Source organism: Anguilla rostrata, chromosome 2 (genome assembly GCF_018555375.3).
Source record: "Anguilla rostrata isolate EN2019 chromosome 2, ASM1855537v3, whole genome shotgun sequence".
Classification (NCBI taxonomy): domain Eukaryota; kingdom Metazoa; phylum Chordata; class Actinopteri; order Anguilliformes; family Anguillidae; genus Anguilla; species Anguilla rostrata.
In genome coordinates this window covers 51,108,514-51,212,371 of record NC_057934.1, presented here as the reverse complement: position 1 = coordinate 51,212,371, position 103,858 = coordinate 51,108,514, and the positions used below count along the sequence as shown (strand labels likewise).

Genomic DNA, 103,858 nt, shown 5'->3' with positions numbered 1-103,858 from the left:
ACACGAAGACCATCGTTTTCGATGGTCTTACTACTACCTTTGAAATCCCATTTGTCTTTCCGCCAGGTAATATAGTAATAAAAATAATTTAAAAATAGAAAAAGGACTTTAAAATAAATAAATAAATGTATTTATGCTAATATATTTTATCTTTTAAACCCTTAAACTGAACTAGCCTTTGAAAAATACCAGTTGAAAAACGATAGCGTTTTGATACAAGAACAGTAGTTGACCGGTACTACATTCTATTGGGCGGAAGTTATAGGAAAACTGTTTCCTGTCTGTGTGGTCGGTAAGTTCGAATGTGGTCGCTACTTTCTCCCCAGTTAATACCGTAAATCCATTTTCTTGGCTGTCGTATTCAGATATGTATTATTATGTAGCTCATCCTTGTTCAGAAAATTTGTGAGTAAATGTGTTATGGTTTGTGAAGACTTCGTGCGTTAAGATATTTAGCTATGTAGCTAGGTTGCTAGCATGGGGAGAGGAGGGGCAAAAGAAAGCGGGGTCTTTCTTTAAGGATGGAGCTAGCTAGCTGCTGTTGGCGTAGCTAGCAAACTTACCGCTAGTTTGCTACATAGCCTGATAACTAGCTGCTTATCAGTATTGCTACGTTGGCTAATCGTGGAAGGACCCATAACTCGCTAACTTTGAAATAATTTTGAAGCACATGCCAGAGGTTTGCTGTTGCGATTTTGTTGGCGCCATGCACAATTTTACCCGGAGTTGCATAGCGAGCTCGCCAGCCTGCTCGAGTGACGTAAACTGACTTTAAAATGAGCTGGTACTGGATGCCTTTAACTAGCTGATAGCTAATAGGTAGTTAGCGAACACGCAATCCAAGCCAAACCAGTAGTGATAAATTATCTGTTGTTGTTATTTAACAATTGAATAAAAAGTATGTTCGTTGTTAAGGCAGCGCATTAAAGTTATGGCTATCAAGAACGAATGCCAAAAAATGTGAATAATTGGCTGCATTAATCGGTTTGTAGTTTCCTAGTTTTCTATGTGAAGGTGCTGTTAATCCTGGCAACATCTGAATCTTTGACTGCAACTGCTGCATTATATATTGGATCTTATTTGCTTTAGCCGTTGAACATGTGTTTAACGACTGATGTGTGCTTTGCTAAGTTTGTCCGTTACGGAGTTTGCATGTTCCTGGACTTGGTTTTGAGACACAATCGCATCTGTATGTTGTTGATGACCATGTATTGACTATAGCGTTGTTTGAAATGTGAAAAGTTTATGAACGAGAGGTAAACTGCTGGTTCATTAGCTCGCAAGCTGAATAAAGTTACTGCAAATTATCTGGCAATTGCCTTTTGTCAGTTTTGACTGGAATTAACTTCTCATCGTTGAAACGTGAAACGGGCCGAAAGTACCTGTAAAGTTCATATTTCGTTACGTGTGTCAACACTGTATAGAGCAATCACCGAGTTTTATTTATTGTATGTTTATGTGCAGAGCGGACATGAATTCTCTGTAAGATCGTCGCAGGCTCTGTCTGCCCTACTCCGTCGCAACCCTGTCTCTCCCAGCTGGAACCATGGCCTTTGTGCCTACGCCCAGCCCCACTGTGGTGGACCAGACTACTCTGATGAAGAAGTACCTTCAGTTTGTGGCAGCACTCACAGACAACAACACACGTGAGTGAACACACCTGTGGCTTTCATTATTGCATTCTCAAGACCGTATGGCAACTAAATGGAAATTGGCATTCTCAAAAATGCCAAATGTTATATTAGCAGGAAAATGGTTATGAACAGAAGCTAAATGATGAGGGCGATTTGCTTTAGCCCAAGAAAAAGGTACGCATGTTGTGTGTGTGTGTGTGTGTGTGAGAGAATCTGAGGCTTGAGTGTAATGTACCTATAACTCTGGGCGATGAAAGTAAAACTGATAAGATCTGAGTGCTTCTGCTGAGATGAACAGGTTTGCGTTGCACTGCTAGAGCACCTGCTGATTGCTTTCACTCCTCAGCCGATGAGACCAAACTGAAGATGATGCAAGAGGTCAGCGAGAACTTTGAGGTACGCATGACACTTTTCATATTTATCTTTACTGAAGCTCCTTTTTTGAAGTGTGTTTGAAGAGGAACGGTACCCGTGTGTGCGTCATCATGCGTCTGTCTATTTAGAATGTGACATCATCGCCCCAGTACTCCACCTTCCTGGAGCACATCATCCCTCGCTTCCTCACCTTCCTGCAGGATGGAGAGGTCCAGTTCCTACAGGAGAAGCCCACTCAGGTGACTGCACCCCCAACACCTGGGCCTCTCTGCTTCACTTAGTCTTGCCAACGCACTTTTATTTGGTTGTTGTGTCTCACACACTTTGACAGTGCAGTATTAAAGATGGCTTTTAGTGAGAACTTGTCCTTATTGCAGCAACTGAGGAAACTGGTCCTTGAGATTATCCACCGCATTCCCACCAATGAGCACCTGCGTCCTCACATCAAGAACATCCTCTCCGTCATGTTCCGCTTCTTGGAGGTACGCTTCTCTGCTCAGTCTGTTGATGGAAGTTTGTTGGGTACCTCAAATGGACCGTTTGTGTGAGAGTACATGCGGTCGCGTCTCTGTTCCGTTAGTGTGATATCACACTTTCTGCCAATGCATGGCTGGGAGGATGGCTAGTCCTATCTGTTGTCCTGCCTACTGTTCGCTTGGGTTTTAATTTTCACAAAAGTGTATGCATGGTGTAACTAGCATACTTTGATTTTAATGACTGGGGGAGAAATGGTTTGGAATCCAGGGCAGAGAAATTGGGCTGGCAAGCAGGAAATAAGATGTCAGAGGAGTTAATGACCGCAGTCCTTCAGTGGCGATATGTCCCCCTTTCTGTAGCTATTGGGGCTACGCCGGCGGTGACTGCTCTGCGTGTTTGTTTCAGATTGAGAGCGAGGAGAATGTGCTGATCTGCTTGCGCATAATCATCGAGCTACACAAACAGTTCCGGCCCCAGATCACACAGGAGGTAAGGGATGCCCAGGCCTCACCCTTCCCTTTGTACTCCAAGCCTAGACGTCCATTTTCTTTTGATGCGAAGCCCGGCTTTGACAGTCCCGATGAAATCGATGCATCGGCCCAGATCAAAGTTTGGTTTTAACGGAGGCGCTTTGTTGTCGAACATCGGTCATAGATTAACTCGTCTCTCTCTTCGTAACCCCTCTACTCCAGATTCATCACTTTTTGGACTTTGTGAAGCAGATTTACAAAGAGCTGCCGAAAGTGGTGGTAAGTGAGTGGTGGGGTGGGCGTCGAGGTGTGAGTGTGAGTGTGTGTGAGTGTGTGAGTGTGTGAGTGTGTGAGTGTGTGAGTGAGTGAGTGAGTGAGTGAGAGAGTGAGAGAGTGAGAGAGTGAGAGAGTGAGAGAGTGAGAGAGTGAGAGAGTGAGAGAGTGAGAGAGTGAGGCTGTGTGTGACGGTCGCCCTGATCGATTGCTCTGTGTGCCCCCCCGCCCCCCCCGCAGGCGCGCTACTTCGAGAACCCGCAGGTGATCGCCGAGAACACGGTGCCCTCCCCGGAAATGGTGGGCATGATCACCTCCGTGGTGGTGAAGACCGCGCCGGAGAGGGAGGACAGCGAGACGCGCACGGTCAGTGTCCGTTCGGCCCGCGCTCGTGTCGACCGTCAGCCGCTCTCACCCGGGCATTGCTGAACCGCACCTTTCCCACACAGGGTTACGTTAAAGCGCTGCCTCGTGTGTCACTCGTTTCCTTAGAAACATCTTGTCCTGTGTGCCTCCCTTTTCATGATGGCCTGTCGTACTGTCAAGCTAAATCTTTCTCATGAAGAGTGGCTGTATTTTTATTTTTTGTCACAGCTCCTTTGGTCGCCATGTAACAGAAGTGGCTCTTTTTCATGCTTCGCAATTCATTCAGCTCGGAACAGAGTGCCTCTCTGCTGGATCTCACTCTGTTTGGGAATAATTACTGTCATTAGTCCAGTGAGAGAATGGGATATGGTTATGTAAATATGTAAATATGCTATTATTCAGGATTTAAGTAGAGGCTGCGCATAGTAATCAGAAGTTGTGGCATGAATTGGCTCTGATGGAAATGAGACACTCTTCCAGCTTCAGTTCTGTAGGACCTCACTTCATGCAAAAACACTGATTATGCTGGTCGATCATTCTGTTTTTACCTCACCATTTTTTCTGCTTCCAGTTCTGTTTCTTTTCAGTCTATTCTTGCTTTGGGGGTGCAGTTGGAAAAATATGAGGGGGGTGGGGGTGGGGGGTTAAATGCTGTGATGCTGGACACATGTAATCCTGTAATGCGATATTTTATGCAAGTCTTGGAGCATTGCCTTGTGTTACATGTGTGTAACAGTATAACATGTCCCTGTCTTGACTGTCCTTATTTTCTGTCTCCAGCACACCATCATCCCCAGGGGCTCCCTGTCCCTCAAGGTGCTGGCGGAACTGCCCATCATCGTGGTGCTCATGTACCAGGTGAGTGAGCTGGGGTCTGCAGCACTGTACCACAGTCAGGATCCTGTACTGAGCAGCACTGTAACACAGTCAGGCTCCTGTACTGAGCAGCACTGTAACACAGTCAGGCTCCTGTACTGAGCAGCACTGTAACACAGTCAGGCTGCTCCTGTACTGAGCAGCACTGTAACACAGTCAGGCTCCTGTACTGAGCAGCACTGTAACACAGTCAGGCTCCTGTACTGAGCAGCACTGTAACACAGTCAGGCTCCTGTACTGAGCAGCACTGTAACACAGTCAGGCTCCTGTACTGAGCAGCACTGTAACACAGTCAGGCTCCTGTACTGAGCAGCACTGTAACACAGTCAGGCTCCTGTACTGAGCAACACTGTACCACAGTCAGGCTCCTGTACTGAGCAGCACTGTAACACAGTCAGGCTCCTGTACTGAGCAGCACTGTAACACAGCCAGGCTCCTGTACTGAGCAGCACTGTAACACAGCCAGGCTCCTGTACTGAGCAGCACTGTAACACAGTCAGGCTCCTGTACTGAGCAGCACTGTACCACAGTCAGGCTCCTGTACTGAGCAACACTGTACCACAGTCAGGCTCCTGTACTGAGCAGCGCTGTAACACAGCCAGGCTCCTGTACTGAGCAGCACTGTAACACAGTCAGGCTCCTGTACTGAGCAGCACTGTAACACAGCCAGGCTCCTGTATTGAGAAGCACTGTAACACAGTCAGGCTCCTGTACTGAGCGGCACTGTAACACAGTCAGGCTCCTGTACTGAGCGGCACTGTAACACAGTCAGGCTCCTGTACTGAGCAGCACTGTAACACAGTCAGGCTCCTGTACTGAGCAGCACTGTAACACAGTCAGGCTCCTGTACTGAGCAGCACTGTAACACAGTCAGGCTCCTGTACTGAGCAGCACTGTAACACAGTCAGGCTCCTGTACTGAGCAACACTTTACCACAGTCAGGCTCCTGTACTGAGCAGCACTGTAACACAGTCAGGCTCCTGTACTGAGCAGCACTGTAACACAGCCAGGCTCCTGTACTGAGCAGCACTGTAACACAGCCAGGCTCCTGTACTGAGCAGCACTGTAACACAGTCAGGCTCCTGTACTGAGCAGCACTGTACCACAGTCAGGCTCCTGTACTGAGCAACACTGTAACACAGTCAGGCTCCTGTACTGAGCAGTGCTGTACCACAGTCAGGCTCCTGTACTGAGCAGCACTGTAACACAGCCAGGCTCCTGTACTGAGCAGCACTGTAACACAGTCAGGCTCCTGTACTGAGCAGCACTGTAACACAGCCAGGGTCCTGTACTGAGCAGCACTGTAACACAGTCAGGCTCCTGTACTGAGCAGCACTGTAACACAGTCAGGCTCCTGTACTGAGCAGCACTGTAACACAGCCAGGCTCCTGTACTGAGCAGCACTGTAACACAGTCAGGCTCCTGTACTGAGCAGCACTGTAACACAGCCAGGCTCCTGTACTGAGCAGCACTGTAACACAGTCAGGCTCCTGTACTGAGCAGCACTGTAACACAGTCAGGCTCCTGTACTGAGCAGCGCTGTAACACAGTCAGGCTCCTGTACTGAGCAGCACTGTAACACAGTCAGGCTCCTGTACTGAGCAGCACTGTAACACAGCCAGGCTCCTGTACTGAGCAGCACTGTAACACAGTCAGGCTCCTGTACTGAGCAGCACTGTAACACAGTCAGGCTCCTGTACTGAGCAGCACTGTAACACAGTCAGGCTCCTGTACTGAGCAGCACTGTAACACAGCCAGGCTCCTGTACTGAGCAGCACTGTAACACAGCCAGGCTCCTGTACTGAGCAGCACTGTAACACAGTCAGGCTCCTGTACTGAGCAGCACTGTAACACAGCCAGGCTCCTGTACTGAGCAGCACTGTAACACAGTCAGGCTCCTGTACTGAGCAGCACTGTAACACAGTCAGGCTCCTGTACTGAGCAGCACTGTAACACAGTCAGGCTCCTGTACTGAGCAGCACTGTAACACAGTCAGGCTCCTGTACTGAGCAGCACTGTAACACAGTCAGGCTCCTGTACTGAGCAGCACTGTAACACAGTCAGGCTCCTGTACTGAGCAGCACTTGACCCAGGTCACATTTTAATAGTGTTAACTCAAGTGTGATGGGAAGATGTACCCATCTTTCTTTGCTAATGTGCATTAACTGTATTTAATGGATTGAACTACACATCTGCTTTTAATCACAATGTGCCTTTTAAGTGACAAAAAAAACTACACGGGTGTTTGTTCACATGTAATGTATGTATGCACACTCATATTTCTTCCCAAATTGACTATCAAAATAATTTACCCCCCACATTTCTCCATTTATAGAAGAGATCTGCATGCTCACTTGTTTTTGGTACTGTAATGGTATTCCAAAGCTGAACAAACTAATTGTTGAGTGATGTCATATTTAGGCTCCTGCTGTCCTCTGGAGCTCTCTCTGTGCGGTTGATGTGAGCTAGGCTCTGGTGCGTGGGATAAAGTGGATATGTCGCCGAGTGGGAGGGTAGGCCCTGTTCTGACCTCACTGCTGTGTGTTCCCACCCAGCTCTACAAGCTCAACATTCACAACGTGGTGTCGGAGTTCGTGCCCCTCATCATGAACACCATAATGCTGCAGGTGTCCCCGCAGGCTCGGTCAGTGTCCACGCCCACCCTCCTCTCTGCAGTCTTATGCTGCGTCTGAGCATGCCCTTCTCAATACGCTGCTGTTCATCCATTTCAGCATGTTGGTTTTCCTCTAGTCTATTCAGGAACTGATACCTGTTATTTAGTTTAAGACGTCAAGACATTTTGTCCGTTTCAACCAGCAAGCCAATATTTCAGCTAGTAACAGCCTTCAGTGAAGTAATTAAGTGACCATTTCTCCCTGTCACCAGTAGGGGGCGCTGGAGTGCAGCAGATGGTCGAAGTGGAAAATCCACTATGATAGCATTATAGTCCTGTTAGAACATTGAATTTTGTAATTGTGACCACTGTGCTTTGAAATTGGCTTTAGGCTATATTGGTAAAATATCCAGTAATTGTAGCCAGGCTGATTTAAATTCATGTGATCAAGTATGATAACCAAAAGTAGATTGGAGTGAGTAGAAGGTATGCAAAACCAATGAGGATCACATCATATTTATACAAAAATGTGATTCTACTAGGGCATTTAATGGAGTGTTGGTAGAACCCTTTGCTGTTTGTATACACATAAAATCCACATGTGCTTTGCATGTCTAGAAGGCTATGGTGTGCTCTGTTGAATAAAAAGACGGCAGTTCCCTTGAAAATAGAAATGGTACTCACGTTTTTATATATATAAAAAAAAAAGATTGTACATTTTTGTCATTAAATCTATTGATCGTAGTCCAGTTTATTTTATTTGCAAAGCCTGGAAAATTCTACCTTTTTTTGTGAAAATGGAAAATGAACTCATTTGCCAAATAATTTCAATGTTATTTTTCATTCCAGGCAGCACAAGCTGTACAACAAGGAGCTGTACGCGGATTTCATTGCAGCCCAAATCAAAACGCTGTCCTTTCTGGCCTACATTATCCGCATATATCAGGTGCTGTTCCGCGATGCCCTTCTCTGACGCCGATGCTGTCCTTACCTGCCTGTGCCCCTGCTCTCTGTTCTAACTCCCGGCGTGTGTGTGTGTGCGGCTTGTGTTAGGATCTGGTGGGGAAGTACTCCCAGCAGATGGTGAAGGGGATGCTTCAGTTGCTGTCCAACTGCCCCTCGGAGACCGCACACCTGCGCAAGGAGCTCCTGATCGCAGCCAAGCACATCCTGACCACCGACCTGCGCAGCCGTACGTCCCTCCGCGGTCACGCGTCCCCTGCGGTCACTCGGACCGCACGTCCTGACCACGTCCTGACCACTGCCCCGCAAATCCATACTGTACACGCGCTCCTGCCATGCAGAAGAACCAAACAGTAGTGACCGTCCAAGCGTGGAGAGGGAGTGAATATTTTTCTGACTGTTTTAGATTCTGACATTCTGTCTCTTTTTACCCACTTCACACCTCCTTCCCCAAGCTCTATAGGACATGGGAACCAAATCCAGTTCCCAAATAAGCCCCTTAAAATGCCACAACCGCTTACCTGCCGCATAGCGCCCGTGACACCCGTCAGGTGCTAATGGGAGAACACGGTCCGGGCGTAATGGGCCTGCGGAGAAACTGAAAAGCGTGTCCAGGTCCCCCCCCCCCCCCCCGCGCGGCTCGTTCACCGAGCGCGGGGCGTTTCGGCGGCTGCGGTGGCCTCCTGCGCGTCGGTCTCGGAATTAACTGCCTTCATGTTTGCTTTAGACGGTGATGATGTAACTAACGATAAGCGTTTGTGTTGCAGAGTTCATTCCGTGCATGGATAAGCTGTTCGACGAGTCTATACTAATCGGCTCGGGGTACACGGCGCGGGAGACTCTGAGGTAAACACCGTTTTGATTGTCGCTTTGAGCCTGCGTGTGGGGGGGGGGGGTAATTTTGGGAAGCAGGTGATTGGACCCGCAACAGCCCACATGTGAAAAGCCTGCCCCTTCTACCCCTTTTCAGCCGTGATGGTTTTTGACACGGTAAACCTGACCAGTGAGGCTCTGGCAGTTCATAGGCTTTAGACTGCAGCTCCATCACGCCCTGCAGCGGTAGCCCTGCAGGACCGCCTGTGAGCCGGCTGTGCGGATACTTGGCGGCCCGTATGCTGGGGCGCGGCGCGCGCCTCCGCAGAGCTCCAGGTGCTCGGGGGCTCGGTTCGATGTCAGCGCAGAGAAATTGGAAGTCGGCGGAGCGCGTCCGCTCTGGCTCTGACTGGGGAGAGACAGGTGCGGAGCGCGGGCTGTCAGGCAGTCATTATCGTCCCCGGCCACCAGGGGCCCCCAGTCCTGGCGCTGTCAGCGAGCTGCTTGGGCGTGGGCAGGGCCCCGCTCCCCGGCCCTGCCAGCCTGACTCCCCTCATCCCGGCCGCAGTCATCATCCTTTATTTCTCCTTCCCGCTCTAATTGGATCAGCCCCTCCAAATCACATCACATTACCCTGATTGACAGACCTTGTTGAGAGTTGTTTTTTTATTTTTTTTCCCACTGAAAAAAGTCAGTGCAGCTGAAGAATATGATGGCACAGAGGGGGGTCAGCTGTCTGCTGTTACTCGCTGATGTGGAGGGGAAGAGGAAATGAGCGCTTCCTTTCAGCTCAGGCTCCTCGATTAGCAGGTGCTGCTTTCTCTGGAGAGCAGGGGAAGGAGACGCTCTCGGTGTTTATGCGCGGCGCGTAGGCCCCCGACGCCGCCGCCTAACGCTGCCTCTCTCCGCGCCGCAGACCCCTGGCCTACAGCACGCTGGCGGACCTGGTGCACCACGTCCGGCAGAACCTGCCCCTCACGGACCTGTCGCTGGCCGTGCAGCTCTTCGCCAAGAACATCGACGACGAGTCCCTCCCCAGCAGCATCCAGACCATGTCCTGCAAGCTGCTGCTCAACCTGGTGGACTGCATCCGCTCCAAGAGCGAGCAGGAGAACGGCAACGGGAGGGACATCCTCATGAGGATGCTGGAGGTGCGGGAGGGGGCGGGCCTTCCTCGTCCGTCATCATGAGCGTTTTGCATAACCTGAGGGAGGAGTTAACCCGGGGGGCGGGGTTTTGGAGGTGCCCTGTGCCTGAGCTGAACAGGGGGTGTTTTTGTTCTCACAGGTGTTTGTGCTGAAGTTCCACACCATCGCCCGCTACCAGCTCGTCACCATTTTTAAGAAGTGCAAGCCGCAGTCGGAGATGGGCGTGGTGGACGCTGGCGCCTTGCCCGGAGTGCCCGCTACCCCCACTTCTACCACCCCCGCCCTGCCCCCGCCCGCTCCCCCCACCCCTGTCACACCTGCCCCGGCCCCTGCCACCTCCTTCGACCGGCAAGGGGAGAAGGAAGACAAGCAGACGTTCCAGGTGTCGGATTGCCGCAGCCTGGTCAAGACTCTGGTGTGCGGGGTCAAGACCATCACCTGGGGCATCACGTCCTGCAAGGCGCCGGGAGGTGAGGGGGACCACACCCAGTCTGGGGCCGTGTGCAGACATATACGGCCACCTGTGGGTCTCCTGTATAACGATTTCCCTTCTGTGTCTGTTTTTACAGAAGCTCAGTTTATTCCTAACAAGCAACTGCAACCCAAAGAGACTCAGATCTACATCAAGCTGGTGAAGTACGCTATGCAGGCCCTGGATATCTACCAGGTAGGACTTCCTCCTCATAGGTGAACCTGCACAAACAAAGTACTTCAAAGTACACGAGCGAACAAAGTACCCCTGCTGCTGAGGCTACTGCTGTCAAATACAGTGTTTCGCAGTGGGTTGCCTTTATGTTTAAATGATTAAGTATGCATGGAACTACATATGCTATGCAACCCATTTGACTTATTCACAAGTTTGCGTAAAGTAACTTTTTCAAACGGCATAAAAGATGAGCGCAGCGTTTCCTGGTGTTTCTGGGCGCGGGTGACGCGGTAGAGGAGACGGTGGGGGAGAGCGGTGTGTGTGTGCGCTGTGTGACAGCCTCCCTCGCGGCAGGTACAGATTGCAGGCAACGGGCAGACCTACATTCGCGTGGCCAACTGTCAGACGGTGCGCATGAAGGAGGAGAAGGAGGTGCTGGAGCACTTCGCCGGCGTTTTCACCATGATGAACCCCCTCACCTTCAAGGAGATCTTCCAGACCACCGTGCCCTACATGGTGGAGAGGATCTCCAAAAACTACGCCTTGCAGGTGAGCCCTCCCTTCAGCCATGCTGGGACACATCTTCCAGGAACTGGGCGGTGTTGGTTAGTGAACGCTATCTCTGTGCCCCCCGCCCCATCCAGATTGTGGCCAACTCCTTCCTGGCTAACCTGTCCACGTCGGCGCTGTTCGCCACCATCCTGGTGGAATACCTGCTGGAGAGGCTTCCTGAGATGGGGTCCAACGTGGAGCTGTCCAACCTCTACCTCAAGCTCTTCAAGTTGGTGTTTGGCTCGGTGTCCCTGTTCGCTGCCGAGAACGAGCAGATGCTGAAGGTGAGCGAGTCATCCTCACTGACGCCCTGCACAGGCCAACACAGAGGTCTACTTGTTTCTGAAACCACTTTCATTGCTTGATTAATCCAGTTATACTCCCACTCCAAGACTTAACCCTACTGAGTTGTCCCTTCTCAAAATGAACATGTGAGCGTCTGTGCCCCCTCCATGGTTTTACTGGGCGTCTGATGGAGCGGTGGGATCATTAGCTGTTAGAGCTCGGCACTGAGGTGAGCCCTCCTGCCCTCCTGCTCTTCTGAGGGCACGCGGCCTGTTTCCGGAGGGGGGGCCCTTCGGGGGGGGGGGGGTTACGCGCTCCGGGCTCTGACAGCGGCTGATTGTGGCGGCGCGCGCCCCTGCGGTATCAGCAGCACTGAATTCATTTTAATACATTCTGTCAAGCCGGGGGGATGAGGAATGGCACCCGGGTCTCAGATTGATGGCTGAGACCTCGCTGAAGGTCACTCTAGAATAGTATTTGTTAAAAAAAAAAAAAGGGGGGAAAAAAAGAAAAAAAGGCTTTTCTTTTTTTTTCTACAGTTACTGCATCTCGGAGCTCAAGGTTGCGGGCATTTAATGATGTGTAACTCCAATTTAAATGTGTTGATTTGTTCTCTCGACAGCAGCCTCCTGTCGCTCCTGGATGGGCGCGGCGGCCTTGGGAGGGGAGTTTAATTGCGTGATGAAACGGTCGCTTTGTTAGCCTCAGGATGGAGCGCCGCGGGGCCGGCGAGGCGAGAGGCCGCCCGATGAAAGGCTCTGTCAGACCTGGGCCCCGTCAGTCCTGACGGATTTCCGAACGGCGGTGCGGAGGATGACAACGCGGGCCTTCTGTTTTATCGAGCGTCCCGCACGCCGGGTTAATCTGCCGTGAACGGGGGGGAGGCGGCTCGGGCTGCTCGGAGACGGGGAGGCGGGACGCGTGCGGTAGGCTGCGGTGCGGCACTCCCGCGTGGAGGCGGACGCGTCTCAAAGCGCTTGCTTCAGCGGGGCGTCAAGTAAAAAAATTGTCACGGAAGCAAACTCGGCCACTCTGTAATTACTGTGTGTGTATAACCGTTATTGGAAAGATCTGATCTCCCGCTATTAAATGTTCTTAATGCACTTCCCCGCCTTGGCTGTCGTCCCGTGTGTGCTTTTCCATCGAGTCTTTGGGCAAGCCCAACTTGTTTTTAACCAACTGGAAGGCAGATACTCCCCTTTTTCTGATGATGGAGGACTTGAAGCGCTTAGCAGATCCTTCATGTGACCTTTGACTGTCAGCGAACCAGGCTTATTCGGCAGAATGGAGCAGCCCCGTCTTCCTGCTCCTGCCCTTGTCAGATTTGTCAAGTCGAGTCGAGCCCTGTCACACGGACTTGTTGTTTTTCACGTCGCCTCCGTTAAGTTTTACGATGCAAGGTGTCAGCCAGCTTGCATGGAAATCGGCGACATCGCACTAAAGTTTTCTTTATGCCCCCGCAGCCCCACCTCCACAAGATAGTCAACAGCTCCATGGAGCTGGCCCAGTCGGCCAAGGAGCCCTACAACTACTTCCTGCTGCTGAGGGCGCTCTTCCGCTCCATCGGCGGGGGGAGCCACGACCTGCTGTACCAGGAGTTCCTGCCCCTGCTGCCCAACCTGCTGCAAGGTAGGCTGGCCTGCGGAGGGGCAGAGCTGCGCTAGCGCTCCGCGGGTGTTTGGGGTCGCGGTCCCGAGCGCTCGGCCCGCGGTTTAAAAGTGCGGTTCCCCCCCCCGCAGGGCTGAACATGCTGCAGAGCGGCCTGCACAAGCAGCACATGAAGGACCTGTTCGTGGAGCTGTGCCTGACCGTGCCGGTGCGCCTCAGCTCCCTGCTGCCCTACCTGCCCATGCTGATGGACCCGCTGGTGTCCGCGCTCAACGGCTCGCAGACGCTGGTGAGCCAGGGCCTGCGCACGCTGGAGCTGTGCGTGGACAACCTGCAGCCCGACTTCCTGTACGACCACATCCAGCCGGTCCGCGCCGAGCTCATGCAGGTACCGCCCCCTCTCCCCCCCCGCCCCGCCCACCCCCGCGCCCTCGCTCGCTTCCCCGCGCCTTCCCCGGCGCTAACGGCCCCGGTGCTCTGCCCACGCCGCAGGCCCTGTGGCGCACGCTGCGCAACCCCGCCGAGACCATCTCCCACGTGGCCTACCGCGTGCTCGGCAAGTTCGGCGGCAGCAACCGCAAGATGCTGAAGGAGTCCCAGAGGCTGCAGTACGTGGTGACGGAGGTGCAGGGCCCCAGCATCACTGCCGAGTTCACCGACTGCAAGGCCTCCATCCAGCTGCCCATGGAGAAGGTACTGCTTTCAGCTTTTACTGAACCTGGAAATTTAGTGCAACTGTGGAGTTAGTTATTGGCTTAGAGAACTGCGCTGTCTCCAGGTAGACATTACGGATTACTTGGTATTACTGTGTATTTGTTCACTCTGAGTCTTACCCAAAATACTACCACATTTCTTGTGGTTAGTTGGTGGTTGGCTTTGGTTTTCCTTAAGCTTGCGTAAAGTGAGGAGTGGTGTAGAGTTTCTTCTGTTTTTCATAGTTAGTGATCCTCCATTTGGCTTTCGAACTCTGGTGAGCTTTTCACTGAATATGAAGGTCCGGCCTGCCGTCCGTTGTGGGAGTTTCAGGACGTTGAGTGAAGAGGTTTCTTCTCCGGCGATGTTCCTAAAGATGGCCGTGTGTTCCTCGTGCTGACGATCTGCTTTAAGTGGTAGTGTGTGATTGATCGGCTTTTTCTTTGTCAGCCTGTGATAAGAACGATGAAAGATTTGCGTTCGCTGTTCAGTGAGTTTGTCCCCAAGGGCGATGTGCGCGTGCGTTAATCACTCGATGCGTGCATGTTTGTATTTAAATGAGAAGAGAGATTGATAAGCTGACACACCTTGTGGCATCAGGAGTGCTTTTATTCCCTCTTGTCGGCTAGTCTTGAGGAAGCCTTATGCATCGTGTCGTCACGTCCTCGTTTTTACGAGTGTTGTATGTATAATTCTGCTATTCTGTAGATGATTTGTCACTTTTTCTTTCTTTTTTTGCTCGTATGAAATGTTCCCCCTAGCCTGCGTGTCTCTCTCGTAAAAACGTCAGAAAGTCCTGAAAGGAGAGGGATAATAATGTAGAAAAACGTTTTAGTCCCGTAATAATGTCACGACAGTATAAAAATGTAATATCTACGCGCGCCCAGGGTGAGGACGGAAGAGGCTGGGAGGTTGATCCGGTCCGGCCCGCACGGCTTGTGCAGCAGAAGCTCCGGGACGGCACGTTTAAGATCTGCTTTGATTTAATGACGCGCATTAGGATGCGGGCTCATGAAGCAAGTTTGCCTCCCATTTTGTTTTTTCGGAAAAGTAATTTCAAATCCTCAAGCAAAGAAGCTTGCTGGCGGCGGACGCCGCACAAAAGCTCAGCGTGCAGCCTTGTTTTGTATTTCAATCGGATTACGGGCGGGGGGGGGGGGTGTGTGGGGCTGGGGGGGGGTGTGTGTGGGGCTGGGGGGGGGGGGTGCGGACCCCGTTCTCATCCTGTAATGAATCCATGTCAGAGAAAAGCACCTCTGAAAGGAGACAGCGTCTTCCCCAGGTAATTAAATAGATCATCAGGCTGTGAGCCGCGCTCATCTCCCGACCTTAATCAATCTGCAGAGGAGCTGACGGGATTATTTACTCTCACTAATAGGTCCTCCCGCCGCTCGCCGCTGCCTGGGAAACGCAAACTGTCATTTCTGTAATTGCGTTCCCGCCAAAAGATGGATGCCGCCTCGTTCCGCGGGCTTAATTTCATTTGCATGCGCCGGCCGCGGCCCCCGGCTCCAGCTGCACGCCGGGCCCGGACCCCGGCTCTGTCTGTTCGGATTGAGTTCTGGCACGTCAGCCCGCCCCGCGTAATGCGCTCCCCGCCCGCGCTCTCGCGGGGCACCAGACGCCCACCAGACGCCCGGCCGCGGGTCTTCCGCCAACACTCGGAGCCGCTTGGTTAGCCGCTGGCCCAGCAGAAGACGCTGTAAACGTGCATCATTTCCCATCATCAACCCTCAGCTCATTTCCTTCAGGTATCCCCCCCCCCCCACACCCCCGATACGGACAGGAAGACGGATGCTTTTTTTTATACAGTCTCGTTAAGATTCGCTCTCCTCCAATCAGTCAGGTGTGACTGAAGCGTCCTCCGGTCCTGCCGGCGTGTAATACGTGTCCCCGTGTGCCGAGCTGATCAATTTCTCTGCGCTTCCCAGGGTTTCGCGGTTGCCCTGGAGACGCCGCCGCCGCGCGCTATCGGCGGCATCTGGCTGGCTGTGCTTTCCCCGGGCGCTAACCGGCTGGAGCCAGCCAGGCAGGGCTCGCACAGCCCCCCTCACACCCTGACTGCCTCTCTGCTTCTCAGGCGCCGCTCGCCAGCACCATGCGATTGCACATTAAACAGAACATTTTCTGCTAAATTGAACCTTTTTATTGGCAGAAACCTTGTTCCTGGCTATATGTAGCACTTAGCGAAGGGCAGGACCGGTCCAATTTAAAAATATTTAAACGTTTGAAAAAAAAGAACACGATTTCGCCAAGACATTCCTCGTGAGTAGCCCGTATAAACTGGACCGGACAGTATAAACTGCATTTCCAATAATGTCAGGACAGTACAAGACGGTGTCCCTGCGGAGGGAGCCGGATGACCTCTGCGCTAGAAGAACCGGCGCTCGTTCTCTTCAGCGTATCAGCTCGTCCACGTGTAATTACGGACACTGCCCCCGAGGCAGCGCCGCGGGGCGCTGGGACGTTACGCGGAGCTGAAAAAAACGTTTGCCGAAGTGTCTTTTTGAGGTGCAGGGAAGTCCATTAATTTCCCTCATTCCTCAGGTTTGGCGCGGTGTGTCCAGTTGGCCCCATCCATCAGCGGCGAGTGTGTGTCTGCAGCCACAGTTCATTTGCGCTCTCCCCCTCGCTCTCCACCCCGACAGCCCCCTCTCGCCTCGCGCTGATTAGTTCATTTTCTCCCCCTAAGTGTCTGGTGTCTTTCGCTTGTCTTTTCTTCATCATTTGGCACTTTTAAATGGCTCAGTGCTCGCTGGCTCTCACAAATTCGCTTTCCCCCAGTTAATTCCATCGCCTGGTACTGAGTTGGAACATAATGCACTGCAGTATGATGTGACTGGAGTTTGGTGGTTTGAAGTGTTTCACTAGTGGAATGAAGAGTTTTCTTAATATGGTTTCAGATAAGAATTTTTTTTTTTGCTTTGTGACATTGAGCGGTGCCCCTTTGTGGATGAAGGAAATGCATTAATGTGGGGTGAAGATGATCACTCTGTACCATTAAGTATTAGTGATTAGCATAGAACGTGTTTCTGTGGATCTGAGCTCATGCTCGCCCGTGCCAGGAATCCCATGCCAGAGCGGAGTCTAGTCACTGTTGCAAATGTTCCCATTTTTTTGCTGTTTCCATTTGTTTCCATTCGCTACATGTATCACTATCTGACATCACTAATGTATATATGCATGAATTTTATACTTCTGTCGACTCTGCTAGAATTAACTATGGCAGGGCCAGCTTTTACCAGCACATCCTGCTCATTCATTAATGTGCTTACAATCAAAGCCTGCTTCCCTTCTGTTAGTGACGTACAAACAGTTTTCTTCACTATGTAGATGTTGTATAAAGAGTCATCGCATGTCCTTCAAAGATGTAATGCGTTCCATTAAACATGCGTTTGCCAACTCGATCTCTGCGCTAAGACGAGCTCTGTAGGGCTCGTTTTTATGAGCTCTGTTGGCTTGTCATTATGGAACTGCGCAACTGTCGCACTTGCATAACATTATGCAGATTTCTACTGAGTTTTGGCTTGGGTCTTAAAGCAGAAACGCGCCTAGTGCTCCTGGAAATCCTGGGCATTCTGATGCATCAACTCACAAAATTCACAGCTGCATGTGAATTTCAGACCGAGCGGCTAATTTTTTTTTGCAATGGTAAAATTGCCACAGGTGCAGTTTTAACCAGCCCCTGAAAGTCGTCTCGCTTGTAACGCTGACACATTTGCCTCGGTTGGCTGTGGCTAACTGTCGGGCATGTTTTAATTGGCTGCTCACTTACTGCCCATTTTTGTCAGTGGATGACAAATTCATTTATTCTTCAGGGCTGTTCCCGTACAAAACTGTGATCCATCTTGCAGGCTAGCGAACACTACGCTATCCAGCTAGCTGGAAGTGTGTGCGCTGCCCTCCCGTGGCTAAACCAAGCTCGTGACAGTCAAACTGCATCTTGTGTTACGTTTGCAGAGCAGTACTGTAAACTTGCCTGAACGGGTGCATTAAAGCTCTGACGTAGAATACTTACAAACTTTTTTAAAATGGGAGTCAGGCAGCTGCTTGGTTGCAGCGCTAGATCTTGTGAGGAGTGCTGGAGGAGTGTTCCGAGGTCTTCTTCTGCAGGCCCAGGAGACGCTCCCTCCTCTCCGGGCGTTGTGTGTCCTCACCCAGAGGGCCGTTCCTCAGAAATCCCACCAACCCAATTACTGGCCCTCGCATCCAAAAAGCCACCGATACGGGCACTGTTGGAAATGTAGTTTGGGAAAGTAATTTCTGGTGCTGAAAGTGATATTAATGATGGCTGTTTGTCTGGGTGTGAGCTGAATGCAGAAGCTGGTCTGAGTCTAATGATGGGGTGCCTCTCGCTGCTGTCTGTCCAGCCCTGCTCTGCGCGCTTCTCCTCATAAATGCTGCCTCTGGCACGCCAGACCTCCATGACTGACTGATTGAAACTCTTTATTAATACTCCTTTTAGATTGAAAAATGGTTTCTTAATTGAGGAGGTGTTTGTAGCTCTTCTAGTTCGCTGCGAAGTGTATGTATTCTCCCCCTTGTACCCAAACCTCATCGCTAACCTTTGCAAAGTAATTAAACTTTCAGCTTTCATCTTTTCCGGCGAGTGCGGAGTCTGACCAACACGGTCTGATGATTTCAGAAATGCTTAAATCTGCTGCTCCCAAATGTGCCCTTGAATAAAATGTTCCAATTTAAATGCTTTAAAACTGAAATTTGCTGTACAACAGTTGCTTGACACTAAAAACTGGATTTTAGGCCTGGAATGTCAAAATCATGAGGCTACTGGGAGAATAAAATTATGTGGCAATCACACAAATGTGGTATTAATGAATAAATTGTTGATTTATACTTTGCTCCAATATATGCATTTCTGTCCATTATTCATTCACTTTTGATTAGTCCTATTCATTTTATGCAGCCTATATATAGCTGTTTACATTTGTTTCAGTTCTGTTTTTCTTCTAGTGTATATGGAAATGTATGTGCAGTCGTATACGTGGAAGCACACGTAGGCTCATATTTATGCATTCCTCATTTTAATATGTTAGATGAAGTAAAGGGAATTGTTAATTGTTTGGTAATGTTGGTTATTCAGATATTTTAGCTTGTTTGCTATGGTAATACAAATGAATCTGCAGAAAATCTGTTTGTTTTTAAAGTAAGTACATGGTGCTTCAGTTTTTGTTGGTGTTTAGTAGTTAAAGGTAAACTATCAAGCAGCATTAACAAAAAACATTTGGAGAACTTTTGAGTTTTTTTGTTAAAAAAGAAGATTTATTTTCAATCCTTGGCATACAGAAAAGTGAAGTGTTCTGTTTTTATTCAACATCGCTTATTTCATTTTTAGTTGCAAGTGTTGTATTTTGTTGTAAAGTTTATGCTGACTGACAGGGGAGCTGGTTGAAGCATTGTAGTTAAGGGAGTGATGTGTAGTTGATTTAAAACATTCTTTTTTTCCTTTTGATTAATATATAACCAGCCACAGGCATCTGTTGTAGGCCTTCAGTATTAGTTTTCCATTACAGAGATGATCCCCTGCCTATCCCCTTTGCATTTAACATTTTACCTGCTCATGGCTCATTTGTACTAATAAGCTGAATGTGAACCTCAGTTACTAAATGTGTGCTGAATAAAAATGCATGTTTTTTATGCTGTAAACAGGATTCACCCATAGTGCTGATAGACAGCAGAAGCATCCAGCTCTTCTGTTATGAATGTCATTACTCTGGCAGAAGAAGGGTTTCATATAAAGTGGATGTCATTGAAATATAAGACCACATTTGGGCTTATTGGGTTTCATACAGAGTGGATGTCATGGGAATGTATGACTACTTCTGAGTAAATGGAGTGAAATACCTGTTATTGCACTTCACGTCCTCGCCTTATGGAACGCATCCCCAGTGATGATTAGTATCGTACGTTGAGGGCACTTGACAGAATGTGGAGGAAGAGCCGTACGTCAGCAAAATAAACGCTCTTGTTGGAGCGCGCGCTCTCCCAAACTGTGCCGGGGGTGCGGATCTGTTGTGAACCGGCAGCGCTGTGCGTTGCAGGCTATCGAGACGGCTCTGGACTGCCTGAAGAGCGCCAACACCGAGCCGTACTACCGCCGCCAGGCCTGGGAGGTGATCAAATGCTTCCTGGTGGCCATGACCAGCCTGGAGGACAACAAGCACGCCCTGTACCAGCTCCTGGCTCACCCCAAGTAAGGCAGCCGCCCCTGTCTCGGCTCTTCAAGGGGATTTTGCGCGTCTGTGGTCTTCCCCGCCTTTTTAAAAACGTTGATTCGAAAAAAAAGTAGGTGCGGTTGCGTGCTCTTGAAACGCCCGTCCCGCCCCGCAAAGCGTCCCCCACTCGCCACACCACGCTGTCCCACTCCAAACACCCGCCGCCCCCCGTCCTCCTCTCCCCTCGTTCCCCAAACCCTGCGCTGGTTTAGCGGCACTGTCTGGAGCATTGAGGGGGCTAATTACTCACAGACACTTACACTTACTGCAGGGAGGGTCACATTACCAGCATTGATCCCTCGGTAGGGGCTAATTGACTTTCCTCTGTCTGTTTATCCTGAGAACCTGCCGCTCACAGCCCCGCTGAGATAATGAAGTGTGTCAGTTATGATTTGAGTGTGTGGCTGCCTTTGTCAGATGTCTTGATTCATGATGTCCTTTCCCTTTCATCCCTGTGTTTTATTTTCTCTGGCGCCGGTCACCATCAAAAGGGCTTTCATGAGGCAGAATGCTTGCTTAATATTGCAAATGCCATTCTGCATAATGGAGCTCCATTCAAGTGGCAGCGCTATGAATTTGAATTGATCTGTCCCTCTCCTGGCTTTTTTTTTCCTTTCCTCTTCCCCTCCCTTGGCCGTCCTTTTAAATGGCGATAATGAGATGGAGCAATCTATCACAACTCTGGCCTGGCAGTTGACATTATAAAACGGAGGCTCAAGCACGGATAAAGTAGTTGCTCAATCATGTAGCCACCCTCTGCACGGGTAAATAAAGCTTCAGCGAACAAAATATCAGCCAAACGGAAAGCAAGCCTCCCGCCTGTTTGTTGAGGGGAGACGTATTGAATTGCCAGTATTTTCCTTGTTCTTTTGCATTAGGGGAGAACAAGCAGAGACGAAGTAAAGGTGTTGTTTGCGTGCTTTCAGTGGAGCGTTAGTGTTTGTACGTGCTGGTGTGACGGCAGCGGGGTGTGCCGGGTGGTAACCCTGTGGCGTGCTCTTCTCCAGCTTCACGGAGAAGTGGATCCCCAGCGTGATCATCTCGCACCGCTACAAAGCGCAGGACACGCCGGCGCGGCGCACCTTCGAGCAGGCGCTCACCGGGGCCTTCATGTCCGCCGTCATCAAGGACCTGCGGCCCAGCGCCCTGCCCTTCGTGGCCAGCCTCATCCGCCACTACACCATGGTGGCCGTGGCGCAGCAGTGCGGTAAGGGGCCCTCTCCCGGTGCGGTCTCGCCGTACCCAGTCTCACCGGTCCCAGTCTCACCCGTCCCAGTCTCACCGGTCCCCGTCTCGCCGGTTCCCCTGGTCTGTTCCAGTGCCTCTACAGTAGCCCTTCATAGGTGTTTGTGTTGAGACCAGCTGTTGCACGTATTCTGCAGTCTGTTTTAGCTGAAGCACATAGGCACAGGGGCCTATTTAACACCTTAATTCCTCACACCCAGTACTGTTGTGACGCCCAGCTGTCTCCACTGTTACCTTTGGCAAGCTGTGCGTGATCCTGATGTTCTGACTTTCCCATAATGCTCACTGGTGGTGCCGGTGCGCCCCCTCCCTCCCTCAGGCCCCTTCCTGTTGCCGTGCTACCAGCTGGGCAGCCAGCCCAGCACCGCCATGTTCCACAGCGAGGAGAACGGCTCCAAGGGCATGGACCCGCTGGTGCTGATCGACGCCATCGCCATCTGCATGGCCTACGAGGAGAAGGAGCTGTGCAAGATCGGCGAGGTGGCCCTGGCCGTCATCTTCGACGTGGCGAGCATCATCCTGGGCTCCAAGGAGCGGGTGAGGCGTAACAGCCCTGCACGTTTGGCTGGGAGACCCCTGAGCGAATCTCGTCTTCACGCAGGCAGGAGAGAAAAGCTGTCTGTTTCTGTGGTGTTGTTCTGTAGAGATGTTTTACGGCCTTTCATTCTGCCTCACAGGCCTGCCAGCTGCCGCTCTTCTCCTACATCGTGGAGCGCCTGTGCGCCTGCTGCTACGAGCAGGCCTGGTACGCCAAGCTGGGCGGCGTGGTGTCCATCAAGTTCCTCATGGAGAGGCTGCCGCTCATCTGGGTGCTGCAGAACCAGCTGACCTTCCTCAAGGCCCTGCTCTTCGTGATGATGGACCTGACCGGCGAGGTGGGGGCCCGGCCGCCGCGCGGCATCGCGTGCGTCTTTGTGTCTTTCTGCCGGTCTCTGTGCCCGAGCTCTGAGCGCCCTCCTCTGCCCAGGTGTCCAACGGAGCGGTGGCCATGGCCAAGACCACGCTGGAGCAGCTCCTGGTGCGCTGCGCCACGCCCCTGAAGGACGAGGAGAAGACGGAGGAGCTGCTGGCCGCCCAGGACAAGTCCTTCCACATGGTCACCCACGACCTGGTGCGCGAGGTCACCTCCCCCAACTCCACCGTGCGCAAGCAGGCCATGCACTCCCTGCAGGTGCTGGCGCAGGTCACGGGCAAGAGCGTCACCATCATCATGGAGCCCCACAAGGAGGTGGGCGTGCGCTTGCGGACTGTGTCTCGTTATTATGTGGCCCTTCCCGTGCCGTGTTTTTGGGTTTTAACCGCCGGTCTTGTCCCTCAGGTGCTGCAGGACATGGTGCCGCCCAAGAAGCACCTCCTCCGCCACCAGCCCGCCAACGCTCAGATCGGACTGATGGAGGGCAACACCTTCTGCACCACCCTGCAGCCGCGGCTCTTCACCATGGACCTCAACGTCATGGAGCACAAAGTCTTCTACACGGAGGTGGGCGGGCGCTCGCAGTCGCTCCCTCAGTGTAGTGCCCGCATGTTTTAATAATGTCAGTGCTCACAGATGGGCTGAGGTGTGTGTGGTTTAACATGAGCTCAGTCCTGTGGACTTCCTGTGTGAAGCTGCCCTAGGTGTCACACTGAGTCTGGTATCACACTGCTGGTTTGTATGCAGCTGACTGTAGCAGGATGTCTTTCCCCAGCTGCTGAACCTGTGTGAGGCAGAGGACGCTGCCCTGATGAAGCTGCCCTGCTACAAGAGCCTGCCCTCGCTGGTGCCCCTGCGCATCGCCGCTCTCAGTGAGTGCAGGACTGGGAGCGCCCCCTGCTGGAGGCCTTTGAGCCCCTATTAAAAAAAGAAAAGAAAAAAAAAAAAGTGGTTTATATATGTGTATATTTAAAACATGATGCCTGTATAGTGGTTTATATACACCAAGTGAGTGAATATTTGTGTACCGAAACTGTGAATTTTTAGTTGCGCGTTGTGGTAAACCTTAGCATAGTCTACCAGTTTGGAGCGTCTTCCCACAATTCCGAACCTGTGAGTATTTTCACGTGTAACCATAGCAACATACAGAATAGGCACTGACAATTTGAAGCTGAGGACAGATAATGAAAATGCCACTATTTGCTTATGTGAGGGGCCAGAAGGGCTGTGTGAAGTGAAGGTAATTTGCATTTCATTGAATTACTGGGATGGAAATGAACAAGGGGAAAGTACTTGTTCAGTTAGCTACATTGAAAGAGGCAGAAAAATACTTGCTCTTCATGTAAAATGAATATGGATATTTGTTGTAATCTGGTTGTGCCTGCTCCATTCTGTTTTTGTACAGTAGTAATTTTAACAATGAATTTTCCGATAAGTGTGTTATGTCCATATTAATTTATTTTAGGCGTTTCAAATTTGCTTCCAAAGAATTGTGCCCAGGCTGCCGCGTTCACTGACGTGCCGGCCTGAGGAGGCCGCGGGGGAGGAAATTAGGCTGGTTTTCCCTTCTGCACAGTAATCCCCTCCCCTGCTCTGAGGCGCTCTCCTGTCCCGTTCCCCCTCGTGTAGATGCGCTGGCCGCCTGCAATTACCTGCCCCAGTCCAGGGAGAAGATCATCGCCGCACTCTTCAAGGCCCTCAATTCCACCAACAGCGAGCTGCAGGAGGCCGGGGAGGCCTGCATGCGAAAGGTCAGCCCCCCCCAGCCGAGCCCGCTTCCTGCTTCCTGAGCGCTGCCCCCGCCCCGCCCGTCCCCGCCCCCCGTCCCCGCGCCACCCCTCCCCTCTCCCTCTCCCTCGGTCTCTGCCCTGCTTCTGCTAATGAGTTCTGCCAGGGAAAATCAATACAGGATGGAGCGAAGCACAGAGCGGCTGAAAGTAAAATGAATGTGGCCATAATACATCATTCCTCTCTGTAAAATGTGCACGGGGCTTATTGGAGTGGCCTTTCTCCTCCTAATGGAGACACACTGTATTTGTTAGCTTTTTGGCTGTGAGGTTGATGCGACCCTGGCTTAAATGCTGAGAGAAAATTGTGTGGTTGGGGAAAAAAAAAGGAATTAGCATATAAGCCAGGGAATACGAAAATTCTTCATTTGCCCCCTGAAAATGTCGAAAAGTCTGCTGACTAAAGTCCTATGAATCTTTGTGTGCTTGTGTGTGTGTGTGTGTGTGTGTGTGTGTGTGTGTGTGTGTTTGTGTATGTGTCTCTGTCTCTCTTGTGTGCTCGTGTGCATTGCAGTTCCTGGAGGGTGCGACCATCGAAGTGGATCAGATACACACGCACATGCGCCCTCTGCTGATGATGCTGGGCGATTACCGCAGCCTGACCCTCAACGTGGTCAACCGCCTCACGTCCGTCACCCGCCTCTTCCCCAATTCCTTCAACGACAAGTTCTGTGACCAGATGATGGTGAGTGGCGGCCGCCCGGTCTGGCGGAGGCAGCGCAGCTACGCTGCCGTCACGCTTCGCGCTCCTTCGGCCCCTTCCTGAGCCGCTGCCTCTGCAGCCCAGCGGCGACCTCAGCGCCTTCACTCCCTCTCTGAGCCCTGCCAGAAAGGCAAACGAGGATCTGAGCACGCGTCCGCTCTGCTCCCGTAGAAAGCACAGGTGGTAAATCTTAAGCCGTGCGGTTTCACGGTAGCCATAACCTAGAAACATGAATACTTTGAGTTCGTAGCGCTGAAGGTATTGGCGTTAAAGCCGTTCAGACGTTAAGGCTGAGAGTCAGAATGGCCTTAACCCGTCTCTTCCGTTTCCTCTCTCTCTCTCTCTCTCTCTCTCTCTCTCTCTCTCTCTCTCTCTCTCTCTCTCTCTCTCTCTCTCTCTCTCTCTCTCTCTGGTCTCCCCCGTGTGCAGCAACACCTGCGGAAGTGGATGGAGGTGGTGGTGATCACTCACAAAGGCGGCCAGCGCAGCGATGGCAGCGTAAGTGTGGGCCGTGGGGGGCTGGGGGCGGGGGCAGGAGGGGAGGATGTGGGACCGGCGAAATGAACACGGGCGGAAACGGAGCCGGCAGCTCAGCGAGGCGACGAGGTCAGAAGTGCAGACGCGCGCGGCGCCCCCGCTTAGACCGGGGCTGTCAGAGCGAGGCCGCGTCACAGGACGAGAGGAGCCCGCCGTGGGGCAGACGTGGGCGGGGCCTGCTCCTCCGCCTCCTCTACGCGGCGCTAACGAGAGGAGAGGAGGGCGCTCGGGGTGGCGGCCGCTTCCAGGACACCTCCGCTCGTTAAGGAGCGGGAACTAAACCGGGCCGGGGGGGCGGTGGGGGGCTGCTGAACCAGCACCTGTCCCCCCCGCTCAGCCCAAACAGGCCTCCTCAGAAGTGAAGCGCGGGAGGGCCGTATTACAGTGGGTGATTAATTAGGCTCCGGGCTCCTGGGGGCCCGTCCTGTAATGAGCCCTGTGCGCCGGGTCCTTGTTATCTCCCGGACAGATAACCTTGCCAAGTCAAAAAAAAAAAGAGTAAAGTAAAGGTGAGGGAAAGGCTTCACATTTCCACCGCTCGAAAAAAAATAGTGTTAATTCTTCCTCTCTCTTTCTCCTTCCCCTTTCCTGCATTGTAATTAGATGCAAATTGGCACTGGTCCTCTCCCTTTTAACATTCTCTTTATGCTGACAGTGTGACTGCAGATTAGGGCCACAGTGAAGCGGCAGCAAACAGGAGTCGGGTGTGCGGTGGTGTGGAGGTGTGGGGGTGTGGGGGGGGGGAGGGGTTGGTCGCGTGCCTAAAACACGAGAGGCGTGTGTGAGAGTGGGAGAGGCGCGTGTGAGAGTGGGAGAGGCGGTGAGTGGGAGAGGTGGAGAGAGGCGCGTGTGAGAGTGGGAGAGGCGCGTGTGAGAGTGGGAGAGGCGCGTGTGAGAGTGGGAGAGGCGCGTGTGAGAGTGGGAGAGGCGCGTGTGAGAGTGGGAGAGGCGCGTGTGAGAGTGGGGGGCGGTGTGAGAGTGGGGGAGGCGTGTGTGAGAGTGGGAGAGGCGGTGTGAGGTGGGAGAGGCGGATGGCGTGTGAGAGTGGGAGAGGCGTGTGTGAGAGTGGAGAGGCGTGTGTGAGAGTGGGAGAGGCTGTGGGTGAGAGGTGGGAAAGAGGCTGTTGAGAGTGGAGAGGCGTGTGAGAGTGGGAGAGGCGTGTGTGAGAGTGGGGGAGAGGCGTGTGAGAGTGGGAGAGGCGTGTGTGAGAGTGGGAGAGGCGTGTGAGAGTGGAGAGGCGTGTGTGAGAGTGGGAGAGGCGCGTGTGAGAGTGGGAGAGGCGTGTGAGAGTGGGAGAGGCGTGTGTGAGAGTGGGAGAGGCGTGTGTGAGAGTGGGAGAGGCGTGTGTGAGAGTGGGAGAGGCGTGTGAGAGTGGGAGAGGCGTGTGTGAGAGTGGGAGAGGCGTGTGTGAGAGTGGGAGAGGCGTGTGAGAGTGGGAGAGGCGTGTGTGAGGGTGGGAGAGTGGGAGAGGCGTGTGTGAGAGTGGGAGAGGCGTGTGTGAGAGTGGGAGAGGCGCGTGTGAGAGTGGGAGAGGCGTGTGTGAGAGTGGGAGAGGCGTGTGTGAGAGTGGGAGAGGCGTGTGTGAGAGTGGGAGAGGCGTGTGTGAGAGTGGGAAGCGTGAGGCGTGTGAGAGTGGGAGAGGCGGTGTGAGAGTGGGAGAGGCGTGTGTGAGAGTGGAGAAAGGCGTGTGTGAGAGTGGAGAGGCGTGTGTGAGAGTGGTAGAGTAGAGGCGTGTGTAGAGTGGGAGAGGCGTGTGAGAGTGGGAGGGGCGTGTGTGAGAGTGGGAGAGGCGTGTGTGAGAGTGAGAGTTGCTCGACCGCAGCCCAGCCGAAGGGTTAAAGCAGGCGAGCGATGGGGCGTGGCGGAGCCGGGCCTGTAATGGTAATGGGTATTTCTCTGTTTCTCACATGAGAAACGAGCTGTGGGTGGATCAAACAGAGCATCTGTTAAAGATAATGAAAGAGCAGCCCAGCACCACGGACCCTTTGATACAGCGTACATCTGATGTGGGGGAAAGTAAACAGCGGAGCGGGATTCCTCTGCTAAGGCAGAACGGTGCTCTGTGACCTCGGGGTGGGGGGGGGGGGTTGCTAGTTTTCTCTTTCTAAGTTCTGTGATGATGGGCAGAATTTCCCGTGGGTGGCTGAGGGATCACGAGCATTATTCATATGCTTATTTAATTTTTTGAGCCCGCACCTTTTGGTTTCTTGACTCAGTGCTGTCCTTTCTTAAATGATGGGTGATTTGTTTCTTCCTGTTTTTTCACACCTCCCCCCATCACACTGCTTCCTATTGATTCTTTCTGTTGTCTCCTATTCTGGCACAGCCTGCCTTGGAGGGCGTCGAGGTGAGATTGGGTCTAGCCGGGCCTCCCTGTGCACTCCTGGTGCTCACTTGCTGTGGTTGTGGTTTAATCTCTGTCGTGGTTTAACCTGTGTGTGTTTGTGATGTTTGTGTGTGTGAATTAAATACTCAGGCATTGGCCGTCTGAAGCCTTCTAATGGCGCTACCTCGGTCTGTGAGGAACTCCTCAGTGTCATTTAACCCATTTAACGCAGGAACACTTTTTAATGAGCCAATTGCAAGCAGCCAGCCTTGTGGAATTCACTGGAAGGGAATGTCCAGGGCGGCCTAATTGGGCCGACCATTGTTCTTGAAGCAGTCTTAAAACTTTGAGCAGTTTGAAGCAACACCCAAATAAAACTGCTCACACAAGATGGTAATTGGTGTTGCGCCCAGAGAGAGGTTTGTTCTGCCTCAGATGGTCTTGTGACAGTTTTAATATTTGTGCCTGAGTTGCAGCCCTGTCATTGTGCCTGCCCTTGCTCCAGCTCCCGACTTATTCCAGTCTGCGACTCCTCCAATTTGTCCTTGAGCGTGTTGTCTTTTAAGATGGCGTCTGTGTTGTACTGTGGTGCTGTGATAGGCAGCCGTAGGCTTCAGCCGCCGGTGTCGGCCGGGCTTTTCTGAGGATAATCGGCGACAGCGTTTTCTCCAGGCAGGCCCTGTCCCCAGTGGGGCTCAGAGGGTCGGTGCTCACCCCCCCCCGCTGCTCGTCTAAGACTCACTGTGCTGTCCTTATCGGCTCCCTCAACAGGAGATGAAGATCTGCTCCGCCATCATCAACCTCTTCCACCTGATCCCGGCCGCGCCGCAGACGCTGGTCAAGCCCCTGCTGGAGGTGGTGATGAAGACGGAGCGCGCCATGCTCATCGAGGTAGCCCGCTTTCCCGAGCTCCGCACACTGGCGCTAGGCCCTGAGTCCAGTGGCACGGGGCCGGTGTCACCGCAGAGGTGGATGGTGTTCGGCTGCACCGGTGCCTGATGCGGTTTCATCGGTGCAGCGCCAAGCGTTGTTTATTTTAACAGCAGCCCTGCTGTCAGCGCCTTCGGTTTGAGAGAGGGCTGCTGGGCGAGTGCCCCAGTGCCCCCGCTCCCGTGCCCCCGCACCCCAGTGCCCCCGTGCCCCCACACCCCCGCGCCCCGCTCCCGTCACTCTGACGGCGGCTCTCTGCTCTGCGTGCCCCGCAGGCTGGCAGCCCCTTCCGGGAGCCTCTCATCAAGTTCCTGACGCGCCACCCGTCCCAGACCGTGGAGCTCTTCATGATGGAGGCCACCCTGAACGACCCGCAGTGGAGCCGCATGTTCATGGTGAGTCCTTCCGTCCGGGCCAGTCCGTGCCCGTGCTGTCCTCATTCTGCTCTCAGTGACCGTGTGTGCTGATGTTTTTCTGTCTGTGCCCTCTGCCCCTGCCTTTCCAAACAGAGTTTCTTGAAGCATAAAGACGCCAAGCCTCTCAGGGACGTCCTGGCGTCGAACCCCAGCCGGTTCGTGCCCCTGCTGGTGCCCGCGGGCCCCGCTGCGACCGCCCGGCCCGGCTCCCCCTCCACCAGCACGGCGCGGCTGGACCTGCAGTTCCAGGCCATAAAGGTGAGGGGCCGGGTGGCAGGAGGGAGGCAGCTGCCACAACTGAAGGGGGCTCCTAATTTGGAGGAAGAACAGCTGTTCTGCCCACTGCATTTTCCTCCTCTTGGTGAAATCCATCTGCCGTGGGATTTAGGAAGTTAAATGAATTGTGAAGTTGCTAAATTTGTTTACTTTGTGGCGGTGTTCAGACTGATGCCTGCCATGGTTCGTAACGCTTGACTGTTCTCCTTCCCTGTGCATGTTCTTTGATGCGGTGGATGGGTGTTAGTGAGATAAAATGCACAGAAGCCTCCAGCTCCAGTCTGTCGCAGGCCACGCCTCCTGTCTGATTTCACGCAGGCCACGCCTCCTGTCTGACCTGTCGCAGGCCACGCCTCCTGTCTGACCTGTCGCAGGCCACGCCTCCTGTCTGACCTGCCGCAGGCCACACCTCCTGTGTGACCTGCCACAGGCCACGCCTCCTGTCTGACCTCTCACAGGCCAGGCCTCCTGTCTGATTTCACGCAGGCCACGCCTCCTGTCTGACCTGCCGCAGGCCACGCCTCCTGTCTGACCTGTCTCCTCCCCTCAGATCATCAGCATCATTGTGAAGAACGACGAGGGCTGGCTGGCAGGGCAGCATTCTCTGGTCAGCCAGCTCCGACGCGTCTGGGTCAGCGAGGCCTTCCAGGAGCGCCACCGCAAAGACAACATGGCCGCCACCAACTGGAAGGAGCCCAAACTGCTGGCCTACTGCCTGCTCAGCTACTGCAAGTACGGCAGCCGCGGCAGCGCACAATGAGGCAGAGTCACATGATGTGCAAATACAGACGCACACGAGCGTGCGGATGCACTGCAGATAAACGCACTCGGAAAGCAGAGTTGTTTGTACTGCCACTGTGACCTGAATAGAAAAGTCTCCAAACTAAAACAGCGGGAAGTTGCAGCTTTTATCTTCTTTTCCTTGCAGGCGTAACTACTCTGAGATCGAGCTGCTGTTCCAGCTGCTTCGCGCTTTCACCGGGCGCTTCCTGTGCAACATGACCTTTCTGAAGGAGTACATGGAGGAGGAGATCCCCAAAAACTACAGCATCGCTCACAAAAGAGCGCTCTTCTTCCGCTTCGTGGAGTTCAGTGACCCCCACTTCAACGACGAGCTCAAGGCCAAGGTGACATCGCCTGCCTTTCCTCTTCACAAAAACATCACGCTTTCTTTGTTCGCCAGTTTTACTGAGTTACTCTAGTTTTCATATCAGTGTTGCTTGCACTCACATACTGAAGGTTTTACCTTCTAAGCACCAAATGGCACCAGCAGAGAACTGAATCTGACGGATACTCAATAAGATTTATGCATCCTCATTGCAGCGTTATGCTAGGCTCCAGAACTGGACGTCATCCAGCGTTTATATTGCCAACACCGATTTTTCTCATGTGCAGTGGTTGGGGGAGGGGGGCGGGGAAGCCTTTTTTAAAAAATTGATTGGCTGCCTGTCAAACGAAGCGGTGCTATTATGCGGGCCTCCGAGGGGCGTTCGGCTCGGGGGGGAGGTGACGTCGCCCGTGCCGCGGCCCCCTCGTCCGCCCCCTGAACGTCTTTGAAAGTTCACACGCGCTCTTTGACACGGACGACTGCAGCTCTGCCACGAGCAGCATTACGAGCAGCAGTCCTGTTTTTAATTAAGGAAGGGGGCACGGCCCGCTCCTGCAGCCGCGCGCCGCCGCGCCCCTCCGGAGACGGGCCCCTGAAGGACCCCGCTGAATATGCATGGCTCCTCCGCTGCGGGCCGGCGTCACACACTCCGCTGAGCCCTCAGAGGCAGCACACACTCCGCTGAGCCCTCAGAGGCAGCCTCACACACTCCGCTGAGCTCTCAGAGGCAGCCTCACACACTCCGCTGAGCTCTCAGAGGCAGCCTCACACACTCCGCTGAGCTCTCAGAGGCAGCCTCACACACTCCGCTGAGCCCTCAGAGGCAGCCTCACACACTCCACTGAGCTCTCAGAGGCAGCGCTGGCAGAGCGCTACAGGCCGGTGTCACACACTCCGCTGAGCTCTCAGAGGCAGCGCTGGCAGAGCGCTACAGGCCGGCCTCACACACTCCGCTGAGCTCTCAGAGGCAGCCTCACACACTCCGCTGAGCCCTCAGAGGCAGCGCTGCCAGAGCACTGCAGGCCGGTGTCACACACTCCGCTGAGCTCTCAGAGGCAGCGCTGCCAGAGCACTGCAGGCCGGCCTCACACACTCCGCTGAGCTCTCAGAGGCAGCGCTGCCAGAGCACTGCAGGCCGGTGTCACACACTCCGCTGAGCTCTCAGAGGCAGCGCTGCCAGAGCACTGCAGGCCGGCCTCACACACTCCGCTGAGCTCTCAGAGGCAGCGCTGCCAGAGCACTGCAGGCCGGTGTCACACACTCCGCTGAGCTCTCAGAGGCAGCGCTGGCAGAGCGCTACAGGCCGGTGTCACACACTCCGCTGAGCTCTCAGAGGCAGCGCTGGCAGAGCGCTACAGGCCGGTGTCACACACTCCGCTGAGCTCTCAGAGGCAGCGCTGGCAGAGCGCTACAGGCCGGTGTCACACACTCCGCTGAGCTCTCAGAGGCAGCGCTGGCAGAGCGCTACAGGCCGGTGTCACACACTCCGCTGAGCTCTCAGAGGCAGCGCTGGCAGAGCGCTACAGGCCGGTGTCACACACTCCGCTGAGCTCTCAGAGGCCGGCGTCACAGGCGCGTTTATAAATATGACTCTGCCGCGGCGCGGGAGAGCGGACTCTTAACGAGGCTGAGTCTCGTGGCCGTCGGCTGTGAAGGGCTGACGGCCCCGCCCCGTAATCGACCGGCTCGGCATTTTATTTAAAACCGGTTTCGGCTTCCCAGAAACTTTCCAGGGTTTCCCGTTTAACAAACGGTGGAGACGAAAGGAAAGCGCAGGTAAAGATTTGTTTGGCGAGCTTACTTTAAGCGCTTTGAAAGTCGAGTGGAATTTGAGCCGTGCGATCGGAGGCTTCTCCCTTAAACACATTCCCCGGCGCGGCGGTGTTTATGCAGTTATTTGGCGGGTAATTGTTTTCCGCTGGCGAGGAGCAGATGCCTACGCCGTGAGTGTCGCTTCCGCTGACATTTAAATAATTGACTAAACAATTTCCCTGAAAATGCCACGCCGGAGGGAGGGGCCGAGAACAGGAGCCGGGGCGAGACCGAGCGTTTGACTGGGCTCCCGCGGCTCCACGGCGCGCTCCCGCAGCTCCTCCCCCCTCCTGTCCGTCAGCGCCCCCCCTCAGCTCCTCCCCCCTCCTGTCCGTCAGTGCCCCCCCCCCCAGCTCCTCCCCCCTCCTGTCCGTCAGCGCCCCCCCCCCCCCAGAGAACTTCTGATGTCTTTGTCCCGGCCTGTAACGAGCTGGCTGGCGCGGAGGGGCGGAGCCCGGGCCTTTGTGCGGCGCGCGGCCCCGGGTCTGGGCTGTGTGAGTTCTAATGACCTTTTCAGCGATGCGCAGTGTTCGGCTGTAATGAATGGAGCTGATGTGATTCCAGGCCCACGTTTCTTATGCTAATGGCTGGCCGAGGCCCTCGTTAGCCCGGCGGGTAATGGAGGCACATCTGGAGCGAGCGCTAAGCTGACCCGCGGGGCTCGGGGCGCTCGCTGTATTTACACTGCGGATCAGCGTCGGGCTCGCCAGCGCGGCCCAGAGTTCCCGCGCCGCGTTCGCGGCGTGGGTCGCCGTCTGATTGGCCTGCAGGGCTGACCGTGCGTGTAGAGCGGGGCACTGTAAAACATCCTCCTCCTCTCAGACGCTCCATCCCGTCGGCAGTGACGCCGAACGCGGGAAGGGTTCTCGGAGAACTTTGGCATTAGCATGCGAAACCGAGCTGGCGGAGTTCCAGGTCCTGTGGTCTCCTGTCACTCAGGCTTCTACACAGCAGTCGGGGAAGGCCGGAGGGAGACGCCCGTCATCTAATGGCATTCAAGCAACGCGCCTCAGTCTCTGCAGCCATATCTCTGTGATTCATATCAGAGAGCTGCAGAGTCCACAGGAATGGATAAGTCAATACAGGAGCTGTTATAGTTGTAGTTTTAATGGAAGTAGGGTAAATAGGCTATATCTTAACATTCATATACATATTTTATTTACCATTTAATATGCGACACATTACTCTACAGCTTTAAAAAGAAGAGTTCAGCACTAAAAATTATTCTTGATTTGGTAGCTACACTCCCACTTCAATCAAGAGTAATTGGCTTGCTAGCCATGTGACATGCTGTGCAGAGTGTCTCTCAACAGAAACTGATTTTATAGGCTAAGTGATAAGCCGGAGGAAAGATATAGTCTGTGATGAGACCGGTCCCTGCTGCTCATTAACATGGGTGCTGTGTTTTTCTCTCCTCTCGTATTTCTAGGTCTTGCAGCATATCCTAAACCCGGCCTTTTTGCACAGTTTCGAGAAGGGGGAGGGGGAGCAGCTCCTTGGGCCCCCTAACCCCGAAGGGGACAACCCCGAGAGCATCACCAGCGTCTTCATCACCAAGGTAACCGACTGACCGCCTAGGACTGCTGCGGCTGGATGAAGGGGCTGTGTTTAGTGTATTTTAAGGCCCTGGCTTTCTGGGGAGGGGAGAACCACCAGTGGGAGTCTGTGAAGATCAGATGAGAATTTTTTTACAGTTGTTTACCTGCCGCAACCTCAGGATGAAAGAAGCCTATACATATTTATATGGTGTCACAGCTTGAGTAAATACTTGATTCTGACTGGCTGAGGATCATTTGAGTCTATATTTCATGTTGCATTTGAAATCTTTATGATTGTTGAGTCTAGTTATATATTAATGCACCAAAACAAACAAACATGTCTGAGGCATAAAGAGTTTTCCAGCTCCACATGACCACCTCTGAGTTGTCAAAACAGGGCTTCAGGTTGTATTTAAAACGGACCCAGTAGGACCAGCCTGTGCCCCCCCCCCCCCCTCAGGTCCTGGACCCGGAGAAGCAGGCCGACCTGCTGGACTCCCTGCGCATCTACCTGCTGCAGTTCTCCACCCTGCTGGTGGAGCACGCGCCGCACCACATCCACGACAACAACAAGAGCCGCAACAGCAAGCTGCGGCGCCTCATGACCTTCGCCTGGCCCTGCCTGCTGTCCAAGGCCTGCGTGGACCCCGCCTGCAAGTACAGCGGCCACCTGCTGCTCGCCCACATCATCGCCAAGTTCGCCATCCACAAGAAGATCGTGCTGCAGGTGAGGGGGAGCGGAGTCACGAGTCCCGCGCTGTGCACGGTCGTTGAGTGAGGGGCTGGCGTAGGCTTCTGAATGATGGCCCTGCTTTTAAATACTGTTCATCTTTCCTGTGTTTTTTTTCGTATGTTGTTTAGCGTATTGTAAAATAGTCTTTGGGTGCGTTGTGGTTGCAGTGTAGCCTCTCTGTTGTACTTTGTAACCTCAGCCATTTCTGCTGTTTTGGGCGAATGTATGACTTCATAGAGAGCGTGAGTGAAATTTCAAAAGAACTATTCTAGAGTGCTTGATGTCACGCGGTTGTACTTATAATAGATATTAGAGGTCGACTGGTATGGATTTTTCAATGCCGATGGTGGTGTTTACACGAGCAGGAAGGCAGCTCTGCAAGATTTACCAACATTTTTCTTCCTTCTCCCCTAGTGGGGAAAAAGGTCAAAAATACCAGGTGTAAATTGCATGTGAGAAATGAAAATTCACACCAGAATATTGCGCATGGCTCCGGATTGCACAGAATGTCACCCTTGAGTCTAATTATGTTTTCTATTAGACAAATTGGTCTGGAACAGAATGGGATATCATTTCCCTGGCTGACGGAGACTATTACCGATTTTGTGTAATCAGCCTAATACTTAGGGCACCTGAATATGTAGAAAAATGATACAGAGAAGAAAAGGTTAAATGAATAAATATCAATATAAATTACATTTTTAATGAACCATGAAAAAGGTAGGGACTACTCCCAATTTATCATGCTCTCGTGGGGCTGATATAAAAATAACCAACAACGCTTATTATAATGCACAATGATTGTTATTATCATGACAGTCTTTTCTGCACTCAAGTAAACTTGATGTTTTGTTGAACTAAACTGGTGAACAAAGTGGCTGTGACATGTCACATGACTATTCGTCTATATTATGGTTCTAAATATGATCTATTTGAGAAATGAAATTAAGGGGAGTGGGTCCACTATATTAAGACCATTGAACTGGCCAATTATTAATAACATTGCATGTATGAGGCATGCTACAGCAGAGAATTTTCTCTTCAGTTCGTAAATGATGAGCCACTCTGTAAACTGAACTGCAATCCCACTGATGCCTGCCTGATACAGCAACAGTTATAGCAACAGTCTTCATGTTAGTTGGCATCTGTCACAGAGTCTGTCAGTGTCTGTAAACATTAGAAATTTGGTTCAGCACTAGGAAGCAAATTTAATTTAGGATATTTCCTGTTAGGATGGATAATGTTGCATTATTTTGGCTTGATCACTGGTATTTATTCTAGTCTCTAATAATACAAACAAGCTAGCCTTCCTGAATTTCATGGCATAGCTAAATTGGGAGCCTGGCTAGCTGACAAGGTAGCGAGCCAGCCAGTTAAATATGGCAAACAGACGAAGCTGGAGTGTGTGGGAGAGGTTGCTCGGAGTCATGCGGACCCCTCTCCCCGCTGTCCCCAGGTGTTCCACAGCCTGCTGAAGGCGCACACCATGGAGGCGCGGGCCATCGTGCGGCAGGCCATGGCCATCCTCACCCCCGCCGTGCCCGCGCGCATGGAGGACGGCCACCAGATGCTCACCCACTGGACCCGCAAGATCATCGTGGAGGAGGGCCACACGGTGCCCCAGCTGGTGCACATCCTGCACCTCATCGTGCAGCACTTCAGGGTGCGGCCCTCGCGCGCTCCTCACACGCTCACCACACATCGCGCTCGCGGTAACGGGGCTGGGGGCTGCTCTTCCACAGCCTCCGGGCGGTTTAACTGGGCAGAGCGGACAGGAAGTGAGTGTGTGCATAAAGGTGTCTTCTCTGTCTGTCTGTCCGTCTGTCCGCAGGTGTACTACCCTGTGAGGCACCACCTTGTGCAGCACATGATCAGCGCCATGCAGCGCCTGGGCTTCACCCCCAGTGTCACCATCGAGCAGAGGAAGCTGGCCGTGGACCTGGCCGAGGTGGTCATTAAATGGGAGCTGCAGAGGATCAAGGACCAGCAGGTACATGTTCTGTCTCATCGGAGAGACGCTAATATTGTACAGGGACTGCTTTGCCAATACGTTTTTGTTTTTGCCAATACGGCCATTATGTGTACAGAACGTATATGAGGTGCTTATGAGATTGACGATATGAGTAAAACCATAGGGAGCAGAGTGAAAAAACCACCTCCTAACCAGGATTTATGAGATTGATTTCTCATACCCAGAGGCTAGAAGCTTTAAATGAACATGACTGGTTTTTATGGACGTGTGTGCTCTCTGTTATTCATGGTAATTGTCAAATGTGAAATTGTGACCAGGGATGTCCTCGTGATCAAACATCCCTTGCCATTCGTCCTACTGAAATTGGGCACTTCTACGTAACCGCGGGAACCTCTGGTCCCTGTGACGTACTCCCTTACCTGTTGTGTGTTTGTCCCAGCCGGAGTCTGAAGGGGACGCCGCGGGCAGCGGGGAGGGGACCAGTAGCGCCTCTGGAGCCGTCAAGCGGGGCCTGTCCATGGACTCTGGGCAAGACGTGAAGAGATTCCGCACAGCCACAGGCGCCGTGAGCACGGTCTGTCCTGCTTAAACTCCGCCCCTCTCCTAATGGTTAACCGTGGGCCTGGGGTGCTAGCGCTGGGGAACCGTGAGCTCAGTCTGTCTCTTTTCGTGGGTAGGTGTTTGGGCGCAGCCAGTCCATGCCAGGCACTGAGTCCCTGCTCACCAAGCCCGTGGAGAAGCAGCACACCGACACCGTGGTCAACTTCCTCATCCGCATCGCCTGCCAGGTACGCAGGACCCCTGTCTTTCGGTACCTCAGGTCAAGTAAAACATCGTAACGACCAGCTGTGTATGTTTCTTCACTCCCATGGTGACTCAGAACAGGGCTGCTGAGAGTGTGCATCCTGCTCAGGGCAGTAGGGGGCAGTCATAGGTAATCCCTCAGACTACCACAGTGGAGAAGTGGAAGTAAGGATCCCATAGAAACCGCAGGGTTAGATAATCTTTTATATTGATGTTACAGAAAGGGAAGTTCCAGCCATTTTCCTGAGTCACAAGCAATCCCAAGTTTCTCAAAATCTCTTTAAATAGTTGTACCTGTTTTAGTGGAATTTTACGGTTTAGCCAGATGAGTCATAATTATGAGAAAAGCAGGGAATGGCTGATTGGGTGTATTGTGTAGCACAGTTCAGAAAGGCCATTTGTAAAATGTCAGGCTGTTTTTCTGTATGAGGAGAGGAGAGTTGTGTGAACGGGACAGACTCATGCTGTGTTTGTGTGTGTGTGTGTGTGTGTGTGTGTGCGTGTGTGTGTGTGTGTGTGTGCGTGTGTGTGTGTGCGTGCGTGTGTGCGTGTGTGCGTGTGTGTGCGTGTGTGTGTGCGCGTGTGTGTGTGTGCTTCTCCCAGGTGAACGACACCGCCAACGTGGCCGGGTCACCGGGCGAGCTGCTGTCCCGCCGCTGCGTCAGCCTGATGAAGACGGCCCTGAGGCCCGACATGTGGCCCCGGGCCGAGCTCAAGCTGCAGTGGTTCGACAAGCTGCTAATGACCGTGGTAAGCAGACGGGCGGGCGGGGGGGAGCGGGCGGGCGGGTGGGGGCGAGCGGGCGGGCGGGCGCTCGACTTCCTCAGCGCTGGGAGGATGCCCATTAACCGGTGTGTCCGCCTGCTTTCACTCTGAGACCAGAACAGTTCCAGTACCAGCTCTGAAAACGTCCAATTTTATGACTAATCATGCAAATGAGAGCCGTGTGAAAGTCACTCAGAAAGGTGTTGGGTTGCTGCTGTTTGAGATCACGCTAGCTGCTTCCACACGTGGGTGAACTCGTGTCGCTTGCTCGGTCTTTCGCTTTGAATGAACGCGCAGACAGCACGGGAGTGTGTGCGTTTCCCAGCATTCCGGCCATTTCTCTTTGTATACGATGCCTTTGGGTGCTGCCTGTGCCTCAAACACCGTTGCTTTGTCACTGAGGCTCCCGATGCATGCCGGCAGTCACATCTCTTCTCTTGCAGCTGCGCTAGTTTATTATAATCTATACGCCCGTCCAGCATTGTTATATATGACCCTATGCATGCTGGGACGTTATTTGTTCAGTTAATGGATGAACCACACCTGTATGGTGTGTAGTACCTCTGCGTTGATGACACTTGTCTCATTTACCCGAAGTGATTGCATCTTTTTCATTCGCTACCTGTAGGCTTGCGGAGTGAACAGCGGTGATTTTTGCAAGTAGATAATTACCTGCATATCTTAATCTTCACTTTCCTGTGTTAGCTCATAATCATTAGCGTGGCGAGAAGACTCGCGGCGTATGAATTTCACGCACGAAATCCTGCTCGGCTGAGAGGGAGCGAGCGTCGGCCTGCCTGTGAGGTCCGAGCGCTCCGTTTGAAATGGACCCAGCCGCCGCCCGCGTGAGTGTGGCCTGGGAGCCAGACCGATATGCGTTGAGTTTCAGTGTGTGGACTGTGTGGCCTGGACTCGGGCAGATCGATGCCGTTTCTGTTTGCCTGTGAGAAAGACCTTTTTATTGATCTGCGCTTCTCAGGTTGCCTCTTCAAAGGTTCCCAAGGGCTTCACCTTCAATAGTTCGGCTGGTGCAGTCCGTGCCGGGAGCGGCGTTCTGTCTTTTGTCCCGAATCTGTATGCAGGCCGTGCTCTTCGGGTTTGTCTTTTGTTGTCTGGGTCCTCCGTAGCGAGGCGTCGGTGCTAAGTGCTTTATTTGAGTTTTCCGCTGCCTGGATTGATACCCTCTTTGGCTCTCTCTTCCTTTTTGGAGAAGGTCGGCGTGACCGATTCAAATGTCAGACGGAGGTCCTGCCATTAAAGGGCCCCGGCCCCGGCACGCCAGAGCCCCTCTGCGCCGATCGGCTGCGTTTCGGTGCCGTGCCCTCACAGGCACCCGCACACGCTGCGGCGCCTCAAACTTGCTCGAGGCTCTAATTGTAACGCCTGAAATTTCCTCCGGGGCCCCAGAGTGCAGGAAGCATTTGCAGGGCTGGCATCCGGTTGGTCTGGAGTGTTCTGAAAGTGTGAAGGCCCCGCGGTGGCCTTGGTTCCTGTAAAAGGGGATTAAAAAGGTATTTAATGCCTCTCTGCTGTCCGTCTGACGGCACTCATCCTCTTTTTGGAATAGCACTTTTTTTCAGCAGAATAAGTAATCCGTGCGCATGCAGAGTCAAAGGCGAACGCTTTCTTGCTCTGAAGAGTCATTCCGTACAGCCAGCAGAAGGTTTTGTGCCGTGCTCCTGCGCCAGACAGTTTTAGCAGTCTGCTAATGTAATCACATTGACACACCGGAACTGTAATGCCCAAGCATTTAGCAGCTTTGACCAGCCTCACATCTGACCGCTATTGTGCAGCAATCCTCACATTATTCGCTGCAGTTTACATTCATGCAGGGAATGTGTAATATGAATGCTGGGCTTGCTTGTTGCTGTGTGTAGTTTTCTTCCAGAGAGAAAATGGAGGCCCCACTGCTGGCTCGCACGCATGCACGCTCGTTTCCGCGGCGACCCCACGTGCCCGCGCACGCGCGTGTGCGCCCGCTCTCTCTTTCACGCGCGTGTGCGCCCGCTCTCTCATTCACGCGCGTTTTAGCGCACGGCGGCCCGATTCCACATGAAAGTCTGTGGAAGAACAATATTTGTGGAGTACAATGAAAGTGAAGTAAGAATCCAGCTGAGTCCGGGCGGGGAGACTGACGCAGAGGGGCGGTTTGCTATAAACGCAGCGGCGCGCGTCCCGCGCCGTCCTGCTGTCAGGGGCCCGTGCTCACAGCGCTCCCCCGCCACACAGCTGAGCTCTCACTGGCTGCTTCACAGCAATTAGCGCACGAGGAAAATTTGGCTCCTCATTTATGTCGGAATAACATAATGTCAATTTGAGGGAGCGCTCTCGCGGAGAGTACCTTTATCTCCTCTCTGCCTGGGCCCCGGACGTAAATTACCTGCTGAAGTAATGACAGGCCGGCTTTACGGGGAGCCCCATCAGCCCGGCGGCTCCAACGCTCCGTGACTTTATTTGTTTACGAAAGAGCCCGTGTAATTTGGCCCGGTCGCGCGGGTGCCCTGTCCCGCTGCGCTGCGTTGGAGCGGCGCGTTTCGCCTGTGCAGCGCGCCTTCGGATTCCGAGCACTCTGAAGCCTTACAGGTGTCTGCGTCTGAGAGAGGGAGGGAGGGAGAGAGAGAGAGAGAGAGATAGAGAGAGAGAGGGAGAACTTCACCGCTCAGAACCCACATTACGTATAGGGGATGGGTGAATGGCTCTCAGGGTGGCTGGGTCCCATTTTAGACAACAAAACCAAATCAATACATGTACAAGGAGGGAAATCGATAGCTTAATTTGTCTTAAAGCTGAGACGGGGAGAACTGCGAGGGCTGCTTTTACTCAGCGCACGGCCTGCGGTGCAGTAAACTTGCCTAATGCGGAAGGCGGGGCGCTGTCACACCGGCGTGGCGGATCAGGAGTGCCTTCCGATGGCCCTTCAGTTGCTTAACCCTTCCGTGCCTGGAATGTTAATCAGACGGCCTCTTTCATTTCTGCCATTCAGATTCTCCACCGACACTCAAACACAAATTTTTAATTAAAAAAAAAAAACGTCTGTTGTCAAAGCAGAATGCATAAAGCATTCTCTTAACCAGGGCCCTGTGAAGCTGCTATCGCAAAGGAGAATGGTTTCGTGGCATGTAATCAGAAGTATATATAGTTTTTCCGCAGTAATTATCCACGTGTGAGAAAGTGATGCGCTGCAGAATACGAAAAGCACATTTCAAAGGAATAAATAAGCAGCAGGAAACGCATTCACACCATGCTCTTTTAGAATTGGCTGGCTAGGATAATTTACTAGGCGGTAGCTTGCCAATAATGTAAATATGGCACTCTAGTGGGCCATTTTAACACTTGTAAAGAATGATAGAGGACAGAAGACTGTTCCAGGATAGATTGTAAACAGCCAGACTGTGCACAACAGTTAGTCTGTGCTCCCCAGTGTTTTGACAGTCGTGTGCAAGTCAGTGAGTGCCTGCCAGCTCTTTCTCTAGTTTCATGTCGATTGCAGAAGCCTAATCTTGACATAAAACTCGAAAAATCGGCACAAACAAAACATGAAATCATTACCTGAACCCATGCATAATGAGAGGGAAATTTGGTATAAAAATGTTGGAATTTTTTTCACGAGCATTGTGTTTTTTTAAATTTTATATATATATATATTTTTAAATTTGTCTTTTTAAGACATCATGATTCTAGGGCAGTAAAGAATGAACGTGGCGTTTGTCCAGGCAAGTATCTATTTCAGAAATACAGTCCAGACAGATCAGTGTTATTTATTTATTTTTGTGACTTTTCCCCCCTTGCTTTCATATCAGCGTTGTTCTAAGATGGAGCCAGGCAGGGTTATCGCTGCTCGCTGCCAGTTGACTGAGGCTTTTTTGTTTTCCTGTGTGCGGATCGTTGTGCGCCAGCCCCTCCTCGCCTCACCAAACGAGCGGCTTTGTATCCGCCCCCCCCCCCCTCCTCCCGTGGGGGAGCGCACGCTCCACCCGCTCGCCAGCCTTATTAACCCTAATGAACAACACTCCAAAATCTGATTGCTTTTCATCATTCCATTGTGCTTGCTAGTTAGCGACTTAGGGACAGGCTGCAATAATGGGCTTGAATATCCAGCGAAACTGCCCGGCTGAACGGAGAAGGCCTTTTTACTTGATTGTCTTCGCGTCTCAGGGGTGGAGCCAACTTCACTCGCCAATCCCAGTCACTGTCTACTCAGGTCTTTTTGTTCTTTAGTTCTTTCACCTCATTTGGTCTTCTGTGCCTGTATTATTTCATATACTTTCTTTCATACACATCAAAGACATTCAAGTTTTTGATGCTCATGAATAATTTAATGAATGGCTTATTAATGAAATGGAATGACAAAGGAATAGATTCTCAAGCACAGGGAGGAGCCTGTTTGAGAGCCAGGGTGTGTGGTTGAGCCAGTCCTGACCTTTGGCTTTATCCCTCCCCTTCCCAGGAGCAGCCCACCCAGGCCAACTTCTCCAACATCTGCACGGGGCTGGAGATCCTCAGCTTCCTGCTGACGGTGCTGCAGTCCCCCGCCATCCTGGCCCACTTCAAGCCCCTGCAGCGCGGCATCGCCGCCTGCATGACCTGCGGCAACACCAAAGTGCTGCGGGCGGTCCACACCCTGCTCTCCCGCCTCATGAGCATCTTCCCCACCGAGCCCAGTGAGTCCCCGCCCCCGTCTCCCCGGGATACGGGCGTCTATTTTTAGCGCCCGCCGCCGTTATCCGGGGACGGCCGACCCCGCTGACGGCTCGACACAATCTGTAATCCATTATCTGCCGCCTTGAGCAAATGGAGGTCAGTCTGGTGAGGAATTGAGGTCAAGCCGTGCACTTATCCTGGGCTTGGAACCCACGGTCATTAAGGCTGTGTTCCCTAAACTTCACCCCACCCTGCTGGCCTCACAGAGGGCCCATCCTTTATTACACGTATCTAATTCTGTCATGCCTGGCGCGGTACATTTTGGTCAACTGGGGGTTTTAACTGCAAGTTGCTTTTGCAGTTATAGGTGTGGTACCCGGTTTGGCTTCCGTTAGGGGAGGTTGTGGTGGTTCTTGAGCCTATAAACCCGCGTCTGGCGGTTGTGGTGTTTGGTTGTGGTGTTTGGATGTAGAGTCTAAGCGTGTGACTGGAGCCAGTGCTCTGCTACTTCCTCACAGGCTCCTCCACAGTGGCCTCCAAGTACGAGGAGCTGGAGTGTCTCTACGCGGCCGTGGGGAAGGTCATTTACGAGGGCCTCACAAACTACGAGAAAGCCACCAGCGCCAACCCAACGCAGCTGTTTGGTAAGGAACCCCAAAACATGATTCACTCAAGTATGTTTGTCTTCTGACAGCACGGCGTTGAAATCGCTTTGTATTCATGAAGCAGGACAGCCCCCTCACTGTTCAGATTTTATTTGTCCTTTTATTTGATGAGAACTGAACCTTGAAAATGTGTCTGCGGTGGCATAGCTCGTATTTTTTAGGAGGTGGATTAAACTGTTTGACAGTGCGTTGTAATGACTGTCTAGAGACCACTGTGCCTGCAACCAAACTGAAATGATCAGCGTAGTCAGAGGGGGAGTGCAGTCCTGCCACTTTAATGCATCATCCTCAAATCTGTGTAATTTAACCGAGTGTTACACTGTTTTGATACACATCAACATGAGTTCAGCTGTCACTGACGAGAGGAAAAAAGCGATAAAAATTTTTCTGTTTTTCCACTGAGATGGTTGTGTAGACGTGTTGCGTAAAGTCAAGGACAGCACATAATGGTGGATAGATTGACCAGGCCCCCCACCCCAATTTGTTGTGACCAGTTCAAGACTGATCTCAGCTGTGTGACTGCACAGTTAAAGACAGACATTATTTCTGATTTATTTATTTATTTATTTATTTATTTATTTATTGCACAAATGGACCAAGACTAAGCCTTTCTAAACACGCTGTCATAAGCCATCTTGAACCGAAGACCAAGATGGTCTCCTCGGGCGCAGGGTTGATCTTCATGCTGGACACTCTGGCCCAGAGTTAATGTCAGCTGAGCCCCTTTTGTTAACGTGTTCACCCGTCAGCAGAGGCATGTCTCCCATTTTGCTCGCTTTCCCTCTCGGCTGAGTTGAGCAGTCTGGCAGCGTGGGGTTGCACACCGCTCATGTGGACATCTTTCCAGGGGGTGACTTTATGCTTTTTAAAATAAACTACATTCGTGCCTCGGGCCAGATTGAGAGAGTCTGCGTTCTGTGTCTTTGTTCTCAGTGACTCAGAGTTCTTTTATTTCAGCCTCGCTCAAGTGGTCAGCTTTCATATTTATTAGCGTGCGTGTAACTGCCTGGCCTTGACTTCGGTGAGTGTCTGTGCCTGGCCTGATTATGGTGACCCTTCCCTCAGGGACGCTGATGATCCTGAAGTCTGCCTGCAGCTACAACTCCAGCTACATCGACCGGCTCATCTCCGTCTTCATGCGCTCTCTGCAGAAGATGGTGAGGGAGCACCTGAGCCCACAGGCCACCCCAGGGGCCACGGAGACGAGCACAGGTAGCCCCCGCGGCCAAACGCCAGCCGCCCGACAGAGCGCCCGTACCGCACACCCAGTCACACACGCCTGGCAAAACGCCCCTACCGCACACCCAGTCACACACGCCTGGAAAAACGCCCGTACCACACACCCAGTCCCACATGCCTGGCAAAACACCCGTACCACACACCCAGTCACACACGCCTGTACCGCACACCCAGTCACACACGCCTGGCAAAACGCCTGTACCGCACACCCAGTCACACACGCCTGTACCGCACACCCAGTCACACACGCCTGGCAAAACGCTTGTACCGCACACCCAGTCCCACACGCCTGGCAAAAAAGCCCCTACCGCACACCCAGTCACACACGCCTGGAAAAATGCCCGTACCGCACACCCAGTCCCACACGCCTGGCAAAACGCCCGTACCGCACACCCAGTCCCACACGCCTGGCAAAACTCCCGTACCACACACCCAGTCCCACACGCCTGGCAAAACTCCCGTACTGCACACCCAGTCCCACACGCCTGGCAAAACGCCCGTACCACACACCCAGTCCCGCACACCCTGGCATATCATTTTCAGGAGCGGAGTGTAAGTCCTCACGTTGTCCTAAAGGGGCGGTTTCCTCTGCTGCTGGCTCTGTGGACCGTCAGTGCGAGCGCACCGCTGGTTGTGCACAATGGCTCTCAGTGTGACTTTACAGAGACGGGGTGACATTTCAGCACGCTGACCTTAGTGCTGTTTGCTTGTCTGCGTGAGATTGCGGCCCCTGCGGATGTGTTCCCAGCCCCTCCGCAGAGCTCGCGTATCTGCCATCGCATTGTTGCCCGGCCCGCACAAAAGCCACCTTACAGAGGCTCACAATAGCGTCGGGGCGAGGGAGATGTGCTGGGGAGATATGCAGTTTCACTGGGAATGTTTCCCCGACTTGATTTCATGCCTTTATTGTCGAGTGTCTCTTAGCTGGAGGAAAAAAAGCTTTTCACCTTGAACCAGAAACAAAATGACAGTTGTAAACATGCGCTGAGGTTTTGACTTGCGGTGGCAACATTTGACCACTGGGTGCTGCAGGAAGACAGAGTAACATTTAGCAGAGGGCAGACTGGCATCTCTGGGCTGGGTGTAATTAAGCAGCAGTTATTGAATTGGAGAAGGAAAGTAGTGGCTGTTCTTGCAAATGTACTGAAGCCAAAGCACACACTGTCCTGACTCAGAATGATTCTGAGATGGTATCAGCGAACCAAACTCCTTGCAGTGGCTGTCATTTAGTATCTGAGCGAGTGGGTCCCAAACTCGCTTTCACACTGAATTAATGACAGGCTGACTGTCCGACTGACTCTTCTGAGAACGGTGAAGCCCTCAAGGCAAGCTTGAGAGGTTACAACGTTCAACATCGAAGGGCACCCAATGTTTGACCAATGTTACGAAATATTTCACTTTGAAAACAGCTGGTGTCAATCTTGGCCTTAAAACTTGCTTTCATCAAATCGGCCATGAAATGCTATCTGAGGTCTCTGGAAGTTTGCTCCGATTTTCTTTGAAATTGCGTAGTCCTCGAAGGCAGGATTATCTGGAAAAGCTATGTTGCAGTTGTCTGCAGTGCTCCTGTGTGTCTGTCCTTTTTGGGCGAGTGGGGTCTGCGGTGGTTGAAATTGGACTTCTCTCCTTTTCAGTGACCAGCGAGCTGGTGATGCTGAGCCTGGACCTGGTGAAGACCCGTCTGTCCGTCATGAACATGGAGATGAGGAAGAGCTTCATTCAGAGCATCCTCACCTCGCTCATCGAAAAGTCGCCCGACCCCAAGATCCTGCGAGCCGTGGTCAAGATAGTCGAGGAGTGGGTGAAGAACAACTCCCCCATGGCTGCCAACCAGGTGAAATTTCTCACCTTCACCAGGGTGCTTTTATCACCACAGCAAGGGTTCACTTTTTAAGGCTGCATTCCAGTGACTCACATTAACATTTAATTACTTACGCCATTCTGCTGTAAGTCCTCCTGTAAAGGTATTAGAACAAGCCTCAGGTGCATTTTCCTTCAAACATGTAATACTCGATTTAAACTCCTTTGGAAGTACTGCAGTTTTACATTTCACAGGGAACACTCTACAGTTAATGCTGTCTTCAGATTTGCCTCAGAAGTCATATTTGTTTACCCCATTTTGAAGAAAGCTTTGCGAAAGACAAACTGAAAAAAATAAGGTCAGTACAACAGTGCTGGCAGAAAGCAAGCATGTAGTAACAAAAAAGTTTTTGTTTTGGCAGAATTTATTTACTGACCTTCAGGCTGTTTTCCTTTTTCTTGTATAGATAGTTATACAGAGGACTCACCATTTAGACAAACATTTAAGCTCACATGGGACAAAATGACACACTCCTCTCTCAGGCCTCGAAGAAACCCACGCAGTGCAGTTTATCTCCTCTGTTCCACTACATTCTACAGCCTCAGTCTAAGAACGGTCCTGCTCATATCTCTACATTACCTGGTTGTACTATTAGAAATGAAAGCTGTACAGTGTGTGTCAAGGAAGAAAACCCAAAACCCAGAAGCCTTGCACTGAGGGGTTGACAGGGTGACCGGGATCAGGCTGTGTGGGGACGGTGGCAGAGAGATCATCAGGCAGAGTCAGGAGTTCAATTCCAAGGGAACTTTAACGCGAGCTCGGGGAAGAAGAGCGTTTCAGAGTTATGCTCAGGATGCTAATCGTTTGAAGGTTATCCTGGGTTACGAGATGTTTTGCAGCATTTTTGTTCTAATACTTTTTGCATCGTAATGAACAGTGGTTGGTCAGGATGGTTATTCATCTAAACAACGGTTAGTCAGGATAGCATTGCATCTCATCTCTCTAAGCGGCAGACATTGATTTGAAACGAGCGTGTGAGTTATTGGCAGGGGCTTATGAACACACATTGCAATCACTTTAGCTTGTGGTACCAGCATCTTCTGTTCATGAATGGGAGAACTAACAGGGAAAATCACTACCTTGCAGCAACGTGCAATATCACGTGCAGAAACAATGGTGGAAAAGAAACGGCAAAAATGAAGAGAGCGGCAGTCATTACCTTTCCTTCAGTCTGCGCGCAGCTGCTGGCCTTGTCTCTCCGTGCGTGAGAACAAAGACGTGTTAAACGGCCCTGTGCTGAATAACTGCGAGCTGCAAGTTCAAAATCAATTGGCAAACATCGTCAGAGGGAAGGGCTTTTTGTTTGATCGGCCTGTGATGCCTGTAAGAACCAGCAGCTCTTCTGAGTCTGGGTCCACCTGCACTAGCTGCGGAGTATGTGAGTCGGTTTGTAGCTCCGCAGGGGAGGGTCCGGCTGCAGCACGCTGGTTTCGTGCTTAAACTGGGCTGCCGACTGCTTCGGCGCTGCGGAGGTGAGCTCGGACCCAGGTGTGCCTGCTCCCAAACCCTGGGAGACGGGGCGTCTCTCTGAAGTGGGGAGGCGGGGAGAGGAGACGTATGCGGCTGGGTGGGGCCGCGGGGCCCCTCGCTACATTAAAGATAAATGGACTGAATCAATCAGCGCGTCTCTCCCTCTCTCTCTCTCCACAGATGCCCAATCTCAGGGAGAAGTCCATTCTGCTGGTGAAAATGATGACCTACATTGAGAAACGCTTTCCAGATGACCTTGAATTAAACGGCCAGTTCTTAGACCTCGTTAACTACGTCTACAGGTAATTACGGCAATTAATCACCGGGCGCGTTACGGGGCTGGGGCCCCGCGCAGGTGCGCTATCCGTCACCCCGGCGACGGGAGGCCGCCTCGTTCCGGCCCGGGGAGGTCCGAGGCGCGGCGGAGACGGGCGGGGGGGCGGGGGCAGCGTGGTGTGAGCCCGCCGGCTCGGCACCCCCGCCGGCGTCCACCCCGCCGGCCACCCCGCCGTCCCCTCCGCTCACCCGCCGTGTCTCCTGGCTGCCCCGCGGCGCCCCCTCGCACAGCGGGGCCCTGACCCCGCGCTCCCCATGTTGGTTTTGCACAGCGTTAAAGTCAGAGTGCGCTGCACTCTCGGGTAATGAGAGCCTTAAGAGGCTCCAGAAGAATAATGCAGAAATAATTGAGTTAGGTGTTTGGGGGATCTAACCAATTATTGTCCTGTAAGCTCTTCGCTGTTCCAGTCAGCCAATTTTATTTACCGTTAATTGTCACTATTTTCCGCTCGTGCCAAGGGCATTGGCACGCCACTCGGCATGGCTCGCCCAATCGCTGATCCCCTGGTCTCTCTGACTCCGCCCCCTTCCATTCCAGAGACGAGAGCCTCTCAGGAAGTGACATCACCTCCAAGCTGGAGCCGGCCTTCCTGTCTGGGCTGCGCTGCGCCCAGCCGCTCATCCGGGCCAAGTTCTTTGAAGTGTTCGACAGCTCCATGAAGCGGCGCGTCTTCGAGAGGCTGCTGTACATCTGCTGCTCCCAGAACTGGGAGGCCATGGGCAGCCACTTCTGGATCAAACAGTGCATTGAGGTACTTACCAGGGCTGTGCTGTGGAGCACACAGCAGGTGCTCGCTGTTTTCTCAGCCTCATCATTCTCTGTCATGATTGATTTAGGTTTTTTTTTGTTTAATGTGAGTAAATCAATGTAACACGAGCGTTATGTTTTGTGCTATTTTTGGAGTCGCTCGTTGCAAAGTACACTGTATTTACTCGTATTGGCAGAGAAATTGGCTACTTGCAGAATTTCTGTATTCAGTTTTTTATGCCCCGCATAAAAAGGCCCCTGCATTGTGTCCAAAAATCCACTTACTGTACAAGCCTGCTGTGACACTTCCCACAAGCATTGTGACGCGTGAGCGTTTATCTCCATGTCTGCGCGTGTCTGCGCGTGTCTGCGCGTGTCTGCGCGTGTCTGCGTGTGTCTGCGTGTGTCTGCGTGTGTCTGCGCGTGTCTGCGCGTGTCTGCGCGTGTCACCACGTCGCGCTCGACCGCCCCGCGTTGGAGCCGCTCAGCGTGCTGTGTAGGTTCCTTCAACACTTCAGCCCTTCGCTTTGCGTAGCGCGCCGGCTGACGAGCGTCTTCATAATGAGACTCGCGGCGGTAATTGGAACACGGCGAGCCCCCGGGCCGCGCGGCCGCCTCGGTCTCAGGGTCTCTCCGGACACGCCCCGCCTCGGTTTCAGGGCCTCTCCGGACACGCCCCGCCTCGGTTTCAGGGCCTCTCCGGACACGCCCCGCCTCGGTTTCAGGGCCTCTCCGGACACGCCCCGCCTCGGTTTCAGGGCCTCTCCGGACACGCCCCGCCTCGTTCTCCGCGCGTGGTGATTCGCGGCCCCCCCGGAGCCGTGGCCCACGCCGTGCCGCGGCCTCCTGCCGTCGGGGGCAGTTTACGCTAAACAAGATGGAATCCGTCTCCACCGCAGTCAGCGGAGCCGCCCGGCAGTTAATTATTAACGCTCCCGCGCGGGCGGCGTCCGGCGCGGGCACTTGAGTCACGCCACGCTGCAGTCTTATCGTTAGAGCGGCTGTTATTGTCTCACTCGCTCACACCAGCTCCATTCATCTCCCTGTGATAACAGGGTGGAGGGGGCCCTTTCTCCACCTGACGCCTGCCTCGGCTCGGCATTAGAGACTCCGCTGCGGTCGGAAACCAATCATTTCTCATTTCCTGCCGTAATTGGTCTGCAGATGAAAAGATGCAGTAATGTGTTTATTGTTTTTTTTGTTTTGCCGATGCTAAAGTATTTTTAAAAAAAGATTAATTTTCGGACGCCTTCGGCATGTGAACCAGGCCAGAGCGGTGGACCCACATGTTTATGCAGTGCCCGTATCCCGGTCGAATGTGTCGGGATGCAGCTGGAATAAAAAGCGTGATGGCGATGATTGCTGGGCTTTTGTCGAAGGGCTTTTTGACCTCCATTGATGCCTTACAGTATGAATACAACATAGGAGGATGGACACTCTCTTTAACCCTTGTCTTGCGCTCAGGTCAAAATAATGACCCTTTCTGAGTATAACAGCAGTGAAAACCCCCTCATTTTTTCAGCATGAAATTTGATGACTTTTCCTTGAGTGACCCTACCATTAGGAGAGGTTAAACATTTTTATAAAAGCAGTACACCATCAGGGTACAAAGATGGCTTATGTCTTATGAGTCTTTTTTAACCCTGCAGTTCAGAAGTCATAAAGTTAAGAAGTCAGGTGAAGCACCACTCCTCTATTACAGCAAAAAAAATCTATTATGATGTGTATTTTGTAGTAAAAATGAGTGGTGTAGACTGAAGAAATGCAGTCCGTCTGGACTGTGAAGTAGAGGCTTTTCACAGATGTATTGGCAGGTTGTTTCTGCGTTAAAAATGTTGATTTAGGGTTTAAAATTCAATGAAGAGGCTTTACCGCTGGGGGTCCAGTGAGGGTGACTCATTTTTGACTGTGTGGGCCTGGGGTGCATGCATAATGTATGGATAACACAAGGAGGTAAAACATGGCAAGTCGTTGAAAAGGTGATTTTCATGCCTTTATTTTGAAGTGAATTAAAAACTGTGTAGCCGTTCCAGCCGTTGCTATGACATACTCTTCAGATTAAAAGCGCTGTGTTTCGTCGGCTGCTTGATTGGCTGTTGGTCTGCTCTGCAGGGCTGAGCCCCAGCCCTGTGAACCCCAGTCAGCGTTGCTTGTGCTCTCGCGCTGCTGGCATTCAGAGGGCAGCTGCAGCCGAGCGGGGCGGGGGGCGTTCCGGGACCAGGCCCCGCCTCCCGCTCCTGGTCTGATGGTCGGATGTCTCTGTCCCCTCAGCTGCTGCTGGCAGTGTGCGAGAAGAACAGCGTCATCGGCACCAGCTGCCAGGGAGCCATGCTGCCATCCATCACCAACGTCATCAACCTCGCCGACAGCCACGACCGCGCCGCCTTCGCCATGGCAACGCACATCAAGCAGGAGCCGCGGGAGCGGGAGAACAGCGAGACCAAGGAGGAGGTGAGCCCCGATCCCCCCAGCAAGCGCCACCCCACTGTTAACACCGCCCGTCCACTCTGCTACCCCTGCCCCTCCCAAGTCACTGCGGGGCTCACCAATAGAGCAGCATCTGTCAGCGAGCACCCTGAGGGTCCGAGACTGCTTGCCAAGTGCGAGCCCCCCTGCATCTTTGAGGACCGATTGACCTGCCTTGCCGACGTGCATATTTAACCCCGTACATCTGATGGCCTGTTACAAATGCTGCAAACCTCAGGTTATAAGGTCCCTGACCGTCTGTTTTCAGATACGGTACATTAGCGGTTTATGCGTGCATGAGTAATCCATTATAAGACTCGGGATGAGGGAGATGAGGGGAAAAAAAAGAGGAAACAAACCACTTCCTGTGTGCCTTTTCAGCCGGGGCCCAGGTGGTGCATGAGAGCTTTCGAGTTGCTCTTACATGTGCAGTAGTGCCGCGAGCTTGCGCTGTTTGATTTGAGCTTCATCTTGAAGAGGCTCACAGCAGAGGGATCAATCGGGCCTCGTAGTGGCTGTGCTAATGGAACAAACCCATAAACTCTTCACCTGTGCTGCCTTCCTGGACTCAGCTGGAAACCAGCGCGCTGGTGGAGTGCTTGTTCTGCCCGGTTCTTCTTTATCTTTTTCTGCCAGGTTGAACTGGAACCACTTCCAATTTTCTGTGCAGAAAATATATATGTGCTTCTTGCAGCAAGAAGACATTTCTCCCAGAAATGAATTTTTCTGTACCGATAGGTAGTTGTGTTCAGTTGTTCGTTGTTAATACTTAGTCTCCTCTGATTGGCTGGGCTTGTGTGATGGCACAGATGGCTCTGTGAAATTACATTTATTGGAAACATAAACAAGGACAGCTAGCTTTTTGGTTTGGAGTTCATGGTGTCCTTTTTTCACTTTTTGTTGAAGCAAACCCCTCATGGTTTGAATGGGGACCTTGTCATAGTTGTATATTGTTTAAATTTCTTTTGTGTAGCATTGTTACAAGCCCTTGTTTTTTTTTCAAGTTCATGTTTTGATGATATTATCATTGACTGTTACGTTTATTAGAACAGTATACACATGGCAATGCATTTTCCCTCACCTCTGAGACTTACAGCACTGTGACCCCCTCCCTTCAGGATGTGGAGATTGACATTGAGCTGGCTCCGGGAGACCAGACCAGCATCTCCAAGACCAAGGAGCAGGCGGAGCGGGACGCTGGTAACCAGCTGCACATGCTGACCAACCGGCACGACAAGTTCCTGGACTCCCTGAGAGAGGTCAAGGTGAGCGGTGACCTTGAGATTGAGTGTCCGCGTGCTCCCTCCCCGCCTCAACGCCGGCTAATTCTGCTAGCGCTTCAGTCGCGGGCCTTTGATCTGATTAGCACCTAACCATTTACTCCTCGCTCACAGGTCGCCCGCGCATTGATTTCTGTTTAATCTAGGACACGGGAGCGTGTTGCATGCAACGCTCCCGCTGACTACAGATAAATGATTCGCTGGTCTCAGTTCAAAAAACCTGACCTGTCAGTGTGCCCAGAGGAATCTGTGCCATAACCTGTCTTATGAATATTCATTCACGTCTTTAAGCTCAAAGTGTCCTCCTCAGTTAATTTTCCTCTTTTGAGAATGTAATTAAAAGTCCTGAGTGTTGCTCTCTCCAATCTGTATTCATGTCGAAAGTGGTCTGTGGCAGATAGGAGGTGAAATTGCGCGCGTGCGTTTTAAATCAGGAAGGAGCCGGTCCGTTCTCACTCCTCACATCCTGAGCTAGTGTTCAGTTCGCATAATTCTTTAAATGTGAATTTAGAGGATTTAGAGATGCGTTAAGCAATCAAGGAATTGTTTCAAAGAAAATGATGGCTCTTGGTGTATCATTATTTAGGATTGCCCAGAAGTCGCATATGGGCATCTGCACTATGGTGATAACTGGAAATTCATATATATTTATTTGTTTGTTTTTTTCTTCCGTGGTGGCCCATAAGGCTTGAGATCTGTGACTCAGCTTATTTCACTCATTTCTGTGACTTTGAGGGGTAAAATAACTTCTGACCATAAAACACTGGCTTGGGGCTTGGGGTATGCTTGAAGTAGTTCAGTATTCTGGGACAAATGAGGCTTTACATTTTGGATGGAACAAGGACTTTGAATGAAACCACTGTGTTGCTGTTGATCTACAATGTTCTGATCATCGGCATTCTTAATCTTGTGAAATGTGTGTGTGTATGTGTGTGTCTGTCTGTCTGTGTGCTTGTGTGTGCGTGTGTGTGTGTCTGTCTGTCTGTTTGTGCTTGTGTGTGTGTGTGTGTGTATGTGTGTGTCTGTCTGTCTGTGTGTGCTTGTGTGCTTGTGTGTGTGTGTGTGTGTGTGTGTGTGTGTATGTGTGCGCGTGCGCGTGTGTCTGTATGTGTGTGTCTCCGTCTGTGTGCTTGTGCGTGTGTGTGTGTGTGTGTTGTTGTGTGTGTGTGTGTGTGTGTGTGTGTGTGTGTGTGTGTGTGTGTGTGTCTGTGTGTGTGTGTGTGTGTGCGCACGCTTGTTGACAGACGGGAGCCCTCCTGAATGCGCTGGTCCAGCTGTGCCACATCTCCACCCCCCTGGCAGAGAAGACCTGGATCCAGCTGTTCCCGCGGCTATGGAAGATCCTGTCTGACCGACAGCAGCATGTGAGCTCCAACACCAGCCCCCAACTCTCCTCACTTTACCAGAGAACTTCTTTCACACCCTTTGTGTCTCAAATGGCACATTTGACATCCCTATGCAAATCATGCCAGAATTTTAATGAGCCATATGTTGACATATTATATAAGTAATTGGGAGTTTATGTGATTGAAACTGATTACCGACAAGTGTTCTGCAGCCGCAAACACCGACAGAGGTTTAGAAAACAAAAGCTACAACAACCGTTTGCTAAAACGTGGCCTGATTTTCAGGCCTGTGAGGTAGCCCCTCCCATCCCACCCCACATTGAAAATGGGCTAACTCTGTTGGGGAAATGATACAAAAGGAAAAATGACCCCTTAATCATTTCTTTCCCCCATTGAAATGACAGGGAAAATGGCCCACCCAAAAAGTAGGGCACACGTTTATGCTAATGTAATTCTCTGCACCTCTGAGGCCAATGCTGTACTTTAGGAAATAATTCAGCGTATATTAAAGACCCAGGGAAAACACTGTGTGAGGTTGCCTTTGGAATTCACATGTCACAGTAATGAACAGCGCGTGTCAGTTGTCTACACCTGTATTGAAACAAAGGCTCCGGCGAAAATGTAAGGGGGAGAAAAGACCTCGGCAAAACCAATCCTCCATTTCCCCGGCTTTGTTTGTTTTGTTTGATTTGTGAGCCTGTCTCAAAGAGCTGTTTAAGGGTATCCCTGTTTGCCCAGGATAAGAACCACAATTTGTGCATCACTAAGTTAATTATGGGCTGTATTGGCGTGTGCAGGAATTGGTCGGTCCTGAAAATGAAGGCTGTTATTCAAAATGAAGCCTGGAATACATTAGCTTCGGCTTCTGTCGGAAAGCCTATTTTTAAGCAATGAAGCATGGTGCTAAGAATTACTGCTGTGCACGTAGGATTTACTGCTTCCTGTGCTTTTTACCTGTTAAGCTGAAATGGTACCTCTGCACCGAGGCAGTGCTCTGTGTCAAACCATTAAACTACAGAAGCCAAACAGATTTTTGAATGCTTTTATTTCCTTATGTTTGTTTTTAGGTTTTCTGCAAATGGTCCTTTTAGTTGGTCTTAATGTTAGCCTTTTCAGTATTTCAGTTTTACGTCCTTGTAAAGTTGCATTAGTAGAGCTGCGGCCGCATTGCATTGCTGGGTTTCTCGCTGGAACACGGCGTCTGAAGTTCCTGTCTCTGCCCCTCCCTCGCTCGCTGGCAGTCCCTTTCCGGAGAGATGAGCCCCTTCCTGTGCAGCGGCAGCCACCAGGCCCAGAGGGACTGCCAGCCCAGCGCCCTCAACTGCTTCGTGGAGGCCATGTCGCAGTGCGTGCCGCCCATCCCCATCCGGCCCTGCGTGCTCAAGTACCTGGGCAAGACGCACAACCTGTGGCTGCGCTCCACGCTCATGCTGGAGCAGCAGGCCTTCGAGAAGGGCCTGAGCCTGCACATCAAGCCCAAGCAGAGCACCGAGTTCTACGAGCAGGAGAGCATCACGCCCCCGCAGCAGGTGAGCGCCTCCCCCAGCTCTGCTGCTCGCTCGCGGGTTTTCTCCAGAGACCGCCCCAGAGCCTGCTGGGTTACGGGGGGGAACATCGCGGGTGGGCGAGCGCGCGTGCGCTCCCGTGGGTCACTCCCGTTTGCTGGCTCCTCAGGAGATCCTGGACTCGCTGGCGGAGCTGTACTCACTGCTGCAGGAGGAGGACATGTGGGCGGGCCTGTGGCAGAAGCGCTGCAAGTTTCCCGAGACCAGCACCGCCATCGCCTTCGAGCAGCACGGCTTCTTTGAGCAGGTTAGCGCGCCGGCCGCGGCGATGAGCGGCAGAGCGGGGGAGGACCTGCGTCGGTCCCGGGCCTATGCACCCTGGTAGTCTTTAGACTAGACATTCTTTTACTTTCGAGCAGACAGAGACGTAGGATCAAATACGGCTTCTTCTGTGGATCAGGAGCTATGTGGAGTGCCGCTGGGGACCTCAGGTTAGGTTCCACCCACGGCTGTGTCAGAGTACCGCAGTGACTCTGCTCTGACTGTGCAGTATGGACTGCGTAGTGTGGCTAACCAGCGCTCTTTTCCTGACCCGAGTGGGGATTTTGTCGTTTTGTGCTTTCAGGCGCAGGAGAGCTACGAGAAGGCGATGGAGAAGGCGCGCAAGGAACATGAGAGGAACAACGCGTCCCCCGCCATCTTCCCCGAGTACCAGCTGTGGGAGGATCACTGGATCCGGTGAGGAGTCTTATCTGTGTCCTTAGGAGAGGGTCACTGGCACTGGCACAATCTAATGTTAGGTTTTGAGCTAATTTAGAAATACGCTGTGCTTTTCATTATTGTGTCTGCCTTTGATGCTTTCTGTAGTGAATTTTTACTCCAGTTGAAGCCTAATAAGGACATAAATTGGGATAAAAAAATGGCCTCATTATCTGAGTGAGCTGATAATGGCAGGCTCAATGGGACTTGAACTAGGGAGAGCTGACATTAGCTCCTGCGCTCAGAATCCCCCGTCCTGCTGTGGGCAGGACCCTGTGCATGACAGTGCTAACCGTGCGCGAATCTTTCTGCTCTCCCCAGCTGCTCCAAGGAGCTGAACCAGTGGGAGCCATTGACCGAGTACGGCCAGTCCAAGGGCCACACCAACCCATACCTGGTGCTGGAGTGCGCCTGGAGGGTGTCCAACTGGGCCGCCATGAAGGAGGCGCTGGTGCAGGTAGCGTTGGTGTGGCAGGGAGAACCCAGCTTTTAAAGAGCATCCAGAGTCCTTAAGCTGTCAGAGCCTTCAGCCACTTGATCGCTGTCCATTACGTGGACTGAAGTCAATACAAACATGACACGCAAGTCGCAGCCCAGGGTGAAAATCTATGATTGCAAGTGCGGAGAGCAAGTGACCCCCATGCATACGCGTTTTAGAAATCGTGGTGTGAATTCTCTGCCATTTTGCAAAACAAAGGGAATGTAGATACGGTGCGAGTGTGATATCCTCATCCCTGCTGGGGAGGGCAACACATAATAAGCACAATTCAGCGCTTACAGCTTCCAGAGCCGGCGCTCCGGAGAGAGATAAAAAGCCATCGGCACGTAAACGTCACAGAATCCTGAAGGTCATGGAGCGTGTGTTTGTGTCCTGGGGAGAGTGCAATCTGTTTAAACGCCGTTCCCCGGTGTCTCTTGAGCAATGGTGAAGGGCTGGCTGTATCCCGGGGTCTCTGCAGGAGCAGCCGGCTGTGGACAGTAGGGGGTGGACGGCAGAGGAGGGGGCAACATACAAACCCCGGCCATTTACACAAGGCGCGCGCTGTTGATACTCCCATCCATTATCTGTAGCGTGTGTGCATTTATTTTCCCTAAGGCTAGTGCGTGGAGGACACCCACGCCGCAAGAACACTGGCTTTCCGTTGAGAGGTTAATTCGTCTGGCCGAGCTTTTTTAGCCAGGAGAAGGGCCGAAGGAAACGACCTGAGAGGAAGCGGCGAAAGAACGCGCCGGTAACAGATGCGCTCTAAACGCTCAGCTTCTTCAAGGAGACTGGGAAAGGCATCCATTGAGGTCTCTGCCTAAGGTGACACCTAATTAAATTGTCCACCGCTGCAGCTCCCCCAGCCCTCCCTCCGCCCGCCGTTTGCATCTAATATTTACGGATCCGTCCTTGAATAATTGCTCAAACATCTGCCGGGAAGCGATTTGTTTTCAGAGACAGGCCGCCCGCTACTCGCAAGCAATGGCTGTGAGGAAGTTTAAATGTCCCGGCTTTCAATTAAAGCAGAGCCGATAAGGCCAGCGCATCTCGGGGATATTCATCAATTGCCAGCAGTGATAAGTGTGCGTTGACTGATCACTGTAATTACGCGTCTCGCGTAGGCGCGTTGCACAAGTTTTACAACCCAGCTGTTGAGACTTTTTTCCAGTTTCTACCGCGCGCAGCGATCTTAACTGAAAAAGAAGCCTGGTGTTGAGTCCCTTTTTTTCCTCACATGACAGTCCCAGTTTTGTAAGAGAAAAAGTCTGAATACATCTGTTGGGGAAAAGCTGTAGATGCTATTAGGGTACATTTGGAACGTACACCCAAAGAAGAGTTTGATGGGTACATAAAATTCACCTTCATTCAGTACTGTGTAATGTAATGTGAATGAATGGGTAACAGGACTTTACCTACAGAGCTGAGATAGGACCCCGATCTTGAAAAATGGCATAACATTAAAAGCAGTCCTTATACACGACCGTACAGGTCAACATGGATCATGCCTTGTTTCTTTTCATAGTTGCAAATACACAAGCAGTTCTTTAGCCAGCGAGGCTGCGATGGCTCGGAGAGGTTGTCTTGATTGATGTTTATTTTGTTCAGTTCTCTTGTTTTGTCTTTACCTGCACAAATCATTGTGCTTTTTTTCGGTGTGCTGTTAGCAGGTGCCAGCCTGGTACAGGCTCTGATTTATGGCAGTTATGGGCCTGGAGGTCGAGCTGCATTATGAAGCAGCTTTGCCTTTTTTTATTTATTTATTTGTTTAATATCCAGACACAACGTAGAAGAAAGCCTCTGGTGACACATTTTGTTGTTGTCCCTTTGCCCGCTGTAACCTGAAACTTGCAGCTATTAACATCCTTGCTCTGATCCCCAGTGCACTGTCAGCACCCCAGAGGAAAGCAGTCCGATCTCATGCAAGACAGAGTACATCAATACACACCCCCCCCCCCCACGCATACACACACACACACAAACACACATGCATGCACACACACACACATGCACATGCACACACAAACATGCACGCATGCCCACACTCTCTGTTTGGCGGGTGGAGCTAAGCTGTGTCTGTGTCTCGTGTTTGGCAGGTGGAGCTCAGCTGTCCTAAGGAGATGGCCTGGAAGGTGAACATGCACCGGGGATACCTGGCCATATGCCACCCAGAGGAGCAGCAGCTCAACTTCATAGAGCGGCTGGTGGAGATGGCGAGCAGCCTGGCCATCCGTGAGTGGAGGAGGCTGCCGCACATCGTGTCCCATGTCCACACGCCCCTGCTCCAGGTGAGCAGACTGCCCGCTAAATAAAGCACACTGTGACAGTTGAGTTTATGACCCGCAAAAAAAAAAAAAAACTGAAATCATGGGGGCCAATCGCAAAGGTTACATTAGCAAAAAATAAGCTTCTGTAAATACCAGGACGAGTGAGACAAAAAAAAGTCTTAATTACCTCAAAATACTAATGGGTTTGCTCCGCGGTTAAAAAAGTTAAAACTCGCATGGCCGCTACTAGCTGGACTCAAGCCCTAAATCTCTGGATTAATGTTTGGATGCTTTACAGCTGCTACTGAGCAGCACATTTCAGATTCGGAGAGGTAGTATCTTGATGAATGTATCTCAGAGCATTAAGGACAAATACACACTGAGACACAAGTCTGCTGAAATAAGCTCCATTTTAAAACATGACAGCCATGTTTCTGTTGAACACAAACTTGGCTTTATGCCGTCTTCAAGTGAATAAATGAAATACGCATTGAGGATGTCTGCATGAGCTAGACTTGAACCCAGATATTAGCAGCTGGGGGTCAATCATATTGAGGCCTAAGCAGTGTGTTCTGCAGCAGCAACTAGAAATAAAAAGTGTTGCAGTAGGTGACATAGCTACTTTTTTATGTTGTAGTTATTGTTTGCTAATGCATGACAGTGTATTAATATTTATTCTTTTATTTTTTTGTTGAAGCTGCAGCTTCTTTTTAAGTGTTGAGGTATTGAGGAAAAAGTGGTTTTAATCAGACCAATTCTTCAGCAGAAAATAATTTTAAAACATTTTGTGAAGGTTGAAGGTACAATTACCTGGAGTGTCTACATTTAAAAAATTTCCTTTGTGTTCAGGATAATTCAGGGTGTTTCAAGCTGATAGGACCATACCGGTCAGTACTACAGTTCTGCATTCAGATATTTTTCAAATATTTCCAAATCGTGTCAAATTTAAGAAAATTATATGTCCTTGAGGCAAAGTTTTTTCGATTGAAGGAGAGAAATTTGGAATTCTTTTCAATATAGACTGGGTCAAAATGGTTAAGATTTATAAACTTTCAGTTTTTAAACCTTTTCGCCTTTTTGGCAATATTTTCAAGGCATATGTTTGATGTGGTCACCCACAGTCCCAAGTTTTCAAGTACCCCTGTAGGAGTAAATTTAAAGGAAAATAAATAAAATTATGAGAAATACTAGAATGAAAACGTGAAAGATCCAGCATTCGAGTGGCTGCAGGAGATTTGTTTTTTAATTTCTAATTATTTAAATGTGTGGGACTTTTGCATGTCAGTGAATGCTGTTCATTGTATACTTTGAGCTGCAACTGCTTTGAACAACAGCCTTTTAAAGTTCAGCCACAGTTTTCAAATGTCAAATTCCATAGCTGTCATTGCATAAAGATCATATAGGGAAGAATTTGTGCAGCTGATCAACACATCTTGAACTTAACAGACTTAACATTTTGAAAGTCTTGTTCTATGACGCATGATCTAAAGACCAATAAAAGGCTTTCTTTCAGCATGCTGGCACGACATTGCAATAGATAAAAACATGAATCTGGCCATTCCACCATCTGTAAAACACAGTTTTCAAGCCAGCATCATTATTGGTTGTCTTGGTAACCATTACAGGTTGGGAAAGACCCATTATCGGTGTAGCTTGCAGGTCGTTAACAACTTTATTATAGCCAGCTGTCTCTGTGCTTGCTAATGAACCCATTTATTTTCCTTTCTGCTGTCCGCCTTAGCCGCTACTACAGTACAGACATGTTCATGCTTTCATAAAGCTCCTCACCGTTCCTCGAGTGCATCTCTGTCACGTGGGGGATCACCACCTTCCCCATCGGCCCACAAAACATCATTTACGCCAGAAATATTATGTTCCCAGGTTGTGGCCCGTCCTAACCTAGCCTAGTCCTGCTTAACATTAGCCAAAGTAAATTACAAGATCAAAAAATGTGGAATAGTTATTATGTTAGACTTTTTGTTTTAAGTCCAGCTGCACCTTTTATATTAAAAGTAAAACAGAATGCGGCGCTATTGTTTTTGTATTGATTACTTGTGCAGCAGTTTGGGGCCCAGTTTTATCAAATCGCCTCTTAACCAAAACGTTCAAATTCCACTCATCTCCAGTGTCCCGACACCCAGATCTCTGTCAGGTGTCTATTTTCAGAGGGCTCTCTCAAATTGCCATGCAGCGAAGCGTCTGGTGTGTTGCGTTCTTCCACCAAACGTCCCACGCGCGCATGACTTTCAGCGGCCTGTCACTCAGCGCGGGAGGAAGTGTGATGTCCACAAATTCAGTAAAATTTGAAACGATAAATGTTTTACGAGAGCTGTTATTTTGCTCAGTGAAAGCGGAGACTCAAAATCGATATACGGACTGCACCCCTGCTTGAGATTCCTCTGGCAGTTCTTCCATAATCCCCTCCCACTCCATCATTTTCACAAACCTGCTTATCAAGCCCAACAGAGAGAGTCTGAATCACGGCTGGGGTAGTCTCGTGTATTAAAAGGATTAGGACCAAGAAATAAATAAGAAATAATGATTGGAACTGGCAAAAAAATACTGAGACAGTCTTTTAAATAATTAGCTAAGTGGGTCATAATGTTTCTCTCAAGAATATGTCTTTGATTGAGTATGCGCTCTGGCAAAAAATAGTCTCCCCTGTAATGTTGTCTTTCACCTCAAGGACAGCAGAGGTAACGTTGACTAAACCGTCGGTGTTTTCAGTAGGACCGCTTTTATTGAAATTCATTGTGGACGCTGAGGCCCGCGAGCCTGACACCTGGGCCGCCCGCGTAATCAGCACAGGCACAATGGACCGTCTGTGAATTGATGTCCGGCGTGCTGGACGCGGCGGAACAGTGACTCAGCACGTCACCCAGGGCCTGTCAGGCTTGTGTTGGGTTTACACACGGGACAGTCATCCCCCACTGCCCCCCCCCCCCTCCCCCCAGACACGCAGCGTAGACGCTTCCCTCTTGTTGCCTGCTTTCATTCTTATCGCTTGACTCGGGGCATAAACTCTGTTTGTCACTCCAATTAGTGAGGCTGTAAAAGTGTCTTTGCGGTTCAAGTGGTGGGCATTGATCAGAGCTTTTGTTTTAGGAGAGCGAGGCACCGTTGAGATCATCAGCCGCACGGGCTCCTGGGACGGTTTGAAGCGCTGTCACACTTCTCACGTGGTTCCGTCGCAGATGTCCGATACGTTAGGGTCGGCTTTAATGCGTTAGGCTTGGTGTTGTATAATATTTATTGAGTGCATCTGCAATTTAGAGAGCCGTTTTAGAGCTTGTTCTGCTGAACCAGTCTGGTTCCCCTGCTAATGAGGCCTGTCGCACACCCGTACTTTTAAGTATCTGTTTTTAACTGTCTCTAGTATAAAAGCTCACAAGTCTGGCAATAACAGTATATTTCCTCCAGAAAATCTATGATCACTTGGAGGCAAACCAGGCTGTTGATGTACTTCAATTAAGGCAAAAAAAGTGCTTGTTCATGGGCACATTTGTTAATTCTAGATCTGCTAAAACTGCAACAGTTACTTCAAAGGAGTATTAATGAATGAATAATATAGTTCAGTGATCTCAAAGCACTTGACAGTGATCTGATGTAAATGATCTCAGCCATCATCAGCATATAACAACCGTCCGTACAGCAAATGACTACTCTTCAGACCTAAAGAGTCAGATGACAGAATGCACAGATATAGGCATTTATCTGAAGCAGGAAGACTTGGATAATTTAGTGCCTCACTGCCTGAGTGTTCTCTTCACTGTGTCTGCCTGAAAAAAAAAAAAACACTACGCTAAAATGATTTTTTTTTTAAAGCAATTATGTCAGAGTAGAATAATTTGCACGTATTGGCAAAAAATAAGTATAGGCTGTCACTGATATGACAGGCACCTCCCACTAGCTGCCCAGCCTGGAACTGAGGAGTGTGGGAGGCAGAGAGTGGGAGGGAGGGAGAGAGGGGAGAGGGAGGGAGGGAGGCGGTGGGGTTGGCAGTGGTGTCAGTTCTGCTCCGGGATCATCTGCATAGGGTGATGGGCGGTCTGCGTCTCGCCCCAGGGGTGTAGGAGATTCCAGGGGAGAGACCTTTGGTGTCTAAACTGTGATCAGGGCACTCTGATCTGTCAAGTTTCTAAACTGGCCCTTGCCGCAGTTAGATGCCTGAGTTGATGTTGCCAAACCATTTTTATTCTTATTATCTGAAGGCCCTGTCGGGAGGAAAGTGCACCTTGTTGTTGTGGCTCAGGTGCTACTACCAGTGCCCAGTTGGTTGCCAGATAAGGTCATTCTGTGTTGGAGATATTTGTTTATTTCTGGGCATATATCATCACAAATACTGAAGTTTTCACCAAGCATATCTACAGCATATTAATTGTGTGTTTCAGTGACATTAACAATATGAAAATATTCTGAGGTTACAATTTTTGTATCTTTATTATGCAGATATTATGGCAGTACTGAATAATATAACTATAAAACCTGTTCACATATCTTGGCAAAATAATAAAAACATTGCATGAATTGTTGCACACATTTAATATTTTGTTCAAGATGCAGGAAATTAGTTGGCACATTGTATTATTGTCCTCTTAGTGGAAATATGCTACAATCATCAATCACCACAGGCAATTTTGCACTGGAAATATACTCGTACTGTGCGTCTGTTTTCTCCCAAAATGCACAATTAGAAAATGGCTTCCCAGAAAGTCCAATAAAAGCGATTAAAAGAGACAGGGGTGGCAGGCAGAGACTGGAGAGCAGCAGTAAGTTTAGAACAGCGGTAATTACTTTTCTCCATCAGATATCGTTTGATTAAATACCTGGAAGAAAATTAAATTTACATGATGAATGGGCACTCAGAATGAGGGTTATAACTTGGCATCAGCTGATATTAACAGATAATTGTGAAAAATATTGTATTGCTTAATTTATTTTGTTTCGAGAGATTTGATTTGGTGAGTCTCTGGCCCGATTTAGGACATTTATCTTTTAAAGTGGGTATTAGAATTGAATACATTGTTATCAGTGTTCCTCTGCTGCGTGTGGGGGTGTGCGTGCTTCTGTCTGTAGAATTCTTACTTCATTACAGCGGCTGCAGGAAGCAAACGGTGAGCCTGCGTGTCCTGCTCTTTGGTTTTTTTTACTTTTCCCACCTGACACTCCCCGTAACCCAAGGTTCCTACAGCCAATCTGGAGTTTTTCTGATTGCCACAAAAAAAATACCACCACCTTTTTCCAAGCTCTTGATCAATATCAAATGATGCGTGTTGATTGACAGATTGAGTGGCTGACTCAATTCATTTCACAAGCAGATCACAACAGATTCCTTGTACGTTTGAGTCGAGCGCAGGTGCATCGGGGTGTGAAGCTCATATTCCTCCTCGTGAGACTTCTGCTTGTTCGGGTAGAAATGTCAAATTGTATCCCCTGGTGTGGAATGCATTTCAGATTAGACGTGGCGGAATGCCATCAGGTTGACAGGCATCAAACACAACACAGTCGGGCTGTTTGTGAATCGTGTAGAAAACACTCTGATCCATCCATTAAGCATCACGTCATCTCTGTCATTGCTGGCGCAGTTTTCCAGAGATGCTAAGCCCTCCCGTCAGGGCTGGGAAGTGAGATTGGGTTTTGGGTTTCCGTCGAAAGTTTCGGATGGGCTCGCGGCGTCCGGGTCCTCCTCACCTCCCTCCTCTTCCTCCAGGCGGCGCAGCAGATCATCGAGCTCCAGGAGGCGGCGCAGATCAACGCGGGGCTCCAGCCGGCCAACCTGGGCCGCAACACCAGCCTGCACGACATGAAGACCGTGGTGAAGACCTGGAGGAACCGGCTGCCCATCGTGTCCGACGACCTGTCCCACTGGAGCAGCATCTTCATGTGGCGGCAGCACCACTACCAGGGTACGGGATCCGCGGGGAAGGGCCGGTCACGGGGCGGGCGTGGTCCAGAAACGGCAGGGTCCGCTGCCCTTTGGGCGGAGAGCGCAAATCTAAATGTCAGTGCAGAAGTGACCGGCGAGGATGAGGTAGAAATGTATTTTGCCGCATTATTACAAAGGTGAAAGATTTGAAGCTTTTGTCTGAAGTTGTTTACAGAATCCTCCTGGGATGTCGAGACATTCATTTTGATGCTTGGACTCCCAGTCTATTGGGACTCATGCTTACCTCAGTGAAACAGAGGTTGTAATATTCTTGGCATAGATATTTTTACTACGTCTTCAGAGAAGTTAGGATCCCAGCCTCCACGTTTTGCACGTGGTGATATTACTTGTGCCCGGCGGTGTCTCTTCTCCAGCTATCGTGACGGCCTATGAGACCAACACGCAGCACGACCCCAGCACCAACAACGCCATGCTGGGAGTGCACGCCTCCGCCTCCGCCATCATCCAGTACGGCAAGATCGCGCGCAAGCAGGGCCTGGTCAACGTGGCCCTGGACATCCTGAGCCGCATCCACACCATACCCACCGTGCCCATCGTCGACTGCTTCCAGAAGATCCGCCAGCAGGTCAAGTGCTACCTGCAGCTGGCGGGAGTGATGGGCAAGAACGAGTGCATGCAGGTGAGAGGCTGGGGCTGTGTTCTGTAAGCTGTCCAGCTGCTCTTCTATTCGTTTCACTCCCCTCCGGCTGAAATGAATGTGTACTATAGTACCGCTGAGCACTTGTGCTCCTGTGGTTCGTCAGATGTGTGTGTGTTTGTGGATGCAGGGATTCTCAAAACGTTGTTGGGAGGTTTGGCTATACATGAAAATTTACAATGGCAATGATTTTTAGCTAGCTAGCTAGTTATGAAGACTAGCTATCTACATAGTACCAATGGATAGATAATGTTAGTCAGGGTATTGTTTCTTAAACACTGTCACTGTTGAATTTTTTTTTTTGAGCGTTAAATAAGATTTGAGCGTTTATTATTGTAAAATGTTTTTTTCTCCTGATGTTTAGTCTCAATGGCATGAGTCCCAGCAGGGCTCTGAGGCTAAATAGGTCTGCGGGAAACGCTTGTTTGTTGGTTTTCTTTTTTTTTTTGCCTTTTGCTGTCACCAAAGGTACCACTGGTTCAGTTATGGCACCTGCAACAACTAGTTTTAGAAAACGGAATGGTCTAGCTTTCCATTTAACCCGCTTCAAATAAATGAATGTGAGCTATTTATTATTGCTGTTTCTAATGATGTGTCTTCCTTGCATATAAATTGTTTGCGCACCGAAGATGGTCGTGCTGAAAGGAGGAGTGATTTACTGTAAAGGTGTCCCCATTCTTTCCAGTCCTGACCCCTCACTCATCCCAGTGAGGGAAGGAGCAGCTGATCTCCGTTTGGGGGTAGATGGTGCACAAACCTGCCCCTGGCAGGAGCATTCTCTCTTAGCCTGGAGAGCTTCCGGATTAATTGAGGCAGTGCCAGCAGCCTCCTAGTTATTGAACTGCCATTGGGCTTAATAAGAGCTGCCTTTTCACTCCTATTACTGGAAATCCAATTTTAGACACCATAATTTCTCTCAGACGTCCAACCTCAGTCACTTCCTTTCCGGTTGGAAAAAGTCTACACCTTTGATTGTGGTGGCTGGTCAGTGATGACTCATACAGCACGTGTGTTTGGAGCTGTACGTTCTCCACAAAGGAAGTGAGCTCTCCTATGTCTGTTAAGCAGTGTTGGATTTATATTGAGGGCGAATTGGGACCAAATGATGTTAAATGCTGTTTACAAATATATATGCAGGTGAAACCTATTAAGTATAAAAAGCATCCAGTGAAAATCCCCGCAGTCACATTCCTCACTTGCTGAGATGAACTTGCCAGTGACACTGTGTGTCAGATACGGTTTGCTCTGAATCTGCAGTATCGGGATGGACCGATAGCTCAAAGGCCTTGACCCTGTCTGTCACTTCTGCTCTTTATCAGGGCCTGGAGGTGATCGAGTCCACCAACCTCAAGTACTTCACCAAGGAGATGACAGCTGAATTCTACGCGCTGAAAGGCATGTTCCTGGCTCAGCTCAGCAAGTGAGTCCCTCTCCTCCGTGGCCATGGGAAAGGCAAACAGGCAAACACAGAGGGGTTTGCTTCCTCTCTTCGCTGCAGGATGGCTGTGGCACTTCAGCCCGCGTTTTCGCGCAACAGCGGCTGATCGCCCGGACCGTCTGATTTATTTTAAAAATGTGTTGAGCGGTCAGGCGAGGGGTGAGGGTGGTCAGGTAGCGCTGGGGTTTAAAGTTAGATGTTCGGCGCATGGCTTTCGCTGGGGAAAATCTGCTGAACTGGTCTGATCAGCGGGCTGTGAGGCAGAGCTGGATTCTGCTTCTGTCCTCTCGCATTGCGGGGCACGTGAGCGCTTATCCCCCCTCCCCCCCCCCCCGTCTCACCCCCTCAGAACAGAACCTTCCGTTCAGCACATCAAGTATTTATCTGGGCTAGTGGAATAAAGTACTAACTCGTACAGCGAGACCGTAACCTTGCTTTGTGAAACATTACCCCCCCATCTTTCTCTCTTTGTCCTCTCACCCGCTTCTTCCTCACTCTCCTGCTCTCTCGCTATCACTCTCTTACTTTCTCTTTCCCTACCCATCGCTCTTCCATCCTCTCCTGTCCTCGTATCCGCCCCATCAGCCTGCTAATCACACTGGCTCACTGTCCTCCTGTTTACGATCCACCTAGCTCTTCTCAACGCCGCCTGTCCACTGCCGTTTAATCAGCGTACCCTGCTTCTGAATGCGACGGCGCTGCCCTGCTCCCCTGACTCCTCGTTGTTTACGGACGTCCATGCCCCTAGACGACCGGTGAGCGGCCTGCTTCTGAATGCGAGCGAGCGCTGGCTCCCACTGCTCCTCGTTTGTTTAGGACGTATCCAGCGCGTGAGCGGCCTGCTTCTGAATGCGAGCGGGCGCTGGCTCCCACTGCTCCTCGTTTGTTTAGGACGTAACCGGCGCGTGAGCGCGGCGCGGCTCCTGCTTCGTTGAACTGCGGCTGGCGCTGCTGTGGGGCTGCTCCCACTGCTCCTCGTTTGCTTAGAACGTATCCTGCGCGTGAGCGGTTATGATGAGCGATCAGTCACAGTATTGTATGAATTCATTATGGAGATCATTAACAATCGATATGACAGGAGGATTAATCAGAGCGCGCGTGCCGGGGCCTTGGTTAAACCCGACGGTGAAGGGATTGATCCGTCTCCATTAGTCCTCGCCGTCTGCGCTGGCTGCGCAGCTCACATCTGGGTGATCATCTCCATTTGCGCGCGGGATTACAGCCATTTTTTATTCTGTTTGTGCCAAGCCCTCCCGGTTTTCCTCCATGGTCGCGCGTGACTCATTAATCCCGGTGTTTAGTTGGTGCTGGTGGACTGGGCGAGCGTTCTGGGGGGGTTTGCTGTGGAAGCACTTCCGCCGCGTGCGCAGAGTCCCGTGGGGGGTGTCGTGGAAACGGCGGTAGCATGGAGCGCCCCATCCAGCGGGCGTCACCTGCAAATAGAACCTGACTGGGCCCGGCAAGCTCCTGACACTGGAGAAAGCTCTTCTCTGGCGTTCAGTCATATTTGAGCTTTCTGGTGTGTCCAAGGCGTCCATGCAGTCACTTCTGATAAGTTTGGATGTATGGTTTTTTTGTGCTACGCCGGGTCTTTACGAGCAAGGGTTCTTTTCCGTACTCAAGATTACAAATTCTCCCCCCTTAAGCGTTGACACAAACGATTAGGCTTTTTCTCCGATCGCCCGCGCGTCGGACATTCCCCCCTGCTCCCCCGGGCCCCCGATTCACATTACCGAAATCTTTAGGCTGTCCTGGCCGAACGCGTGAGGAATCGATCATCTGTCTGCAGATCCCCACCTCGCCCACGCTCCCCTAATGTAAATCAGCGTTCCGGCGGCTTCCGCGGTCGCGGGGAGCTGTGCTGAGTGTGTTCTGACGGGACGGGGGATCCGCTCTAATGAGGCTCTGTCGGATCCGCTCCGCGGCGAATCCCCGAATCCACCGCGTTTGCTGACGGAGCCGTTTGGGCGGTCAGACAGCCCCGGTATTGACAGTCTCGCGGCCCGTCCGCAACCTTTGGGCGAGCCCATTCATCATTTGTTTTAGCAGTCAGGCCCAGCTCTCCGGCCCCGGCCCCCGTATGCGTTTTATACGTGACAGCCCGACACCTCTGCGGAGGCATAAACTCTCTCTGATGCTTTGTGATTGAAGCCCCCGCTTGTCCTCCGCTTTAATCCTTTCATCCCAGATCCACATCGCAGTGCTTTTTTCCCCCTTTTCCACATAAACGCTTCAGACCGCTCTCTGGAAGCCCCTGAACGTCGCGCTGAGATTTACTCTCCTATAATTACGGCGACGGGCAGGATGTACAGCCACTGCTTTGTCCGCTTTTCCTCAATTTTCTTTTTACATTTTCGTCATAAATAAATCCCACCGCCACCCCTTCACCGTTGAACAGTTCTGGCAATGGAACAGCCCGCCACCAGACCCCAGCCCATTAATCCCGCCCCCAACACACATAATCTTATTAAGGGACACCATTCAGCCGCGCTCCCAATTTGGCTTTTTTTTTTAGGAACAAACAAACAAAAAAAAAGAAAAACAAGTTTGTAATTTGTGCATGCTTTGAAAGATCGACCCTTTTTTTGCAGCGATGGATCATAACCGGTTCGTAACAGACTTTGCCGTGACCTCTGATTTCATCCGTACGCGCATGTGCAGATTTCCCCGGAGGTGCTGAGCGCTGGCGTTGTTATCCCAGACGGCCTCCGCCTGCCTGCAGCTTGTTTGGGGCTTCAGCGCGTGTGCGTCGGCTCGGTCAGCGCCGGCCAATCATCTCTCTAATGGTCTTGCGGGGGACGTGGTGGCTGGGCGTCCCCTCTGCCCCGCGCCTGATGGCTTTGCTGAGCTGCGGCGGCCTCTCCGGACGCGCGGCAGCGGGGGCGCTGGGGCCGCCATTTGGGCTCGCGCCCTGCCGGCGCAGACTTCGCCTGGCGGCTCGTTCCGTGGCGGCCGCCCTCCCGGGGACAGGCAGGCGGCTTAGTAAACGGTTGGCGGAGAATAATTAACTTGTTCGTAATTTACGGGATCTCCGGCGTCAGCAGAACATTCCCCCGACCTCAGCAGTGCACAATGTAACCGCAACGTTTCCACAACGCTTCAGTGAGAGCAGGTGGACTGGGCACACCTGTGGCCGTTCTTTATCTCATATTTAAATGCTTCATCATGAAAGAGCCATCGTAATAATGGATTTTTAGATATTTTTCTGGACAGAAGAGTGCCTTGGACCTTTCTTCTTTAATCCTCCTGTAGTTAAAGTGGAAGTTAGTGTGACACCCGCATTCTGGTGAGGAACAGAAATTGCTTTTGGATTTATTTTTTTATTTTGCTTGTTCAGTGTGCCCAGAACATCATGTCACAGGGAACTGGCTCCCCTTGCAGTCAAGCCCAAAAATATTACAAGCCAAAAACTCATTACAGGTCCCCGTTATAAGCGACTGGCTTGGGACCCATTTGTACTGCGCTTGGCTTTAGAACTGGAGATGACCAAACTGAAAAACAAAAAAAATAAAAATTAAAACCTGTGGAGACTGTTGCTCCTTTTGTGTGTGTGTGTGTGTGTGTGAGAGAGACTGTTTCTGACAAAGTGCATTCCCCTGTGTTCTTAAATCAATGGCACAGGGACGATTTCCTTTAAAAAAATGTAATTACATGCATGGAAAATAACAGGGAAAACAAGCTGATGTTACAATGTTTTCCTCAGTCAGCAAAATGAATGCGAGATCATGCTTGTGTTGTCTAGGCACACCTGTTTTTCACTGCTTCTCCCTAGTGCTTATTTAAACTATAATCATAGTACTTCCTGTTTAGAAGTAATGCTGCATTGAAGCTTATTGCTTTTTAATGGACTCAATCTACTTTTAGTTTTGGTTTGCCAGCATGATCCTGTGAAGGAATGTTTATAAAATCAGCCAGTGGCTTTGCATGTATTTTTGGCTCAGTATAGCGTTTATGCCCTGTGTGAACTGTTCTCTGTCTGTCCTCTGTCCTGTATGAACTGTCTCCGTCTGTCCTCTGTGAACTGTCTCTCTGTCTGTCCTCTGTCCTGTGTGAACTGTCTCTCTGTCTGTCCTCTGTCCTCTGTCCTCTGCCCTGTCTGAACTGTCTCTCTGTCTGTCCTCTGTCATGTATGAACTGTCTCCGTCTGTCATGTGTGAACTGTCTCTCTGTCTGTCCTCTGTCCTCTGCCCTGTGTGAACTGTCTCTCTGTCTGTCCTCTGTCCTGTATGAACTGTCTCTGTCTGTCCTCTGTCCTGTATGAACTGTCTCCATCTGTCCTCTGTGAACTGTCTCTCTGTCTGTCCTCTGCCCTGTGTGAACTGTCTCTCTGCCCTGTGTGAACTGTCTCTCTGTCTGTCCTCTGTCCTGTGTAAACTGTCTCTGTCTGTCCTCTGCCCTGTGTAAGCTGTCTTTGTTTGGACTCTTCTCAGGTCAGAGGAGGCTAACAAGGCCTTCTCAGCCGCGGTGCAGATGCACGACGTCCTGGTGAAGGCCTGGGCCATGTGGGGAGACTACCTGGAGAACATCTTCGTCAAGGACCGCCAGCTGCACCTGGGCGTGTCTGCCATCACCTGCTACCTGCACGCCTGCCGCCACCAGAACGAGAGCAAGTCCCGCAAGTACCTGGCCAAGGTGCGCCTCCTCCAGCACCCCCATCAGCGCTCACAGGCTGGCACACGTTCGGATTAGTCAGTGGGGCTTCTTCTCCTGTTTAGAACCGCTGGTCATGCTCAACATTGCTTGATGGGTGAAGAGGTTTCCTGTGTTGCAGTCGGAATAGCGTGTTGAAAAAGAGGCCTCGTGTGTGGCACTGTACGACAGCGGAGTGCATCACACACATCCAATTTCCTCCATTCCAGCCTCCTTCATTCAAGAGACATGGGGTCACCTGGGACGAGTGAACTTTAGGGGTGGGGGGGGGTTGTGATTATATGGATTACTAATCTGCACAAGCACGAGGGGAGATGTGGGTGTTCACCCCACTTTTTACTCTCTTACTATAAAATCCACTACAGCGCTCGAATGAGATCCGTCCACCCGGAGGTTAAGAGCTTAATTCCACCCTGTCACTCTAAGCCAGCGAGCTCGATGCAGGCTGACCCCTCTAACAATGAAGCGCTGGGATCAGTCAGTCAGAGCAGCGCGCTCCCGTGTCCAGAGTGCAGGGCAGAGGCAGACTGCAGGGGTGCTGAAGTCGTTGCGTAGCCGGTGTCACTGCTGGATCCCTGCTCCTGTGATTTCCGCCATTCTCCCTGTTTATCTACAGTATTTAATACCTTTAAATTAGATCAGATGATACACAATTTTTATGCTGATGTGACGTAAAGCATTTCCTTCCTGTGATTCTTTTTTGCTTTGCGCTTGTTCAGATTTATGAGACATTGCATTAGCTTTTTATATGCACTTTAGTGGATTGTTCCAAGGTTATATGGTGGTCCAAGATTATACATTATATTTGTTTTTCAAGAAAGCCTGCAAGATGGCTTTGGAACTCATTATAATCAAGTGATAAAACGACAGTCTATTTTTTATCTCATTTCTAATGGTGATGTCAGCCTTTGTGTCTTGATTCTTGAGTCATAACAATCTGAGCCAAGATGAAGATTGTTAGCATTTTGGCTTCCCAGACATGCTTTGAATAATGCAGCTGCATAATAGAACTTTTGAGGGATAATAGAATAGTAATTCTCTAATGTTTAGAGATGGCTAGGGTGCAAAAGAATGCTTGCAAAATTCATGCATTCATGCAAATTCATTCATTAACCAGCTTATTAGCTTATGAAACCTGGTATCAGCTTGCTAACTTAGTGCAGTGGATGATGGCATCGTGGAGGATTCTGTTCTACAAGCTCTCAGATTGCTTTGCTCACACCAGTGTGAGTTCCGGCTATTTTTGAAGGCTCGTCTGAAGTGGGGCTCAGTAACCTGTTTTAATTTGGCTGCTGAACATGTTCTATCTGCCGAAGAGAAAATGATTAGTTCCTTTTTTCCCCTTAGAAACGTTAAAAACAGCCTGCCAAAATGTCATACTATCATACTGGTCCCTGCTGTAAATTAAGTACTCTGAGAGATAATTCTAATAATTTTCTCGTTCCCTGGGACTAATATTTTATGAATATGTTTACTTGTGCACAAAGAGAATCTCGCTATGCATATCTGGATGGATGCCTGGCAATTTGCAGGTGATAAATGAGAATAGATGCTCAGTGATTATCAGTAATTACCCACAAGCTGTGTGGCCTTGCCTGAGCTCTGGGAAGGTCAAAGGTTAATGTTTCCATCAGTGTCTCAGCGGGATAGAGTGGTCACCTGTGACTGTCTCTGCCTTGTTGGCAGCACTGCTGTAGCCAGTAGGAGGCACTATAACACCTGTAATCTCTGGAGCAGGCTGAGGTGTTTTATTATCCGTGTATTAAAGTAGCCTTTTGGGTTTCCATAATCTCGCGTTCTCGTGGTTTAAGTGTTGGAAATTCCCCTCTGCGTGGTGATATGCGGAGTAAATGTGCACTTATCTCCCCCGTCCTTTGACTTGCTGTGCCTCCGTCTTCCCCGCTAGGTGCTCTGGCTGCTCAGCTTCGATGATAAGAACACGCTGGCGGACGCGGTGGATAAGTACTGCATCGGCGTCCCCCCCATCCAGTGGCTGGCCTGGATCCCACAGCTGCTCACCTGCCTGGTGGGCTCTGAGGGCAAGCCCCTGCTCAACCTCATCAGCCAGGTCAGTGGCCCGAGGGTGCCAGTGTCCCCGTCTGTCTGTCTGCGGCCCAGTCCGTCTGCTCTTGCTCTCCCTGTCTGCCTGTCTGCCTTCCCTCTAGTCCTGCTCATCCCGTCCGTCGCCCTCTCCCTGTCCATTGGCTCATCCCTCGTGTCCGTCTGCCCCTCTCCCTGTCCATTGGCTCATCCCTCGTGTCCGTCTGCCCCTCTCCCTGTCCATTGGCTCATCCCTCGTGTCCGTCTGCCCCTCTCCCTGTCCATTGGCTCATCCCTCATGTCCGTCTGTCCCTCCCATACCTTTTCTTTCAGTCCCGTGCCGCTTGCTTTAGTCCGGTGGGAAAAGGTTGGAGGAGTGATCCTGTAATTAGTCTTAGGAGGAAGGTAGCTGAACCGGACTCCCTGCCGTATGTAAGGCATTTGTGTACGTGGAATAATGGGTTCCCGGGTGAGCTAAACCTATGCTTGTGTCCCTCCCTACCTGTAAGCAGTTCTTCAGAGGGTACTGTGTCACTCAAATGTGTATCACTTCATCAGTAAGGGTTGGTATTTTGAGTAATTTTAATGCTGGATTAATTGAACCAAAAGCCAGTGAGAACAATTCACTCTTGGCAGTGTTATGTTAGCTTGGCGTGATGTTTGTCAGCTCCACTCAGTACAGTCAGAAATGAAACTACGGTCTTGTGAAACTGATCCAACTCAACCTCTGCCCTAATTAGCATGGAAATTGGCTATAATGGAGTAGTGCATGGGTAATCGATTACCTGTGCCCATCCCAAGTTATTATGGTGCACTGTTGACTGCCGTTGTGCTTGGCTGCTGGGTAAAAAGCTTCCTCTGCTGACCGTTTCATCCTCATCCTCACACTTCCTGTGTGTGTGTGCCTCTGTCACTGGTTTTTGCATGTGTGATGGTGTGTGTGTATGTGCGTGCGCATTAGAGCTTATTCTAGACCAACGCACAGCTCTGGTTCCCAGAGAGCTGCTCTGGAGCACGTTTGATTTATCCAATTAAGCATTCAGATGAGCTTCCTATTCTGCCATGGCAATTTTATTTGCTCTGTTGAAAGCCTTTTTATTAATTTATTTATTTATCTAAAGAATTATTATTAACTTAATATCAAACCACTTCTTGCTGCTGGAATACAACTTATAATTAAACTGGGGACTAATTTGCCTTTCTTAATAGAGTATTATTTTTTGAGCAGTTTAAAGTGCTTTAACTTCAAAGAGCAGCCAGCTAGAGTAAATGTTTCTCCCCCATTGAGAGACCGAGCCTTGCTCTCGTGCTTCAGAAACGTGACACCTGAACGAGCGACCGGAGGTCCATTGCACTTTATCCACACGATGTGAACGCACTTCACGCAGGGATGACGTCACGTGATCGGTCATCTCCGCTCACTACCCACGTTTCCTAATCAGCGAAGTTGAGTTTTGGTGTCCACGTGGGGTTGGGAGCACTTCAGGCATTTCAGGAGCACTTCAGGAGCGACGCTCGTCGGACCGAACGCTTCGCTTTCGACGGGAGGGAAGCGCGACTGAGGAGCGATTCAAGGCGGCGGTTCATCTGTCCGGACTCCGCGCGCACCTCCCCCCGTCTCCCGCGTCCGTCGCCCATAATCTTCCGCCATTGTTTATTACATCGACCTTCCTTTATCCTGTTCCTGAATAATTTATGTTTGCCCTCCCGAAGGCGATGGCTGGATGTTTTTAAAAAAATGTACCGTGAAATATTCATGAGGTTGAGCTCCAGGGCATTTATGGATGAATATGAAGTTAACAGGGAAACTAACACCCAGTGTCCCTGCATATAGGCCTATGCCTACCCCCCCCACCGAAAGAAAAAAAACAATATATATGACAAGACTCTTCTCCAATTAAGGTGGCCATTTCCTCTTTTCTCCCTCTCGGTTTTAATGCAGCACTTAGCGCGCCGATAAAGCTGTGCATTAGCGCGGCCATCAGCACTTTGCCCGTTAGCCCGGGCCGGACCAGAGGTGTCTCTTTACCCTTAAAGGCTGCGCCTCGCGCCCCTCTCAGCCCGCGCCCGGATCCGGTGTCTGCCTAATGGGCCCGCGCTCCGCCGCGCCGGGAGACCCGAGAGCCGCCGCCGCCTGATTTAAGGACCCGTCCGCGTCATTAAGGCCTCTTTCCCGCCACTTATACCCCTGTTTATCTCCCGCAAACACTATCCGGGCACTCTCGCATTGTGCTGCTCTCACAATAATGCGGTAACCGGATAAGTGGGGCTTGTAATTAGCTGTCCCACTCGATGCGAGGCACGCGCGCGCCCGGCCAAGTTTCGCAGATAAAGGTGAAGGAGGAGGCGGCGGGGAGGGAGAAGCCTGGGAACGGAAAGGGCGCGATGCGTGGAAACTGGGCTGCTCTGCGGAGAGCGGCTGTCGGAGAGCGCGGGCCGCGCCGGGCTCCGTCGCTGCGCCCTTCGCAGCTCCGCTTCTCTCCGCGTTTATCCACCTTTCAGTGACCTAGCCCCTCCCCAGCAGCGTTGTACAGCCTCTGACTGGAGACTGGTGGCTCAGCGAGTTAGCGGCTCGCACTGTAGCGGTACGGCCGCGTCCGTGTTTGTGGGGCGTTGGATGGACTGAGGCGAGAGCGCTGCACTCTGCCCAGCTTATCAAAGTAAATACGCCGCGTTGCGCCTTTTCTCCCCTCTGGAGTGGACCGAGCGCGTTCTGACCCCCACGGTCACGGGCCTTTGGAGCTCAGGAGCCTTCCACAGCGCAGCACTGATCCTGAGACGGATGGATTTCTCATAGCCAGCGGGCCAATTAGCCTTTCATACCGTGCACATATTGTGTGCTGCGAGACTCTGCTCCTCTGATTGTGATCTGTAATGGGCAGTTTTATACAGGGCTGCCTGATGGAAAGCTTTATCAGGGCAGTGATGACCCTTCCCCACCACCGCCCCCTTGCCCCATCCCCTTCATCCACCCCTCACTCCTCCATCCGCTTCATCCACCCCTCACTCCTCCGTCCGCTTCATCCACCCCTCACTCCTCCGTCTCCTTCATCCACCCCTCACTCCTCCATCTCCTTCATCCACCCCTCACTCCTCCATCCCCTTCATCCACCCCTCACTCCTCCATCTCCTTCATTCACCCCTCACTCCTCTATCTCCTTCATCCACCCCTCACTCCTCTATCTCCTTCATCCACCCCTCACTCCTCCATCCCCTTCAGCCACCCCTCACTCCTCCATCCCCTTCATCCACCCCTCACTTCTCCCCTTCAGCCATCCCACACTCCTCCATCCCCATACGCCATCCCTTATTCCTCCATCTCCTTCATCCACCACTAATTCCTCCCATCTCCTTCATCCACCCCTCACTCCTCCCCTTCAGCCGTCCCTCACTCCTCCATCTCCTTCATCCACCCCTCACTCCCCCCTTCAGCCGTCCCTCACTCCTCCGTCTTCACTGCACTGTGTCAGATGGGAATGTCTGCTTGCTAAAGAACAGTATTTTCAGTGCTGCACCAGCTGCACTGATGAAACAGAAACGTAATTCCTCAAGGATGCCTTTTCTTTTAAATAACTGTTATAAATTAATCCAGATGTCACCTTGACAGGTGGGGCGAGTGTATCCCCAAGCTGTGTACTTCCCCATTCGAACCCTGTACCTGACGCTGAAGATCGAGCAGAGGGAGCGTTACAAAAGCGGTAAGCTGATTCTGTACTGTGCAGCAGTGCATTATTGAATACATGATGATTATCATTTCTCTTTTATTATTATCTCTCTTCTTTATTCAAGCTTCTCCTCAATGGGCCAGTTTAAATGCATATATGTATATTGGGGGAAATGGTAGTACTGCCCAAAGAGGCTGTGCTGAAATAACCCAAATATAGCACATGGCTTCACATGTTTCATTGTTTATTATTACGAGGTAAAGTTTTGATAGCGATCCCGTTTTGGATGGGTTGATTAACGTTGGCTAGGCTAGAGGCGGCCATCTTGCTAACCCTCGCCCCTCGCCCCGCTCCCTGGCAGACTCCGGGCAGCAGCAGCCCAGCTCGGCGTCGGACCCGGGGCCCATCCGCGCCACGGCCCCCATGTGGCGCTGCAGCCGCATCATGCACATGCAGCGGGAGCTGCACCCCACCCTGCTGTCCTCTCTGGAGGGCATCGTGGATCAGATGGTGTGGTTCAGGGAGAACTGGCACGAGGAGGTGAGCCCCAGCGCTCCGGCGCAGAGCCGTCACTCAGAGACCTTCGCCTTTACCGCCATACTGCGTGATGTCACACCACGAGTTAGCGGGAACGGCAGGAGGAAGTCTAATGGAAACCCATTATCCCCGTTCTTTACATGAGTACGCTGTATTACAGTGTTAGTGAACAGAAATAACCCCGGACACTGGAAGTGAATTTACTGTTTTCTGCTCATGTGGAGTGAAGTGGCTATCGGGAACATCTGTCTTTTATTTCCCATTTCCCAAAATGTACACAAATCAAAATGCATCGCTTTCTCTGAAATCGCTCTCCGGCTTGAAACTTTTTTCCAGCGTGCTATCTCAGATTACTTGTAAGGTAAGAGGTGGGCACCCAAATTGGATTCAGTGGTCCTGAAAAGTGCTTCTGCTGTGATAGGGCTTAGTTTTGCACTGATGCTAATCAGGAGCTCCCGGGGGGAAGGGGTGATTGATGGGTGCGGTGAGTGTGTAGGACTGCTGTCAGAGTGACGCGCGCAGGCAGCTGCTCGGTCCCAGCCCCGGGCCCCAGGCTTGGGCTCGCGCCTGCTTCTCTCTGCCGCCGGGCGGGGCCGCCGGGGCCCTGCCCCCGAGAGCCGGGCGGAGCCTGGCACCCAGGCTGACAGACCTTTTGTTTGCAGAGGATCCCTGGCTGTACGGTCTGGGCTGTCAGCCACAACGGGGCTAGCTATCGCTGTCCCTTCAGCCAGCGCGGTCAGAGCCCGTTTCAGCAAACGACTTGCCCCACTGCGTCTAACCAAAGATAGTGTGGCTTTCCCCTTTCAGTTTTGTGGTGTTAATTCTCCCGTAGTAGACGTGCTTGACCACTATTTTGAAAGATGCACTGCAAGTCTTCTGTAGGTTTGTTTAAGGACATTGTAGTGGTCTTGAAATTGAAGTTAAGTAGCCTACCATGAACTTAATATTTTGTTGTATTGACATTCATATTTTGTTAAGCATTACTCTCTAATGCCCCATCTCATTGAAAGTTCATAACCTCCATCTTAGCAACCTGTTCACATCCGATCCACTAAACACTGCCAGTAAGAGAGCAGGTGTAAAAGCAAAAGTACTGCAGTGCTGTTTGTAGTTTCTTTGGCTCTTTTTTCATGGAAACAGAAATCTGATAGATGTGCTTCTCAGAGGCTTGCAGGGTGTGTAAGTGTAACAGATGAAGGCTAAACTCAAACTTGTGAGAACTCAAACTGTAGTGCACCCTCTGTCTTTCTTTTGTCTGCTTCATTCTATTGCCATTAATCCCAAGCTATGTTTTGAGAGTTTTTCGCTCAGTTTGTTTTCCTTGTTGAAGGTTTCATTTTTCCCCCCCGTGTTTCACTTTCCTTTCCCGTGTGTGACGCTACTTGAACTCTCCGTGTCCCCCAGGTGTTGAGGCAGCTCCAGCAGGGACTGGCCAAGTGCTACTCCGTGGCGTTCGAGAAGAGCGGGGCCGTGTCCGACGCCAAGATCACCCCGCACACGCTCAACTTCGTGAAGAAGCTGGTGAGCACCTTCGGGGTGGGCCTGGAGAACGTCTCCAACGTGTCCACCATGTTCTCCAGCGCCGCCTCGGAGTCCCTGGCCCGCCGGGCGCAGGCCACTGCCCAGGACCCCGTTTTCCAGAAGATGAAGGGCCAGTTCACCACAGGTCAGTGTCCCACACTCCTGCTAACACGCACTGGAGGGCCATAGGGGAAATGCTAATCTCCACACATACCCAAAGCATTGTCCTCTGTGCGGTGAGGGTTCTATTCCAAAATGGCTGCCATTCATCACACAAGGGGGGTGCTACTCATTGGTGGTGGTGGTTGATTATAACCATCATTTATGCCAGTTGTACAAACAGGATGACATGAAAATCTCAACTTAGAAAGGCAATGGGGAAACCAGAGGGAGAAATTGTGATGCATAGGCGCAGTAAATCTCCGATAGCGCCCCCGCGCTCGTGTTCTGAGGGCACAGGTGATGCCGTGAGATTAGAGGTATTAGTGGTAAACTCGCTGCGAGTTGCGCTGTTTGTCTTCTCTGTAAACCAGACGTTTCCAGTTTGTTTTTTTTACAGCTTGACTGCCATTCCTCCAATGTGAGGATGAAAGCGTGAAGTCATGCTCTGCTTCCCGGCGTCTGTTCCATATGATTTACTTTCACCTGCTCTATTGTTCTCACCATTGCAGATTGCCGGTGTGTAGTTGGAAAAAAGTTATCAGAATTCTCGTCTATCTGTTTTGAACTTGATGTGCTGAAGAGGGAGCAAAATGTTTTTTGGGAAAAAATAGTCACCTTGCCGAACCAGCGCGTCTCCGTCTGAGTGACAGCGTGTCGTCGTGACTGCTGTCCCAAAAGAAAGGGGATTGAGCGGTGAGCCTTTCTTTGAGCAGCAGCAGGTGTCAGGGACACCTACCGCCATTTGGGTTTGTGGCCACGTTGCTGCGGCGATCTGAGCATGCTTAGACCATGGCTGTCATGTTGTCTGTGTGTCGTGGACTGAATCTGAGTTGTCTGCTCTCGAAGCAGAGACCTGACTCTGGCTCTCTGTTTTCTGGCTCTGATTACTTTGGTGGCCTGGGCATCGTTTTGGACTGGTTTTGCAGGCATTGGATCAGTCATTGATGGCGCAGACAAGGAAATGGTTGTTGAAAGTGAAATTATTTACTCTTAAGGTCCTGTATCAGGATCTGTACCAGCCACCAAATAGTAGTTTTGGTGTTGTCTTGCAATGTTTTTGTTCTGGGTTGTGTCTGTTATATTATTTTTGCTATGACACTGCCTTGAGATGTAATCTCACGGTTGCTATTTTGCCATCTGTTGCTATAGTATTTTTCCTGTGCATCTTCTGCCTAATTGTAATGTTCTTGCTATGTTGTTGCGTCTCTTAACGTTCTTGTCACTGCTAACTTGACACAACAAAAATCACTCCCGGCTGTTGTTGTCTTCGATGAGGTAAGCACCGCTTCAGATATCTGGGGAGAACAACGAGCGTAAGTAACGTTAAGCTTCAGCTGGTAAAGGGAGCCGTCTTATAGGGTCCTTTCACACTTTGCCTTAATGCAGAAATATTACATGCGCTGGTGGGATTTTGCCTGAATGGCTCACGCTGACCTACATAACAACTTCAGCATTGTGTCGGATGCAGTGTTCTCTTCCAGGCAGAACAGTTGTATTTCAGGAAATAATTGGGGTTTTGAACCATATGATTAAATTTAATGGGTGAAGGCTGGTGACTGTGGTCGAGGCTCTGTGCGCTTGCTGAGGTGGTGTTGATTGCATAGAAATTGCAGAGTGGTGCTAAACCCCCCCCACCCCCCACCCCCCCCCACCCCCCCCCCCACCCTTCCGTCCACCTCCGGTCGTTCAGTGAAAGCTTTCATGGCAGTCATTTTCCCTGCGCTGCCGGTGAAGGAGTGCTGCTGACTGCAGCCCACTGGCGGTTTGTACCCGAGCAGCGCGGAAGGCACGCGGCGGCCCGCCGGGAGAGCCGCCGTCCTTCCCCACCGGGCCCGTCTCCACCAACGACCCAAAAAGGAAAGGGTGAGGAACGGGCGCTGGCGCATTCAGCAGGCCAGGCGGGCCGTCGGCACCTCGTGCGTCTTCTCGCTAAGACGAAGCGCGTAACGCGCTGTCGGACGTGTAACCGCGTCCGCGACTCGGAATTGCTGCGTTGTTATTGATAATAATGGTTGTTGTTCAATTATAGCCTTGCACAAGGAGAAACGGTACTTTCCCTCATCGGGTTGTTCTACCAGAGCCCCATATGAGCTTTCCTGCTGCATAGATCAGTGTGAATGTGAAGTACAACTTAATAGTCTGGAGCATCTGATTACTAAAGCATTGCTCCCAAGCTGACCATTAGCGTGATATGGCGAGTCGAGGCTATTGCATGTGGCAGTACATTACTAAGTATAAGAGCAAATGCGCAGGAGGCATTAACTTGGGGGAAAAAAATTGATTTTTTTTTTCTTTTCTTTTTTTTTCTCTCCCCTCACCCTCATTTCAAAGTCACACTTTAGCTTCATAGCCCAGGTGTGAAACGAGTTTTACCTCTGCAGAGATGATTTATTTATTTATTTTTTTGGTTGTTTTTGTTTTGTTGTGAAGAATATTATTTCAAAGAACGCACTGAAACGCTGGAAGCCTCTCCATGCTGTACTCCTGTCTGTCCTCGCTCGCTTTTTCACCTGGAATTCCTCCCTCTCTTACCTCCTCAAGTCCAGCCTAAATAATCTGAATGTTAAACAAAAACATGCGGAACAATCGTCCCCTCTCTGGAGAAAGGAGAGTGTGTGGTCGGGCCTCGCTGGAATGGGGGGGGCCGGGGGGGCGGTGTATAAATGGGGGTGTGTAGGTGCCAGCTGCCGCGGTGCAGGAAGGCACAGAGACGCTGCAGACATGGCAGACCTGCCAGTCCCCCGCTGCTCTTTATGCAAATGGAGTGTTCCAGTAAAACCATCAGAGCCGCCGGTGCAGAACAAACATGGTTTACATCGTGCCTCCCCGGCCGGAACAGTCCTCAAGCGCGGCTTCTGCTTTTCCGCCGGATTTGTAGGCCAGGGAGAAAATCAGCGACTCCTGCTCACGCGCGTGGTGTTTGGCCAGGACGGGCGTTCGCCGGCGCCCGGGAATCCAATCAGGGACGTGCTCTCTTCATGCATCGCGTATTTTAAAAATGCATTTTGTGGAATAACGTGGGCAAAATGGGCCCTTGAAGGGTTCTCCAGGGAGATGAAGTGGCTCATTTATTTCATTTGACATCTTCTCTGACGTTCAATTATTTCAGTTTTTGATTTCTTATATCAGTCAGAAATGACACGGCAGTCATCTCATTTTGTATCACATAAATTGTCAAGATTGTGCAAGTCATGCAAGTCTCTGGCCTATTGAAACAAAAAATGAAATTGGTAACCTAAGGGAATTGGCTATGGAGATCTCACACCTATATATACACATGCATGCAGGCATACTGTTTTACAGTGGCCATTTCAGTCTGCAGACTTGAACCGATCAAACATTTGTGGAACAGACAGAAGTGTCCGTGTGTGTGTGCGTGTTTGTGTGTGTTATTGAAATATAACTAAGTGTTTTTGTTTTTTTCCCCCCTCAATCTCAAAGGCATCTATGGACTGTGTTGGGGTTCGATTTAAAATGCAAAAATACATTTTAATATTTTGGAGAAAAGGCGGTAAATATTTGAAAATGAGCCCCTGCTGTAGTAGAGCTTAACACCCTGAAACGGGTATTCCCACCAAACCTTTTTCCCCTTTTCTGAGAAACATAATTACAGTAGCAGAGAGTTTTCTGTCTACAGAAGATTCGATACAAAGATCAGAAATTACTTAAATGTGGAGTCCATCAGTGCACTTTGCTTCTTGAAAGCGCACTTCCAAAGGAAAAAAGAAGTCATGAGATTTGTTATTGGCCTATGCCTATTTTGTTTAAGTGGGGAGATACCAGTTTTATTTATGTCTATGCCATGCCACCGTCTGTTTTATTTATAACAGGCCAAAGTCTGTTGTAGTTATTATGGGCCATTTTGTTATTTTTTTATTTATTTCTTTGTTTTTTTACACAGGTCTGTCTCAAATGATTTATAGGCTATAGCGTATTTATTTAGTCTACGAATTTGATTTGCAAAGCAAACGGTACCAATGTCATATTGTTCCATTGAACCCATTGTGTAGTTTAATGTTTTGCACCAGTTTGTCATGCTGAAAAGTATAATGAAATATTCTGTGGTGTGAATTTTTAGTGATTGTTGACTTTATTCCTGTATTCAAAATTGTATGGCTTAGCCTCCCACCACTGTACAACTTTGAACGTTGGCAGAACATGACTTCCCACTTGGCTTATTATAATTGCAGCAGACAGATCACAGGCAATAACTGCTTGTGTCATCCAAGCTCCATCCAAAGTTCATATGTGCATTCTAATATTGATTAATAAGAGACCTGATTTAGGTATGGTGCTCGTATCCTTTGCAATCATATACTTTTTGGTATTGATAAAAAAAATATGAATAAAAAGTGATACGATTTTGTTTTAAAATGAGTGTCTTCTGGAACCTATGTGAAAAGAGGGAGGGTCCAGTAACATTTTTGGGTCAATGTTTCCCATAGACTGTATCCAGGGTCCGGCTGAACTAGGCTTGCCTTGGCGTGCTACTGGTAGCTTATGCCTTAAAAACAAGCCCAGTTTCCTGTGAATGTGTGAACACCTGAATGTGTTCCCGGGGGAGAAAATGTGTTAACCCCCTAGTGTATAGTTTTATATGCAAACCACACAGTCATAAATTTGCTCTTACCTGTCTGTAATTAGAGCGACGTCCAGCCAAACAGCAGCGCTGTATGCTGTACCCTCAGCTGTAAGCAGCGAGCCTTGTGCAAACCTGTGCGTGTTGAGTTGTGCTCACTGAAGAGCAGAGAGTGAGCAGAAGAAGCGTGTCGGGGTTATTTTTAGCGACGAGCCACCTCCACTCTCCGGGCATTATTAGATGGAGAAAACATTAGCTGCTCCAGCGCTTTGCTCAGATTCACAGGTCAGAGAGTAAGGAGTTTGTTTTCTCCACACTCTAGAACTCAACTCCCCAATGAGCAAGCTGCGCCGCGGCCCCTCCCCCACCTCCCTCCATCACACACAGGAAAACACCCGCAGGTTTTAAACACCCGTTTGCTTCAGTCCAACATTAAGTCCCTTTTATTAGCTTCCAGAGTATTTTGATTAACAACAAAGAAGTGATTGAAATAGAAGAAAACGTCATTTCATTCCTTTATAGCAGACACATTTTCACCCCTTGTTCAGAATTCACATTTTTTCTTCAATGCCCTGCAAATCCCCATCTGAAATTATTTCATTTTCTCTGAGAGGTGAAAGGAGATTGTTTGCAGAGCCCCAGCAGAGTTCCCTTGCGATAAGAAAGGCCCCTTGTTGAATTTTTTCCATCTGTGTGAGAAGCAGACGCGCTTTCAGGGCACTGCCTGATCCTTAATGACATTGCCTTGCTCGAGGAGAACAGGGCATGAGGCATCTCTTCAGGAAAATTTATCATCAGAATGTCAAGCAGCACGTCTGACATCCGCCTGAGCGTTATTACAGCCGCATGTTGTTTAAAGTGTGGACGCATCAGCACGCCGTGGCTGAGGGAGCTTTGGTAGGATATTGAAAAGATTTGCAGGAAGCTAAAATTGGGCTGTAGGATGCGAAGGCTCTGTGACCGTTCTGCTGAAGGTTTCTCCAATTCCTCGTGGAAGCGGCACGTAAAATGAGTCATTTACGCAGCTGCACCTCCAGCAATTCAGTCCTTAATATCAATTTATCAAGGCTCACGAATCAAGAATGATACACATTAAGAAGGTTAATAACTCACTGTGACTTCCCAAGTTTGTATTCCAGTGTACACATCTTATGTGCTGCGTTTAATCTTGATAAATGTCATGTAAAGCTAATTTAGGTGAGCTGCCAGTTTTAATATGTTACCTGGATCAATTCATTAAAACAACAAAAAATTTAAATTTTTATTTGTGTGCAATGACAGTTCCATATTTGACCCTCAGATATCACAGTTAATCTCTGGCACAGCGTTTGCATTTTGTGTAAATGGCTCTGAGATACAGTGGCTAGCTGTCTGTAAGAAATGAGGGTAAAAAAGCAGGGAATGGCAGAAACCTCACTAGTTCAAGCTGGTCGTATGTCACATTGTGACAGCAGTGCTTTGTGAATGCCTCTGCTTCCTCTGGTAACACTGTACACAGGAAGGTCTTATCCTTCTAAATGGAAATAAGCTTTTCAACCTTTTATTTCAAGGTTTACAGCATCTCAAATTTGGGTAATTTGCATATTGGCAGAATCCTGCAATAGAGAGGGCAACACAAGGCTTTGATTATTTTGGAAATTTAAAAAAATATTTATTTATTTATTTAATTGTTCTTGAACTGGCTGCACACTTTGCGTGGTGAAATTGTTCATAACTATATGGATAATTAGCATTTACACATAACATATTTTATTTATCTATGTCTTTTAAAATTATATACGTGTGCCCTTTTATGACCGAGATTAATCGGTTCTGTTTCTGAAACACTTTTTTCACAAAGGAGTGTTGAAGAATTTTCATAAGCATCTCCAAAGCTACGCTTTTGGAATCATTCATTCCCGGGGGCTTGATGGTCAGCCTTGTTTCCATATTGGGGATGCTGTTATATGTCGGTCTGAGTAGAAGCAGTGTTACTCTATCGCTGGGCCTTCATTTCTCTCCCAAAATAGTTGCAACCCATTTATACTTATTACTGTCCATGACTGTAAATGTGTATTTTTTAATGTTGTAATTTCTGAAAATTATCCAGCTTATCATAATTTAGGGAACAAATTAAAATATTTTAACATGAATGTTTATGAAATTATGAACTGAGATTTAAGTTGGACTCATCTCTGTGTTCTCCTTTCAGACTTTGATTTCAGTGTGCCGGGTTCCATGAAGCTGCACAATCTGATCTCCAAGCTGAAGAAGTGGATCAAGATCCTGGAGGCCAAGACCAAGCAGCTGCCCAAGTTCTTCCTCATTGAGGAGAAGTGCCGCTTCCTCAGCAACTTCTCTGCCCAGACAGCGGAGGTGGAGATCCCCGGGGAGTTCCTGATGCCCAAGCCCACTCACTACTACATAAAGATCGCCAGGTACCACGTACATACCTTCTCTGTTCTGTGTGGGAATCAGTCTTATCTGGGGACGTGCGACTTGGCTGCTCATTGTACTCCTGAAACCTTCACAGTCTCTGCAGGGTGAATAATTCACTCTGTACAAGGACGTCGTTTCGAAAATTGAATTACTGTCATTTTAAACCAGATTTTCAGCTTTATAGCGGCTCGAATTAGCATAGTGTGACAAAAACCATTATTGGAAATCAGGTTAGAGGCGATGTGGGTCACGTGCCTCCAGAATGCAGCGTCGCAGTCAGCCTCTCGCTCTCACCGCCGCCCTGCAGGTTCATGCCCAGGGTGGAGATCGTTCAGAAGCACAACACGGCCGCCCGTCGCCTCTACATCCGCGGGCACAACGGGAAGATCTACCCGTACCTGGTGATGAACGACGCCTGCCTGACGGAGTCGCGGAGGGAGGAGCGCGTGCTGCAGCTGCTGCGCCTGCTCAACCCCTGCCTGGAGAAGAGGAAGGAGACCACCAAGAGGCACCTCTTCTTCACAGGTAAGGCCTAGAGACGGGGGAGACCACCAAGAGGCACCTCTTCTTCACAGGTAAAGCCCAGAGACAGGGGAGACCACCAAGAGGCACCTCTTCTTCACAGGCAAAGCCCAGAGACTGTTGAGGCCAGGTGGTCTGGCCCTGGGCTTCTCTCCCGCACCAAACCGGTTGCACTGAAGGAAGATAGCCTGCATCCTTTGTTGCTGTCTTTTTCTTTAAGCCTCTCTAGACTTTGTTTTAATCAAGAGATTAAAATTCAGGCACAAAGCAGAAGAAATATTGATTTGTTCATACATATTTAAGTGTTTGCGAAGGATGGAATGACCGATGTGTTTAGGGAAAGAAAAAAACAGAATCACTCAACCCACTCAGGACTAGAGTTGAGTGGCAGGGTTTAGGGTCATCAATAAAATGGAGCCCCGCTCTGGAGTGTTCAGAATAGGGAGCTTTGTTAAGCGTTCATGCGAGGGTGGCGCTTTTTGCAGTAGACCTCAGGTCTTCTCTACACTAATGGACTATTTGCATTTTTCCTTCCTAATAAAAGGATGGCTGAGAAAATGTAAAATTGAGGTCACAAAGTGTTTTAGTTTATCAGCATGGCAAGGGAAACAGCGGAAGCGCAAGTGAATAAGTCAGGGGAGCCGCTACCTGCAGGTGTGGGAAGGCCGCAGTGAATAAAGTAAGACGCGGGGTGGTGCCCAGGGGAGACAGGAAGAGAGATGAGATCTAAATTGTCTCCCCATGATAGACTTATCAGTATTGTAGCTCTGCCAGGTCAAAGTTCAAGGGCACCCTGCAAGGGAGTGATAGTTTGCCAAGACAGTCTAGCCAGTCCATTGCTCCGCTGCTTCACGTTCTCGGCTCACTGGCTGATTGCATTCGCTGACCTTTCCCCTTTCCCTTAGGATCTTAAGAGACAATGAGAGCATTTGTTTTTCCATCATTTAGTGCGTATTCAATCAACTTTGTCTGAACTGTGATTCATTATGCACGTTCCTAGTTTTTGTGTGCATTTAAAAAATGGAAGATCCAGGAGCAAGGTCATTTTCCCTATTAAATGCAGATGAAAATAAAATAACTCACGCTTTATTGATTTTAGATGTGTACATATGAGTGTACTGCTTTTGTCTGCCCAGCGATACTGTTTTATTCTCTGGCGTTCTCAACGCCTGCAGCGATGGCAGTTGTTATTTGCAGCTTAATTCCCACAAATTGTTAGTTTGGTTACCCACTAGCTGCTGGTAGAATACTGTGCCATTATATTTAACTGGAACCAAGCCTTAATTATCAGGCTTACTGAAGGCACACACATTTTATATACCTTCTATATACTTTTATTTTCCTGTTCCTCCCCAGCCAATGAGAGTTTTTGGAGTTTTGTCTGAAAGTAAACATGAATGTTGACCTGAATTACATCTGTAAGGTATAGAGCCAAAACTCATGGCTTGTTCAAATGGTCACATTTTTAAAATGACTTCCCTTACTAAAACCTTTTTGACATTGATCAGCATGGATACAAGACCTAGGAGGGATATCATGGATAATGTGCTTTCAACCACAGTGTAGTCCTTTTTCTCTTATTTGCATTGTTGTTTGGGGCCTTAAGAAAGCAATGTTTATTTGTGCACACCCCAAACATAAGCTGGTGTTGTTTGTGAAAGCTTTGTGGCTCCTGTGATGTTCAGACCCTCATTGGCCAATTTGATGAAATGTCAGGCTGACCCGTAGATCAGGGGCCCTTTGTACGTTCTGATGGAAATGTCAGGGCCCAATGGTCACACCTTCTGGCCCCTGAAAGGGGCTTCATTTCCTGAGAGATCAGAGGGCTGTGGAGAATGCAGCAGCTTTAGAATTAGCACATGGGCCCGTGTTGACTCAGTTTGATAGTCTTGGGCCCTGAAAGGCATTTTCCTCCCTCTCTCTCCTCTCCTTTTTTATTTCTTCTTTTTCTTTTTGCATACAGAAGTGATTGCCTCGCACAGATGTTCTGCCATTCGTTGTTTCTGGAAATGATTGGTTCATTTAAAGAAATAAAATGGGGATTTTGCATTCCTGTTTTGTTTGCACTCGGATGAAATGGTTAGGCATCTTTTGTGTACTGTGAGCATATGTAATATGTAAACATTTAGGCATGTTTTATTGTGGCTGCTTATATAGCAAGACTATTCCTTTTCAGAAGGAACCAATATGCATTTAAAAGGGAAAAACAGTCTGTTCAGTATAGATTTTTCTACTTCGCGTCAGATATTTAATTGGCGTCAGACTGAACAAGGATTTACCACTTTTATCGAGGAGATTAAAAAGGTGAACGAGTGGGTGGGTGCTAGGATTTTGGATGCTTTGTGCCCAGATGGGTGCTTTTTATTTATTGAGTTGTTTGCTTGTTGCCGTGGATCGGCTCCTTGGTGCCTGAAGCTGAGTGGCCCTGTGTGCCTGTGTGCCCTGCAGTGCCCAGAGTGGTGGCGGTGTCCCCTCAGATGCGTCTGGTTGAAGACAACCCCTCCTCCCTGTCGCTGGTGGAGATCTACAAGCAGCGCTGCGCCAAGAAGGGCATCGAGCACGACAACCCCATCTCGCGCTACTACGACCGGCTGGCCACCGTGCAGGCCCGGGGGACCCAGGCCAGCCATCAGGTGGGGCCCGCTGCCGTGCTGCAGCTCAGCCTGCCATTTTAAGGCTTCTCTTCAAGAGAGGCGCACAGGCTGTTGATCTTTAAGTGTACTTTACATCATCAAATATCTGTAAGAACCCTCACGTTAATCTACAATGTTAGGATAATAAGGTTTTCCACAATTCCTGTCAGATGGGACATTCCTTTTAGTAAAGGGGACTGAATCGGTTTCCCCCAGACTAACGAGAGGAGCTTTCTGTGCAGGTGTTGCGGGACATCCTGAAGGAGGTGCAGGGGAACATGGTGCCCCGCAGCATGCTGAAGGAGTGGGCCCTGCACACCTTCCCCAACGCCACCGACTACTGGACCTTCCGCAAGATGTTCACCATTCAGCTGGCTCTCATCGACCTGGCCGAGTTCATGCTGCACCTGAACCGCCTCAACCCCGAGATGCTGCAGATTGCCCAGGTAGAGAGAACTCCTGCCCCCGTCTCCTCACTCTCTCATCTAGGGGGGCTCTCACAATAGTGCCCCCCCCCCATCTTCTCACCCTCTCATTTATTTATCACAATAGTGCCCACCGCTTCTTATTTTATATTAGGTCAACTGTAAACTGTTACCTTGCAGTGTTAAGTGTCTAGGGAATTAAAGGGAGCCTGTGTATCCAGATGTGGGGAATGATTAGGTTCCCACTGTGATTTGACTTCTTCCAGTTTCTGCCCATTTTCTGTTTTTCATTTAGCTATGTTAAGGATATTTCATGAACTTCATGTATCTGGGAAACATTGATAGAGCTTGAGTCTTTTGCATTTGCATGTGTGTCCATTGGTGTTAAATAATTCATGTCACAAGAATAATGCTTCAATATCTGGATTGTGCAGGAAGCACTATATCCAAGCGCTGCTGTCCGTGTGTGATTTATATACTGCCACCGTTATAAGGATGTTTCATGGCAGACATTTTTGATTGCTCTCCAGCAACCTTAAAGGGCTCAATTAAAATTTGAATGGAACTGATAGTATCTGAAAGGATACAGTGGAACAATTGCCATGCTTTTGGGGGCAAGTGCTGCATTTAAAAGTTATTATTCAAAATGATTGTGTCAAACAAATGCTGTTCCTGTGATCCTAATCTGGCTTTACTGACAGGGATTACTGTGGAGAGCAGTGGGCAGCTGGGCTGTGGCTTTAAACCCTTCTCTGCCTGTTCCACTCTGAAGATCCCATTAGCCACAGGCAGATTACAGCGAGAGGCAGGGAAAACTCACTGCTGTGTATTTACACATCAAAAATTACACAATTTCTCTGAAATATCCTATTTGTTGTTTTTTTTCTCTCCTCCCCCGAGGTCATCATTGTTTTTCCTTTTCCTCCTCAGAAACGTTATCTTGCTCTTTTTACACAAATTTTCTGTTTCACGCTTCGCATTACACTATACTTATGTGTTTCGAAAATGCGTAAAAATTGTTTACTGCTGGTTTGTCAATTCTGTAGTCGAAAAGATAAAATGTTAATTTTCAAGGGAACGCAATCTGACAATTATTGATGTTTGCCACTCTGTGAAGACAGACTGATTCATTTGGATTTATTTTTGTCTAGTGAATGTTGCAGCAATACACTCCCAATTGGAGGTCTTGTTTTGATGCAGGTTGCATAAATTTAAGTCCATCTTCAGTAATTGGGCAGTATTTCCGCATGTACTGTGGCATTTTTATAGTTTATAGACATGAAAAAATCACCATGATTTTTCTCAAAAAATATTAATGATCAGCTTCATAGGCAAGGACATTTTAATAATTGCCATGATGAGTGTAGCCAGCCAGCTCGCTGATGAAAGTACCCATAGTCACATTTTACACAGACGACAAGATGAACGATTACAGCTATAATCGTAATGTAGGCAGCCGGCTTGCATTTGTGGCATAGAAAATTGTTACTTCAATATGTGTGTAAAATAGGAGCTTTTGTGATGGTAAATGTACACTACAGTGCTATATTCCCCCAAGTGCCTAGAGTACAAATTGAAAATATTGATTCTATTCATTTTTCTTTGGTTCCCTTTTTTTGTTGTTGTTATGCATCCAGAAGAGTGGACAATTACGTCCATGAAAGCATCTCAGATATACCGTATGTGCTCCTGTCCATAAAGTTGCGGATGATCTCTATAGCATGTATATGAAGTAATGTAATCAAGCGGCCAGTGCAAAAGTCTTTTTCTCCATTATCAGAACATTTCTCCGGTTTCAGGATGGACTGTATTTCTACAGGTGCACCTCCCTTGGGATAGAGTGTGACATCGTGGTTTTGCTGGAATGAGACGAAGGGCAGATCTTTTGCCTTTAACATTCATGGCACTGCCTTCAATCTGGAACATGCAGGGAGCTTATCTGAGCCTCCTTGGGTATCGGCTAACCCTGGAAGCTGAAGGCCATCTTTCAGCAAAAAAAAAAAAAGGAATTAAATGTATTTCTATAAATCTGTCAGGACTGCGCCCCTTCCTCAAATAACACCTTATCTCCTCTGAATTGCTGTACTCACCCATAGCTTTTTACACATGAATGCAGACGAGGCCAAGGGATGTGCTTGCATCTCTCTTGGCTGGCTAGGAAATAGAGGAGTTTAGGATTATGTCTGTTAGGGTTAGGGCAGTTAGCATTTTCAGTTGTTTTGTGGGCCATCGATCAGTTTAAATGTGATTTTGTTGAAACCCCCACCACCCCTGGTCAGAGTATGTCTACAAGCAAGGTCGTGAATGTGCTGTGTTTTGTTTTTTCAGGACACCGGCAAGCTCAATGTTTCGTACTTCCGCTTTGACATCAACGACGCCACTGGTGACCTGGATGCTAACCGGCCTGTTCCCTTCCGCCTGACGCCCAACATTTCTGAGTTCCTGACCACCATCGGGGTGTCGGGCCCCCTCACCGCCTCCATGATTGCAGTCGCACGCTGTTTTGCTCAGCCCAACTTCAAGGTACGATGTGTCCGATTTGTCATCCTATTAATCCCACGGCCTAAAAGTCACGTGTGATATTTGCAGTTAACACGATAACAATATATACATTTTTAAAAATTCAAAATTCTGAATCATACCTTGGATTATATGAAACTAGACACCCAAAATATATAAAGTGATTAGCATGAAATAATATATTTTCTCACAAAATAAAACATTTCAATGTCTTCTTTCAACTTAATTTTCAGTTCAAATTTTCTTCAAATTTCTAAACACTCTCCAATGAATTTATAACAAACTTTTCTCAACGTTAGTTATAATAGACTACAGCGTGGCCAAACAGTATATTTAAAATTGTACTTGATACCGGTTAGCTATCAGGTCAGCTTGAGAAGTTTGACCTGTTGTATTTTACTATGGTTAGCTGTCTGGATGCTGTGCTTAAAATGGTATGTCATTTAGTAATGAATGGATATACTGTTTTTAGTTGTTGAGTGTTGTTAATAACTACAGCAGCTCGCTTGTTTCAGTTACAAGACAACTATGAACTGTCATCTGTTTTTTTTATTTGACGTTACAGCTGAATTCCTTTATTGGTTTTACCGTTATTGGGAGTCAGCCAGCTAACATTTAATTACTCTGGCTAGCTAGTTAGCTAGCGCTAGTTTCAGTTGGAACGTTTCTTACTCGCCTGCCACGCTAAGATAAGTAAATTCACTGTCAAAGAGAACATTCCCAGGTTTCGGTTTTACTCCAGCACTGCATTAAGTAAATGTTCCACCACAAAAGTACCACAACCTTTTTAAAAAAATTTTTTTTTAACAAAACACTTCACAACAATATCTATAGTATTGCAAAATCCGTATCGTGGCACAGTATCAAACCGATTGTTCACATCAATACCTGTATACCACCCTCCCCTTCTTCCAGCATAGGCTGATCGTGCATTCCCTGAAGAGCACTGTCAGCTTAGCAATGATACTGATTTTACAGTGATAAATAAAGTATAGCTCTTGGCCAGTGGCAAGATTTATAAATTATACACTTAACGAGAGCAGAATCAGTATTTTATTAGGGTGTGACTACCTCCCCACTCCTTTCACCCGCTAGTTTGTCTTAACGAGAGGGATACGAGAAGAGCCAGAACACCAAACCTTATACTGTGCAACTAAAACTATTTTTAGAGCAACACACAGTTGCTGTACCTACTGTATGAAAATGGGGCAAAACATACATTCAGTTAAATTAATGACTTAATAGGCACCCTGATATTGGCAGGGTATGCACAGCATTGCTCTACACAATTGTCATAAATTCAAAATGCATTCATTAAATACAGTAAAGAATAGAATTATACCTGTAGGTGTTCTGCATAAAAGTGGAAGGCATTAGGTTATAAAATTAAGAGCTCAACTATTTTCGTAACTGTACAGCAAAAATACAGGACTGAATATTACTTTGACAAAATACTCCTTTTGCAACTTCATTGCTTAATTACAATGGTTGGTTTATATATGAATTGCATTGCTTTGTTTGCTGTTTTCAAGGCAGAGGTGAGTTAATTTTATCTTCTTTTTCAATAAACAGATAAAGAGTGGGGCGATCTAAAATACGGCAGAAAAACAAGTCAGCCCGGGGACTGTGGGAAGATTGTTTAAATAAACCAACACTAGTACACACTGGTCACATAATAACAGTGCAGCGAGCAGTACACGGAACTTCCCCTTGAGTCAGAGCCAAATTGAGCAAATTCTTTGGGAGGTGAAAATGAAATGGGCGTTGAGGACGAAACAAAGGAAGAGGGAAATAGCAGTCATTACGGAAGTGGCAGGGCAATGCCCTGGGCCTCTCTGCTGCCTGGGGCACCGGGAGGATGTGGTGGCGACTCCTCCGTACCTCCCACAGTCCCCGGGGACGGCCGAGAACAAACAGCCGCTCAGCCGGAGCTCGGCTGACACTGGGATATTTTTACCCTCTGTCACAATAACTGCGGTTCAGACGCTCAGCGCATCGACTTTCAGATTGAAGGTTTTTTGACTTTTCTCGGTTGGAGTAAATTTAAAGATAGAGTTCTGAACATTTAAGGGTGAGCTCGTTTGGGCGCGTGATTTTTCCAGGGTGACTGAAATTGTGCTCATATTTGTCCCTACTGAAATTTGAGTTTGTATGCTGTGCTCACAAGATCATGTTTTTATTTATTTGCCGAATCGCAATTTTGAGCCGTTCACATGGTAACGATGCTCTCTATAAATGCAAAGGGCACTCAGTCTTTTTCTGTCAGGCATCGCTCCGTTGCCCCCTGCAGTCCCCCAGATCAGCTGCCAGGCGGGAGGACCGCAGGCCTGACTCACTAGTGCACGGCGTGGTGGGGGTAAACCCCGCTGTGCCGAACCCCTCCCACTCTGGGTCACGCTGTGCTGCCCGTGTTCTGGTTAACAGTTAATGCCAGCGTGGTTAAAAAAACTTTCAGCACACCTGCAGTTTGGCTAGGCGGGTCAGTCTGAGGGGTAAGGCAGTTTGTCAGAACACTGGCCAAAGTCTGGACTGTAGGGTGTGTCACTGCAATGCGGACTAGTGCTTAGCCTGAATACACTTACCCTGAATAGTCCATAGGCTCAGTGTTTTTTCCTCCATACTTCCTCTGGCAGTCGTCTCCCCCGCCCCCCCACCCCCCAATGAATAGACCATACAGTGCTAAGGCATAGTGTTTGTCACACAGCTGTTCATATTTCATGCTTACATTCCAATTATACAAAGCAGCTTTATTCAGTTGCCATTTTCAAACGTAAAGCAGTATTAACTGAAAAAAGTGGATTTCTCCTACTTTACTATAATAAATGTACAAAAATCTCAACTCTCAAGTTGAGACCCGAGACCCAAATTGGTTCTAAGTGATGGTTCCTTCCTCTTAATAATGAAATGCATGGCAAAGTGGCATGACTGCAGCGCCGGTGAATCAGGGTAATCAAGCAGTGCACTTCAATGTAGACGGCCCACTCAGAGAGGTGCTTGATTGGTTTAGTGCAATCTCAACCCTATCAGCTGAAAACTGTTAACACTGTTCGCAGAGGGCATTTATCAAGGAAGTGCAATAAATGTGGGAAAAATTAATATCTTCTGTGATCACGGGAGTTTGGAATGAGAATGGGCTCCTCATAACGGTTCACTGCATTTCATTTAAGTTGCTGCTCAGAGTTAACCTGCACTGACAGCTGCTGACCTGAGCTTCCCTAGTACCTGTCTCAATGGTCTCAGTTTGACACCTGCCTCTCCCAACAACTTTTCTCCCAACAACGAGTTGGGATCAGTGCTCTGCGCAAGTGATTGGCTAAAATTACATCATGGGACTTTGGTGAAATGTAGGAATATGAAGTACTGGAATTGAACAAAGCATGAATAAAAAACATCAGGTCATTTAAGGAAAAATACAGTATTTTAAGAAAAATCAGTCAGCAGACTTCTAGCTGCTTGTAGGCACCTCATTCAACAAACTCATATTGAACTGTAGCATGACACCTGTTCCACTACAGATGGGCTATTTATAAGTGAGGGAGAAAATGTTTTCCTGGACTGTTGTCAAGCTAACAGGCATCAGCAGAGAGCAGTTAATGACTCGTCTACCTCCCACGCATGCCTGGCCCGTCCTCTCTTGTTTATCAACATGCTAGAAGAGTGATGTGTCCAGTTTTCCACCTTCTCCATTTGGCATACAATGCTGGAATACGAAATGTCAAAGACAGAAGCTGTGACATGTAGTATGTTCTGTTTAACGTGTGCTGCACCATTTAGACACGAATGCCTTAATAAGACAGGAACAAATGTCAAAACTGACAATGAAGCTCCTAAAGTTAGTGTAATTAATGGGGAATCAATGTCAGTGAAAATGCATTTCAGATTAATCTGGCCATTGTTATTGGACTGTGGTATTGTATAGACTGTGATATCTAGATGTGTGTACCTGTATCTGCCCTACTTCAGTAGCATGGCTAAGTTGGTTGAATTAGATTTGTGTGACGTCTAGACTAGGAGTGAAACCGGAATCTGTTATTGATTTGTTTTGTCTAAATTTGTTTTTTCTCCTCCAAAGCTCACAAAACGCTCATTAAAACATGTTTCATGTCGAAGCTGAGGGGGAGAGAGACAGCAGGGTTTGCTCCCAGTGTTAGGGGGTTGGTGGCTGTTGCCGTGGCTCTGCTCCCCTGATCACGCTCCTCTCACCCCGGTGTCCCCCCAGGTGGATGGGATCCTGAAGGCGGTGCTGCGGGACGAGATCATCGCCTGGCACAAGAAGACCCAGGAGGACACCTCCATGCCGCTGTCCCCGGCCGGGCAGCCCGAGAACATGGACAGCCAGCAGCTGGTCTCCCTGGTCCAGAAGGCCGTCACAGCCATCATGACCCGGCTGCACAGCCTGGCCCAGTTCGAGGGCGGCGAGAGCAAGGTCAACACGCTGGTGGCCGCCGCCAACAGCCTGGATAACCTGTGCCGCATGGACCCCGCCTGGCACCCTTGGCTCTGAGAGAAGGGCGTGTCTGGGCACGTGTACCACATCAAGACCTAAGCGCACAGGGTTTCCACATTCACGTGTATGATTTTTAGACATTTTCTCCCCCTGTTGGCAGTGCCCCCCCCCCCCGCGTTGAGGTATTGAAACCTCAGAAATTAAACTCACCTTGAACTTAAGTTTGTGACAATGAGCCTCAGTGCTGCAGCTGAACTATTCATTGTCCTGAGTCCAGGAGTCGGCGGAGGGAAATGATTTTGTGACCCGCTGTCGCACGCTGATGAATTGAGTGCCGCGTGAGCCTTTTCCCACCCATCTAGTTTCCTTGCGCGTGAACCCTCCGTGAAAAGGGAGCGTCGAAGGGGCCAGTGCGGGAGGACATTTCTTATTTTCTCTCGCCCGAGATCCCATGCTGCGATTTCAATTGTTGAATCAACAGGAGAGCCCAAACATTGTGCGTTTCCCATGTCTCCTGATGCCACTGCTCCCTCATTGAATCACAAAAGGGCTCGGCTTCATTCATCTCTGGAGAAAAGGCTGAGCCGGTTACTCATGAATTACAGACGGCTGGCATTGTTGTTTGTCACACTGTATAGTTTTTGTATTTAGTTATTTAAAGAAGGCAGTTGGGGCAGTGGTAATTTTTTATTTCAATATATATGTATTCTGCCCCTGCACCCTACAAATAACTGATGTGGATCTGCTGTTTAGTTTAACCTGCCTGCAAGTTTTATTTTATGTTTTTAAAGGTAACCTATGATCATGTCTCTTATAGTTATCTTAAATCATACAAATCGTGGTCAGAGAAAAAAGTCCTGTTTTTCCACTTCATTAGATTTGTATTCAGACTGATTGTGATTTTCATCTCGCTTATCTTTATTAAATATACGCATAATTATTTTTGACCCCAGAAGTACAGAGCTCGCAATGATGTATGTTTGTGGCGAGCACAGATTTCAGAAACGGATTTATGTTGTCATTTCTACAATGAAATGTTTAGTGGAGACTATGTATTAATAAAAAAGGTGTGTTCATAATCCTTGACACTGAAATGCTGTGACCATTTTTGTATACGTATTCAACTATTTTGTAATGTACTGTACCTTTAGATTTCTGGAGTTACCTCTGCTTTGTAAATATGCATTTTGTTTAATTAAAATGCTGTTTTGGTAACTTGTTTGTTGTCTTAAATTAAAAAAATTTTAGCGGGAAAAATTACCGTAACATTTTTTAAAGCCCTGCCATAATCCACTCCTTCCATGTTTTTACCCCCTGTGAATTTTTTAAAGAATTTCATCTTTTTCCCCATCTCAACTGGAGTGTTAAATTAAATAAAATATTGCTCTGGTAATACAGCGCGGTTAGCATGTGGTTCCCAGCAGCAGTCCAGTTTAATGTGGACTCGAGGTGTACACAGGCAAGATGGCTTCTCAAGGGGAAATGACCTTGGCAGTTTTGGCCCTGTCTTTCGTCTATGGTAGAATGAGGCTGCTGGGAGCCTGGAGTCACACTCACCCTCCCATGACTGTGATTAATCCCTGTCAGCGAATGTCAGTGTGTGCTGACCTACATTGAGTTACAGTGTCAGCAGTGCCTCCCAGCTCCCGAACCCCTGCTCTGATGGTCTACGCGCCCGTATCCAGCGCTCCCTCTCCCTTTCTGCTCGGGCAGAAGCACGCGCGCGGCGCGAGAGACAAAGGCAGGGCGGAGGAAGCGTTAATAAGAGCGTGCAGAATGCGCGCGGCATTGCTTCCACCTGAGACCTGGCTGCCCTTAATGTACGGCGCACGTGACGCGCTCTCCTGCTGGGAGCCGATTGGAAGCAGATGGACAAGTGGCCCGCATGTATTAACTTGTGAATAAGGAATGCGATGCGGAGCGAGGTGCGGTGACTCTGGCGCTCTGCTATTCCCCGGTCTCTTGATGTCCCTGCCTGACAGCTGGGAGATGAGCTGTTGACTGATGCGGCCCAGCAGGAGGATTGGAGTGCGCTCCTGCCAGAGACACGGCCAGTAATTGAATTGGGAACCCGGAGCCAGGGAGAACTGGAGAATCCCGCTCTCCACGGAGCTCGTGCTGCATGTCTGCCAATCTGAATAAGGGGTGGCAGCACTCTGGTTTGGAGATCAAAATCAAGTGTGTTTCTGTTGATTTCAATGCATTACACCCTGGCTTTCTTTAATGAAGCTGTGGAGGAAGAGACATGAGACAAACTTGCGTACTGTGTATTAGAACTTGCACTGAATTGACTGCTACACTCGGCTTTTCAACCTGCTGAGCCCTGTTTTCTCTCTCAGTGTGTGTGTGTGTGTGTGTGGAAGTGGGATTGAATCAGACGAATAAAATGTGCCATGGTGTGATGACTGATGAGCCATGAGCGGTGAGGATGATTCAGGGATGAAGGTAACACATCTGCGGAGAGGCACAATTGTAAATCTCATCTTTGGGGAAAAAAAATCTTATTACCAACCATAAGATTGGTTACTAAAGGCTCATTAATTTTCCTCTTGTCATTCAGAAAGCTGGCCATCTTTGCTACCAGTCTCTTATCTAGGATGTTCCATGTCTCAAAATAATGGTGTACCACTACTAGGAGATTCATATGTCATAGAACGCAAGTTATAGTCCCCGCAGGCTGGGAAGAGGGGGAAACGTGGACACATCACACGAGCCAAATAAACCACTAAATGTGTATATTCTGTGATGTAATCTGTGCTGGCTACTCTGCTCCCTGTAATATGAATCAATATAGCAGTTTTTGGTCTGACTGTCAAGCATCAATGTCACAGTTTGCTGCAGTGACCATTTTACTTATTTGTATTTTGCTCTTGCCTCCTGTCTTGTGTGAAAGTTTCACTTAGATTTGTCTATCCAGCAGTAACAGTGCCTTTCATCTCCTTTGTGCTCCTTTGTGTGCCTGCATTGGTATTCTTTTGGTGGAATTCTCCAGCTCTCCCGGGTCCTCAGACTGTTAGGTATCTCATTCTAATGGGATGCAGAGGGCTGTGGCTACTTCGCTCACCCAAACTGCATCCTCTCATGTTCAGTTGTCTTATCTGTCTTTTTAACCACCACAATCCCTGCCATTTCAAATGGTTTTGTCTATAGCCAGATGCCATCCCAAAACATCTGGGTAGTGATATATTTGTGGCCTGGATGTTCCTGTCCCATTTTGAGGTGGCCTTCAGATGTCTGCCATCCAACCGGTCCCTCCCCGTGTATTATCCACCATGCTACCTGGTCTGTAGGCAGTACACCCTGGTAAACTGGTGCAGTATCTGGTCTTGTGTTTTTCCAAGACTGCTTGCCTCTGCAGATAGTATAGGGGGTCTGCGCTTGGGTCTATCTTGCAGTCTGAAGGTTTCTCAATTTTCATAGTGATGGAAAAACCCTGTGCATTGAAAAATGTAGTAATATTATTCTCGTGATCCATATTGCAACGCCATCTCTTGAATTACACATGGAATTCAGTTATAAACTATTTAGTTCTATGGTGAGCTACATGCATGGTATGGTGGCTTTAATGCAACCCATGCCATGCCAGCACATATTTCATTTGATGGAGTAAGGCCCTGATGGTCAAACCCTGACTGAAATATAGCAAAGTGAACAGAATCACCTGTGTACGTATGTTTGCATCCAACCGCAGATATGTCAGTATGATTATGATGAAGATCAGATGAAACTGACCACAGGTGCATGTACTGTAATAACCATTCTCTCAGTATATTGTGGGAAAGGTGTTTGTTTGCTATGATAGGAGATAGTAGATCCAATCTCTGGTAATACAATTCAAAGTATCTGCCACACTCGCATTTGCAAGATAAAGGCTGACTTTGTTTCTGCACTTCACTATGGCAATAAAAGGGTAAGATGATTTTGGTTTATGAATGTCATGGTCTTATGATGGATAGAGACAATAAGCTAGTGCAGTGCTGGAAAGTTCCTGGCCCTGGAAAGCTGTCGCTGAATTTGTCGTTATTTAGCACTTCAATCATCAATTGAAGCAGTCGATTGCACTTATCTCACCTCATCTGTTACTTTGTTCTGAACTAGTTGTAGTATTTTTATGCTTAAAATAATGAACTTTTAGCATTGTGTGCTTGTCGGATTTGTTTATGGTATTTTTTCTGTTAATTTGTCATTGTGCTGTCCCAAGTCTTGTGGACATCATCTTGTGGAGAATTTGATCATCTGCAGGAAGATGCCCAGCTTTTAATGTTGCTGCTCTGTACTCATGGCCAATTACTGATCAGCCACAGATATCATCATTTTTTAAAGAGAGATAGCCAGCCCTTTTCCCATTGTCACACCCAGCAGGTTCCCTTAAACACAGATTGTTGTATTTTACCGAAAAGGCTTTACTAAATCTACAAAATGCATCACAATGGGGCAGCGCATGTCAGGGACGCTTGGGGGAGAGGCCTGCAGGCCTGTCTTTCCATTCTGGCTGGTTCAATGACATCCGCAGTAATGGGGTAGATCCATTAGTACAGCCTCAAATACAGCGCAGCTCCATCACCTGATGAAATATTATTATGACTATCTAACAAATATGTATTTCAGAAAGGAATCCTCGGGATGTGGCAGTGAGTATTAATCTGAATCCACAGGCTTTGTTTCCATTGAATTAGTTAAGAGGAAATCTGGTTGCAGAAAGTAATATTTGTTCTGGCTATTCAGACTTTAAGTGTGCCTTCTTTCTTGGAGATGTAATGCACATTTTCCTTACCATTCCAGAGGCTAAATTTAAAATGTTTACTGGCAGTTTACTTCCATATTGGACCATAGAAAAATGGTTTCTCCAAGGGTACATGTGCAGTCCTCAGCTATAATTTAATATAAACATCTGCCCCTTTTTTATTCAACAACAAAATAATTTTGCAAAAGTACTCACCACCCTAGAGTCAAAACTTTGCCTTTGCAGCAATTAGAGCTCTGAGTCTTCCAGTGTATGCCTGTATGCCCTTTACTCCATTCCAACTTGCCCCAGCTCTATCAAGTTAAATAGAGAGCACTGATGGACAGGCATTTTAGGACATACCACAGATTCTAAGTTTGGGCTTTGGCTTGGGGATTCCAGAATTCTAAAAATCTTGGTTTTAAGCCATTCTTTTGTAGTTTCACCATGTACTTTGGGTCTTAGTCCTGTTGGGACATAAATCTTCAACCTAAACGCTAATCTATTACAGACTGAAACAAGTCCTCTGCAAGGATTAGCCTGTATTTGGCTACATCCATCGTACCCTTAATAGCAAAAAGCTTCCCTGTCCCTTCTGCTGAAAAGCAGCCTGATAGAATTGTGCTGCCACCACCAAGCCTGATCGTATGTATTACCTGGGGGTAGAGCTGCATTTGGTTTGTGTGAAGCATAGCACTTTACTTTCAGGACAAAAAGCTCAACTTTTGTGTCATCAGACCCAAAATCTTCTAGAAGGTCACAGGATCGAGTAGGTTCTGGCAAACGGCTTTTGGCAAACTACAGGCCTGACTTAATGTTGGTCTTTCCCAGCACTGCCTTCTGTCCAGCGACTCTCCCAAAGAGGCCAAATCTGTGAAGTGCTGGAGAGAGGGTTGATCTCTGCACCGTGTCTCCCATTCGGCTCTCTGACACTCTGTCAGTACTTTAGCCGGCCTTTTGGCCACCTCTCTGACAATTTCCCTTCTCATCTGGTTGCTCAGTTTTGGTAGGACGGCATGGTCTTTGCATCATCTGGGTTGTGCCATATTTTTTTAAATGGCGTTGACAGTGCTCCTAGGAAGCAATGTTTTGCCAATCTGTAACCTTAGCCAGCATTTTGCCGAACTTCATCTCAAAGTTCTACAGGCTGTTCCTTGGCCTTCATGACAGGATGGCTGTTCTGAGTGGTAAAGGCTAGTTTAAATATATTTATTGTTTTTGTTAGTTTTATTATTATTATTATTAGGGGTCCTACGTAGTAGTTTTTGGCAAAACCTATGAAAAGTTTCTTCTAATAAACCGTAAGTCCGATTGTTCCGAAATTGCCCATGTACATGTATGGTGTATGCCTCCCTATAGGGTGTTAACAGCTAAGAGATCCATTTCAAGATGGCAGAGAAACTGATATTTAAACAAAACAAAATTTGGATACAAATCACAAGAGCTTATAACTTTTTACCACAATAATCTAGGGACCTGCAACGGACTGGGCATGAAGAAGGCACTACCATGTTGTACCATGTCGAAGCAGTTGCAGATATCTCAAAAAACATGGAAATTACAGGCATTTGAAATTTTGGCGGGAAGCTAATGCTAATATAATGCTTTAAAACTCATCTTCTCATGAACGCTTTACCTGATTCCGTCACCATCACACATGTGTACTCTTGGGTATTCTCTCCATCAAGGGTGATAAGGAAAAGTTGTTTCGTTAAAAATTGTGTGATTTGTAGTGTGACAAAGTTAGCACTTTATTCTAATGCACATTCATGTTTCAAAGTAATGTTTCTCATGAACCGGAAGTTGGATCGTCTCATGCACAGGTATGTAGATTGTCCAAAATCCTGAAATCTATGCCGCTAGGACTCTTTTCTCCTTCGCCTAGTATTCACCCAGCTTGGACATGTTCGTAGGGCCCCACATTGCTGCTTGCAGCTATATTGAAACTTGACATCATGAAAAACAAAGTCACTGTATGTAAGATCATCTTTAAATTAGTTTAGATTGTGATAGCCATGATTATTACATATATGGATATA

The 103,858-nt window shown here is 49.6% G+C and overlaps 1 protein-coding gene across 3 annotated transcripts; it reads left to right on the top strand.

Annotated features, from left to right (window-relative positions):
• Window positions 1–295: 295 nt before the first annotated feature.
• trrap (transformation/transcription domain-associated protein) lies at window positions 296–98,311 on the top strand. 3 transcript variants are annotated; one of them, XM_064322897.1, is made up of 72 exons: window positions 298–334; window positions 1,465–1,646; window positions 1,981–2,030; window positions 2,138–2,248; window positions 2,387–2,491; window positions 2,892–2,975; window positions 3,179–3,235; window positions 3,470–3,595; window positions 4,376–4,453; window positions 7,027–7,115; window positions 7,935–8,031; window positions 8,139–8,277; window positions 8,816–8,894; window positions 9,778–10,012; window positions 10,149–10,479; window positions 10,579–10,676; window positions 11,010–11,204; window positions 11,300–11,491; window positions 12,956–13,121; window positions 13,232–13,488; window positions 13,593–13,793; window positions 19,853–20,004; window positions 21,034–21,233; window positions 21,591–21,808; window positions 21,949–22,146; window positions 22,239–22,499; window positions 22,590–22,751; window positions 22,960–23,056; window positions 23,814–23,935; window positions 24,486–24,656; window positions 25,104–25,172; window positions 27,538–27,558; window positions 28,309–28,428; window positions 28,743–28,862; window positions 28,977–29,141; window positions 29,710–29,891; window positions 30,088–30,286; window positions 33,509–33,637; window positions 34,078–34,344; window positions 35,807–36,013; window positions 36,182–36,340; window positions 36,762–36,896; window positions 37,000–37,110; window positions 37,730–37,876; window positions 42,339–42,552; window positions 43,051–43,176; window positions 44,263–44,409; window positions 46,071–46,270; window positions 47,948–48,069; window positions 48,642–48,855; window positions 51,123–51,302; window positions 52,436–52,582; window positions 53,842–53,961; window positions 55,185–55,472; window positions 55,618–55,755; window positions 56,074–56,186; window positions 56,529–56,664; window positions 58,785–58,976; window positions 64,666–64,861; window positions 65,256–65,521; window positions 66,859–66,959; window positions 71,408–71,609; window positions 73,534–73,695; window positions 77,275–77,365; window positions 77,694–77,872; window positions 79,274–79,535; window positions 86,323–86,548; window positions 86,857–87,074; window positions 89,520–89,704; window positions 89,947–90,150; window positions 92,458–92,652; window positions 96,869–98,311. In XM_064322897.1, exons 2-72 carry the CDS (start codon window positions 1,547–1,549, stop codon window positions 97,151–97,153), a joined length of 11,511 nt encoding a protein of 3,836 aa, XP_064178967.1. In that variant the 5' UTR covers window positions 298–334; window positions 1,465–1,546; the 3' UTR covers window positions 97,154–98,311. The 3 variants fall into 3 exon arrangements, with proteins under 3 accessions (XP_064178969.1, XP_064178967.1, XP_064178968.1); XM_064322898.1 differs by lacking the exon at window positions 298–334 and adding an exon at window positions 515–679; XM_064322899.1 differs by lacking the exon at window positions 27,538–27,558 and having other exon boundaries at window positions 296–405.
• Window positions 98,312–103,858: the final 5,547 nt, after the last annotated feature.

Excerpts from the sequence above, each read along its gene's own strand:
- trrap (XM_064322897.1), top strand. The coding sequence starts at position 1,547 with ATGGCCTTTGTGCCTACGCCCAGCCCCACTGTGGTGGACCAGACTACT. Across the intron at positions 11,492-12,955 it reads AGAACGAGCAGATGCTGAAG|CCCCACCTCCACAAGATAGT; the intron begins GTGAGCGAGTCA and ends ATGCCCCCGCAG. Across the intron at positions 21,809-21,948 it reads TCCTGGGCTCCAAGGAGCGG|GCCTGCCAGCTGCCGCTCTT; the intron begins GTGAGGCGTAAC and ends TCTGCCTCACAG.